Source organism: Phyllostomus discolor, chromosome 4 (assembly GCF_004126475.2).
Source record: "Phyllostomus discolor isolate MPI-MPIP mPhyDis1 chromosome 4, mPhyDis1.pri.v3, whole genome shotgun sequence".
Taxonomy (NCBI): Eukaryota; Metazoa; Chordata; class Mammalia; order Chiroptera; family Phyllostomidae; genus Phyllostomus; species Phyllostomus discolor.
This window is the reverse complement of record NC_040906.2, coordinates 107,468,109-107,582,832: the sequence shown is the minus strand read 5'-3', so window position 1 is coordinate 107,582,832 and position 114,724 is coordinate 107,468,109. Positions and strand designations below refer to the sequence as shown.

The following is a 114,724-nucleotide window of genomic DNA, read 5'->3' as shown; positions in this document are numbered from 1 at the left end:
TTCCCTGCAGGCAGCTCAGTGAAAGAACCTATGGCCAGAGACTGCATGAGGAACATGGAGGCACCACAAATGAGCTGGTCCCTGCCCCAAGGGCCTGAATGCAAGACTCCTGTTTCTGGGTAGCCTGACGCGCAGCAGCCCGTGGTGAGGGAGCTGGGAGACTGGCTGGAGACCCTGGGGGAGCGCCCTGGTGCCCGCTCCTAGGACTGTGTCAGTGTCAGTGCACCCACATCCTGCTTCCTTCCAGGTGCCCACAGCTGTTTGTTCTCTGCAGGAGAGGGGCCCCCACCCTGTCTTCTGGCAATTCAGACCCACTCGCAGGCCTTCCCCAGCACCCCTGCTGCTGGACAGTTATTTGCTTGGCAGAATGTTTGTCTTTGGGGCTGTAACCTACCGAGAAGTCACCAGGCCCTGGGAGAAGGGAGCAGGTTTGATGGTAGCTCCTGGCCTGAGCCATTCCCACGGGGGCTAGATGACAGGGAGGGGGCTCTTGGTTGAGCTTTCACCTGGGGGTGGGGGGAGGCGGGGGAGGCAGTGGTCTGGGCCCAGCCCTCCTGACAAAGCAAACAGGTCTTCTCAAGCCACGTCCCTGCCCCAGCTCAGGTTGAACCTGGGCGCCTCCCACCCTGTTCTCCAGAAGGCCCCTCCCTCAACTGCACGCTGTGACCCAGCCACTTTCCCAGACACGACACCACCTGTGTCCAGTCCTGTCTGGCGACCAAGGGCACTCACGGCAGCCCTGTATTTCAGAATGGGAGTGAGAGAGGGGGCACTCGAGGTTGCTCTGAGCCTGGGAGAACGGGAGCTTGGGGTAGGGGTCCAGAGAACAGACCCTGGCAGGCTGGCATGACCGATGGGTTTCAGGTGACTGTAAAATGGAGCTGTGGTGGCTTAGAAACCATGGGTTTCCTTAGTGTCATTCTATTCTAAAAAGAGACTTTTATTTTTGGAAGGGGAGGGAGGGAAAAAGAGGGTAAGAAACATCAGCGTGAGAAACATCGATTGGCCACCCCAACTGGGGACGGAACCCACAAACCCAGGCATCTGCCCTGACTGGGAATCGAACTGGCAACCTTTCACTTTGTAGGACAATGCTCAACCAACTAAGTAAGCCACACTAGTCAGGGTCTTAATATCATTTTTAGCTTTTAGTTCTGACCTGGGGAAATGCTTCTTAAACTTGGATGTCATCAGCCATTAGATGGAATTTGAAGTCTCAGGATTAGATGAAATCATCAAAGGAGTGTCCATGAGTTTGGCCTCGTCTGTCACATTTTCCCTGAAAGCCTGCTCATTGCCCCAGCTTCCAAAAGGCCCCTCCTCAGACTCAGAGCTCTGATGGCTGCAGTTGGCGTCTCATCCTGTCTCTAGACCCTGTGTCCTAGCTTTCTCCCTGCGGGTTGTTCCTATAGATGGGTATGAAGATGACAGGGCCTAGGTGCTGTCCAGGCCAGGAGTGGCCCCCCACCCAGAACCCCAGCCTGCTGCTGCCTGGTTCCTGTGGTCCTGTCCTCCCAAGGGTGGTCTAGGGCCCTGGGGTCAAGTGTTAGGAATTATTCCTACCGAGCTGTGGGGAAAAAAGAGGCAGAGAGAAGAGGGGAGGTTGCTGTGTATGAGTGGGGCCATGCTTGCCTGCACCAAGCTCCTAGCTCTGGTCAGCAGCCAAGACACCCAAGATGCCTGAAAGGCTGGGCTGCCACTGTTCCAAGCCTCTCAGAAGCGCCCCCTTCCCCCCAACACACACTGGACAGTGAGACAGCAAGAGCCAGGAAGGGATTGCAGCTGAGCTGTGAGGAATGCCTTCTTAGGGTATGGCTGCCCTGAGGTGTACCAGGCCGGAGGGGAATGTGCACCGCCTGTGCTGGGAGTGTGGCCACCTGGGAGCTGGTGCAGCCTGGGCCCAGGGCCAGCAGAGGGCACCACGTGGCAGGGCCTCTGAAAGGATGGACACTGGCCTGGCCAGTCTCCCCCTGCAAGTATGCTACCCAACCCCGTCCTCCAGGCTGCACTGCCTCTGCTCTCCACTCCACAGAGGAAAGCGTGGGTTTGGATCTAGGCTCTGCTGCTTACGCACTGCACGTATATTTAAACACTCAGTGCCCTAATCTGTAAATGAGGACAGTTTTTTTTTTTCCTCCAGAGGTATCATGAGAAGTGAAACTCGTAAAAGTTTAGCGTTATATACCTGGCACATGGTAAGTGTCCAGTATGTGTCCAAAACAAGACCATTGTCATTTTGTGATCTGGGCTCACCCAGGCCCTGGGGGGTCTGGGCTCTGGAGGGGAGGGGACTGGGACGTTGGGCATTTGGGAGGCAGAGTCTAAAAACTCTGTAGCCTGCACAGGAGTCTCTCCTGGACCACAGCCCTCATCTCCAGCAAATTCTTGCCATGTAGACATTTCTTGGTGTGGGGCGGGACCTGAGATAACGGGAAAGGGCCATGCTGGAAGAGTCTAGGAAATTTCCTCTAAGAAGAGGTTCTGTGGGAGGAGGCTGCACTCAGCAACTGCGCACCGGAAGCTCTCAATGCGCATCTGTCCGATGAAGAAAGAACAAATGTGTCAGAGAGACTGCCTGAGCTGGGCTAGCCGATTTCTGGAGAACACTGCCCAGCCGTACTCAGGCCCCGGACAGTGGCAGGGCTCCTGGAGAGGCGTGGGGGGAGTCATGAGTGTGCTGAGGTCAAGAACGACAGCCCAGAAACCTGTGCCTGGGAACTGGCTCGGCCACTCTGGTTTACCACTTCTGAGGGCGGAGCACTGGGGCTCACACGTTCGCTTCCGCAAGGACCCATAACGGCAGCAGCGCCAGGTGTGAAGGCCCAGCCACAGGTAGGCCACATCCTTGTGGCATTTGCTGGTGTTGGACAGCACCCAGGTCCAGTGAGCATCTTCAGCTTTTCATGCAGTTTCCTTTACTTGCCTCTCCCACACGTCCGGCTTCCTGAGCACACTTGAACCAGGAACCATCGGCTCCTGAAGGCTTTGGTTTGGGGGTTCCCACAGAGAGCTGGTGGATTCGGAGCAGTCATTACCAAGATGGGTCAGGAGGGCATTTTATGTGTATGTTGAGCCCCTGTGGATGTGGGTCATCCAGGGCTGATGATGAAGACACATGTGCCCGTTGAGAAGATAGAACCTTGGAAGCGAAAAGTGAGCGCCAGTGGGGAATTGGGTTAGGCTTAGAGTCCCGAGAGTGGGGCCCGCAGTAAACATGCCAGGCAGGAGGGTCTGGGAGAACCAGGCCCCTCTCCAGGGTGAGGGGCAGTAACTAGAGCATTCCCAAACATGAGACCAGGAAGGGCACGGCCTTCTGCCAAGTCCCACAGCCAGTGCCGGGCCCTCCCAGGCAGGCCCTCTCCAGGACAGGCGAGCCAGCCAGGAGAGCCAAGACCCCCGAGGGAAGAGAAACAATCAGTCATTGGGAAACAGGAACAGACTCCCAACTGGTTCCAATGCCCAAGCCAGCTGCCAGGCTGGGGGGTCCATGTGGTTGGGCCCAAGGGGAGGTAGTCTTGGCTCTTGGGTCTCATTTGCATGGAACAAAGAGGAATTTGCATCTTCGAGAAGTTACAGGTGTGGAAAGGGTCAGGGCCCTGGGAGCGATGAGCCAGGTCTTCAGTCTCCTGCCTCTCCCTGGGTGTGAGTAGGGGTATGGGGGAGCAGGCCCTGTGCCCACCAGTCCCCACCTTACCTGGTGCGAGGAGCACGGCTGAGTCCCGGTGCCATTTGCTCAGCGTTCAGGCTTTGTGCTGTGTAGAGCACACAGAGGAGCCAAGCCTTCTACACACCTGCGTGTGCACACACACATTCACAAGCATGTGCACAACATGTGCCATTCCATGCACCACACACAGGTTTATATGTTGACACAACACGTGCATCCATGTACTGACACAGGTGCCCACTCATCACATTAGTTTATCCACAGACACAGCATCACACCTGAGGGTTGTGCAATCTCATACCAGCCCATGCCCAGACACGCACATGTGCATACTTAATGAGACTGGGTAGTGAGGAGCTAGGGAAACTCCTTGGCAAGTGGAATGGGGAAACTGAGACAGACGGCTGAGCACAATGGCCATGCAATTTACAGCCAGACACAGAAGGTCACTTCCCCAAGACAACATCTGGGCCTCAAGTGTTTCAGCTCCAGGCCCAGAAAAGCAGCAAAACCAGGTGGGCAACACCAGAACCAACTGCAATGACTAAAGATCCCTTGCCCTGGCGCTGACCAGTCAGTGGAGACCGTGGCCTGAAGGGACACACCTGGAGAACCAATGAATATTCTGCTGAAACCCTCCCCTGAGAACTGCCCTAAGATTCCCACCTGCAGGAGAGAGAGAAAACCTTCAAGACAAAGGACCCAGGATGCTCTCCCTCTGGGGAGCAGTCCACACAATTCCCTTTTCCCCCCACTTCTTTCTTTACAGGCACCTGTCACCTAAACTCTAAGGCAATGGGCGACTGGTGGCATGGGATGCCAGGCTGATCCATGAACCTGTCCCCCAAGCCCCCTTTGCTCTGACTTCCCAGGGAGCTAAGGCAGCCCCGCCCAGGCTCTCCTAAGGCTCAATGCCTTAGATACAGTGGCCAGGCTTGGCAGCAGGGGAGACCCTGGTATAGTTCCTAGATGTTAGAACATTGTCAAGTACTGGGAGAATGGGGGGCATTACTAAGAATCTGTATGTGCCTTGGGTGTCTGTATATCTGCAAGTTTATTGTGTTGAGGGAGCAGTGGATGAGAGCTGAGTCTAGGGTCCCTTCAGACTTCATCCTCCCTGGATGCTCCTAGGCCGGGTGTCTATAGAGGACCTCGTGGCCCCTGACCTCCTCCCAGGCTCAGCTCCACTAACTAGGCCCTGTTCCTCTTCCCTTCATCCCTTTGCTTCTCAAAGGTCTCCTTAAAGGAATGGTTACCCAAGACCATCTAGACAAAGAAGGAGCTGGCAAAGGAGATATTGACAGACCCTCTTGAGTCGCTTATAAATTGCATTCAGCTGCAAGTAACATAGTCCTGAAAGATAGTGGCTTAAACAAGACAAGGATTTATTTTTCTGTCATTCAGTGTAAAGTCTGAAGATAATTACAGTTCTGGCTTCCATCCTCAAGGCATCCTCATGATCACAATATAGTCACCACAGCCCCAGCTATCACATCCCAGGTCCAGGTAGGTAGGAGGAAAGATTGAGTTAGTTCCCCTTTTAAGGAACTCCCCTGGAATCCCTACCCAACAACTTTATGTATATCCCCATTGGCCAGAACTTGGTTAACTGTTCCTTCTGCCTACAAGGAGTGCTGGCATTATTTCATCCAAGAAGATTGTGATTCCATTAGTAAGAAATAAGGAGAGAATGGATATTGGGGAGACAACTAGCACTTTCTTCCCTATACATGCCCTGCAGTCTTTCATCTGTTTCTTAAAAAACTTATGTTCCTTCCAGCTGTGAGGCCCCTCTACCCTCATGCCCACCCATCGATTCTCTGGTAAGCAGCCCACGGCACATTTTCCGAATCTGTTGGGGTTGCCAGTAACAAACCCCCAGGGTTGCTCAAGTGAGAGGGGGAGAGTGCAGTTAACTGTCAGAACAGAGAAGACCAGCCTACGGTGTCTGGCAGAGGGGCGGGGCAGGGACCAGGGCTGGATACACAGCCAGGCCCGGAACCTGCTTCCAAAGAAGGACACTCTGATGTGGAGAGACCGTCGTCACACAGACCGAACCTAACACAGACCGTTTTGGGTCCTCTCAGTGCCAGGAAGATAAGTCAGGGAAAGGCAGCCGATGGGGAGTGACAGGGTGGCCAGGGAGCACCAGGTACACAGTCAGCCCGGGTAAATGTGTGGTGAATGTAGCCCTCAGGAAAGTGGCCCCAAGTCCACAGGCGGTAGACCGTTGAGGGGCAGGTGAGGGGATGAAGCCCCAGATGGAAGGTCCCAGGGCAGAGGTCAAGTGCTGGGGTCTTCAACCCAGTGGTTGGCCCAAGAGGAGAGCCAGCCTCTTCCCCTTTTGGAGAAGGGACAAAAAAGTCCCAGGGGGTGCAGCTGGGGTCCTGTGGCAGTACAGGGGCTTTTCAGAGGAGCCGCTAGGTCCAGATACCCAGCAAATGCTGAAGGTCCAATAGTGTGATCCCAGTTGGTCCCCTGAGTGTCCTCCCTTGTGGGTTGGGCCCCAGGCGTGCAGGTGAATGGTGGACTCCAGGAGTCTCCACAAAGGAGGCAGACCCCTACACCCCTGGGAAGACCCTCTTGGCAGTTCACCGGGTTGGGAGGGGAGCCAGTCCTACCTCCAAGCTGGCTGTGTGAGAAAAGGAATTTGTCACCCCAAGGAGCAGAGTTGCTAAGCCCTGAGCATGCTTCTCCTCAGGAAAAGCTGCCTCAGGGTAGCCGGGAAGGAAGGAGACCAGGCTGGCTCCCCAAATTGTCCCTTTGTGCAAGTTCCACTGCCCCAAACTCCATCCCCCTCATAACATCTCTGAGGCTCTTGGGAAGCTCACTGAGGAGCTAAGGACTCTTACTGCTCAAGGTGCCAGTGCCACTGCTATGTAATAATGCCTTACGTGTGCGCGGGACGCATTTTCTGGTCCAGGGGCTCCCTGGAGCCTCCCATGGATCCTCTGTAGAGAACGTTATCTCCCCTCCACCTTGATCTCCCCTCCACCTTCACACATGAGAAGCCTGGGGGCCAGAAAGGAGATAAACTTGCGCAAAACCCCCAGAGGGAAAGGGGCAGTGGTGGGGAGTGGGGGTGGGGCGGGGCAGGGTGGGGAGCAGAGGTGTTGTCTGCAGTCGGGTCCTGGACGCCAGGCTAGTACCTCATCCAGCAGCAGCAGTGAGCACTGCGGGGCCCTCAGCTGGAAACCCACGTGATTAAAATGTGTACCCCTCCCTGGGACGGCTGTCCTCTTAGCCCTCGAATACCACGAATACCCTTTCAGCCATTCTGCTATCGCTCCAGCTGGAAGCTATATGGGGTGGGGCAAAAACAGGTTCACAATTGTTCACACGGAAAATAATAAATAACAATACAAAAATAAAGTCTGTCTTATGTACTCACAACTGTAAACCTACTTTCCCCCATGCTGTGTGTCACCCCCCGTTTCATGGCGTGGGAGACCAAGCCCCGCGGAGGGGCGACTGCTGCCCACGGCTGCAGGGTGTCCGGGCCAGGCCCTCCAGCTCCAGGCACGCACACCCGTGGTGCCCAGCGCCCGTGTGGCAGTGCTGGGAGGCAGTATGGCAGTATCACTCAGACCTGGCCAGGTGTGACTTTGGGCAGTTTGCTGATCTGGGAGGCCTCAGTGTACCCACCCATGAAATGGGACTAGTTCCTGATCCCCAGGGTCTCTGTCAGGCTGCGGTGGCTCAGGCCCACCTGAGTCCCCACCCTCCTCTTCTCTTGGTCAGACAACAGCTGGGGGGCAGCTTCCCACTGTGCCTAGTGCCCCCGGCCCTGCCCCGGCCCTGTACCAGCAGGGCCCGCCCATGCCACATCTTCCAGATGGCACCATAAAGCCGAACCTGGGCCTCCTGGGAACAAACAGCCCCTCCCAGGAGGCCACACCCCACTGGAGCTGTCCCCCGCGTGTTGCGTGTTCCCCTCACAGACTGCCTCCTGCCTGGGGCCAGGTGTGAGGGGCAGCAGTTCAGGACTGGGGTATGACCTGTCCTTTATGGGGAGGGGGAGGGGAAGCCGACCAGGAAACTGAGGCCAGGGCAGAGAGCTGTGAGAATGAGCTCAGGACAGCGAGAACATCCCCGCCCCTTCCTTTCCTCACCCTCCTTCTTTCCTCTCTGTTCTCAGCTCTTCCTCCTCGTCTCAAGAGAGGAAAATTAGCCCACTGCCAATCAGCTGTGTGACCTAGGACAAGTCACGGAAACTCCGAGCTCTGGTTTCTCTCTGTGAAATGGCCTCCTTCCCGGGCCTTCTCTCTCCTGTGGTGGAGAGGGACGGGGAGGGGGGCGGGGGTGACCCTTCCCTGGGTGGGCAGGGCAGGAAGCCTGGAGACCTAGGTCCCAGGCCACACAAGCAGGGCCAAGTCATCTCCTCCTGGCCCCCCAGGAACCCGTCCCTTTGGCCTATACCTCCCACCCTTCTCTGAGGGTCCTGCTGGACAGAGCTCCAGCCTCGGTTTTCCCATCCGTGCAGTGGGAGGGGCAGGGTTGGCATGGGGCTGGGTAGAGTGAGTGCCCATGGGACAGGCACGGGTACCTGATGGATCAAATGCCGCTCCCAGGAGACCTGTGCCTCAACTCCGACCCCCGCTTTCAACGCCAGGACTGGGCTTTGTTCTCTGAGACTGTGCTCTTCCTGCCACTCAGCTTCCCCGGGGCACAGTCTGTCCCGTGTAGTTGCACTCTTAGGTACAGATTGCCTGCCCGCTGTTGTCTCCTTTGTTTCGTGTGTTTTGGGAGGGAGTAGAGGGCAGTGACCTTGGGCCAAGCTGCCAGGTTCAAGTTCTTGAGCTGGGCTTGCCAGCTGTGCTACCTGGGGGGGCAGGTTTCTCCTCTGCCATGCCACAGTTTCCTCATCTGTAAAATGGGGTGGATCATAGTAGTGCCCACCTCGTGGGATGGACAGCTAACACGTGTAAAGCCCTGAGAACTGCGAGGGTCTGTGCCCGGTCTTATTGTCACTCCTGCACCTGCGAGAGAAGGGACTCCCAGAGGGCGGGCTCGGGCTCCAGGGAGGCGCCCAGGGAAGCTGGCTGACAGAGCAGCCGGGGAGCTGTGGCGCACGCCGCCAGCCCCCGCATGGGAAAAGACCAGACCATGGAAGGGCGGTGCGGCAGCCGCCCAGGGTCCCAGCCCCAGGCGGCGTGCAGCCACCAGCCTTGCACATGGAGGCACTCCGTCCCGAAACCTCCTTCGCCCAGGTCTGCGGGGCTGGCGGACAAGCCAGTCGTGGTCTCCACTGGGCCGGGATGCCCGCCTACCCTGAGAGGAACCACAGGGGCACGGAGATTCTGGGCCGCTCGTGCTGCCCACTCGCCGACTGCCTGCGGGGCCTTGGTTGCCCACTTACCCCCCAGCCAGGGGCCTGTTTCCTCCTCTGTAAACTGGAAACGAGAGCTTTCTCCCAACCGTGTGAGGAGGTGAAATGAGACAAATGTAAACATCCCGCCCAGTCACCGTGATAATGTTGTTGGAGACAGCACTGCAGGGGCAGAGGGGTCCCTCCCCATAATAGGAGGACTTGTGGGCATGTCCTGGGCAGGCCCAAAGGGGCCTAGTGACAGACTGTGTCATTCAACCCCTCAGCTTTCAGAAGACCAGCTGAGGCCCACAGAGGGAAAGGAACTTGTGCAAGTTGCACAGCAAGTTGGAGGCTGGGCAGAGAGTATAGGAGGATCTCGGGACCCCTAATGCAGGCCCTGGCCTGCCCACCTTGAGGCCCCTGGCTCCTGGGGGCCACCTTGAGGAGTATGAAAAGATCGAGTCCAGCCTCTGCTCCCCTCCGGGCCCCAGACTTCCTGCCCCTCCTCCCTCAAGCACTCTGGGGGGCCCGGACGGGCAGGCCTCGTCCTAACGACCCCTGCTGCTGCCCAGCGGTGAGCAGGTCACCTCTCTCCTGCCCTGCCTCAGTCTATCTCTGGCGCAGGGACCCCCACACAGGGTTGTTGTGAGGACCCAGCGGGTGAGCCAAGGCCCCCTCCCCACACCTACTCTCCGAGTCACATGGGTTGGCCCAGGAGGTCTGCACTGAGGCCCAGGTCCTCGAGGTTACTCGAGAGGTCTGTCCACCCTGCCCCACTCCTGCGCATGCGCCACCTGTGAGACGCAAGCGCGGCACATCTCGGAACCCGCAGCACCTGTGTGTTCCCTCCCCGACCTGCCGCCTGTCCACGCCTCGCCCCGTCGAGTTCTGGCTCCTGCTGCCTCTCTGCCTTGATGCTGCCCCAGCCTCTCAGACCTGCGAGGCCGCCCCCTCCTGCTCCTGGAGTCCTTCCAGCCAGATGGTAAGCTCCCAGCGGGCAGGCTGCTCAGGCTGCTCAGCTGGGCACATACCCGAGCGGCTGAACAAGTGGTGGCTGTGGGAAGGAGGCACTGCGTGAGCCTGGACCACAGGGGAGCGACTTGTGAGGGACACGGGAGAGGCCAGGCAGGTCCTGCTTCCCGCAGCTGCCGCAACCTCGCCCCAGACTGGGCTCGGGGGTCCTGGCTTTCCCATGACATGACGCGGGAACGATGTCGGGTGGCAGATGGGGCCAGGGTCATCATCAGGGGGCAGGGCAGCTCCTGGGGGCCACCAGGCTGCTGGGCCCAGCAAAAGGCTCACACATCGAGAGCTCTGCCAAGGTTGGGGAGGGGCCGCACAGAACGGCCCCCCTGGGGCCACCGACTCTCTGAACGCCCACCCAGCCCGGCCCATGGACAGGCAGCACAGGCAGGACCAGAGCTTGGGCTTGGCCAGCTTTGCACCCTGGGTGTTTTTTTTTTTTTTAAACACGCTGTGTGTCCCTGGGCAAGTTAATAAACCTGTCTGGGCCTCAGTTTCCTCATCGGTAAATGGAAGTTGTAATACCTACCCCATAGGGGTATTATGAGAATTGCATTGTATTATATACAAAAGACTTTAGTTTGCAGTGCCTGTATCATAGGGTTCAGTAAATGCAATAGCAGTGGTAGTGTCATAGTTATTAGTATAAGGGCACAGAGACCATGAGAGATGGAACTGAAGCCAACAGCAGGAAGAGGCAGAGGAAGGACCCGACTCCTCCTCGGTAACCGTAGCAAGAGGCAACACAGCCTGCGGTTCTGCACGGGGCCCTGGAGCCGGGCTGCCTGGGCTCACAGATGAGCTCGGCCATGGACAAGCCCTGCGACCTCAAGCAACTTCCCTCACTTCCTGTGCCCCAGTCTCTCCATCTGCACCACAGAGATGATAACAGTGCGCCTACTGCATAAGGTTGCTGGAAGGATTCAGGACTTAACCTGTGTCAAGCACATGGAAAAGTGCCTTGTACCACGGAAAACACTCCGTAAGCTCAGCAGTTATAAGAAACCTCTAGCCAGTCCCTTCCCTCTCTGGGCCTCTACCACATCCCTATGAAATGAATCGTTAGACAGTTTGGCTGTCGGTGCCTGCTAGCTCTGAGCTCCACAGCCCTGGGGAGTGGAGGCACGGGGCTCACACCTCCCCCTCTCTGTCACAGTCCTTCACTCTGGAGGAGAGGGCCCCTGCCCAGCGATGTTCTCTCCCCTCCTTCCCCCTCCTCCAGGATGGCAGCCAGAGGATGGGCCAAGGCCTTGGTGCTGAAGGAGGTAGACAGGCAGAAGCAGGGTGCAGATGATGGGGGGGGCGGGGGAGGGTGAGGGGTAGACCTCTTTGCTGGGCCAGGCTGCAGCTCACCTCCGACCAGGGCGGGACCCTCCAAGGCAGGCCTGGCTGTCCCCTCCATGGGGAGGGAGGGCCCTTGGGGAAGCTCCCTCACTGGCGAGGCAGAGCTGGGCAGTCTCTGCCTGAGGATGAAGGCGACAGAGCCAGGGGTCCGGCCTGGATGGCTGTGTGAGCGCAGGCAGCCCCCTTGTTCTCTCTGAGGTGGTCCTGGGGTCTCAGCACAGGGCAGGCGATTGTCGCAGCCCCTCCTGGAGCCAGTGACACAGAGGTCACAAATCAGGGAGGTAGGAGTTCGATGTCCCCGACCGGTGGTCCTTAGTGCCTGCCTCTCCTGCAGCTCTTCCCACTTGGCAGTCCTCTAATCTCTTCCGGGGAAGGGGTGCCTCAGGGTGGGGTGGGAACGGCTGGAAACCCCAGACCAGGAAGCAAATCCTATTCTCGGTCACCCCTCCCCTGGCCGTCCTTCTTCCCACATGCCTGTGGCCATTGTTGTCCAAGGCAGTCAAGTCTCACACAGGAACTAGGAGGGAGGAGCCCAGCCCTTGGCCCTCTCTCCTCCCCAGGGGCACTCCCAGGCCTGCCTCGGCCCCAGCCCCCAATTCTCTCCCACCTCCTAGTCAGCACCCTCAGCCCCGACAGCTCCCATCCAACCACCCATCCATTTGTCTGTCTGTCGGTCCTTTCCTCTGTCTGTCCCTTTATTCCACATTCGGGAATAATGTGGAATACTGTGGGTGCCCTGCCCACAGTCGGGTCCCTTTATTCCATGCACAGCTCCTTGCTAGGCACTGCCCTGGAGTCCAAAGATGCCAAGCAAAGAAGGCAAAGGCCTTGTCCCTGTGGACTCCCAGCCCAGGGCTGGAGACATACAGGGAGAAACCCATCGTGCTGATCCCGAGGACGGCAGGATCAGGGAGGCTTCTTAGGGGAGACGATGCCCAATGCCTGTGCTGGATCTGCAGACGCAGGACGAGGGCACCGAGGAGAGTCTGGAAGAAAGAGCAGTTGTCAGCACTCAAGGGCACCAACCACCCTGCGGTGTCCCAACGTCTGAACAGGGCGGCGCAGGGGTGCTCGGTGAGCGGGAGCGAGTGCTGTCTGGGGAGAGCTCCCCGCAGCCCCCAGGCCCCAGCCGGCTGCGTGTGGTCGTGAGCGGAAACAGAACAGGTGACTGGGGCAGATCCCACAGCACCGCCCGGCCCCACACACTCCTTGCACTTTCTCTGAAGGTGGTGGGGACCCATGGGAGGATTGTGAACGGCTGTGTCTGTGGCAGCAGACAGCCCCGCCTCACCCTCCACTGCCTCCCCCGGCTCTGACTCCGACCCAGGGCACTGCCCAGCCCCCGCTGCCCTTTCCTTCATCCAAGTCCCTATCTGTTGATTTGTGGAAATAAGCATATATTAAGCACCTAGTGCATGCCAGATATTTTACTTGGAGCCGGAGGTGAATCCTTCAGTCCTGCCCACACATTACCCACAATCCAAGACAGGGACTGTTTTTTTAAAAAAGATTTTTATTAATTTATTTATTTTTAGAGAGAGGGGAAGGGAGGGAGAAATAGAGGGAGAGAAATATCAATGTGCGGTTGCTCCTTGTGCACCACTCACAGGGGACCTGGCCTGCAACCCAGGCACGTGCCCAGACCAGGTAACCGAACCAGTCTCAGGCTCAATCCACCGAGCCACACCAGCCGGGGCCAACACAGGGACACTTAACCTGAGGTCCATGGGGGTGGGGGGTTTCAGGGGTGTGTGAGCCCCAGGAATTGTGTGTGTGCGTGTGTGTGTGTGTGCGCGCGCGCGCGCATGTATGTTCTGAGGATGGTGCTCCATAGCTTTCAGCAGATTCTGAAAAGTGGCCAGCTCCCCGCACAGGTCAAGACCTACATGTGTGAGAAAGAAAGTTGCTTCACCCTGCACTGCATCTGGACACTGCTGAGAAAGCTCAGGCGCCAGGACCTCCCAATCTTAGCCTAACCCTGACCGGCCTGGGGCCCCAAACCCTCCCTACTCTGCCTCAGGAGCTGGCGTTCTGGCAGCAGGGGAGGGCACCAAGCACTTCCTGGCTGGTGTTGCTGCTGCCCGGCAGGGGTGCCCTGCCCACAGTTGGGTCCCTGCAGCAGCTTTATCAGTATCAGTTAGGATGGTTCTGGGAACGATCTCGCTGCCACGGTGTGTCCGGGAAGTCGTCATGGGGGAGGGGCAGGACCCAGGGTCCAGCTCGGGCAGTGGGGTCTGAGGCTCAGAGCCACACAACCAAAGGGCCCGGGGGCTCCCAAGTGCAGCAGCTGGCAGAGGGACATCTCTAATGCCGACTTTCCCCTTGCCCACCCCCACCCCTCGCCACCCTCAGCTCCCAGAGCCACTGTTCCTCTTCTAGCATCATCATCCTTTCATTGTGCAATTATGAATTTCTTTTGTTTATTCTTGGGCACTGCCTGGAAGGAGGATAGACAGGAGGGTGGTTAGGAGCACCAGCTCTGGTGTGAAAGCTGGGCTGGGAGGAGGGGCCGGCAGCAGCTCCCAGGGCCCCCAGGTGTCACAGCTGTGGGGACTGGGGCCCTGCGGTGGGGGGGGGGGGGCGGGTGGAGCCTGTGGCTGCAATCCCCTCAGCTGAGCGGCACACACGTCTGGGCTCGGTGGCAGTCCTGTGAAGATGCCATGGTCCAGGGCTCTGGCGCCCATGGGGAGTCAACAGGAAGAATGTGCCCAGCGCATGTCAGCATCATTCAGGGGAGGGGACGCCCCAAACTCACAACTGTGCCTCAACTTCTTCATCTAGAAAACGGGGAGTATTTAGAGCTGTAAGATTGATGTGAGAAGTAAGTGAGTTGACACATGTAGTAATCTGATAATAACCTCGATCCTGGGTTGGCAGTGTTTGTGATACTATTAAAAATTAAGAGAGGCTCATGCCAGCACCCATGGTAAGTGGGTGCCATAAACCCAGGATCTGGTTAACCTAATGAACAGGGGTCCTAAAAATAAAAGCCACTAGCCCTGGCTGGTGTGGCTCTGTGGGCTGAGCTCCAGCCTGCAAACCAAAGGGTTGCCTGTTTGATTCCCAGTCAGGGCATGTGCCTGGGTTTCGGGCTGGGTTCCCATTGGGGGGGTGCATGAGAGGCAACCACACATTGACATTTCTCTCCCTCTCTTTCTCCCTCCCTTACCCTCTCTCTGAAAATAAATGAATAAAATCTTTAAAAAAAAACCAACAACAACAAAAAAAACACACCAAAGCCTCTGAAGTGCTTGGCACATGCTCAGTGCCTACTAAGTTCAGCCACAGTGCAGATGAGAGAGACCAGGACCCTGCTGTGGACCAGGCAGTCGCACTGTCGCCCACTTGCTTCTTCGACATCCTTTTGAAGAAGGAATTCTTGCTCCTCCTTCACTGAGAAGAGAAACTGAGGCTGAGAGCACACAAGGGCACGTGGTGAGAACGCAGCAGAACTGGACTGGAACTCGGTCTCCAGACTCGGCGCTCTTCCACGGCCTCCGGCTTCTCTGGTGCAGTACCTGCGGGCCTCTGGGCAACACCCCCACAACCCAGAGCCCAGAGGGGCTGCCCAGCAGCAGCCTGCTAGCAGGAGCTCCCTTAAAGCACCCCCTTCTCACCTGTCTCCTCCGAGCTCATCTGACCCAAGTCAAGCCCCAGAACCTGCCCATCCTTTTCCGTCCTCCACATGCCCAAAGCGGCCCCTTCCCTGCAGGCCACTTGCCCCAGACTATCCAAAATGGCCAGATGTCCTGCTCAGGGCCCTGGCAGCACCCCAGGCTGGGGGCAGCAGGAATGGGGGTAAGGGTCCTGGCTGGGCTGTAATTCCTGCTCCACTCTGCTGCCATTGTGCTGTGTGATCCTGGGCACTTCACTGACCTCTCTGAGGTAAGTGAAGGGAGCTTGTGGACTGGTAGCTCTCTAGCCTCCTCCTGGCTCTCCCCTTCTGTGTCTGGGATTCTAAACGCACAGAAGGAATGCTGTAGAATCCTTCAGGTGTTGATTCAAGCCCCTTTTCGGGTAGACTTTCTTTGACCCTCACACACAGACTTAAAATTGCCCCAGCACTTTCTATCCTGCATCCCACCTCATTTTTGTCCCCTAGCTGGAGTTAATCACTGTCTGACACACTCTATACCCTGCTTATTTGAGTTTGTTTATTGTCTTGCCGAAGCTCCACGGGGGGCCGTAATTGGCCTGTCCTGCTCACTGCTGTGCCCAGTGCCTAGTGTGTAGTAGCTGCTCAATAAACATTTGCTGAAGGTGTGACTGGGAGGTCAGGCATGGAGCAGGCCTGGGCTTCTGAGGAAAGTTGGTCGGGAACATGAGGAGGGGCTGGAGGCTGGCGCTGAGTAGGAAATGGGCTGAGGGAAGTGGGTGTGAAAGGGTGAGGGAGCCTGGGTGCTGGGGGCTCAGTGCAAGGGTGGGCAGGGAGTGCGGGGGTCGGGGGTGGGGGGCACTTAGGTGGAGCACTCTCTCTGCCCTGGTCTGTGTGTGAGAGGAGGGGCCCCTTCGGTGTCGCAGGGCCACATGTGTCTCCCTCATATCCTCTCCTGCAGGCAGAGGCCGGGCCAGGCGGTAGGCCTTCTTCTACAGCTGGACACAAAGGCACAAGGCCTCCCTCAGCGCTGGCCCCCTGATAAGGCGGGCGCATTTCAAAGGGGCTAATGGGGAAGGGGGTGGGCAGGGCTGCTGATAGTGAGGCCAGAGAGCTGCCAGCGGCTTCCCCCCACTTCCCAGCGCCCCTGGCCCAGCCCCCCAGCAGGCCTGCAAGCAGAACAGGTTCCAATTGTGCTCTTATCTGGGACTGCGGTTTCAGAAGGCCCCGCTGGCCCTGCTAATGGGGGGAAGGCAGCGCCTGCTCCCCACTCTCCCTTGGGTGCGGGCAGTGACGCAGCCCCTCCACCTCCGCCCCCCACGTCGACTGGCCCCCCCGGCTGAGGCTGTGGGGGGTGCACCTGGTGCTCAGGAGCGGGCACAGGGACAGCTGACTGACGCACTTGAGCAGGAGGAGGTCCTGCCAAGGCTAAGAGTGCCGCTTTGCTTTAGCTCCTGGCTCCACGGCTCGCCATGCCTTCTCCGTGCCTCAGTTTCCTCACTGAGTTAAACTAAAACCGTAACGATAGGGGTGCTGCTGCGAAGGGCTGTTAGGTCAGTCAGACGAGTTAACTTCGGTAAAGCAGTCGGCATGGCACGGGGTTCCCAGTGGGCGTCAGCTGAGTGAGGTGCTGGGCAAGGAGGGCTCTGGGAATGAGGGGCGCAGGCTGGGAAGCTATGCAGTCTGGCCCCACGTTGCCCCCAGCTGCATCTCCCCTCACTCCCCTCTCGGCTCCAGCCACACCGACCCCTCAAAGTTCCTCCACTACACCGCATGAGCCCATCTCAGGGCCTGTGCTCAAGCTTCCCTCTGCCTGGGTGCGCACAGCTAAATGCAGGACTCGTGCCTTCACCTCCCTCAGGTCTGTGCTCCCATCCCACCCTCTCAAGGAGATCTGCCCTGACTCCCAAGTCTGACGCTGCTCTCCACGCCCCACCCAGCACTCCTGATGCCCCACTTTTATGGCACTCGTCACCTTCTAGTGTACCATGCAGTTGACTCGTTTGTCACTTTGACTGTTGACCATCTGTGTTTCTCCCCTAGAAGGTAAACCCAGCGAGGTTCACTGGCATGTCCCAGGGACCCAAGCCTGGCTAGCCGTAGGCCACAGTGCGTATTTCTGGGGTGAGAGGGTTCATGAGACAGAGACCAGGCCGGGGATGCCAGCTTGCTCCACCACTGCCGGGGGCTTGGGGTGGGTAGGGAGGAGGTTCAGTGGGCAGGTGAGAGGGTTCTTTCTGCCCTCCAGACCAGCTGCAGCGTTCCCAGGCTTGGAGCCCACCTCTGGCGGGAGCCCTGCCTGGCTCAGCACACAGGGAAATGCTGCGGACCCTGACGCCTGTGCTGGGCCAGGGTGGGTGGACGAGGCTGCAGGCGAGCGTACAGGCCTCAGACACAGGGAAGACGGCCCGGAGGCTCACCGCCCTCTCAGGGAGTCCAGGGGGAGCAGGACCTGACGTCAGTGAAAGAAAGAAAGGCTGGGGAAACCAGAGCACACAGAGTGGGGACATGGGAGGTGTGGGAGGGCTGGGGCCTGCGGGGAAGCTTTCTGCAGGAGAGGGCTCTAGAGATGGCCTGAGGGTGCGGATTCTTTCCGCTGCAAGCAGAAGAGGCTCAGTTTAAATCCATCTGAACAGCAGAAAGAGGAAGTGACTGGCTCACCCAGGTGTTCACACTGCATGGCAGGAAGGCCCTTTTCTGGCCTTTCGAAGCAAACTCCCCCCTCCACCCTGCCCCGGGGGTGCAGCTACCAACTCACATTTTTAAGGCTCAGAAACCCCAGTGGCAGGAGCGAATACCTTAGTAGGTGGAAGAAAGTTCCAGGATGGAGTCAGGTTGGGCCAACATGGGTGGTATGCCAGACCCCAGGCCTGGAGAGTGGAGACAGGGGGCAGCTGTCGCCCACAGCAGATGGGTGTGGGGTCTGACTGGGGACACATTTCACCCTGTGGACATTGGCCAGAAGAGGGTGGAGGGAGATCAGCCTTTGGGAGCTGTGGGCAGAAGGCAGGAGGTCTGGTGGACCCAGTGACCATGCCAGGGACCTGGGACCTGACCCTGAGGGGACGAGGTTACTAGTAATACATGATTAAGGAAACTACAGACTTGAATTTGAATCTGCTTCCCAGCTATCGCCCTTGGGCAGCACATTTTAAACGTCTGGGCCTCAGTGTCTTCACCTGCAAAATGGGCGTAATAGCACCTACCTGGAGGGGTTGCTGTGGGGGTTAAGATGACACAAGTCCAACAGAGGGCAGTGGGTGGCGGTCAGCAAGGCGCTGGTCCAGGCTGCCGGTGCACAGAGCACTTTCACCGACACCCACTCACGTCTCCCAGCGGCCCCGAGAGGTCTCCGGAGGCGGGCAGAGGAGAGTTCTCCGCACGTTTCATGTACTTGGCCCAAGTCATGGAGCTGGAAGGTGACAGAACCAAGACATATATTTGGGTCAAATTCTGAGCTAGTGCCACGACACCATGCTAGATGGATCAAGGTGTTGAGAGGGTATACGTCACCAGGGTCCCCCCATGGATTAAGGTGCACCCTGTTTGGTTGTCCCTCCCACTGGAGTTCTCCAGAGTTGCCCCAGACAGACAGCAGACCTGCCTCGAGCCCACCACCGACATCCACCCCGGGCAGCCTCTCAGCGCCTTGGTCCACCTGAGTCTCAGCGAGCGAATGGCAAGTCCTCTCCTTGCTCTCTCTTGTACATTTCTAGGTTCCAGAAACACTCTTTAAAAAAAAAAGAGGCCCTGGCTGGCGTAGCTCAGTGGATTGAGCATGGGCTGCAAACCAAAGTGTCGCAGGTTCGATTCCCAGGCAGGGTACATGCCTGGGTTGCAGGCCATGACCCCCAGCAACCGCACATTGATGTTTCTCTGTCTCTCTCTTTCTCCCTCCCTTCCCTCTCTAAAAATAAATAAATAAAAATCTTAAAAAAAGAGAGAGAGATTCTATTTATTTATATTTAGACAGAGGGGAAGGGAGGGAGAAAGAGAGGGGAAGAAACATCAATGTGTGGTTGCCTCTTGCATGCCTCCTACTGGGGACTTGGCCCACTGGGAATCGAACCAGCAACACTTTGTTTTGTAGGCCAGCACTCGATTCACTGAACCACACCAGCTAGGACCAGAAACACTCTTTCCCCCCCCTGTTCCAGACTTGGTCGGGTAGAATCACTGTCCACATTCAGCACACTTTAGCCTTGTCAGGCCCATCCTTCCCTGGAAACACCTATAATATGTCCCCTTGGGCCCAGAATAGAGCTGTACCCAGCATTCAAAAGGAAGATTTCCCAAGGTCAAAGTTGTCCATGGTATGAACAGGCCCTTTCTCATTGCCACCAGAAGTAAGATATTCTCTCTGGCTGCGGGAGTGTTCTATCTTCATCTATCTTTCCATCTTTTGGGCTGTCTCAGCTAGGTTCAGGCTTGGCTTTGAATAAAAGATCCCACTAAACAAAATCAAAGGGTCTGTCACTCTCAAAAGTCCTGACAAGGCAGTCCAAAGCTCGTATGAAGGTTTTATGCAGTCATCAGAGACCTAGGCTCCTTCAAACTCACTGCTCCACCAGCTTGTCCTCATGGTCCAACATAGCAGCCAGAATTCCAGCCATCACAGCTGCATTCCAGGTAGCAAGATGAAGGAAGAGTAAAGAAAAAGGGTAAAATGGTACATACCAGTTTACCTTTAAGAAAGATTCCTAGAAATTGGCACATGACACTTTTACTTGATCACATCTAGCTGCAAGAAAGACTGGGATAGTATTAATTCCAGGTAGCCAAGTTCCCAGCTAAAAATTAGGGGCTTGTGACAGAAGAAAGGGGATGATGGGCATTGGAGGTAATGATCTCTGACACACGATCTATGCAATAAATATTTATTGGGTATGCAATCCTTACCCATGTTATAGTATTTATAATATGATTAATATCGCAGCACCTCATGAGCACAAAAAGCGCCTGGCATACAGAAGGTGCATGCTGAGCGGTGGCCATCACTTTTATTGACTGCATCAGAGCACTGATATAAGCACAAGCTTCTGTGAGAGTGGGGCGGAGGACTGCATCCCACCCCGACCCCCGACCCCCCACCCCTGCCAAGGGTGTAGAGCATAGAAAAACATCCTGGAGGAAGTTCTGCCTTTTCATTGACCCTGGAGCGCTAGGGTGGCCGACTGTAGCCCTTTTAGGCCTTTGTATTACCTCCTCCATCCCATCCTACCCAGCCTTCTGGGGAACAACTCTGATACCTCATCCGCACTAAGGTGCTAGTGATAATAACAGCCAAGCACAGGCTTCTCCAGGGTGAAAAGTGCGACCACGTGTCGGAGAATCATGGCATCAGTTAAGCCGCAGGGTGGGGGTGGAGGTGGCTAGTTCTGAAGGCCTTGGAATCTTGTTGAAGCCCTAGAGTATTCACGCTCTTGGCAGTCACACAATTTCTTCTGAAATTAGAAAATAACAATGAACAGTATCTAAAATGCTCTCGTGTGACAGAATGGAGGTGGTCAGTGGCTTCCAAGGTGCTCCAGAGAAAGGGGAGCCCACACCTGCTCTCCGAAGACATTCCTTAACCCACTTGGCGGGATGAGGAGGCAGCTGAGAGCTTGACTGCATGGTCCTCCTTGGACTCACAGAGGCAGAGGGCCTGGGACCCCCACGTGCGTGTGTACATAATCTTCCCTCCCATCCTCCATCCTTCTGGGACTGTGGGAGAGCAAGCTGTTGCTGCTTGACCCCAAGCTGGGCCTGGAAAAACGAGCTATCAGTCAGTCCTTCCTGAGCACCCTGGGTGCCGGGCATGTGACCATGGGGCACAAGGACCAGAGTTCCCACACAGGGTAGGTGGGCCTATGAGCCTCAGATCTCTTTACTCAGGGTTCTCTGAAATTCCCTCCAACCCTGGGCTGGGGAGCCAGACAGCACTTCCTCCAGGAAGCCCTGCCTGATTTCTCTTGCCTCAGGGCTCCCACAGCCTTCCACTGGGGCTCTGAATTTCCACTGCTGCTTGCTTGTCTGTCCCCTACCCTTGACTGATTCCTTTTAGTGCCCAACCCAGTTCCTTCTTGATATATACCTTGTGCCTCACACATAACATAAGCTCAGTAGCCATGCATCAAATAACGAAAGGAAGTGAGAGAGTGAAGGAATGAATGAGTGACTGAGTTCCCTGGCTGCCAGGGTATAGCTTCCCCAGTGAGGAGTGAAAGGCCCTCAAGGGTTAACCAAGAGCCCGCCTGTGGTCTGAGGTAAGCAGGGAGCGTGTATTTGTTCAGGTAAATAAGGAAGGATTACTTATAATGGGAAATCAGGCCCAGCCAACTCTTCATCCCTGCCTGACTTCCTCCCAGCACATTCCTGTACTCCACCTGCATCCACACTGCCCAGAAGACCCAGACCCGGTGCCCAGAGCCCACCGTGGCCCCACTGTAAGCCCCTCTGGCTGGGTCTTGCCACGGTGACAGCAGGTGGCCCTGGGCTGGGGTCTGGGGGCTCCCTACAGGGTTGGCAGCCCTGCAACCTCAGAGACCACCCGAGTGTTGCCTCTGTCCCCAGCCTTGCTGGTCCATGGTCCCACTGGCTCCCCAGATGCCTGGCTGAGACCCAGCAGTGGCCCAAGCTGTCCCTGCCACCTCCTGGCCCCCAAGGTTGCCACTGCAGCAGGCAACAACTTGGGCACCAGGCAGCTAACAGGTAAGCCCAGTGGGAAGGTACTGAGTACCCTGCCAGCTGTGGGGAGGTAGGTGACTGGGAGGACTTGGAGGTACACTTTGCAAGCTCAGAACAGATCTTCCAGGCACCAGTGACCTTGCAATCTTGGTCCTGCACCCTCAGAAGCCCCCGTGTCTCCGCATGCTGCCCAGTCTCCCTCCCTGTGCCGACCCCAGAGCCTGGGTGAGTCCCTTGGCCCGGGCACCCTGTGTCTGTGATGTTCCCATCTGGGCTTGCCATGGAGCCCACCTGCCCACCTGAGGGTGACGGCTCTGTACAGGCAGAGACTTGGCCCTGAGATCTGGCCTTTCAGCTCGGGTAGCAAAACACAGCAGCCTTTCTGCTGCCGCTGGCCGAGGCTGCTCGGCCAAGAGCAGGGTCTCTCCGGGGCCAGGCTACAAGTAGGCAGGGGCTTGCTGAGGCTGGAGAGAGGCTCGGGGACCGGGTCCAGGCTGGAGCTGTGGGGATAGGTCCAGAGCCCAGGGTCCTGTCAGGGCGGTGGTGGGCCCAGGAACCAGGTGGCTGGGGAGCTGGGGAGCAAACAGCTGGCTGCGTGGGTTCCAGGGGAGCAGAGGGCCTGTGGGCCCCAGTCCGGGCACATCAGGAAGAAGCAAGAGTCCTTGAAGGGGCTCATTTCTAAGATTTGCTGGCTGCCCTCTGGGGAGAGGGGAGTAGATGGCAGGGATGGCAGGGTGGAAAGGTGAGGGGTCTAGATGGCGGGGGGCTCCACTGAGGCCTGACGAGGTGCATGCATGTGTGTGCATATATGTGTGACTGCACATGCATGCATGTGTGTATATATATATATTTGTGTGTGTGCACATGTGTGTGTCCGTGTGTCCGTCTGTGCCTGTTAGGGAGTGGGTGTACCCACTAAACTAGCCCTGTATTCCCTCACCTCACACTGCCAGCCGGGCCCACCCAGCAGTCCACACCCAAGCCATAAGCCTCAAGGGCCTGTCCCCTCTATGGAGGTCATGGCCTTTCTCTTCCTCCTTGTCCAGGGCTGGCACTTGACCTCATTTCCTGCCCCCACCTCCCCAATAAACAGCTTCACAGCACCCCAATAAAGCAGCATCTCCCCAGCACCAGCTGCTCAGCTGAGTAACAAAGCAAACAGGCGCCGAGCTGCCCAGCTCTGAGGCGGCAGGTGGGGATGGGCAGGAGATGCCCCACCAGACGGGTGGGCCCAGATGATGGCCAAGCCCAGCAGGGACAGTCTCCCTGTCCCCTGACCACCTGGGGGTGGGACCAGAGCCAGGGACTCCCAATGTGGAGTCTCACCACACTGAATACATAGAAATTTGGGGAGAGGGTACATCCTCAGGGCTCCCAGGAAGGTTGGGGTGTGGAGGAGGTGGTGTCTCACTGGACAGGGGACCACCCTCCCTTTTGAGAGCTTGAAAGTAATTGGACAAGTGATTCCTCTGCTCCTGGCAGATGGGGACCCACAGCTGACATGCTTATTGTGTTCCCAATTAGAACACACGTCAGCAGTCGTGATGCCGATGGTTTTCACAAGGACCCTCTGAAGTAGATAGAGCTGCTCTGTCAACCAAGCCTGAGGGAATAGGTGGCATGCAGTAGGTGCTCAATCAATGCTCAGAAATTGTGACCCAGGCAGCAAGTAGAAGAACCTAGGAGAACCCACTTTTTACCATTGAGGTCATTGCAGATATAAAATAAATAGCTCGGAAACAATTAGAGCGCAGTTTCTTGCTAAATGACTTGGTGCAGCTTGAGTGTGACCTGGGAGGCCAGTTCAGGCTGACCCGGGACACAGACGCTCTGGGTGGAGGGCAAGAAGGAGTCAAGGCCCATGGTGTGTGACTCTGAACAAGCTACTTTTCCTCCCTGAACTTGCCTTTCGGTGAGAAAGTTAGGCAGATGGTTTCATCTGTTAAAGGAGGCTTCATGGAGGCAGCAACCTGGAGCTGGGTTTTGAAGGCTGTGTAGGAGTTGGTGGAGGCTGGTTGGATCTGCCGGCTTTGCAAGACTTGTGTGCCTGCCCCAGCTTGTCTCCCAGGCTGAGGTCAGGGGAGGCTGGAGGCTCTGGCTCTGGCTCTGGTTCCTCCCTGAAGCCCACAGCTGCCCGGGACTGGGCCAGAGAGCAAGATGACCTCAGGGCAAGGTTCAGGCTTCCATCACTGCCGTCCCCAACTCCCCCTCTGACTCCGCCCTTACGCCCTGCCCCTCCACCCACGTTACCGTCTGGTTTTCCCTTTGTTCTCCTTGTTCTGCACCCCATTCCCTTTTCTTTCCTCCTTCTCCGGCCCCACCTCTCACCTGCTCCCGGGTGCCATCTTCGTGCCACTCAGACCATCAAATTCTCAAGGAATCTTCACACTCCTTTTCCCTCAGTCTTTACAACCATTTAAGCTATGGTCTTGATGCACATTTAACAGACCAGACAACTGAGTCTCAAAGGAAGCTGAGCCGCTTGCCCGAGTCCCAGAACTAAGGAGTCAGGGCTCAAACCTGGTCTGGGGCCTCCTCCCACCCCATCCCATCCCATGCCCCACCCTGCGCCCCCAGCCAAGCAAGTGGTCTGTCAGGTGGAACAACTCTTCCCAAAGCAAACTTTGCACAAGCTGAGTTGCCCTGGGCTCTTCCTGACATTTAATGCCTGGCTCCTTCCCCTGCCTGGTTTGCATGTTCCCCGCCTGGGAGGTGCCCCTGCCAGATTCTCCTCTCCCCTCTCAGCGGTGGAGTGGGGCCTCAGGGCGAGGGGAGAATGAGTGTCCTTTTCCCTCCAACCGCTCCTCCCATCTGGAGCCTAGTGTGACCCTGCTGGTGGCAGAAGGACCAGAGGCCACCCAGGACCACAGAAGGGGCACCCCCAGAACGGAGGAGCCCTTCCTTCTCCCTCCAGCCCCCAGACGGAGGATAGAGGTTTGAGGGTAGCTGCCCAAGGTCCCAATAAACCCTTGATAATCCACCCCCACCTATGTAAACCTTTTCTGAAAGCAATTTCTGTTCTTAGTCTCTCAAGACAGTTCTTCTGGACTTTTTATCATTTTCTCAATGTTGGAGCACCTTCACTTTGTGCTAAAACCCCCTTTCTAAGCCCCAAGCTGCGCTCCCAGGCCCTCAGACTGGGGCTCAGGGCGCGTTCCCGCAGCCCCACCAGAGTGGCACGCACTCACCCGCGGTTCCCAGAGCGCCCTCCCTGTCCAGCACCCCGCTGGCCTGGGGGAGCCTGCGGACACCGTGAGAACAGAGGCGAGGGGAGTCTCCTGGGAGGCTGACATGTCTGCTCACATCACCGTTCGCCTTCTCCTGCCAAACCCCAGAGGCACACTGTCTTTACGAGTCCCTATTTCACCGCCTGGGGCCCAGAGGATCCATTAAGGGCCCACACACAGAAGCAGGCGAAGCCCTGAGTTCTCACGCAGCAGGGCCTGGCTGCCGGCGGGGCAGGAGCGTGGGGAAGCAGATGCCCACGAAACTTCAAAGCCCTGTCGGGCAACAGGTGTCAGGGGCACAGATGAGGTGCAGGAGGAGGAGGGAAGAGAAGGGGCCGCAGAGGGGTGTTTGCGGAGACTGCACTGGAGAGAGCAGGGCCGCCCCGCCAGCCACCATCAAAGGTGGGACAGGCAGATGGCCAGGGGCCACAGTCCAGGTGAGGCAAAGGAACTTGACCAAGTGCCGAAACACGAAATACATTCACACAGTGTGTGCTCAGCCAGAGCTGAATGAAGAAGTGATCTGCAGTTTCTGGAGACTGGAAGTCGGGCAGGATTTGTACTTGCCATGACAGGACACTGGGGTTCTGGCCAGACCTGCGCCTCACTGGGCCCCTGGCCGGGGCTCATCTGGGCTGGGGGCTGGGCCTGATGGGCCACATTCGAGGGGAGGCACAGCTGGCGGGGTGGCCCTCCTTGCTCAGAAGGGTGGGCCAAGCCTTCCACAGGCTCTGGATGCCAACTCCAGAGGCCGGGTGCTGGGAGGAGACACAGCCACCCAAACAGGGTGCAGCTCAGCCGTGAGTTCCAGTCCCTGCTCAGTCCCCATGGCCAGGCAGCCCACAGCAACCCTGGCCCCTTGTCTGTCTGGTGGGAATAATGCTGGGGGGAGCTGACAGGGCCCGATGAAGGTTTATTTAGCTGGCTCTCACCTTGACCCAGGGGCCTGGAAGTGATGCCAGTGGGGCAGCAGGAGTGAACGGGACGCAGAGCTGGTCGGACTGTGCCTGGGGGCTCCTGGCCACCCCCGGGAACTGTGGGAACAGCGGTCGAGACCAGATATCCTTGATGTTTCCCTGACCCTTTTGTGTCCTATGCCCCATCCTCCTGCTACGTAGCCCTGCCCCCCAACTCCCTACCTACCCTGTGGGTCCTCCATGGCCTCACCCCATCCCCCGAGTCACCCACATACCCCAGCTTTGGACCCCCCGGCTGGCTCCTCAAGTTGACCCTTCCAGAGAACAGGGCTCCTGAGTAAGTTAGGCCAGTGGCCTAGCTGATTCTGGAATCTGAAGAGGTGGGGATAGCCACCGGGCCAAGAAGAAACCTACCTCCTCGAATCTCAAGCTGAGCCCAAGGCAGGCAAACCCTCTCAGGACCCCACCTCCCGTCTCTTGCCCACGGGGCCCCCAGTGGCTCAGGTGTTTCGGGACAGCCACAGCTGGGGCTGGAGAGAGGCCGGAGCTGCGGGGGGTGGGGCAGGGGGCCTCAGGGGCCCCTTCCTGGGTGAGAGGGTGGTAAGCACACTGGACAAAGGCCAGCACTCTGGGTCGGGAAGGGTGGTCAGTAAGGAGGAGGCTGGGCAGTTTTCCTGAGTCAAGCTAGTTTGAGGAGCAGTTTCAAAGGGCGAGGGAGCTGGGGTTCCGTGGAAGGGCCAGCGCTGTCCCAGGAGAAGTGAAGGGGCAGGGAAGGGCAGCAGGTGGGCAGGGAGTGCCTGCAGGACGGGCAGTCTGGGCCCAGGCGGGGAGGTTCCGTTGGTCATCGGCACTGGCCCCAGGCTTCCGTGACCCGGCCAGGCTCAGCTTCTCTCCAGGGTGCTGACCAGCAGGCCGGGGGCTGGGCCCGTGTGGCCCCTGCTCACTCCGCATGGCTCCCAGCCAGGCCCCTGGACTCTGACCATTAGAGGGGGCGCTTTGGGTGCAGAGAGGGAGGGGCCCCCATGGGGACGCCTGAGAGGTCTGCTCCAGCTGACGTGAGGTGGGTGCAGGGCTGAGTGGTGGCTCCGTGAACCCCTGCCCCACCCAAGTCCCTCAGGGCTCTTCTCGCTGGGGTCTGCAGCCAGGGGCCTGGGCTCTGGGCAGGCTGAGGCTGGGTCTCAGGGTTGAAGTGGGGCCTTGGGCACATTAACCCCACCTACAGTTCCCTGGGGTAAAGATCTGGGAGCCCGGGCTGAGCAGAATGTGGGAGACGGGCTCCAACCCCATGCCGGCCCAGGGCTCTGAGGCTGCAGTTTCGGGAGCTATCGGGGATCTTTTTTGGACACCAGGTGGGAGTGGAAGTGAGCACCCTGGAGGCAGGGGAGTTGCAGGGGCACATTGCTGTCCCCAGGGGTGAGAGAGGCCCAGGCAGTGGCAGGGAACAGCTGTTATAAATCTGTGACTCTGGGTCCCTCTGCCTTCCCTCCTTGCTCTGTCTTCCTGGGGAGTAGGAGGTGCTGAGAGAAGGGGTCAGAAGGGACTAATCCCCCTGGCCACTGCCCCAGGGTCTGGCCTTGTCCCTGAGCCTTGACTTCTACCAGCTGTTACCAAAGTTCCTTTGTCTGGAGTCAGAGCCAAAGCCTCTGGGACAGAAGGAGCCAGGACACCCTGAGCCTTAATCCAGACGTGTGGCTTAATCCAGAAAAGATCAACTCAAGGTTGGGGAGCTAGAGGCATCACTCAGGAGACCGGCAGCCCCTCAGGCCCAGCCAGCAGAGGCTATCAGGAGGGTGGGGTCTGCCGATCGAGGGACCCGGGCCTGACAAACACCAGGCGTGTCCCAGGACCCTGGGCCTGTGGAGCAGCAGCCTGAGAGTCAGCAGGCTTTAGTCTGGGCCCAGCCCTGCTGTGCGCCTATGGGCAAGGCCCTGCCTCTCTCAGCACCACTTTTCTCAGTGTGCAGGCATCCTCATGGGTGAACAGTGAATGTAATTAGGGCTGAATTGCATGGCATAGATGGGGAGAGCTGGGAAATCAGACGAGGGAGATGTTGCAGAGGGCTTGCTGGGGGAGGAAGGCTTTGGGCTGTGTGAGGAGAAGGAAGTGGCATCTCGGGCAGGGGGACAGCAACACAAGAGAAAATAGCCACATCTTGCCTGCAGCACAGGGGATAGGGAGAAATGTTGTTCTCGTTAGAAGGTGGCTATGTCCTCGGACCCTTGGTCCTGATCCAGACCCTGACACTAACCAGCAAATGAATCCCTCCCCATCTGGGCTTTGCTGTTCCCTTCTGTAACACAGTCATGTAATACATGGGTCATTTTAGCTCTGATTATCTGGGCTGGGTTGGAGGTGGGCTCGGAGGTGTGAGCCAGCCGTTGGGATCTGGTGGGACAGGCGGTGGGAAGCCATGGGGGGTTTTGAGCACAGCGGTGCCTGGTGAGAGGGTGACGGAGAGACATGAGCTTGACAGGGGGTGGAATGAGGAGTCAGGAGGTGGGCAGGAGCCTGGGAAGATGGAACTGGCCGGAGCAGAGGCCTCAGAGGGAAGGTGGTGCAATTAGCAGAACCCACACACGGCCAGCTGGGGGCCTCGGGCAAGCTGCAGACCCCTCCGAGCCTCGCTGCCCACATCCATAAAACGGGGCTCTCGCGTCCGTGTCACCCAGGCTACGAGCAGTAAAAGAGGGAACATGCTGGAGCACTGGGGGCATTGGAGGTGCTCACTGCGGTTCTCTCTTCCCAGCGAGTCTGCCCCAGAGCCTGGAGGACAGGCCAGAACTGTGAGCTGGGCACACCAGCTCCTGGCCCCCTGACCAGTAAACCAAGGTGCCCCCAGACCTGGGTGCTGGGGTCAGACAGTCCCCACCACCCCTCACCTGCGAATGACCAGGTCTTCTTCTGGCTGCACAGTTAGTCACGAAGAGACACACCTGTGCCTTGTGTGTCTCTCGCTTTCAAAGTTTCTTACTAGTGAGCATGTTTCTCCAGGAAGGTGTTGGAGCTGGGACAAAGCCTTGATTGAAAGCAGGTTCCTGGGCATTTAAGAGCGGGTGATGGGGAGCTGGAGTGAAGGGTGTGCAGGAGAAGGCGGGAACTCTCTGCTGGTGAAGGAACCCTGGGCCAGGAGCTGAAAGACCTGGATCCAAGGCCTTCCCTGTACCTCACCTTCCCCATCTGAGAAATGGGGCCAAGAAGAAGGCCCATGCTGCCTCTCCCCGGGAGGGGAAGGCTGAGAGAGCCACGCAGCTCACTTGACCAACGTGTCAGGAACGTGTCATCACGTCCCCGCCTAGCAAACACTGCCGCCTGCCCTGCCCATTCATCCTCACTGACCCCTCATGCCGCTGGGCCCCGAAACACAGCAGCTCCCTTCCATCCCACCTGCGGCCGGGGCCGAGCAAACAGGAGGGCCCCGAGGGAGGCGAGTGCTCCTGCTTCTTGGGACAGTTTCCGTCTCCCTGGCATAAGGCCCAGGGTGTTGGCAGTAACTGTCCTAACGTGGCAGACCTGAGAGTTCTGGGGGTGTGGATGGGGCGGGTGGCAGTCAGGGGGTGATGTGGGAGGGGTGGGGGCAGAGAGGGGCTCTCCAGGGGTGGGGTCACCGAGGGGCAGGGTGTGGGCGTAGGCGGGGTGGGGACCCGGGGGCAGAGTGGGCCGTTGGCGCTGCCTGGGTAAATAACGCGGGCCCACGGCACACACCAGTGTTTGCACAGAAGGGCTTGAAATGGTTCCAGGCCTGCCCTCTGTCCCCCGCCCCCTTGTCCCTGCCCACCCCATCCCACCCCACCCCGACCTTTCCTTCCTTGTCACCTAGAGGAGCCCTTGAAAGAGAGAGTCGAAGTCAAAGGGAACACCCTTCTCTCCTGCTGGCGCTCCCTCCGCGGTGGGGAACTGCAGGGCTGCCCCGAGCAGCTGGGAAGGCGGGCAGTGCGCAAGACGGGCGGAGGGAGCTCTGTCCCCGCGCCGAGCAGCAGGCTCCGCTCTCCAGAGAAAAGGGGCATCGTTTCCTGAGCTGAACAAAGTTGTTGAACGGGCTAGCTGCAGCCCGGGAGAAACCGGAGGCATTTTCCAAGTTGGGTTCTTCTGCTGTCACACAGGCAGGGCAGGGTAGTGCCTCGGAGAGCCTGGAGCTGGCCCTGGCAGCCGCTCACTGTCCCAGGGGGCACGATGAACTCCACCGCTAGGGATCCATGGTCCTGTGACTACGGCCTTTAGCGCTGTCAGTCTGAGTCTCCACCGCGAGCACGGGTCAGGACCACCCCAGTGCTTGCTGACCACCGGCACTGCTGGGCCTCCCCCCAGCCTCTCCCTCCATCCCGCTTGGTTCAGGGCTCTGAGGCGGGCCTGAGAACTCAATTCCTAACCAGTTTCCAGCCGAGCCGGTGCCGCCGGTCCAGCACCACACTCCGAGAACCTCTGCTTTCAGCACAAATACCCCTGAGGAAGGACGCACTAGCTTGCCCTGGACGTGTTTCCATGCTCCTCGCCTCCCTTCTTAATGGCTCCCTGTGTTACTGGGGACATGTATTTGTTGGTGATCTTCCCCCTTTGCTCTGACTCCTCTTGAGTCTCAGGCCCGCACAGCATGGAAATATCCCAGAAACCCCGCTGCTTGGTGTGTGCCCCTCTCTCTGGTGCCCTGCTCACCCAAAGAACATACTCCAGTAGGGGTGGGCGCAGAGAAAAGGCCCTGGGCGCAGCCCAGCCTGGGTGACCAATGGGGAGGGAAGCCTCTAGCTGTCATCCCTGGGGGCCCTGGGGCCTCAGAGAGGAGTGGGTGTTGGGGTCACTGAGGGCCTCAGTTGTTCTGGCTTCTGGGCCTTCTCACCAACCCCTGCTGCCCTGGGAGAGGGGGCCTGTGGCTCTGCACCTGAGCACCACCTCCAGGGCCTGGGAGTGGAGAGGGCCCCAGGGGAGCACCTCTCAGGGGACGTCGAGGTAGGATGGGTAGCAGCCCTGAGTGGGAGCCAAGCCAAGCCACCTGTGCTTTGTTGCTTACTGACCACTTCATTGGCCTCATGCTGGGAATTCATTCACGTGCGCCCCCAAATGGCCCTGTGGGAGCGGGTGGGGGCCCCTGCCCTACTGGTAAGGTGCTTTACTCCCACCACACCCCTCACTTGCTTCTCTCTTTCTTTCACCTGGTTGATCAAGGTGATGGTGACTCTATCCCTTCCCCGCTTCCTTCAGGGGCAGAATGAATGAAAACTTTGCTACAGGAGGAAAGATTTAGGATAGCTCTCAGAAGGAACTTCCTCCGCAGGACAGTGGACTGGGGTCTGAGTATGGGCTTGCTAAGGAACAGAGGACCAGGCACGAAAGGCTCCTTTTCTAGGCCCCAGTTTGCTCATCTGTAGAATGGGACTGATCGTGTCTTCCACTGTGAGGACCGACGGAGGACGAGAACTTTGGGAGGTTGTGTTAAGCACACGACACATGCAGAGATTTGCTGCTGCCAGCCAGCCCGGCTTCTCTGGGGATGAGAAGATGTCCCTTTACAATCCGACCCCACCTCCCACCCGCATGTCTTCCCCAGCCCTGTCCCAGCTGCCCAGTGACCCGAATCCCCAGGCCCGGGGACGGCCCATTGGGCCCCTCATCCCTGTAACCAGCTTAGCGGCCCCCATGGGGATGGGGAAGCAGCCAGACCTGACTCCTTCCTCTCTTGTTTCTGCAGACGCGGCCGCCAGCCTGAGCAGCAGCGGCATGGGCAGCGCCAGCCCCAGCCTGAGCAGCCTGCCCCCCAGCCGCCTCCTGCTATCCCCCAGCGCTGTGTTTCGGACAGGCCCAGAGAAGGTGGCGGCCGCCGTGGTCAGGCCCGAGAGACAGGACTGGAGCCCCAGCCCACCCACCACACCCGAACAGGGTCTGTCTGCCTTCTACCTCTCCTACTTGGACATGCTGTACCCCGAGGACAGCCACTGGGCCGCCAAGGGCCCCGGGGTCAGCACGCAGGACAAGCCACCTGAGGAGCCCGAGCAGTGCCCGGTCATCGACAGCCAAGCCCCGGGGGGCAGCCTGGACTTGGTTCCAGGCGGGCTGGCCTTGGAGGAGCACTCGCTGGAGCAGGTGCAGTCCATGGTGGTGGGCGAGGTGCTCAAGGACATTGAGACGGCCTGCAAGTTGCTCAACATCACCGCAGGTGAGTCCTTCCGCACGTGCACCTCCCAAGGCGGGGACAGGCCGGGCTGAGGCTGCTGGGGGAGCGGGGACATGGCCTGCTGTGCTCTGGCCAGCCCTGCCCAGCCTCAGGCAGCCCCAGGAACACTGGTGCTTCTCCACACATGGGCACATAGCTGGGAGCCGAGGCTGGGGAGCTCTGACCCTCCGTGCACCCCACCTGCACCCTCTGAGTCCCTGCTGGATGAAGTGAATTCGAGCTTGACACCTTGGGGCCACCACCTCCTCTCAGACTCCTCTGCCCTCCTCCCAGCTGCACCTCCCTCCTCGCTGCATATTTTATTTATTTATCTTGTTCATTTTGTCTTCCCCGCTGGAATATACACATGCAGAGGACACCATTTTCATTTGTTTTGTTCATGGTTACATTCCTAGCTCCTGGGATGGCACCTTGTACTCAATAAACAGTAACTTAATGTGCCAGGCCCTGTTCTGGCACCAGGAAGCTGGGTGGTGAGCACAATGCAGAAGCTTCCTCATTTATGAAGGCGACATTAGCGTAAGGGAAACAGATCAAACGTAAAAGTGAAGGGACGTCAGGAGGCTGGGCATGAGGGTGTGTGCCAGGGCCTGTGGTTACGGAGCTGATGCTGTGGGCCGAGGGGCTACTGAGTCTCCAGCCCCGCCCCTCCACCGTCTCTGCAGCTCTGGGCAGGCCTGACCCATCTCCTGGGTCCCTGAGCCCCGGCATGTGAGCATCTCACTATCTCACTCTGCTGCTTTCACACAGGTCTTCGGGCCTCCCTCAGGCCCAGCCCCTCCTAGCAGACACCTTGGCCACGCCCCCGACCCCCGCTGGTGCCGCCTTAAGGCAGCTCCTGCCAGTGCCCCAGCTCTCCAGTTGCCCGATGCCCAGGCCAGCCCCCCTGATCCCAGGGAGGTCTCCCACGGTACCTTCACTCCCACACTGGGTTGGGGAGGGAGGGGCCTGTCCTCTGGACAATGGGGACAGAAACAAATAGATTTGACCCTAGAGAGGAAAATGGGTTTATTAAGTGGGGCAGCCTAATCTTCAGGTCACACTGCTGGGGAACCAGTTTAGACCAGTGTTCATTTGGAACCCCATTGTGACTGTGTCCCCCATCCTCGTCTCCACCCGTGAGCTGTGCCAGGCTCACCCCAGAGCAGCTCCCCAGGGGGACATCTAGGACATAGCCAGTGACTCCCCTCCCCCACCCGAGGCCCTCAGTCGCCCCTGACCACCCTGAGACCTGCCATTCATTTATCTGTTCATTCAGCGCATGTGCAGTTAGCAGCTACTATTCACCAGCTCCCAGTTAGGAGCTGGACAAGAGATGGAACTCTCATTGCCTCAGTTTCCCCATCTGTAAAATACAGTAGGGGGAGTGGAGGTTTGGGTTATAGGGTTAATTCTTGGCTGGATTTTTCCGTGTTTCTTTGAGGGGCTTTGGGAAGGCAAGAGGCAGCTGGAGGAGAAGTTCATGAGTTTCTGGTCTAATGTCACTGTTCCCTCCAGGGCTATAGCTGCCCAGCATGTCATTTGGAGGCGCTGGAAGTGTCAACCCAAGGTCTGGATGAGGTGGGGGGGACAGAGGACCCAGGCTCTCCTGCCCTGAGCCAAGTTTGTTTACAGGGCCCTGCTCCTCCCTCTCACCCCGGGGAACCCCTCCACAGGGCCCAGCCCCACTGGGGGGTTCAGGGTCCTGGGCCACCGGTCCCCAGCCCCACAGCATGCCGTGGGAGCGCAGTGGCCACATTCTGGACAAGGCCCCACACAGCTCCGGGGCTGAGGGAGTGTCTCTTGCCCAGACCCCATGGACTGGAGTCCTGGCAACGTGCAGAAGTGGCTCCTGTGGACGGAGCACCAGTACCGGCTGCCCCCCGTGGGCAAGGCCTTCCAGGAGCTGGGGGGCAAGGAGCTGTGCGCCATGTCAGAGGAGCAGTTTCGCCAGCGCTCACCCCTGGGCGGGGACGTGCTGCACGCCCACCTGGACATCTGGAAATCAGGTGGGACATGGCATGGGCGGCAGCAGGGACACGGAGGGGAGCTCAGGCCAAGGTGTCTGCTGGGAGGTTACTCTCTGCTGTCCTCCGCTGTGGACCCAGACCCTAGTGCAGCTGCCTCCCTGGAGCTTGGGTGACCACTAGCCCTGGCCAAGCCCAGAGGACGCAGGGCAGAGCACGTGGGAAGTTTGGAGGTAGAAGTTAGACTGTGAGGACATGGGAGGTCACAGCTGATGGGACCGTAGATGCTACAAAGTCCTTCTTTGTCCCTCTAAAATGTCATTTTTTTTTCAGCTGTTTTTCATTGGCGAAGTAATGGGGTAATAAATGTGTACAATTTTTTTTAACTTAGTGAAAATAATATATCGTAAAAAGTAATTCTTCCCCTCACTCCAGACCCCCAGCTTTCCAATCCCCCTCCCTGGGGGCAACCACTGTTACCTGTTTCTTGGGAAGGTTTGTGCATATACAAGCAACTACATATGTGTGGTTTTTTGACCCTGTTTTGAAAAACATGGGCACTGTCAGAGTGTACCGTGTTCTGTACTTGGCGGCGACCCTGGATCCCGTTCCCCGCCGAGGTGCAGTCAGCCACCCTGTTCTTTTGAAAGGCTGCATGTGGACCCCACCTCCACCCACTGGCACCCTGCACTGAGCAGTGTGCTTTGGAGGAAGTGCTTGCTCAGTGAGTCAAGGCCCCTGACCTTAGGGGTCCCGGAGAGCAAGGGGCAGGACCTACTCATATGACCCAGTCAGAGACCAGTGCCCTGTCCCCCAGGCTCCTTGTCAGTGACTGCCAAGGCCAGTGGTCAGTACCAGGCTGAGTGCTGGGGGGCAATGGGGCTGGAAACTGGTTGCCTTCACCCTCACCCCACTGCCACCCCCACCCCCACCACTGCTGGGTCTGGACAGGGGAGATAGGGAGGAGGCTGGGTGGAGAGCAGGAGGGTTGGAAGTGCTGGGCGAACTTGGCAGCTGGAAGGCAGTGGGTGTTTATTATGCGGGACACAGAACAAGGAGCTGTGCAGACTTCCTAGGACCCTTGCAGGTTCCGTGAGGAAGTGTCCCGGCCCGTTTCGTAGGCGAGCAAGGCTCCACGTCAGCTCTTCCCTCTGAGCAACAGGGGGCCGAGTCCGGGCATGTTAAGGCCCCTACCAGTTCTGAAATCCCAAATTTCCTTCAAGGAAGCAGCTATAGACTGGCAGAGGGAGGGACCCATTGGGAAACCTGGGCCATAGGGAGCCTCTATGGCCCCACAGTCCCACCAAAATGTCCTCCATCCCCTTGGGGTCTCTTCTGGGTCCCCAACCTCCTTTCTTTGTCCTGCAGCCGCCTGGATGAAAGAGAGGACTTCCCCTGGGACAATTCACTTCTGCGGTGAGCAGGGCAGGGCACTGAGGGGCCGGGCTCTGAGCGCTGAGCGCTGAGGTCGAGGGGTGGCTGCCAGGGAAGCAGGGGTGGCTGCAGTTCCCCACTCACCACCACCCTCCCTGGCTGCCCAGCCTCCACCAGCGAGGAGAGCTGGACGGACAGCGAAGTGGACTCATCCTGCTCTGGGCAGCCCATCCACCTGTGGCAGTTCCTCAAGGAGCTGCTGCTCAAGCCCCACAGCTACGGCCGCTTCATCCGGTGGCTCAACAAGGAAAAGGGTGAGCTGAGCGACTGGTGGGTTCACTGTGGGGCTTGGGGCAGGACCAGTAATGAGGGGGTGCTGAGGGCAGTGGAGGCTGCCTGGGTTCCTACGGGCACTAGGCCCAGGGAGGGGTTGGGGCTGGGCAGAGGGGTGGAGCTGGCCCTCACCTTTGCCCTGAATGACAGACGTGCTGCTGTCACTGGACCCACTCAGGGTGTGTGCTGTTTGTGCCCATGTCTGTCTGTCCGTCCGTCTGCTGGCCAGGCTCTGTCTTGTTCAGGATCTCCAGGGCCACACAGTGCCAGGGACATAGTAGGCGCTTGACATTCTGCTGAGAATGGGACACAGTCTTTGACCTCAAAACATCATAGCTTCACCTTGGCTGCTGTGGCTCAGTGGGCTGAGTGCCGGCCTGTGAACAGAAAGGTCGCCAGTTCGATTCCTGGTCAGGGCAGGCGCCTGGGCTGCCAGCCAGGTCCCCCAGTTGGGGGCGTTTCTCTTGCACATAATGATGTTTCTCTCTCTCTCTCTCTCTCTCTCTCTGTCTCCCTCCCATCTCCTCTCTCTAAAAAGTAAATAAAGTCTTTAAAAAAGAAAAAAAAACATAGCTTCACAGGGAGACTGATGTCACCCAGTGAGAAGTGTAGTGCGAGCCACACGCATGGCATTAGGTTTTCAAGCACCACAGGAAAAACATTTACAACAGGTGAAATCAATTTTATTAATAATTTTATTTAACTATCATAACTTATTATAATTTCAACATATAACAAATATAAAATTTCTAGTGAGATATTTTACTAAGTAATACTTACTAAGTATTTCTAGTGAGATATTTTACTGATGTGCATTTTACCCTTACGACATACCTCATTTTGGACTTGCCACATTTCAAGTGCCTGAGAGCTCCCTGCGGCCAGTGGCTGCCTCACTGGACAGCGCAGGGCTACATGGTGTGTGTGTGTGTGTGTGTGTGTGTGTGTGTGTGTGTGTGTGTGTTTGCAAAGGCTCAGAGCCAAGAAATCCAGGCTCTGAGCCCCATCTCGTCAGTAGTAGCTGGGGGTGCCTGGACCTCAGCCTTCAGATCCATTCACCTGACCACCCTCACCAAGCACCTCCTTTTATGCCACATGTGCTTGGGGGACGTTTACAAAGAATTATAGTGCCCTGGGGCCTCGGGGAGGATTCGGCTGTACCTAGTCCTCAAGGGGCCCGCAGTCTTGTACGGGAACTATCAGTAAAATGGGCCAGTACGCAGAGCATGTCAGGGCTTCGAAAGCACCATGGGGGCAACTGTGCCCAGGTCAAGGAGGACTTCATGGAGGAGGTGATTTGGAGGCTGAGCATGGAGGATGAGAGGGGCTAGAAGGGGTGGAAGAGAAGTTCCTGCACAAGGCGTGATGACTCTGTGTGTACATGTAAGACTGAGAGTGAAGTAGCGGCCCCTCCGGTCCTCTGGTGCTCTGGGGGGAGGGCCCCTGGTGGAGTTCTAGGGAAGGGAGGACGGGAGAGCGAGGTGGCCTGGGAACGCTGCCCGAAGGGGCTGTGCTGACCCGGGCCTTGCCAGGAGGGGTTAATACTGGGGGTGTTAACAATGCAGCGGTTCTTCCCAAGGGGCACTTCCTTCAGACTCTGTTAGAAGCACTTCCTGTAACCACTCACCCCCACTTATCCACAGGAAAAAGGGGCCTCAGACAGCTTCTAAAGGTAGAAAATAGCAGGGCCAAGATACAAACGGAGGTTGGCCCAGCCCCAAACCCACTCTTTCCACCACATCCCCTGAATTAAGTCTGCCGGCAAGGGCTGTGTGTGCAGAAGCGTCTGAGAATGGCAAAGAAGTCTTTCAGGCTTGGGAACTGCAGGGCGGTGGGGCGGGTTGAGGACGACCGTGCCAGGGGAGCTGAGGGCACTGTTGGAGCCAGCTCGGCTTCTGTGTGAGGTGCACACACCCCACAGTGGGAGCCGTGGCAAGGGCCAGGCCCTCAGAGCCCCTAATAACCCACTGAGGTACTCAGGCTCAGCCTGCACCCAGGAGGTTCAAGCCTCTGTACTATTATTTACCACTCTCTGGGCCCTGTGGCACGCTCTTCGCACGCATTTCTTTGGTCCTCACACCGACCTTGGAAGTAGGTATTATGGCCCCCATGGCCTGGCCCTGCCCCCAGGACACTGGCTGGGTTGGCTTTCAAAGAAACTGACTTAGTCTCGGTCTTTCTTCCTCTGGCTGTTCCCTACCTGCACATTGGTTGCCTCTGGGCCCTCCTGCTCCCCCAGGCATCTTCAAAATTGAGGACTCCGCCCAGGTGGCCCGGCTGTGGGGCATCCGAAAGAACCGCCCCGCCATGAACTACGACAAGCTGAGCCGCTCCATCCGCCAGTATTACAAGAAGGGCATCATCCGGAAGCCGGACATCTCCCAGCGCCTTGTCTACCAATTCGTGCACCCCATCTGAGGGCTTCGGGTCAGGCCCAGGGCTTGAACTCATCCTTCCCCGACCTCCCTCCTGCCTGCCCCTGTCCGGGCCAGACCCTGAGCTGGGGGAGAGGCAGTGCGCTGGCATTCGGAGTCCAGGGTCAGGGAGGGGATGGCCCAGTGCTCCCAGGAGTGTAGTGAGCTCTCTGGGGCCCGAGGGACCCTGGGTGAGGATGCTTCCTCCTCAGGCCTGACTGTTCACACCCCGCCCACTGCGGGATGAAGGGAGACAGGGCTGTGTTCAGTGTTCACAGCTCCCCAGGGAAGGCACTCCCTCCACACCAGCCTCTGATCTCAGCATTTCTAGAGCGGACCTAACAGAATGGCAGTGACTTGTCCAGGGCCACTCATAGTCCAGCGCTCTCCTCCACTCACACTCTGCACCGCACCTGGCATGGTGCCAGGAGATGTCTGCATCCCTGAGTTGGGGAGCCAGGGGTGTCTCTGGGAACGGGTAATAAAGATACTAGAAGACTGACATGGCCCCAGTGTTTGTGCAGTGAGTGAGTGGCACAGCACAGAGGCATCAGTGCTCAAAGGGGTTCTGGTCACAGGGCATGGGGTGATCAAGGGAGTCTTCCTGGGGGAGGTGGCATTGAACTGATCCTAAAAGGAAAGGAACGATTGATCGGTAGCAGTTGTGGGAAAGTGGCAGTGAGTCCTCAAGTCCAAAAAGGGACTGGAATGGCCCTTGTCTCCCCCAACTCTGGTGTGGGCTGAAAGGGGGGAGGGGCTGGGCCTGACAAGAGTCTGTACTTATGAGTGCAGAGCAGACAGGGTCCTTGGCCATCCTCTTGTTCTGCCTGGAGTGGGCCAGGGTCTGGCCCTCCCGCAAGGGGGCCAAGAGCCCTTGTCTCTGGCCAACCATGGGGGCTCTGGCTGGGGTAGCAGGGGTGTGGTTGAGGGTGGGTGCTTCGGTGCCCCTTGCAGGACACTGGTTCTGCTTGTTCAAGGCACCTCTCTCCTGAAGGGGGAGGTCACAGACCTTAGTAGTGCCCTCTTTGAAACTGTGAGCCCTGTAAGTGGGGTGTGAGGGTGTGATGGGGAGGGGGTGTGGTCAGAGTGTGTGTGTGTGTGTGTGTGTGTGTGTGTGTGTGTGTGTTGGGGGAGATGGGACCCACTACCCACTCTCCCGGGCAGACCAGCCCGCTCAGCTTCTTCATGCTTCCCTCGCATCTGTTCACCGGGCTCAGGAGCCCTGAGGGCTGACTGTGTGCTTCCACTCCAAAATTAGGGGCTATCCCCCCATTTTTCAGATGATGAAACTGAGTCTCAGGGCAGTCGACTTGCTCACACACAGCCAATCAGCAGCAGAACCAAAACCTAAACCCACCAGGACAGGGCTCTCTCTGCTTCCTGACTGGTCAGTGCCCTCAGCCTCTGTAACTCTTACCTTCTGAGGACGGGCTTCCAGGAAACGAGATGAGGAGCCAGCCAGCGCTGCCCAGACCACTGAGGGTTAAATGCTGCTCAGTGCTGCTGCCTTCTGCCCTCCTCAATTTTATTGTCTTCAGAAGAAAGTTTAGTCCTGGCAGTGAGCAAACAGCACCTTGGCACCTGTCAGCTGGAACTGGGCCCGGAGGAGGAGGGGGCCCTGACCTAGTCTGCCCACCCCCTGGGAGGGAACAGGTGGGGACCCTGGCCGGAACCCAGCTTGGCTCTGCTGAACTGGTTTGTTTCCCTGCTGGCCGTCCTGCCCCCATCCTGCCCCCAACTTGGTTGCTGGAGCCACCTGCTTCCACATCCCCAGGTGGGCCCGCGTCTGGAGAGGCCTTGGATCTCAGGTAGGGGCTGGGGGGAGGGGAATGAATGCCTGGAAGTGGGGAACTCCAGGAAGGGGAGCTGTGGGGAATGGGGTGGGGCAGCTTCCTGCTCCGAGGATCTGCCCCGATGCACACGTCCCCTCTGGGGCATACACCCGTCCAGGGACACCTGCGTGCGGGCAGCAAACTCAGGAGTCCCCCCGCTCCACAGCCTGATGAACCCCGCCTGGCCTAGGTGTTCCTGGACCCTCCTCATGGACCCGCATCTGGGGCCCCCCATCATGGCATGGAGCAGCATGTGCAAATGCGTCAAGGCAACATTTTGGGCTCATTTGAAGAGTCCTCCATTTGGCTAAAATCAGGCTCTTGTCACTGCAAGTGGATTTGAAGGAGACAGGCTATGTGGCGGAGAATCAAGTCAACCTCCACTTGACCTTTTCTCCCTGCCCTGCCTGGGACTACAGACAACCAGGAACCACTGGCCTTAGCAATCACTTCTAAAATTTTGCTTTAAAAACTGAAGCCTGTTCAGGGGTCAAATTCACCCTTGTACTGTGAGTGTGGGACCCCAAATGCCCCAGCTTTTCTGGTCGGTGCTCACTGCCAGGCACCCAGGACCTTGACAGACACTCAGGAACCCCAGAGAGCACCCAGAGTGACCCTCTGTGCAGGGACGGGACCCGGGCCCTGGAAGGGAAAGGCCAGCCCTTAGTACCCCAGCCCACTGGTGGCCATCCAGGACAGTCCCCGGGTGTCCTGGGCATTCCTTCTCGGCCCGACATCCTGCCCACAGGTAATTCTCCGGGGCCTCAGAAGACACACGACTCAAGATGACAACGCCCAGCCGGGTTGACAGTTCTGGGTTTTATCCACAGTCATACAGTCACAACCTATATATATATATATTTGTATTTATATACCTTTAAATTACACAATCATGTACAAAACAGGTGCATTGCTGAGACCACAGCACTTCTCGGAGTTTCACAAGTGTCGGACGAATGGAGTCAGGAAGCCGAGGGCGGCAGAGGGCGGCGGCAGGGCGGCCCTGGCTCCAGGCAGAGCCAGGCCACAGAACGGTGGTTAACTTAGGAAGAAACACATCACTCATTGAGCCCTACAGAGCGGCCCGTGCAGCATTGAGGGTGTGGGCAGGGGGCTACAGGAGGCAGTGGGCTCGGTGAGGGCACGGGCCCTGCTCTTGATGCTGAACGCCCTGACGTCAGCGCTGACAGGCGGGCCTGGGCCCCGGGAGCTCAGGGGGTCTTCCAGGTGAGACCCTCCACTCCAGGGCCCAAGGAGCCCAGGGACCCACTGCTCAGAAGGAATTGGGTTTCAAGTCCCTGCCGCAGAGTGGGCAGCTAGAGCGCTGAGGGGGACAGCCAGTCACTGCCTCTCCCCAAGTGCTGGGAACCTGCTGGCACAGACAGAGGGAGCCTGGGCTCCACGGTGCAGATGGGCAGCTGTCTGACTCCCAGCGGTAGGTGGTAAAGGGCCCTCAACTCCAGCTCCTGCTTGGAGGAGAGGCAGAAGGGGCTTTTGTTCTGGCATGGGAAGGGCTGAAGTTTTCCAAAATCTTGCTCCAGGCTCTGAGGGGCCTAGGGCATAGCTTAGGCTGCAATGGAGGCCAACAGAGCAGTGATAAGGAGTGTGCTGTGGAGGAGAGTCTGCCTGTCCCTAGAGGTGCCATTGTCCCCACCCCCCAACTTTCCTGGCCTTGAGCAAGGCCTGTCCCAGCTCCAGTCCCTGCCCGAGTATGCCAGGATTCTCTGTGCCATATGAACAGGGTCAGGGCTTTGAGGCTGGGGCCTGTGACCTAACAGGAGACTGTGGGAAGAAAAAGCAAGGAGCAAGAGGCTGATGGGTGACAGAGGGTCTGGGGTAGACACTGTCTTCACCTAGAGGCCGGGGGCCAGGTGTTAGGGAGGGAGCAGGGTGTCTGCTGCTCTGAAGCCGAGCAGTGGCACCACTGTCAGGCTCACCTGGTACCATCAGGCTAACCTGGTGCCTCGGGAAGTCTCAGGACCTCAGCACAGAGGTTCCAGGAGATTCCTTTTCCAGTCAGTCCCTCACTTCTCGGGACCCAGCCACCCTGCCCCCACTGCCATGGGAGAGGCTGGTCCTTAGAGTAATCAAGTGCTACTTTCTTTCACCAGCCACAGGAAACACTGCTGCTCTGGGCAGGCCCCTTGTCTCCTCCCACCCCAAAGTTCTTTAACTGAGACCCAGGCCTGCAGAGACGGGGGGGGGGGGGGGGGGGGGGGGGGGGTGTGCTGCCAGCAGGGGGAATGCTGCTCCGGGGCCAGGGCTGTGGTGATGGAGGGGAGAAGGCAGATAGACGTGGTGACTGCCCTGCTCCTGAGGGCCAGGGCTCCTCCCTCTGGCCATTCCCAAGCCTCTCCTATTGGCTGCAGGCTTTCCCTGATGCTCCCAGGCTGGAAGCTCCCAAGGGTGTCTCCCCAGGCAGGCCAGAGAATGGGAGGTGAATGGGAGACCCCAAAGCTTGATCTCCTGAGGGCAGGCTGAAGCTGGTGCTTCTCTGGCTTCAGACGGATGTGGAGGGAAGGAGGGTGGGTGAGTGGGGAGGGAAGAAGGGTTGAGTGAGTGAGCAAGATGCCCTCCCCCTCAGGGAATAGGAGGAGGGTGCTACTGTTGCTGGCTTTGCCCTGTGCTTTGGGGCCCCTCCCCCTGCCTGAGGACTTGTGTGGGGGGTGACTGTGTAAGTACAGAAGGGTATGTCTCTGAGAAAGAGCCCAGGCCTGAAGTGCAGGCAGCTGGAAAGAAGGGCCCTAGCAGGGTCCTGGTCCCTCAGCCGAGCCCAGCATTGGGAGGTCTGAGGGCCAGCTCCCCCTTCACGCACCCTCCTACAGCACAGTGACTCTGTCAGTGACTCCAGCTCACCCCTGTTCACGTCTGAGGGAGTCAAGGGGCACTTGGCAACCTCTACGGGAGAAGAGAGTGACTATTCCTCTCCCAGAGGGTGAGGCCAGGGAAGAAGGGGGCTCCCCGGGGCATAGTGGAAGACTTAACACTGGGAGGCCCCTTGTCTGGGGTTGGAGAGGAGGCCTCTGAGAGTAAGTGGTGGTGGACCGGGGGAAGGCCAGGCAGGAGGAGGTCAGAAATCATGGTGGGGGAGGGGCATGGGGCAGGTGCTGGCAGCCAGGGGTGGAGAGGAAAGGGGTGGGATGGGGGCACTGAGGCAGAATAAGAGGGTCCGGGAGATGTCTCCCAGGGCTCAGGAGACTTTTCAATGGGATCTAAAGAGCGGATGTTGTGATGTCTTCGCTGGGCTAAGTCCTAAGACCCTCACCGCAAGTGCCGCCAGTCTGGCCTCTGGGGGCCCTGCAAGTGCTCCGTCTCTTTGTAGTTATTTTGTTCTGTTTTGACTTTTAAAAAAATAAAAGCTTGATCGGAAAATATGTCTGGAACTCTATGGCCAGGGAAGGTGACAAGAGTGGGAAGGGAGGGCAAGGAGTGAGGGGTGGTGTGGAGGGGAGCAGGGCAGCTAGATGGCCTCCACGTAATTGGCGGGATAGAGGCCAAACTGCCCGCTGTCCAGCCGCCCGCGGCACCAACCCTGCTCGTCCTCCTCGCCCAGCTTGGTGAGCTCATCTCCTGGGAAGGAAGGGGACACAGAGGAGATCCATGACAGAGGCTCAGAGAGGTCTGTCCCTCTACTCCCATACTGCTACGTAAGCCCTCCAATGCTGTTATGCTAGGCTGACCCCTAAACCCGCCCCCTTTTATTGCCCCAATGCCAGCCCCGAAGGATCAGCCCCAGTCACATACCCAAGTGTTGCCCCCTGTCACCCACCTAATGGGGGTCTCGCCTTGCCTCCGGCTTCATTTCCCAGGTCAGGCCTCCCTGTTCCGGCACTCCAGGCCCTTAGGACCGCCCCCCATCCTATTCTCAGGTCCTGACTCCACCCCTGGCTCCCAGTTACCCACTCTCAGGCCCTGCGCTTGCCCTCCAATTCAAGTCTTGGCCCTGGGCTCAGGTCAAACTTGTTTTGGCCACTCCCAGCACCTGGTCCCTCCCACAACCGCACTCCCTGCCAACCCCAGCATCCCCTGTCCTCAGGCCCCGCCCCACCAGCTCCGCCCACCGTACCAGCCTTGAAGCTGAGCTCATCCTGCTCCTGGCCGTCGTAGTCGTAGAGTGCACGCACACGTACTCCCTTGGCGTCGTCCTCAAAGGGGTTAGAGCCGCCGTTGGCCTCATTGCCCCCAAAGGGGTTCCCGCTCTCATCGTCTGACCACTCAGTGGCATACGGCTGGCCCCTGTCATAGCTGCTAACGCTGAGAGGCGGAGAGGACCCAGCGTCAATGGCCTCTCACCTCATCCCTAGGGCTGCCCCTCTCCCCAGTCAGAGCCCTGGACCCGTATTTCACCAAGGCTGGAGCGGGGGTGGGCCTCCTAAGAGGGATCCTAAGTCAGTGACTCTCACAGACAGCTCTTTAAACAGATGTGAGGCAAGACAATTAGCATAATTACTCAGCCTTAGAGGAGGGGACACTGACAGAGACCCTGAGGGCACCTGACCCTTCACCTGAGAGGGCCAGTACAATCTAGTGGTTAAGAGTGATAATTCTGGAGCCAGACTCTTGGGCATCATATCCTGGCTCTGAGGCTTACTAACTAGCTGTGTGACCTTCTGCAATCACTTAACCTCTCTGAGTATCAGTTTCTCCATCTGTAAAATGGGAATTTTCACACTTCTCAGAATGCTTAAGCCTTCAATGAGTTAATATATGGAAGATACCTAGAACAGAGCCTGGCACAGGTGGGAGCTCTCAAAGGACTAGCTAGCACTGTCTTTGAAAGGAGCATGAGGTTGCTGTGGTTCAGGCCATTTCTTGTCCTTGAGGTAAAACTCAAGAGCCCTCTGGCCTCCAGGGAGCTCCACAGGAGGCACTCACCTGCCACGGTCCCCTGCCTGCGACGTGGACTCCACCACCCCGGTGGCATTGGTCAGCGCTACCCCCTCTGCCTTCTTGGGCTGTTTCTCCTTCTTGGTGGTCGTGTGAGGGAGGTCTGGGTTCCACTCCTGGCGGGCACCAGGGGAGCAGTCAGGCTGGAGGCTGTTCCCTGAGGCCTCTTCCAGACTTTTTGTGCTTTGCTTCCCCCACCCCACACATCCTTACCTCAAATTGGGGCCAGTTCATGGGCATGCCAGGACCACTGGTGCTGCGGAACCATCTGAGGTCGTCCTGGGCATCGGCCCCCCGGATGGCCTGCTCCAGCTCCCGGTACACGTGGACATAGCTGTGCATAGCGGAGATGGGGAAGTGGGGGGCAAGATGTCTCGCAGCTCCTTCTTATCCTTGGCGAGGGCAGGAGCCCTTTCAGGGACCGGGTGCTGGCATGGCCCCCAGCTAGGAACCAGGCAAGCTTCCCAAGGAACAGTCTCCATGTGGGCATGCCCAGCGGGCACCCTTTGCTGTCCATACCTTAGCTACTCGCCCACCCATCCAAGCACATTTCTCGAGTACCTAGTATGCACTGGCTGGCACCCAGTCAGTAGCTGTGTTTGGGGCCTCTTCGCTCTTGGGCCCTGCAGCTCAGCCCTCCCCCTCCTATCACTATAATGTGGGGCCTGGGATGCCTTGCACGCCAGTTCTACCCTCTGCTGCCTGTGCCTGTGCCCGCCATGCTGCCATGCCCAGCTACCTGCTGTTCTCAGCTAGGTTGAGGTGACGTTTGATGTCCAGCAGCACCTCCTTGAGGAAGACCAGTCGCTTTTCCTCAAATTGCTGGCACTGTTCAAACACCTGCTCCATGCCCTCCATGTACTGGGGAGTGGTCTTGCCCACCTCTTCCAGCACTTTCTCATACTTCTCCTGCGTCTATAGGCACCAGGGTGAAGGGAGGGTGAGACCCAGGCTGACGGCCACCAGCTGCCGCCCACTCCCAGGGGCCCTGAGCGCCCAGCCTGGCCGGCACCTTCTGCACATCTTGCTTGCACTTGTCCACTTTGTCCTGCAGCTTCTTCTGCTGTTCGGGTGTGACTGACTGCTCCGTCTTGCTATTCATCTCTCGTGTCACAGCCAGCTTCTCCTCTTTGCAGGCCAGATGGTAGGCCTTCTTGGCTGCCTCTAGCTGTGGGGAGGGGAACACAGGGCAGGCCTCCTACTTGTGAACAGGAGCCAATGTGGTCACTTGTCAAGTCCTCCCACCTGCCCACTCTGCCAGGAGCTGTGAGCACACAGTCTTAAGAGGCAGAAGGGATGCACACCCTGGCTCCAGGTATTTGGGAGCAGTGTCCACCCACCTGTGGATGCTTCCCTGCCCGGCACTGCCTGCCACCCCTAGGGCACGCTCCTGGTGAGCACTGCAGTGCCTGCCCACCTGTGGATATATTTTCCTGGAAGGCAGTCCCGCCCCTCAGGGGCACAGTCCCAGAGGGCAGTGCACCACCACCCCGCCTGCAGATACCCGCCCTCTGACGAGACTGCCCCTCTGAGCTCTCCCGCCCACCCTTGCCCTGTCTGTGGCAGCCACCCCCGGGCACCTCCTTCATCTTCTTGGCCCAGGGTTTCTGGGCCTTGCGGAAGCCATCTTCAGCCTCCTTGGTCTCCTTGAAGCCGCCCATGATCTGCTTGTGATAGGCATCCTTCTGCCAGTTCTTGACCTTCTCCAGGTCCTCGTTCAGCAGGTTGTTCTTCACCTCCTGATGCAGTTCGCTCACCTTGTCTGCCTCCGTCATCATGGCGCCCCAGGCCCGTTCCAGGCTGCCATACTGTGGGCCTGAGGACATGGCCATGGGGTCACAAGGCCTTCATGATCCCCTGCCCAGAGGCCCTCCTGCCACACCCCTCCTTTCTCTGAGGCTTTCTCATACTTCGCAGGGCAGCAGAAATGCTCTCTTCTGCTCTCCCTATAGTTTTCTTCACCTGCTAGGGCCCAAGTACAGCCATCTTCTCCAGGATGCCTTCTCTGACTGCTCCACCACACACCTCAGCCTGCAGCCCTCACTGAATTCCTCTTCTACATCTGTCTCTGTGTCCACTCCCTATCTTCCTCATCAGCTTGTGAGCCTATGGTGGTGGGGCGGGGCAGCCCCGACCCTGTGAGCTCTCGCAAGCCCAGCCCAGCGCCAGGCACAGTGGGTACTCCAGAATGTTGGCTGAATGCAAAACTGAAGAACCAACTGGTGACAGATACCAGGAAGCCCCTGGGACTAGACATTTGTTTCTCTGTATACAGGCATCGACTCTGTGCCAGGCACGTACAGGGCAGTGGGGGCCCAGTCCGTGCATTCATGGGGTTCAGAGTCTATTGGAAGAGAAAAACAGTAACCAATACATGTAAACGTCAACCTGAAACTGCTCTAGATTAAAAGAATCTAGAGACATGACAACTAAATGCAGTGTTCTGGATCGGACCCTGGACCAGCACACAACTGCCGTGATAGAATTTGCATACGGGCCATGTTAAATGTCCTGAATTTGATAGCTGAACTATGGTTACATCAGTAGATATTCTATTCTTAGGAGATACATGAAGAATTTAGGCTAAAGGTATATGTCTCCAATTTAAATGTTTCCAAAAACATGCATATAAATAGGAATAAAACAAATTTGGTAAAATGTTAATTGGTGAATCTGGGCGAACGGTATGTAATTCTCTGTACTACTCTTAAAACTTTTCTCTGACTTAAAATTATTTCAAAATAAAATGTTTGTGTTTTGTTTTGTTTTTTTTAAATTCAAACTAAAATTATACAAAGGGGAGTTGAAATACAGGGAGGCCTGGCTTGGTGGTGGGGCGGGGGGCAGGGAGTGCAGGTGTAGGGACAGTGCCTGCAGAGGCCCTGTGGCTGGGGCCGCAGGTACATCCAGGTGGCTGGTGCTCCCAGGACCCAGGGAGTGGGTTTAGGCCCTGGGGTCCGGGGATGGGCATGGGGGTCACCTTTCTCAATGAGCTGGCGCCAGCGCTTGGCCCAGTCGGTGAGCTGCTGCGCGTAGGCTTTCTCGATCTTGGCGCGCTCCTGCACGCAGTTCATCAGGTCGTTGCACAGGCGGTGCCCGTCATCGATGCGCTTCACTGTCCGCTTGTAGTTCCCCACCTGGCGGCCAAGCAGCGAGCACGATTCCCACAGGCTCCCGACCTCCCACCTCGGTCCGCCCTGGCCATCGCGTCCTGCAGGGGGCGCCCGCCTCCGCCTTCCTAGTGCGACTCGGTACCCTCTGACTTTCTGAGGACTTGGCACCCTGAGCCACACCCCTGTCTAAACACTCTGTGATCCCACTTTAAACATAATTTTGTCGCTGCCACAAAATACAGAAGTTCTTTTATAATTTGGACTTGGGCCAGATGAATTATTCATTTTGTTCTTGTAAGCTAAATCTATTATATTTATATAGAGTCACAAGTGTTGAGTTCAGCTGCAACTTCTTGACATAATATTATGCTTTGTAGACATCTCATTAAACACTTATTAATTTAGGTTTGGCAGTTTTCACTTTGGGTTTCATAAACCAATACAAAAAAATTCTGGGTTTCAAATATTCGGGGAGGCTCTGAAATACTGCCCTGTCTCCACCTCCGCGTTGCTCTAGGCTGCCAGAACTCACTCCATTTCCCTGTTACCAGTGCTCCGCCCTCTGCCCCCGCTTCACAGGGCAGGGGCAGGGAGCAGCAGGGAGAGGGTGTGTGAACTGTAAAGCGCTTCACCTGCCTTTGTGAAGTGCCAGGACTCTGTGCCACAGCCCGGAGAGCAGAGGGCCAGAGGGCCATTCTACATCATGGAATACATGGGATGTCTCCAGGGGCAGCTGTGGGGCCGAGGGGCTGGGGAGCAAGGCCTGAGGTCACGGGGTGGGTGGGGGCCTGGGCCTCCCTACAGCCAGGCTGTCTTTCCCCAGGAACTGGGAGCAGCAAAGCCTCACCTCCCAGAAGCTGTCAGTGGTCTCCTCAGAAGTGAGCGAGGCCTCGTCGTAAGAGCCGGACATGGTGTGGTCGTAGGGGGATGGACAGATGTGGAGCGGTGGTCAGCAGGCTGGGCTGCTCATGTGCTGGAGGGCAGGAGAGAGATTCCTGGAGATGAGGGACAGGTCCGACACGCCCCACTGCAGGCCTAGGCCCCGGCTTGCTGTGCTGTGGGGGGATGAGGGCTCCACAGGCATAAGCCTTGCATTGGGACTGGGACTCCCTGCCCAGGGACTGGCTCACCCCAAGAGTCACCCTGCGGCACCCCTTCTGCCCACCTCCCATCTCTGCTCTACAAGCCCTTCACTCCATCTCCTTTCCACTTCATCTCCTCTCTTCCCACTGCCCCTCAGATCCATCCTCTAGCTCCAATGTCGGCATCTCTTCTCAAAAGCCTGTCCCAACTGCCAGAACCATGGTGCCCACCACTGTTCTGTGCTCCTGGACTGAGGGCTAAATTAGAGCCACACAATTGCATGTTTGCTTTACATAAATCTGCTGTTTGCTTCACAGACACACAGGTCTTCAAAGCCAGCAATCAGGCTTATCTTTGTGCGTGTCCTGCACCACCCACCCCCAGGGCCCATCACCCTGTAGGACCCACTAGAACTCAAAAAACCCCAGCTTGCTTCTCAATCCATCCCCCTCAGCACTGCCCACCCTGACCCAGACAGGTCCTTGCACTGGGCCCAAAACACCCACGGAAGCTCCCTGCCGCCGCCCCAGCCAATGCACAGCCCTCCCCAAAGCACCCGCCTACAGCCTGGACCCAAGCACCCTGGGAAATTGGCCACGGGCCCCCTCCTACCTCCTGACCAGGCTGAGCCCCTCCTCAGTTCCCTGAGCTGCTGGGCCCTGAAAATGCCCTCTGGCTGCCCTGTGCCCAGCCTCAAACCAAAGGCCTCCATTAGCTGCTTCCAGGTCCCTAAGAGTTCCAGACATGCAGCTTCTGGCCCACATGTCAGACCACTGTGACCTGTGTGAGCATCAGGCCACTGTACGTGGCTTGGTACTGTCAGCGGCATCTAGGCCATGTGCTGCCCTGTTCCAGTCCCCCACCCAGGACTTGTTGCCACCCCGGGCAAGAATGGTTTAGGCATCAGGAGACTGGACCCCAAGGGCCTGGAGCCTGGTCTTCAAAGGGGCAGGGAGGCCAACCCAGGCCTGACCCCACTACAAGCTGACAGCCTGTGGCTGGGGTCACCTCCCTGGCTCTGTACCCTAACCTTGGGGACTGAGAAGACTGACAATGAGGACGCTTGGCCTCTACAAGAATCAGCCCAACCCAGGGGTCCAAGGGGCCCTAAGGCCTTACCAGCAGCTGGCCATCCGGCTCAGGGCAGGAGCCCCAACACCTGAGGGTCGGGGGTCAGGGATGCCCCTGCCCCCTCTGGCCTCAGTCTTCCTATCTGCCCAGGACCAGTGCTCTCTTCCCAGTAACAACCCAGTGTTGCCTCCTGCACCTCTCAGGTGCCAGACATACTTTGCTTCTTTCCCCTTAGCAAAGACTCAACTCTCCCACGAACTCACGCAGAGTGGAGGGCTGGGGTGGGGGAGAGGGCAGCTGGAGTTCATTGAGGGACAAAGAAATGAGTCTGAATTTTTTTCTCCTTAATTTGGCACTTTTCACTTATAAAGCAGTACTTGCCTCATAAAGAAAATATTGAATGTGAGCCCTGACTGGTGTGGCTCAGTGAGTCGGGCGTTGTCCCACAAAGCGAAGGTTCACCAGTTTGATTCCGGTTACAGGCCAGGCCCTTGGTTGGGGCGCACACAAGAGGCAACCAACTGATGCTTCTCTCACACTGATGTTTCTCTCCCTCTTTCTCCCTCCCTTCCCCTCTCTCTAAAAACAAGTAAAATCTTTTTTAAAAAGAAAGAAAATTTGAACTTATATATGGTGAAGTGAAAGGCAGGGATACTTAACGAAGGACTTTCAGCCAGGTCAGGTAAGTGTCCCTGGGGCTACAACCATCTAGGACCCTGGGAGCCACTCAGAACTTGGGGATCCCACAATGTGGGCTCCCTGCTGGAGTGAAGGCCAAACCCAGCTCTGGTAGTGGGGAAGTGACTTCACACAAGCTTGGTGGGGGTAACGAGGTGTCCTTTCTCTCAGTCACAGACGCACACATCCCTCACCCAGCAGTACCCTCGGGTCCTAGGAATTCACCCTCCAGACACTCAGGCACACTGCTGCCGCCCAGTCCGATTTACTGCAGCACTGCCCCTGGGAGCCAGAGGCGGGAAACAGCCAGACGTGCGCCTGGGGGTGGGGTGAGTGAGTGGCGGTGCAGGCCTGCAGCAGAAGGCTCTTGTCCTCAAAGCGCCCGCCCTCCAAGCCATGGCACTGAAGCCAAAGGAGCAAGGTGCAGAACAGCATGGCGGCAGATGCTTCTGTCTGTGTGCGGGGTGGAAATACATGAGCAGAAATATTTTTGGAAAGCTGGTAGCAGTGGCTGTGTTGGGGGAACTGGGTGGCTGGGGGATGGGGTGGGAGAATTTTCACTGGAGCTCTTTCATGCCTTTTAAATTTTGCCTTGTGTGCATAAATTGCATATATATATTTAAAAAAAAAAAAAAACAACCTCCAGCCTGTGTTGCAGGAGAGCAGAGGGAGCTGGGAGCCAGGACGAAGGGTGCACTCAAAGCATGGAGGTGGGGACAGTGCACCTGAGACCTGCATGTCAGGTGAGAAGTGCACAGTGGCAGAGACCGGGGACAAGGGCCTGCTGTGGTCCCTCCCTCGGCATAGGCAGGTGATGGCTCTCCGGGGCTCCCAGCTGAGGTAGCATGTGTAGTAGAAACAGCTGTAGCCTTAGGGTCTCTGCTCTGCCACCAAACTGTTGTGTGACCTTGAGCAATTCACGTGGCCTCGCTGGGCCTTGCTAGGAAAAGAGGATGACCCAGCCCCACTTAAGGATTAGAGGAGATGGGGCAGTCGGGCACTGCAGCCCCAAGCTGGGCCTGCACCAAGGTGGCGCATGAAGACCGGCAGGAGGGGTTGGGGAGGGGGCGCGGGAGGGGGTGTGTGAGCCCACAGCACCATTTGGCTGGACACACCATCCTGCCTTCCCCCTGCCTCACACCCCACCTGGGGGCAGGTGGGAGGCTTACCTCTTACCAAATGGCACATCCTGCCACGGGGCGAGTAGTAGCTGCCATCACTGAACAGCTGTATCTCTGAGTCAGGAAGCCAGAGTGGCCAGCATCCGCCACTCACCCTGGGTGAGCCCTATACACCGGTAACTTTCTTCCACCCACCAAATGGACACAATGCCCAATCCGACTTTGCATGGCTCTGAAAACCCTTTATTAGCAGTAACAGCTGACATGTGTGGAGCACATATTTGGTGCCAAGGACGGTTCCCGCGTCTTAAATGATCTAACTCTCCCAACGCCCCTGTGAGGCAGGTGCGATTCTCACCCCCCGACCCTCCCGCCCCGCTGCAGACAAGAGCCCAGGGGTCTGAGACATGACTGGGAAACAGCTCGGCAGCTCTCCCTATCCGTCTGCCACCACTTCCGCTGTGGTGGGGTGGTGGTCTCATTCCAGCCGGGCCCCCTCTTCTTGTGGAACAAGGGAAGGAGCCGGGCCCTCCTCAGCACAAGGATGACGACAGAGCCCTCGGCACCCAGCACAGGGGCGGGGGCTCTGGCTCCAGCTCTGCCACCTGCCAGTGCGAGCTCGGCCAAGTCCCTTCGGGGGTCTCAGCTTTCTAACTCGTACGATGGAAAGCGATACTGGAGTCTATTTTGAAGATCAAATGATAAAAGGGTAGTAAGCTCTGGTTGAAAAACACAGAACACTGTGCAGATGCGAAGTTTTCATGCTGGCCTGGATCCTTCATCCAGGGAGAGGAAGTCATGGGGTACAAAGTGTCCCTCTCAGGGCCTAGGCCTACGGCCAGCTGCCTCTGAAAGACCTGGGGGGCAGGGGCCTTGGTCACGTTCCGTGTACCAAGAAGGGACCGCGGCACTAGAGCAGGAGCCCACAGAGGGCAGGCGTGGACGGACTTTGTGGGCTCCCGCGCCATTAGTCCTGGACAACCACGGGCCTCAGGGAAACCGCAGCTCTTCTTTTCCCTGCCACCACACAGCCAGCCCGTCAGCAGGTCCTGAGCAGCCCCTTCACCTCCTTGCAGCTGCTTATCCATGGGTCTTCCTGCCTCTGACTTTGTCTCTGACATGGGCCTCCTCCCCAGCGCCCACACGGCAGCCAGAGGTAAACTAGCAAACCTGTCAGATCCCCTTTTCTCCAGAGATGCCACATTCCCCCTGAGTAAAAGGGGAATTGCTTGCTAGGAGGCCCTGCATAACCTGCAACCTCACCTCTCCCCTTTCTGCCCTCATCTCCCACTCTCACTCTCCTCCAGCTCTGCTGACTCCCTTGCTGTTCTAACCCCAGGGCCTTTGCACCTGCTTGGAATAGTCCCACCCACCAGACTCCCAGGTGCACTCAAATGTCTTGACCTCCCCAAACTTAAAAACTTGCAATTCTGTTGCTTCCATCCCCAGCACCACCTCCTCCTCCCTTTCCTCATTCCTTATTCTCCACAGCACTTGTCACATCTGACAGGCTGTCAACGTTAGAGTACTCACATGTTTAGTGTCTTCCTTTCCCACTAGAATGTTAACTCTATAAGGTCAGTAGTTTAGCCTGTCTGGTTCTCTGCTATATTTCTAGGATCCAGAGCAGTACCTGGCACATGGTAGTAAATGCACCATCACTTTCATTCAATGAATGAATAAATGCCAAGGACCTTCAGGAACATTCATTCATTAAATAGCAGAAGCACTGAATTCTGTACCTCAAAGCCAAACCCAGCCACCTGCACACAGTAGGCATTTAATAAACATTGGTGATGATGGTGATACAACCAAGAGCCAGAACCCGGCAAGACTGGAGGGGTCTCAAATCCCACTTGTCCTGTTTCCAGGCCCCCTGCTTCTCCTGCCTTTCCCTTCCCTGCCATTCTCTTGGTCAACTGCCAGCATCCATTTCCAGGGTGTCTTTCTCTCTGATCTGTCCTAGTCAGGTCCCTGTCCTGGCTTGGCTTCTGGGGGCGCCCAAGCAGACACCACGGATAGGGAGGGGAAGTGGGACCTGTGAGGAGGCAGGTCCATCCTCTCCACTCCAGGTGCGTCTGTCTCCTCAAGACCAGTCACCGCAGGCTCGGGCGCAGCCAGCTCAGTGTGCAGCTGCTTCCGGGACAGCCCAGATTCCCCCAGGAAGGTGCCCTCTGCCCTCAGAGCACTGGGGGTGGGACTTACGCAGCTCACCGTGCTCCCCCTCCTGGCCAGGTAGAACTGTCCTGGCCAAGCTAGAGCAGAAAAAGGCAAGAATCTGGACCTAGGCCAAGCAGGACATCCTGCCGGACTCAATGCCCTGGAGCAACTGCCAGCCAGAGGAGCGGTGGATCCCTCCCTTGTGAGGGCTGAGCCACAGGCCTCCCAGACAGCATGGATGTGGAGACCAGCCAAGGGGCATACTTGTGGTGTCAAACTGCAGCTGTAAGGATACAGTGTAGCTCTGGGCCACAGCAGCGAGCAAGACCGAAAAGTCCCTGACCTCGTGAAGCTGACATTCCACAGAGGCTAGACAGACAAGGAACCAAAGGAATGAGTAAATGATCAAGTGTGTTAGAAGGTGATAAAGGCTGTGGAGAATAAGGCAGGGAATGGGACAAGGAGGAACAGTGGGGGTTGGGAGGGACGCTATTTAACACAGGAAAGGGCATTTCAGTAAAGACCAGGTGGAGGTGAGGGAGGGAGCCATGCAGCTATCTGGGGGAAGAGCATGTAGGCAGAGGGAACAGCCAGTGCAAAGGCCCTGAGGCGGAAGCATGGCTGCCATGGTTGAGGAATAAGAGGCCCTATGTCTGGTGCAGAGTAAGTGAGGAGAGAGGGATGAGTAAGTGAAAGGTGAGGTTGAGAGCCTGGGTGAGGATGCCGATCACACGAGACCTCCTAGGCCAAAGGAACAGCCTTGACCCTCCCCACACCCCCAGTGAGACGGGAGCTACTGCAGGGGCGAGAAGAGGTGGGGTGTAATGAGGCTTAGGTTTTAAAGGATCCCTGCCGTCAGGAGGAAGAGCAGACTACAGCAGGCCAGGAGGTCAGGGAACCTGCTAGCAGGTGACTACAGTCCTCCGGGTGAGGGAAGTTGGGTGCTTGACCAAGGTGGTAATGCTGCGAGCAGCGAGAGGTGGCTGGCCTGTGGCAACACTGTGACATCGGAGCCAGTTGGATTTGCTGATGGTTTGGGTGTGGGAGGAGAGGTCAGGGATGGCTGTGGGTGTGGGCCTGGGCAGCTAGCAGGCTGGGAGGACAGTGGGAGAAACACTCTGGAGGAGATGGAAGCTCAGTTTCAGAGCCCTGAGCTGCCCATGAAGAGCTGAGTAGACATGACCCCTTACTCTCTCCAGAGCTCCTGCATTGGGGGCCACGTAAGGAGCGGCCAGCCTGGGGTTGTTCCCAGCCCAGGGCCCCAGATCCTGGCTGAGTGCCAGGGCTCCGAGTCCCCCTGGGCCTCCCTTCGGCTCCCTCTGACTCGAGGAAGGCTGCTGGGAGGAGGCCAGGTTCCTAACCTGGGTTGCAGGCAGGTGCTGTAGGCGGTGGGTCCGCTGGGTGTGATGTGTGGGGCTAGAAAATGTACCCCAGGAGGCTAATCTGCCTGGGTTCACTACCCCGGAGTCTGGGGGCACCAGAGTGTAGAAGAGACACAGAACAAGCAAAGACAGACCCTCGGGACCTGTGGGAAAGAAAAAAATTATAGAGGGGGGATGTGGCCTAGAGAAGGCAGGTCAGAAATGAGGGAGGTCAGGGCCAGGCCTGGAGGGTCTGGGGAAAGGACAGCTCCTTCCAGCTCTTGCCAAAAGAGCCAGTCCTTCAGGCCTCACCAGCCCCCTGTCCTGGCTGGGACGGAGGCCAGCCCCGCTGCATGGGTAAGGCAGGGCAGAGGCTGGCCCACACAGGCCCTGGTGGGGAGAAGGGTAACAGAGTTCAGAGAACCAGGGGGCAGATGACGACGGTGTACCTGGGTTATGTGGCTGCTGGCTCCTAAGCACCCCCACCCTGGTCCTGCCACCTGAGACCTGCCCTCTCACTCCCCAGGTTCCTAATCATAAAGAGGGAGACCCGGTGCCCAATACTCAGCAGGTGCAATGAACGCTTGCAGAAATGAACGGGACCACTTCAGCTTCTTGGTGTGTATTCCTCCACCCTATCAAAGGCCCAGGAACCCCCCTCAGCCCCTGCACCGCATCCTCTGACCCCCAAGAGCCCAGGAAAGAAGAAGCTCCACAATGTGGTACCAGGGCTCAGCAAAGGACCCAGCCAAGTTCCCAGTGGGTGCTGGGCAGAGAAGGAAGGCAGGAAAAGCAGCCAGAGCCTTGGCCTCCCAGCACCCCAAGCATGCCCAAGGTTGCACACACCAACCCGCCCCCCCAGACTAGGATCATCTCCTTGCACAGGCCAAGGGACTTCAGCTCTGTCCCAGGGCAAAGCTGGACCAGGTGCACCTGCCCACTGCACCACTGCAGGCCCCTCCTGCCCCTCTGTGCCCAGAGCCCAGGCCCCAGCCCCACCCCTTTGTGAGAAGCAGCCGAGGCTCCTCTGCAGTGCCCCAGCTCCCTGGGCGGCAGCAGACACTGTCCCCAAGAGCAATGCAGCAGAGGGACAGAAGCTGGGGGAGGGAGGGCCACAGGCATCCCCAGCCAAGACCTGCTCTCCTGTCCCCAACATGGAGACCCTGGGCCTGCTGGGGGCGGGACAGGTCTCCTCTGGGAGATCTAGGGATCTAGTTCTGCAGGGAGAACAAGGAGGGGAAGGACCTGAGTTTGAGTGGAAAGGAGAAATAAGCCCCCTCCCTGACCAGGGGCCTCTAAGCCCCATGCCTGAGACCACTGGGGCCAGCAGGGAGGCTGCTGGTGGGCTGGTGGGTGTGGGATGGGGAGGAGGACCAGGTGGTTCCAAATGGCCAAGGCCTAGCAGTGCCTCAGTGGGGGTGGGGGACAACCTCACTTCTCCCTGCCCGCCCCACCGCCCCAGCCTCAGCCTGGGGAGGTGAGTTTCTGTAAGCTCCAGCCCCCCTCAGCCCACTTCCCCCAGGGAGAGGGGCATGACTCTAGTCAGGACCTGTGGCGGTGGTGAAGGGCAGAAGCGCAGAACAAGAAAAGGCAACAGGGGGACCCAGGTTCTGAGGAGCACCTCCGGGATGCTGGCTGCTCCCCACCAATCCGCTGGCCCTGGCCTCGCTGGCCCCTCTGCTTGCTACCAGGGGCTGCTGGTAGGAAGGTGGGGGAGCCCCGGGACCCCACTCTCCATGCAGCCTCTTCCAGCAGTCCCCACGGATGCCTACCTGGGCCCGTGTTGGTACCAAGCCAGGGGCAGGTAGGAGTGCACTGCCCCCGCTGGGCCAGGCGAGGGCTGAGGGGCTGGCTGTCCTTCTTCTCCGTGGTGGCGTGCAGGGAGGGGCCTGGCGCCTTGGCTGGGGGCTCTGTCCTCTTGGGTCCCCTCCACGGAGCTTGCTCAGGAAGGCAGCACCAGAACTGCAGAAGCCAGCTCCCCGCCCCCCGCGGCTGCCTCTGCTCCCTCCCTCCTCCCGATGGACCCGCCTCCTTCTCCAGCCACCCACCTCTTTCAGCTTATTTCTATGGCAACCAGGCAATGCTCGCACAGACAGCCTCCCTCCCACGTACACCAGGGGACGCCCGCCCTCTATAAGGCGCCTGCATCAACACCGGGGGCGTGCACACTTCACCTTCACAGATGCTGGTGGACACGCAGGCTCACGTGACTGCCCTGGATTGGGGGGGTGGGGGAGAGGGGATACCTTGCTCCCGCCTCTTTCTTCTTTTTCCTCTCAAGACCCCGCCTCCCCCTCCAGACATCCTATCAGACGCTGTAAACTGCGCCTCCCTCAGGCCCTTAAAATCTGACTGCACAGCAGTTCTGTAAACATTTCTATTTGCTTACTCATTCATTTGCCTTCAGTCACCTCTCAGCATTCTCTTTTGAGTCTTTTCTGGGTCAGGCTGAGTGTGAGATGCTCATCCACAATCTCATTATGTCAGGTTCCAAGCCCATTTTACAGGTTGGAGACTGAGGCCCACGGAGCTGAGACAACTTGTCTGAGCACCCACGTCTCCTGGGTTCCCCTGGCTCGCGGCTGGCAGTGAGGCCTGTGATTCCAATTCGGGCGCTTCCCCACAGGCCGCAGCTGCCACACACGCCCAGAGACAATATCTAGGCTCGCACTACACATGTTTACACACACCAACATGCATCCATGCACATGTGCACCCCAACAACACACATGCAAACACCCATTACACATATCTGTGCCCATGCATATTGCACAAGCCTGTGTATGGGTGTCGAACTGCATGTGCACAGTAACACATATATACATGCACTTACCTGTAACACTAACATCAATGCACACACATCCACATGGATCCAGAACATGCAACACACAGAGCCTCCCTACACCAAATCACAGCTGCACACTCAAGCCCCCAACCCTCACCTCATTAGAAGGGACCAGTGACAGTGACACAGTAAAGTGTCCCAACCAGGGGCCTGAGGAACGAGCCACTTCCCTGGAGAGGATCTGGCTCTGCTCTGAGCCCCGCCAGGGATCAGACTCTGATCTGCCAGTCTCCTCTCAGCTCTGTGCTGAAGGGGGCTGGGGTGGGCGTGCAGGCAGGGCCCACTCTCCTCCCTCATTCTGAAAATCCTCTGCTGGGTCCAGACTAGATCCTACCTCAAGCCCTTTGGCCTAGGGAGCTCACGGTATCCCCACCCATCTTCCTGGTTGCTGTCCAGTTCTGAGACTGGGAGCTCTGACAGAATAGAGTAAAACTGGCCCAACCTCCTCAGAGGGAAGTCCATGACTCAGGCAGCCCTGGTACCCCACAGTGGGGAGGCCACGTGGGGGCTGGGCCCTGGGACGCACACCCTGCCTCACGGATGCACTGTCGCCAGCCCACACCCCTCACAGGACCTCAGGCAGGGGTCGCAGCAGCCCCTGTGCCCCAGGGTAACTCTCAGGGACCCTGAAAAGCCCAGAGAGGGCAGATACAATCAGAAAGAACCAGAAGCCCACAGAAAATGAAGCCGGGAGCTGTCGCTGGCTGATGACTGCCTCTTCCATGTTTCATCCCATCTAAGGTCCCTCTCAATCACCAGATGGATGCCAATAAACCAGACCTGCTATAAACTGTATGAAACACCTTAGTGTCAGAGAAGTCAATGCAAGGGGGGAATCGTGTGGAGAGATGAAACAGGGCCTTGCATTTCATTCAATAGATATTTCCTAGACGCCTGCAACGCGCCAGGGACTGTTCTTAGTGCTGGACACAACCTCGGGCCACAGTCCCTGCCTCAGAGGTGAAAAACTGGTGGATGCCAAACTCCTGTTCTGCAGCATCAGTGGTTGTCACGGCAGCCCTGCAGAGGAGATCACAGGACTGATAAGGAAACAGGGACTCTGAGATCCTGAGAGGTTTGCCCAAGGGGACAAAGCCAATAAATGTCTGGGCTGGGATTTGAACCCTCTGTCTGCCAAGTTTTTGTCAATGTTCCTCGTTGGTCCCATTAAGAAAGATCCCAGTTCTCGGAGTTTCAGAGTCGAGTGTGCTCCTTACCCCTGCTCACAGGCAGGACAGGTCGTACGTGCTTGAAATGCCAGCCAGACCGTGGGCATGAGTGAGGACCTTGGAACGACAAGTGACTTCCAGCCTGGACTTCCTTGAGCTAGAGGCTGCAGCTGGGGTCCCTGGGCCTGGAGGTCCTCAGCAGAGGGTTAGGTTAAGGCCCAGGCCAGGAAGGTGGGCATGCCTGGCGCCTGAGAGCAGAGCCTCCTTGGAAAGCAAGGAGACCTCCGCTAGGAGGCAGGGAGAGATTGAGTTCCAGGCACTGTAAGCAGAGCCCCCTGCCAGCCCCCAGCCCAGATCATCTTTCTCCTAAAGAGCTGGCTCCATCCAGGGTTGCCAAAGATAGCTGCCCCCACCCCACCCCCTCCACCAGCCTGACCTGGCCCCCTCTGCTGTTGTGAGGGGCCTCCAAGTCACCTGTCTGCAGCCCTCTATGCCCTCACTTGCAGGCCCCAGACAGGTCCAGGGACCCCACCCCTCCAAACACACCCCATTCCCAACCTGGGCCCTCGTCCTGGACCTTCACCATGCTCCAGTCCACAGGTGGGGTCAGACTACAAATGTGGCCTCACACAGGCCACAGAGCACCTGCCCTCATGCCCCCAGGAAGAGCTGACACCTTCTGTCACTGCCTTCTCACCCCACCCAAAAAACATTCACTGCCCCCACACCCTAGCCAGGCAGCTATCCCACAGGCTCCCAGGGCAAATGCAATCAGGGTTCATCAGCTGCTGCTTTGCATCTCATTTGCATAATGTCCCCATGACTGCCAAAATGCCAGAACCCTCCCTGGACCCCTGCCCATGATAGGCAGGGCTGGCCATCAATGAAGAAATAAAATGGACAAGGCTCCCCTGAGGGTCTATCTGGGGCTAAATACCTGAGGACAAAGCCAGAGAGAGGAAACCTGAAGTGACTTCAAGTTTGAAACCCTGAAAAGTGCTCAAAGGGAGGGCCAGTAGATACTTACTGAGCACCTATGTCTCAGCATGGCACATAGCATGCACTTCAGCCCGTGTTTCCACAATGAACCACTTCACAGGTGTGGGAACAGGCTCAGAGTGGTTGGGACCCTGCTACTCAAAGCCTGGCCCCGCCCGGGAGCTGAGAAGACAGGTGGCATCTCAAGTCCCACCCAAAGCTCCTGAGTGTGCATCTGCACTGTCACCAGATCCTAGGAGTGTGCAGAGTAGTAGTTTAAGGGACCTGCCCTGCAATACACAGCTGGCAGGTGGCGCTGGTGTCGGAACTGAGTCTGACCAAATTTCAAGCTGTGCCTTTAATACATTTAACAAATATTTCCTGAACACCTACTATGCACAGTACTGCTCCAGGCAGTGGGTCACAGCAGATAACCATGAGGTAACCTCATGAGCGCTTCACGCCAAAAGAGGAAGACACACAACAAACGCGCAATGGGAATCCACACGGTGATCGGCGCGAAACTAAAGTGGGGCAAAAAGATGAGGAGGTGAGTGAGTGGGGCGGTCTCAGAACCCTCTTCAGAGATGACAGCTGCACAAAGACCTCAGTAACAGAGGAAAAGGTATGGGATGATTTGGGGGAAAGAGGTTTCTGGCAGAAGGAACAGCGAGGGCCAATGTCCTGAGGTGAGAGTAAGCGAGGGACACTGAAGGCACCCGAAACTGAATGAGTGGACAGGTGGGTAGATGGGCAAGTTGGGGGTGGACAAAGGGATGGCAGGGAGAGGCAGCTTGTCTTGTAGGAATGAAGAAGAGGCACACAGGGGCCAGAGCCCCTAGGGCCCTGCAGGCCATGGCAAGGACTTCAGATTTTATTATCAGTATAAGGGGAGCCTTTGGTATTTTTGAGCAAGGGTGAGAATCCAATTTATGTTGTCAAAAGATCACTGCAGCTTTTATGTGGCAACGACTAGAAAGGGGAAAAGGCTGAAGCAAGAAGAACATTTCAGAGACTTTTGCAATATTTATCCCCAGCAGGAATGCGTGCATGTGGCCACTAAAACACACGCCCAGGAACGTTTGGGGCAGCTTTGTTCTTAACAGCACCAACTGGAAGCGACCCAAACACCCATCCGTACCAGGACCTGCAAACAGCCTGTGTGGTCAGTGCGTGTAGCAGGGCGGTTAGCTTTTTCACTGTGCAGCTTCTGCCGTGTGATCTGCTCACGCAGTTGAATACCGCACAGCAGCGGCTCTCACCCAGCGCACCACAAGGGTTTTATAGCGTGCAACACCTGAATGTTAGGACAGGCACCGACCTCTTTTCCCTCATGACGTCAAATTGAAAAATGACAACAGCCAACACAACAATAGCCATCTGATGTGAATGAATCAAAGTTGTACCTATTTTTGTCAGATTAGCAAAAAGTATAATACATAATTTGTTTATGTGTGCCATGAGATAAGAAAAGTTGAAGACCGCTGCTGTATAGCAATGAAAAACAACCACATGGGAAAACCTCAAGACATCTTGCTGAGCAAGAGAAGCCAAACTTAAAAGAGCACACAGGGCAGATTCTATTTAAATGAAGTTCAAAAACAGGTAAATCTGGATTTCTGTTTGTTGGGCCAAGTGGAGTAGATGCTCTTCTCCCTACCCCCGCGGTGGAGTTCAGCTAAAACCCCTGGACATTAATGTATAAAACAAGCCTCTGCAGACCCTGAAAAGGGAGAGGACTAGGTGCCTCAGGTCCCCAGGAACAACACAGCAATGAGTTCTCTGGGTTTTCTTTTAGCTGAATATATCCCAGATTTGTTGCTGGAGAAATCAACAACCCAGAAACACCAATGAGTGTGGCAAAAACAGCTCCTAGAAAAGCCTGCTCTCTCTTGCCAAAAGATTGAGAAGGTGCAGTCTAGCAAGACAAACACCTTTAAAACAACACATGCCCCACTCCAGCAACACACCATGGGAAACACTGCAGCCCCAGCCCCACTCCCATGAGCAGGGGTCCTGTGAAGAGCCTGGTCTGGCTGTAATGAGTGCACCCCCCCACCCCCACGGTGGCAACAGAGAAGAACAAGTGGAGAGCCGGGGCTTTCTTCCCCAGTGAGGGGTGATGAGGCACCTCCCCCTCCACGCTCGGCAGGGAAGTGTCAGCGGAGGTCTGGTGGGCAACTGGAACCCCCCGCCCGGCCCGGCAGTGACGAGGCACCCCTGTCTCCCACCAGGGGTTCACCTATGGTCAGGTGAGGAACTGGGACTGCCACCCCACCTGGCACCAACAAGGGGCAGTGTTGGGGGAGGGCTGCTAAGACAGAAGGTTTAAATAAGACCTGTGTCTGCCACACCGAGAACCAGGAAAATCTCAATGAGAATGAGGAAAGGCAACCAAGAGATGCCAACATCAAGATGATACAAATAACTGGAATCATCTAACAAGGGTGTCAAAGCGGCAACCTTAAAAAGATTTCAACAAACAATTACAAACACACTTGACACATGAAAAAACAGAAAGCTTTAGCAACTTTAGCAAATACCAGATATAAAGAAAGCTAACTGAGATTTTACTACTGAAAACTCTTAGATGAGCTCAGCAACAGAATAAAACAGGACGGGAAAGATCATTGAACTTAAAGACGGGGAAATAGAAATTAGCCAATCTGAACGCAGAGAAAATGGATTGAGAAAAAAAATGAACACAGCTTCAGGGACCCATGGGCCTATCACAAAAGCTCCAACATTCTGTTAAAGTCCTAGATGGAATGGAGACAGTGTGGAGCTGAAAAAGTATTCAAAGAAATAGTCGTACTGACTAAAAAAAATCCCACCCAAATTGACAAAAGACATATACCTACAGATTTAAGAAGCTTAGTATACTCCAAACCAGTAAACTGAAAGAAGTCCACTCAAGACACATCAGAATCAAACTCCTGAAAATTAAAGACAAAGAAAATATCTCAAAAGTAGAGAGAGAAATGACATCTCACCCAAAAGGGAAAAATAATTCAAATGAGAGTGAATTTCTCATTAGAAACCATGGAGGCCGGGGGGGCAGGGTATGTTTCAGTTGCTGAAAGGAAAGGACTGTCAGCTCAGAAACCATGTGCAGTGAAAATATCCTTCAGGACACAAGGAGAAATGAAGACATCTCAGAGGAAGGAGGACTGAGGGGACTTGTTGTTAGCAGGTCTGCCCTAAAAGAATGGCTAAGAAAGTTCTTGAAATAGAAAGGAAAGGAAAGAAAGAAGGAATCTTGGAGCACCAGGGGAGAAAGGGACCAGTAAAAAAAGTAAAAATATGAGTAAATAGGGTAGACTTTCCTTATCCTCCTGAGTTTTCTAAATTCTGTTTGAGGGTCAAAGAATAAAACTATAACACTGACAAATGTAGTTCTCAAAGTAAATAAAGGAAATGCTAATTAAAATTAGATCACAAGTGGTGGGGGGGAGTAAAAGGACCTAAAGAGAGATGTTTTCTACATTTTGCCATAACCGGTAAATACTGACACAACAGACTGCGACAGATTGTATATAAAAAAGTAATACCTCAGAAGCCACTAAAAAAATCTGTACAAAGAGATGTGGTCAAAAACACTATGCATAAATCAAGAATGGGCACCTCTAATCCGTAGAGAGAGAAGTCAGAACAGCAGCTGTGACTTCTGGCAAACATGAAGTGTAGGTAGACACACTGTGCCTCCTTGCACAACCAAAAGAAGGACAGCAACAAATTTAAAAACAAAAAACAACCAGAACTGACAGAAAATTGAACTGTATGGAAGTCTGACAACCAAGGAGTTAAAAAAGAAACATCCATCCAGACTGGTAGGAGGGGTGGAGATGGGTAGGTGGGTGGAGACACACACTGCAAAGCAGTGACTAGAGGACCAGGCAAGGCAGCAGCTGGCAGACTGGGTGGTCCCACATTCATGCACAGATAAAGCAAGAGGAACAACTGGGGAGAGGGACAGACTGTGCAGCCCTGGATCCCAGCGTGGGGAAATAAAGCCGCAAACCTCTGATTGAAAACACCTGTGGGGGTTGAGGTGGCAGTGGGAGAGACTCCCAGCCTCACAGCAGAGTTTGTTGGAGAGATGCACAGGGTCCTAGAACATACACAAGCTCACCAACCTGGGAATCAGCACCAGAAGGGCCCAATTTGATTATGGGAAGTGGGGAGTGGGGAAGTGGGAAGTGAGTGAAAGCCGGCAGAGAGCAGAGCAAGCACCATCAGACCCCTCTCCCACATACAGAGCCACAACACAGAGAAGTGGGTTGCCCTGCTCTGGTGAACACCTAAAGCTCTGTCCCTTACTGTGTAACAGGTGCACCAAGACAAAAAAAAATGGCCCAAATGAAAGAACAGATCAAAGCTCCAGAAAAGATACTAGTTGTTTAGTCTAGCAATGAAGAGAGAACCAACCTATCAGATGTACAGTTCAAAACACTGGTAATCAGGATGCTCACAGAATTGATTGAATATGGTCACAAATTAGATGAAAAAATGAAGGCTATGCTAAGTGAAATAAAGGAAAATGTACAGGGAACCAATAGTGATGGGAAGGAAACTGGAACTCAAATCAATGGTGTGGACCAGAAGGAAGAAAGAAACATTCAACCAGAACAGAATGAAGAAACAAGAATTCAAAAAACTGAAGACAGGCTTACGAACCTCCAGGACATCTTTAAACATTCCAACATCCAAATCATAGGGGTGCCAGAAGGAGAAGAGGAAGAGCAAGAAATTGAAAACTTATTTGAAAAAATAATGAAGGAGAACTTTCCCAATCTGGCAAAGGAAATAGACTTTCAGGAAGACCAGGAAGCTCAGAGAGTCCCAAAGAAGCTGGACCCAAGGAGGAACACACCAAGGCACATCATAATTACATTACCCAAGGTTAAAGATAAGGAGAGAATGTTCAAAGCAGCAAGAGAAAAGGAGACAGTTACCTACAAAGGAGTGCCCATAAGGCTATCAGCTGATTTCTCAGAAGAAACCTTACAGGCAAGAAGGGGCTGGAAAGAAATATTCCAAGTCATGAAAGTCAAGGTCCTACACCTAAGATGACTCTATCCAGCAAAGCTTTCATTTAGAATGGAAGGGCAGATAAAGTGCTCCCCAGATAAGGTTGAGTTAAAGGAGTTCATCATCACTAAGCCCTTATTCTATAAAATGTTAAAGGGACTTATCCAAGAAAAAGAAGATAAAAAATATGAACAATAAAATGACAACAAACTCACAGTTATTAACAACAAAAACAAAATGAACTAAGCAAACAACTAGAACAGGAACAGAACCACAGAAATGGAGATCACATGGAGGGTTATCAGTGGGGGAGTGGGAGGAGGAGGGAGGGGAAAAGGTACAGGGAATAAGAAGCATAAATGAGACAAAAGAGACAGGGAGAGGGTAAGAATAGTATAGGAAATGTAGAAGCCAAAGAACTTATAGGTATGACCAATGGACATGAACTGAAGGGGTGGAATGTGGGTGGGAGGGGGTGTGGAATAAAAGGGGGGAAATGGGACAACTGTAATAGCATATCAATAAAATACATTAAAAAAAAAGAACAATAGCTGCTTCTGGAAGCATCAACAGGAGGGAGCACGCAGTGCCTTGTGGCTGCTGGAGACACTCTCTGCCTGACCCGAGTGGTGCTTCTGCAGGTGTGTACACATGTACAAATGAGTTTACTTGCATACCTAAGATTTGTGAACCTCATTGTATATGTTATCCTTCAACAAAAAATAAAAAGGAGCCTATTCCAACAGCCCAGGTGAACGATGATGGTGCAATGGTGAGATCTGATTCAGGGCACCCTCTGAGGCGGAGTTACGGGCCTGGCTGTCACTGGGACAGACTGTGCCCCATGCCACCACCCCCATAAACACCACCAGCCACTCTCTTACCTCTGGTATCTCAGGGAAATTAAGTTGAACAAAGATTCTCACAGCCATAGCCTGGCGCAGCAGCTCGCACCAGGTTTAGCGCTGGGCATACAGCTGGTGCTCAGCACATGCTTCTGTGTGTCCAACAGTGTTGACAATACTCATAAGCCCTCATTTCCATTCAGTGGTTTGGATTCACAGGGTACCCTCGGCCCCATTCAACTCTGGAGTCTGTACTCACCTCTGTTTTACACACAAGGGAATGGAGAGTGAGAGTAATTTGCCCAAAGTCACACAGCTCGTGGTGACTTGAATTAGGCCTTCTCCCCTTCCGAGGATTCTCAGGCTTTAGCAAGCATCAGAAACATCTGGAAGTTTATATAAAATGGAAATCCTGGCCACAGCCACAGAGATTCTGATTCAGCAGGAGTTTCAGCTACCTATTGCAGCAAAACAAAGCTCCCCAGAATTCAGTGACTTAAAACAATGACTTATTATATTTTTGTGATTCTGTGGGATGGCTGGGTCCAGCTGGGTGGTTCTTCTCTCTCTTCCATGTGGCCTCAGCTGGGGCTGAAATATCCAAGAAGCTTCTTCATTCAAACACCTGACTGGCAGCTGAGATGGCTGGAGTAGCTGGCAGCTGGGCCTGTCCCCCCCATCTCCCTCGCCTTCCTCCTCCTCCCCACCATGTGGTTTCTCCAGCAGGCTACCTGGACTTACTTATATGGTAGCTCAGGACTCCAAGTGCAAAATTCCAAAAGGATGAGTTCCAACTTGTAAGCACTCATTGATCAAACCTCTCCCTCTGTCATGCCGGTCAAAGCAAGTTGCATGGCCAAGCCCCGAGTCAATGCAGGTGTGTGTGTGGAGGGCTACACCAGGGTTAACTAGTAGGAGGTGGGGTTCATGGGCGGGGTAGGAAGCACCAATGTACCAGACCACCTCAGTAGGTCTTATAATGGGGCCCCAAATTTGCATTGTTAATCACCTTATTTCTAGGTAGTCCCCCACTGTGGTTGATATAGGCGTTCCAGTGGCCACGCTTCAAGAACCGGTCCCAGCCTGTACCACCTACTCTATAACACCCCCATCAGAGAGGCCTTTAAACCTCCCCACCCATTCTTGGCACTGATCAGAGGGAGTGCCACACACAGCTGTCCTGGGGGCTGACAGCCATGCACCGGGACACAAGAATGCTATTCAAGCACAGGGAATGTAGTCACTAACATAGTAAGTGTGGAGGGTGTCAGGTGGGTGCCAGGCTTAGCAGGACAACCACTTTGTAGCTACATGAATGTCTAATCACTGCATACACCTGAAATTAATATATCAAATGTAACTGAGAAATGAAAGCTCTTTCCAGCCAGCACCAAGCCATGGGCATCTCTAGGGACGACTGGCAGAAGTGCGGCCGATGAGGGGAAAGAGAAAGACCTACCACGAAAAGCAAGAACATGAGCTGGGACTCCCCGCTGCCAACAGTGGGATCGGGCGGCCCCATGCACGAAGTCGGCCTCGGGTGGTACCAGAAAGTACCACTGCCTTGAGGCTGGTCACGGACAGCTTGTCCTGGGGCTCTGGATGTTGTACGCACAAAACAACTATCGATGTCTACAATGCACTGATAAGGAGCTGGTCCGCACCAAGAGCCTGGTGAGAACTACGTTAGGCTTGCTGACAGCGCACCAGACCGGAGGCCACATGAGTCCCTTCAGGCACTGCCCCTGGGCTGCAAGGCAGGGCCTCACTGGCTCCTGAGGGCAAAGGGACTTTTAACAAAAAACGATCAAAAAAAAGTCAGAAGAAATACGCTTTGCTTCACCACCGGCCCCGGGCGGCTGAGCAGGCGGCCAGCTGCTAGAGGACCAGGAGCTGCGGTTCTGGCTGAGGCAGCTCAAGGCCTGGAAAGGCAAATACATCCTCCTCCCGCCTATCTTAGCTCATGTAAAAAAAAAATGTATTATTCTTAAAAGAAAAAGAAATAAAGGAAAAGAACTCTACTCAGACTCTGGCTTCTTCAGTAAGCCTGGGGTTGACTCCTGACTCAGATCCATTCCAGCCAGGCAGCCTTGACAGGTCGCTCCCCTGGAGTGAGGACCTAGTGCCACATTAGCATGTCTAACCTCTGCCCCACTCAGGGACCTTGATGTATCTCTTCACCCAAGAGCCTGGTTTGAAAGATATTTTCTCTCCCAAACAAACTACATGTGCTAAGTAATTTTTTAAATTGAAAAACAAATGCTGTTTTGCTGAATTATCAGGTAGAGTTTCTGATTGACATGGGGTAACCAACCCCATTTTCTCTGTTGAACTGAGAAAATTCCCACCCAAAGCAAAGGGCTCTGAGGTATTTATTGGATGGACTGAGTTGCTTCCACTAGAGAAATGCTCGATTGGGGGAGCGCTCTGCAGTATTCGAAACAGCCCAGCCGTCTGCAGTTACAGAGGCTTTCCACTGAGAGCACCCGGACAGGGCGCCCTCTATCTAAGGCCCACCCAGCTCTGAGTGGTCTGTGTCCTGCGTGCCTCTCAGGTGAACACCAGCCGGCGCCCTGCCAAGAGCCACGGGAAGCTCAGGGTGTCCTAGGTGGCGCTGTCCATCAACTGTTTACATTTAAGTTAAATACAATGAAATGAAGTACAAAATCCAATTCCTTCAAAAAAAAGGAAATCAATTCCTCAGTTGCAGTAGCCACATTTCAAGTGCTCAGCAGCCGCGTGCGGCTAGTGGCCACCGTACCAGAAGGCGCACGCAATTCAGACAGACGGCGCTGGAAGGTATGGTCAAAACCACAAATGTGGGCTCGGCCAATGCTGCACGCCTGCTGGGACCCACAGGAGCACAGCAAGTGCTAGCTGTTCCATTTCTCACACGATACTATGGAGCTGCATTTCTTGGGAAAAAATAATTGGCTCCAAAACAGTGTAAAAATCATACTAAAGGATGCAACCCACCTTTAAAATCACACACTAAATTTAAAGAGAAGGCTATTAAGCTCCTGATAAAAATGCACTTCCAATAATGATAATCACTGGAGTAAGCCACCAAATATTACCCTTGCCATAACCAGCCGTACCCCGCCCCCAGCCCTGCAGGGCCCGCCAGCCCTCCCAGAGAAGACGGTCAGGGGCTATGTGTCTGCTCATCCTGACAAACAGACCCTCTTTGACACTGCAGGCCCCATGCTTTGTGTTCTGTAGTATCTCTGTGTCATTTCTAAAGCAAGGACTGCTCTGCAAAGGGACAGCGTGGGAACGATGGTGGGGATGCCTGATTTATTGTGAGAGAAATCTTTAGCAGCAAATGCTGTTGATTATCTAACCAACAGCCATTCCTTTGCCCTTGCTGACCCGGGAGCCGTGACTGCAGTGCCTCAGAGGGAATGCTGATTGGCCTAATCCCACCTTTGGCATGACTGACATTTTGGGCTGGATCATTCTTTGCTGGGGGCTGGTCTATGCAATGCAGGATACTTGGCAGCATCTCTGGCCTCCACCCACTAGATGGCAATAGCACCCATCCCTGAGTGATAATGAGCAAAAATGTCTGCAGATTTGCCAAATGTCCCCTGGGGGGCAAAATCAAGCCAGGTTGAGAACCATTGGCCAATGTGGCTCTCAAACTTGAACATAAGAGTCATCTGAAGGACTTACTAAAACACAGGCTGCACCCCCAAAGTTTCTGATTCAGTAGGCCTGTGGTAGGGCTCTTGTATCTCTATCAAGTACCCAGGTGACACGGATGCTCCCAGTTGGGACCCCACTTTGGGAACCACTGGTCTCAGTCATTTGTGACACTCCTGTTGCCCTGGACAGTCAGAACAGAGGGAAAGGGCATCCAGGAAATGTTTCCTTATGGATGATAAGAGACTTGGGGGAAAATTAGTCCCTTATGTTCTTAGACATTGTGGAGTCTGCGTTGATGTCTGGAGCTATGGCAGCCATTTTGTGACTTCAGTGGGAGGTATTTTGAGGGCCAAACCCACCTACTGAGGATGGAAAGAAGCTGGTTCCTGGAATGGAGTCACAGAACTAACCAATGCTGAAGCTGTCCTCAGGAGATCCTGGTGAGTGACATAAGAAGTCCTTTGTTTAAGCAAGTAGTTCCCAAAGTTTGCAGCCCATTAGAATACCTAGGAGGTTTTAAAAACTTGCCCCACACCAGTTAAGTCAGAATCTCTGAGTGTAGGACTGAAGATTCAGTATTTTTTCAAAGGTCCCCCAGGCTTTTTCAATGTGCAGCCAAGTTTGAGAAACCTTGCTACTGAGTGTGTGGTTGGTGGACCACCAACATGAGCATTACCTGGGAGCTTGCTAGAAATAGAGTTCCAGGCCCTGCCCACACACTGAGAATCTGTATTTCAAAGTCTGCATTTTGGCCACGTCTCATAAAGCTGACCAAGCCCACAGCTACGACACAGGAATTTCACCTCATAAAGTTCTCTTGAGAAAAATCTTACATGTGTGCTCAGGAAAACAAAGAAATGTCCTTTGCAATTTTGTTATATCAGAAAAAGGATAAAACAAGCCCTGGCCAGTGTGGCTCAGTTGGTTGGAGTGTCATCCTGTATGCCAAAAGGTTGCAGGTTTGATTCCTGGTCGAGGCACTTATGGGAGGCAACCCATCAATGTTTCTCTCTCATATCAAGACTTCTCTCTCTCTCCACTTTCCTCTCTCTCTAAAATCAATAAACATATTTATTTTTTTATAATTTTGATTTTATTTATTTATTTTTAGAGAGGGGAAAGGAGGCAGAAATAGAGGAAGAGAAACATCAATGTGTGGTTGCCTCTCACATGCCCCTAACTGGGGACCTGGCCCACAACCCAGGCATGTGCCCTGACCAGGTATTGAACCAGTGACCCTTTGATTCACAGGCTAGCACTCAATCCACTGAGCCACACCAGCCAGGGCTCAATAAACATATTTTTAAAATTGTTTTAATTAAAAAGAAATAGCCCTGGATGGTGTGGCTCCGTGGGTGGAATACCAGCCTGTGAACTAAAAGGCTGCCGTTTTGAACTTGGTGGGAACTGAAACCAAGCAATGTGGCTCTAGAACTGACCTAACCATCATAGTAGCCTGCCTCCTAGAGAAAAAAATCACCCCGACCCTTGCCCTTCCCATGTTCACACCCCAGTCTATCACAGACCTATAATACTTAAATGTAACTATCATTTTCATGCTGATCCTCCAGCCCATCTTAGGGTGCTTCTCAACCCAGATGCACATGAGAATCACTTGCAACACTTTTAAATTGTGGTAAAATATACAAAAATTTACCATTCTAACCATTTTTAAAAGATTTTATTTATTTATTTTTTAGAGCAAAGAATGGAGGGAGAAAGAGAGAGAGAAACATCAATGTGTGGTTGCCTCCCATGCATGCCCCATGGGGGACCTGGCCCATAACCCAGGCATGGGCCCTAGATAGGGAATCAAACAGGCAGCCCCTTGATTCTCGGGCCGGTGCTCAATCCACAGAGCCAAACCAGCCAGGGCCCATTCTAACCATTTTTAAATGTACAGTTCAGTACATTAAGTAATAGTCATTGTTATCCAACCATCACCACCATCCATCTCTAGAACATTTTCATCATCCCAAACTGAAATTCTGTACCCACAAAACAATAACTCCCCATACCTCCTCCCCCAGCCCCTGGCTACCACCGCTCTACCTTCTGTGTCTATGAATTTGCATACTCTAGGCACCTCACATTAAGGGGAACCACACATTGTTTTTCTTTCTGTGCCTAGCTTCTTTCAGTTAGCATAATGTTTTCAAGGTTCATCCATGTAACATGTATCAGTACTCCATTCCTTTTCTATAGCTGAATAATATCCCATTCTATAGACACCACATTTTGTTTATCCACTCATCCACCAATGGGCATTTGGGGTGCTTTCACCTTTTGTCTATTGCAAACAGTGCTGCTATGAACATTGGTGTTCCAGTATCAGTTTGAACCTCTGCTTTCAATTCTTTTTTAAAAATACATTTTATTGATTATGCTATTACAGTTACCCCATTTCCCCCCTTTATTCCCCTCTGCCCTGCACACCCCCTCCCACCTGCATTCCCTCCACTTTAGTTCATGTCCATGGGTGGCACATATATGTTCTTTGGCTTCAACATTTCCTATACTATTCTTACCCTCCCCCTGTCTATTTTCTACCCACCACTTATGCTTCTTATTCCCTGTATCTTTTTCCCCTCACCATCCCCCACTGATAACCCTGCATGTGATCTCCATTTCTGTGGTTTTGTTCCTGTTCTAGTTGTTTGCTTAGTTCATTTTGTTTTTGTTTTTGTTGTTTTAGGTGTGGATGTTAATAACTGTGACCTTGTTGTCATTTTACTGTTCATATTTTTTATCTTCTGTTTCTTAGATAAGTCCCTTTAACATTTCATAGAATAAGGGCTTAGTGATGATGAAATCCTTTAACTCGACCTTACCTGGGAAGCACTTTATCTGCCCTTCCATTCTAAATGAGAGCTTTGCTGGATAGAGTAATCTTGGATGTAGGTCCTTGCCTTTCATGACTTGGAATATTTCTTTCCAGTCCCTTCTTGCCTGTAAGGTTTCTTTTGAGAAATCAGCTGATAGCCTTATGGGCACTCCTTTGTAGGTAACTGTCTCCTTTTCTCTTGCTGCTTTGAAGATTCTCTCCTTATCTTTAACCTTGGGTAATGTAATGATGATGTGTCTTGGTGTGTTCCTCGTTGGATCCAACTTCTTTAGGACTCTCTGAGCTTCCTGGTCTTCCTGGAAGTCTATTTCCTTTGGGGAAATTCTTCCTCATTATGTTTTCAAATAAGTTTCCAATTTCTCGCTCTTCCTTTTCCCTTTCGGGCAGCCCTATGATTTGGATGTTGGAATGTTTAAAGATGTCCTGGAGGTTCGTAAGCCTGTCTTCATGTTTTTGAATTCTTGTTTCTTCATTCTGTTCTGGTTGAATGTTTCTTTCTTCCTTCTGGTCCACACCATTGATTTGAGTCCTGGTTACCTGCTCATCGCTATTGGTTCCCTGTACATTTTCCTTTATTTCACTTAGCATAGCCTTCAAATTTTCATCTAATTTGTGACCATATTCAATCAATTCTGTGAGCATCCTGATTACCAGTGGTTTGAACTGTGTATCTGATCCTGTTACATAGTGAGGGGAGGAGCCTGAGGTGTTCACCAGGGCGGGGCAACCCACTTCTCTGCGTTGTGGTGCTGTATGTGGGGGAGGGGTCTGAGAGGTAAATGACCGTCATTTTACATTCCCGTCAGCAATACGGAAGAGTTCCAATTTCTCCACATCTTTACCAATGCTTCCTATTTTCTGTTCTGTTTTGTTTTTTTAAATAACGGCCATCCTAATGAGTGTGAGGTGGTATCTCATTGTAGGTTTGATTTGCATTTCCCTAATGATTAAGGATGTTGAATAGCTTTTCATGTGCCTATTAGCCATCTGTGTATCTTGTTTGGAGAAATGTCTATTCAAGTCCTTTGCTCATTTTTTAAACCATCTTGCTTGTTTTTTGTTGTTTAGAGTTCTGTAGAGAGTCTGACTATTAATCCTTTATCAGATATATGATTTGCAAATATTTTCCCCATTGTCTTCACTCTCTTAATAGTGTCCTTTAATGCACAAAAGTTGTAAATTTTGTCAATTTTTTTTTCCTTTTGTTGCCTGTTTTTGGTGTCATGTCCAAGAAATCATTACCAAATCCAATGACACGAAGATTCCCCCTATGTTTTCTTTTAAGAGTTTTGTAGTTTTATTTCTTACATTTAGGTCTTTGATCCACTTTGAGGTACATGTAAGGTAAGGGTCCAACTTCATCTCAGTGGTGGGGTCCAGGCACCAGTAACTCAAAGCTCTGCAGGTGGTTCCCAAGGGCCCCTCAGGCTGAGACCCACTGTCCTACCACACTGCAGTCTCCTTAGTCCTGGGCCACCTCACACTCGTCTGAGTGTTCCCACTTTCTAACACAGCCATGGCCCAAGGAGGCAGCCAGGGGGGTTATGCTGGGCCTGGGGTGACTGTGGGAGACTCTAGCCCTGGAACTTCTCAAATACAGGGTTTCTCCAGCACATTCCATGCCCACCCAGTGCTGTGCCAGGTGCACCTAAGGTGACGAACAAGAACCAGCCAGGGGTTCAGCCCCAGGGGAGCAAGGATGGACTCAGGGGAGGCCACAGAGTCAGATGGCAATGGAGTGCTGGATGTGGGGACAGGCTGTCCGTGCCATGCAATCGGAGAGGCCTGGCTGCTGAGGAGGGGGGTCTGGAGGCAGGCTGGGGTGCAGCCTTGGAGGGCCAGACAGGAGAGGGAGGAGGGGCTCCAGCAGAGATGTAAAGAGAATGGGGAAGCCCGGCTGAAGAAGCATCCCAGGGGAATAGAAGGGGTCATGGTAACAGCAGCGGGCATCCGTTGGAAGCCTGCACGGGCATGCTTCCACTGTTACGTTTCCTCGTCCCTAAATGGGGGCCACAGCAGTACTCACCGCACAGGGCCGCTGGGAGACTTACATGAGTTAGGACGGGAGAAGGCCCAGGAACCGTGTCTGACACAGAGGAAGCACTCAGTAATGCCAGCTATATATTCCACCCTTACCATCTTTAATCTTAACAGCAACCCTAAGAGATGTATACCATCATCTGTCTTTTTAAAAAGAGGAGACTGGGGATCAGAGAGGTAAAGTCAGTAGCCCACTATCACACAGCAAGAATGAACTAGGATTCAAACTTTATTCTGTCAGACTCCAAAGCCCAGACACAATCTTCCACGAAACTTTGGGACCAAAGGCTGAAATTCTGGAATCTAGACCTGGAAGGGGCTTCTCAAGGCCATTGTGTCTGGCCCAGCTCTTTCGTTTTGTAAAGAAAGACAACCCGGAAAACAGGTGACAGCCTGAGCCCCATGGCAGGCCAGGCTGAGGGGGATCTGGAGCTGAGGCTTCCAGATAGACCGCTGGGCAGGACTGGTCTCCAGCAGGCTTGGCTGTGAGCCACTGGGAGCCAGGGAACCATCCTGAGGAGGAGGCAGAGCAGACTCTGTGCTGAGAGCTCACCCACCTGCCTCCCTGCTCAGGCTGGCAGAGACCCCCTGACAGGCCCCAACCCCAGCCTCCTCCTACCCACCTGTGCAGGGGAATTGAATGTAAACAGAGATTCATCTGCCTGGGCAATCTTCATAATTCCACAGCAATTATTCCCCATGAGCCATTGTGACCAAGGCTTCAGCACAGGTGCCAAGCTCCCAACATGCTTTAGTCCACCCACCCCCCAAGGCTGCCCTTTGTCCCACAGCATAACCTCCAGCATCTGCACAACCCGCTGCCTCTCTACTCTCCAGCTACTACTGCAGGAGTGGCTTTAGGGAGCTGGCTTCATCCCCTTTGCAGAGATGAGGAAACAGAGGCTTGTCCTCACTGAGGATGAGTGGCCTGCAAACAGGTGAGTTCCGGCAGGAGCTAGCCCTTCCTTAGCACCTCATCTGGGCCCATTCCTTCCCACTGTGCAGTTTCCAGGGCAAGACAGGGTAACGGCATAACTGTTTCTCCTTTAGAAACAGAGGGGAGACACATTCACATACAGTACCCATGGTATGATTTTGGAAAGTAATTCCCGAACTTGGATGTGCAACAAAAGCTCCTTTATAAAAAAAATACATATTCCTGGACTTTAACCTGGAGATTCTGATTCTGCTGATGTGGCATAAAACACAACTATTCCTGTTTTTTTTTTTCTCTTAAGTTTCCTCATATAATTTCAGTCATCAACCCAGCTTTAGGAAATGTTAGGGAGTACAGGAAAGAATTCCTGAGTATTTTCTGGTTTTTTTTCCCCTCACTGTTAACTTTTCCAACGACTGAAAGCTCCTTCTTTTTTCACATCTAAATAACCACTGTAAGAGTTAAGAGGTGTGATATGAGTCATTCACACTTTAGTATAAATAAGTTTACTCAGCCAGCTTTCTGCCTAATGCCAAGCTGAGATTCTGCCTGCTGTGGTAGGAGAGGAGGGTGAGAATTAGGAGTAGTGATAGAGGAGGAAAGAGAAGAGATTAGGAAGAAGGGGGAAAGAGAGGTGCGTGTAAGAGAAGCAGTAAGAGTAAAGGACTTTGAACTGAACCATATGACTTCAATGGTATATCTCATAATGGAAAAACTGAAGAGACTTGAACCTGTAGTAACTAACACTCACGCAAGACAGTAACTAACCAGTGTTTGCCTGAGCTCCATGGGGGGTACCAAGCACAGTGTAAAGACCTGCCTATACAGCCCACAGTTGGGGAGTGGTCTCTTGGCTACTCAAAGGGTGGTTTGTGGATCAGCAGCACTGGTATCCCCTGGCAGTTTGTGGGAAATGCAGAATCATGGGCGCACCAGACCTGCTGACTCAGAATCTTTTAGCAAAGTCCCCAGAAGATTCTTGAGTACATCAAGGTTGGAGATGCTCTTGTCTAACTAGTACTTAGCCCCAGAGAGCCATGGGGATTTCCTGCTTCTAAGAGGACATTGATGGGCAAGAGGCAGGGCTACACCATGGAATATGTTGGTGGGGGGTGTTCTAGGGAACTGGAGAGAGGGGCTGAATCCCCTCCAAGGAGCCACCCTGAGCAGCTCTCTAAAGGAAGGGAGGGGGCACAGGCCATTAAACTAAGAAGCAAACTCAGGGTCCCCTAGACTTAGAATGTGCCGCCAGGTTCACAGCTCACTTTGCCACTAACTTGCTGTGTGACTTTGCATGAGCGATTAGCCTCAGTTTCCTCTTGTGTCAAATAGAGCTGCCTTTAGAGCTGTTGTGAAGACCAAAGGAGCCAGGGCGAAGAAACGTTTTGGAAACCTTGAAACACTGGACAGGGCGAATCACCATGGCTGCTCCCTGGTGTCCTCTTGAGACCCCACAGAAGCCTGGCCTCACAGGCAGCAAAATGTACCTGTTTCCTCCCCACAGCCCTTTCAAGCTGGAATCTCAGGTGGAAAGAAGTTGGAAAAACCAAGTCACATGAGGGTTTTTCATAATATTTTAATATACTGGCCAGAATTTGGTTTTGAAGACGACCCTTGGAAATGAATATCAGGTAAGTTAGGTGGAGGTGGCCCCAGTGCCCCCAAATCTCATAGCCATCCACCTGCCAGGAAGCTGTTCTTCCCTACCCTGATTGCACAGGGTAGGGAAGAATCACTGATGCCCAAACCACCAGAGTGGCTAAAATAAAAGGACAGACAATAGCAAGTGTTGACACAGTACAGAGCACCCAGAACATTCAAACACTGCTGGTGGGAATGTAAAATGGTACAGTCACTTTGGGAAACTATTTGGCAATAGCTACATATACACCTTAGACCCACATTACCACTCTTGAGTATACACCCAACAGTAATGAGTACACATGACCACCAAAGCTGAGGACATGAATGTTCATAGCAGGGTATTCATATTAACCCCAAACAACCCATATGTCCATCAGTAGTTGTAAGACTAAATTCTGTTCTGTGCTCTGTGCAGCGTCGCCCAGAAGCCCTGCTTCAGGACAAAAGGTACTCCCTCCCTCAGCTGTGGGGAGTATTTACTGCTGAAAGTTCTCAGAGTCCCTGTTCCAAGAATCACTCCCTACCTTACAGACCCCTTCTGGGGGCAGCTCGCATCCCACAACTGGTTCACGCAGGCCTGGATCCCTTGCCTTAATTCAGGACACCTCTGAAGGACCAGATGAGCCTGTGTTCAACCCCCACCCAATCCTCACCTCTTGCAATGGCTGTTCCAGATAGCACAACCTAACAACTCCCTCACAAACCTTCATTTCAGAGTCCGTTTCCCTGGGAGTCTAGCCTAGTCAGTTGGTGTCAGCAGTGGCTCTAGGAGGCTCCTGTCCTGAACACTGGGACGGGAGCTAGTCCCCCAGCAGTGGCCGGCAGTGAGGACCCTGGCTGCACAGGGGGACTGAGCCTGCAAGCAGCAGCAGTAGCAGAAGGGAGGAAACTAGCCCTCCTGGGAGGACAGTGGTGGACGAGCACTTTAGGGGCCATATTTGCAAAGTCTGAGAGGTTGGAAGAAGAGTAATTAATTAGAAAGCCCAGGAGCTGTTGCTGCAGCTCTCACACATTGGAGAAAGACTATGAAGAACTGAGAGTGATTAATCACTAATTTAAGGCCAAGTGTGAAAGCCAAGGGCCTCCTTAGCTGCATATAAATTTTCTCCTGCAGCTGGAGGGGAGGGGAAAGCTGAGAAGCAGGCACAGGGCTTAATTGTAAGTGGAGCAGAACGTCAGAGAAGGCTGGATTCTCAGTCCACAGTGCATCTGCAGCACCAAGGTCAGGCCCTGTGTGGGAAAGAGTGGGACATGGAAGTGACCCCTCAGAGTGTAGCACGCCCTCCTGCTTGAGGACAGGGCTGAAGATCTTCCCTCAGATGTGCCCCCTCCTCTCTTGGCCACCAACCAATAACCAGGGTAAGTCACACCTCAGGGAGCTGCAGGAGCCATCGGGCCTGGGGTGCTGCAGGGCCACCTGCAGGGCTGGGTCAAGGGGCCGTGGGGGGAGGGGGCAGATAAGGGAGTTACTCCCCAGTTCGAGAATTAACACCCCAGCGAGGACCCTGGTTTAACATGCTGCTGAGAGAAAGTGGTGGCCGAAGCACAAGAAGCAGAAGCAGCAAGGCTGCAGGTCAGGCTGTGCCAGAGGCACAGAGAGGGAGAGAATCAGCACCACGTTTCCATCGACGGGAAGGATTCCGTGGGGAGGAAAGCAGATCTGTGTGCGGGCAGTGGGGGATGCTGTCAGATGCACTGTATGGTTGGAGGGCCCAGGGCAGGGCCAGCGCCCTGCGGGAGGCAGGCCAAGCCCACGGCATGCTGGGGTCCGTAGGCCACACTGAGCCTGACGACTCTCCAGGTGTCTGTCTTTCCTTTGCCAAAGTCACAGGAAGGCACCAGTGTGAGGCGCACAGCAGACAGACAAGCTCAGGGGTGAGTGTCCTCTGAAGACCTGAGGGAGGGTGCTGCTGTCACAGAACTGGGTGCCCTGACAGCAATGAGGATGACAGATAGGGTCCCAATATAAGAAGCCAGGTGGCAACGCTTAGTTAGCAAAAGCAAAGTGGGTGCAATTATCACAATTATTGGCAGGGTCAGAGTCGCAGCTGGAAGGGCCTGACCCACACAACTATGGAGACAGGACCCGCATTCTGCCCTGGCGTGGTAGCTCAGTTAGCTAGAGCATTGTCCCACTACACCAAGGTTGTGGGTTCGATCTCCAGTCAGAGTACATATAGGAGGCAACCAGTGAATGCATAAATAAGTAGAACAACAAATCAATGTTTCTCTCTCTCCCACCTCCCATTCGTCTCTCAAATTATTCGTATCCCCAGGGGCAGCCAGAGAAGCAGCCAACAGGACACTGCCACTCCATATAATCAAAAGAAGCCACGGCCTGGTGGCCAAGGCCTGAGGGCTGCACCCCATGGAAAAGTCATGATCCCCCGCCCAGTCTCCAGACCTGAACCAGGTTTCAGATCCAACCAACTGGAGGAGGGCCAAGGAGTCGTGGCCCTGCAACTCCAGGACAAGCGCATGTAGCACCGATTCCACTGACCCTCCCTAGGGGACTTACACAGCCATTTACTTGGGTGACCAGCCCTGGAGACAGAGAGATACCCAGGCATTTCAAGGACTATTAGACGCAGGGTCCACATGTGTGTTGGTACCAGGACGCCATCAGTCATCAGGACCCCATGTGGGTGGGAGTGCAGGGGGACAGTTGATAGGTGGATTCCTAGCCCAGGTTTGGCCACGTCCTATGTCTGGGCCCTGGGGTCCACCCCACAGGTGAAGGACAGGAGGTGCAGCCTCATCCCGATCCCCAATCTCCCACAGGATCACCCAGAGGAGTATCCTCGTTCAAGTCCCAGTTCTGTCCCTTCCTGACAAGCTACCCTTGGGCCCATTTTCTTCCCTGCAAAGTGGCAATGATGGTGCCTGCTTCACACCACAGCTGTGAGACCACTACGGGGGCCAGGGTTCCACACCTTCTCCCTCCTCACTCTCAGCTGATGACTATGACGCTTGTTCTGAGAAAATGGGAGTGGACCACAGAGACTGCCATGCACGCACCCACCCTCTGCACCCGGCCTGGGCTCTGCCTGCCTCCCGCCGGGCGCTGGCCCTGCCCTGGGCCCTCCAACCACATGGTGCATCTGACAGCGTCCCCTACCGCCCCCACACAGATCCGTTTTCCTCCACACGGAATCCTTCCTGTCAATAGAAATGTGGTGCTGTTTCTCTCACTGAAGAAAAAGACAACCCTTCCCGGACTGCACTCTGCCCTCAGCTCCCACCCCCATGGGCCCAGGGAGGACACTCCTGGGAAGGCTGTCCAGACGCCCCATTTCCCCTCCCTCCCGAAGCCCCTCCAGTCTGGCTCTGGCTCTCACTGGCCACCCCCGTCCCTCGCAGTACCAAAGCCCCTGGTCCCCCTTTACCCTCCCCCTAAGGCTGCTCTGCTGTCACCACACAGGCCCTGACACACATGACCCCCAGCCTCTCTGACACCACCTCCCACCTCTGTCACTGCTCGGCCCCCAAGCTCAGCCTGGGGCCTCGCCTCTTCCCCACCTGCTCCCAGAGGATTCTCATCCAGACCCAACTCTGCCACTGAACACCAGCCTCGTAAGTCCAGCCACCTCCTCGTGTCCCATCTGGATAGGGAACTGGCTGACATGTCCAAACAGACCTCTTGGCTGCTCCAGAGCCTGCTCCAACCCTGGTCTCCTCCGCTCAGAGAAAAACACCACCGTTCCACCAAATGCTCAAACCAAAGCCCTAGGTTCCCTCCCTCCCGCCCCCCACACTCCACCCTGCATCATCCCTGTGCTGCAGCCATGTGGGTCTGTCTCATCGTCTCTATCCTAGAGGGCCGTGCTCTCCTAAGAAGGACCCCTGCTTCCACCTTTGCCCCCTATTATCTGTTTGTCAGACTGTCATCTTTTTAAAACATAAATATAACTTTGAAATGCCACAGCCTGGCCGAAACCCTGCAGTGACTCACCGTCTCGCTGAGAACGAGGTCCTGGAGCTCGCTGGGCCTGTAGGCAGAACATGGAGGCTCCAACCTGTGTGCTGCCCTCACCCCAAACACCCCCACCCCCCCAGCCACTCGGTCCTTCCTGCAGCCAGCACACACACCGGGCTCTGCCCTGCCTCAGGGCCGTGGCATCTGTTGCTCCCAGAGCTGGATGCTCTTCCCCCAATGTCCACAGGGCTCACTTCCCCTCCTTGTTTAGGTCTCTGATCAATATCCCTGACCCCTCAGCCCCTCTAAACCAGCAGCCCACCCCTAGCCCCTTAACCCTGTTTTATTTTTCTTTTGCAACACTTTTCACTCCCTGATTTTTAATTAATAGACTATTTTTTAGACCTGTTTTAGGTTTGCAGCAAAATTGAGCGGAAAATACAGAGGATTCCCACATCTCCCCTCCCTACCACGCCCCAGCCTCCCCACCATCAACATCCCACCGTGGAGCCACGGCGCCGTGCGTCAGTGTAACCCGTGAACTAGCACGGGCACGTCGTCATCACCCAAAGTCCACAGATTACATCGGGGTTTCCTCTTGGTGTCGCTCATGCTGCGGATTTCAACAACTGCATATGCTGTGTACCTACTGCTACAGTATCACACAGGGGAATCTCGTTGCCCCCAAATTCCTTGTATTCCACCTATGGGTTTCTCCGCTTCCTCCCACCCTCCCTAAACCCTGCACACAGGATCTTTTTATTGTCTCTTCAGTTTTGCCTTGTTCAGAATGTTCTGTGGCTGGAACTGTACAGTATGTCCCCATGTCAGACTGACTTCTTTCACTTAGTCAAATGTCTTTAGGGCTCCTCCTTGTCTTTCAAGGCTTGATAGCTCCTTTCTCTTTAAGTGCTGATTAATATTCATTGTCTGCATGTACCAGTTTATCCATTCACCTATTACAGGACATCTTGGTTGCTTCTAAGTTTTGGAAATTAAATTCTTTGACATTCACAATACACAATTGCAGGTTAAAAGCACTCGTGAGTCCTGCATAAAGAGAATTCTTGACTTCTGGTCACGATGGCAGCATAGGTAAACATGGCTCTCCTCTTCGCACAACCATGTCAACATTGCAACTAAACTACAGAACCACCATCATTCAGAACTAGCAGAAATCAAGCTGAATGGAAGTACTGCAACAGTGGAATTAAAGAAGAAACCACATCAAGACTGGTAGGAGGGGCAGAGATGTGGAGCAGTCTGGTCCCACACCCACATGTGGCAGATAATATCAGGAGGGATATTTCAGGGGTGAGGGGTCTTAGCCCAACACCAGGCCCCCAGCCCAGGGTTTCAGTGTCAGGAAGATACTTCTCCAAAACTTCTGGTAAAAAACCAGCAGGGATTGAGGCTGTGGAACACAGAATCAGCTGGACTCCCAGGCAGTTCCTCTTAAGGGGCCTATGCACAGACTGATTCAGACTCACTCCCTCTGAGCTCTAGCATGGAGGGTAGAGGATTGAAAGGCATCAGAGATATATGGGAGGAGCTGCCTTGTCCAGCATCGGGGGGAGAGCTGGGGGGCAGCTTTCTCCCAGACAGAAGTGCTGGCAGAGGCCACTGTTCCTTTTCCAAGCCCTCCTCCCACAGAGCCACAGAGCTGGCAGGAAGGCGCCATATCGGAGACTCCATAAACCTGGCTCACACTGTTTGCCCCATCCTGGTGATTCCCTGAGGCCTGCCCCACCCAACTTTTGGGCCCACCCAAGCTGTTTCCAGTAGCTTTTCCATGTAAGTGGCTTGTCTTGGCCCATGCTTCAGATTTTCTTAAATTCTCTCCAACAAGCAGTATCTGGCTTCTGCGAACCCTGTATCTCTTGCTAAGTTGACCCAGGAGTGGCACTAGCAGCAGCTGGCCTTGGTTCACAGCTTAGGTTCACCCAGGCACCTCCAAGCCCAGCACAAGTAGCAGCTATCTGTAGATGGCTTTGTAACTTATGCTGTGTGACCCCAGACAAAACACAAGTGCTTGCTGACCTTGGACGTGCCAACAGCAATCAAGGCTCAACTACTACAGGAGGGTGTACACAGCTCACATGGTGGGCACACCTTGAGTACCCAACTCGGGTAATAGGGGAGGCTGAACCACTGGACTCTACAGGACACCTACTACATTAGGCCACTCTGCCAAGCCTGGGAGATGTAACAGCTCTACCTAATACACAGAATCAAACACAGGGAGGCTGCCAAAGTGAGGAGACAAAGAAACATGGCCCAAATGAAAGAACAGAACAAAACTCCAGAAAAAGAATGAAACAAAATGGAGACAAGCAAGTTACTAGATGCAGAGTTCAAAACACTGGTTATAAGGATGCTCAATGAACTTAGTAAGAACCTCAGCAGTACAAAAAAGATCCAGTCTTTTTTATACTAGAAATTAAGGATATAGAAATGAAGCCATTTTCTATATTGGCTAGATTGAAATTAAGAACATTTTACAGGGATCAACAGTAAAGTGGATGAAGCCAACAATCAAATCAGTGACTTAGAATACAAGGAAGCAAAAACCAACCACTCAGAGCAGCAAGAAGAAAAAGTAATTTTAAAAAAATGAGACTTGTTTAAGGAGCCTCTGGGACAACTTCAGGCATACCAATACTCCCATTACAGGGGTGCCAGAAGGAGAAGAGAGAGAGCAAGAAATTGGAAACCTATTTGAAAAAACAATGAAAGAAAACTGCCTTAACTTGGTAAAGGAAATAGATATGCAAGTCCAGGAAGAGCAGAGAGTCCCAAACAAGATGGATGCAAAGAGGCCCACACCAAGACACATTATAATTAAAATGCCAAAGGTTAAAGATAAAGAGAGAATCTTAAAAGCAATAAGAGAAAAGCAGTTAGTTACATACAAGATAGTTCCCATAAGACTGTCAAACGATTTCTGAAAAGAAACTTTGCAGGCAAGAAGGGACTGACAAGAAATATTCAAAGTTATGAAAAGCAGGGACCTACAACTAAGATGACTCTACACAGCAAAGCTCTCATTTAGGATGGAAGGGCAGATAAAGTGTTTCCCGGACAAGGTAAAGCTAAAGGAGTTCATCATCACCAAACCAGTATTATATGAAATGTCAAAGGGTCTTCTTTAAGAAGATCAAAAATATGAACAATAAAATGACAATAAATTCATATTTATCAATAATTGAACCTTAAAAAATAAGCAAGTAGGACATAAATAGAATCATAGATACAAAGAACATTTTGATGGTTGCCAAGTGGGTGGGGGGTCAGGAAGATGGGTGAGAAGGGTGATAGGATTAAGAAGTATACACTGGTAGTTACCAAATAGTCATCGGGATGTAAAGTACAGCATAGGGAATAGTGTGGCCAAAGCACATATATGCATGACCCATGGACATAGACAATGGTGTGGGGATTGCCTGAGGGAGTGGGGGGAGGGCTGGAGGGAGGAAGGCTAAGGGGGAAATTGGGACAACTGTAATAACATAAACTATAAAACATAATTTAAAAAAATTCTTTACCTTGGGTGAATCCAGTTTTTCCCAAATTTGACCATTCACAATGCATCCATGTACAACCTCCCACCTCCTAGGGCCACAGGAGCCCATCTGAGGAGGATAAGCCCCCTAGGCTAGGATGACCAAGGATGGCCTCTTTTTGAAGGAAGAGGGCTGAGAGCAAGAAAGCAGAGTGAGGGCACTGAGGTAAAGGGAATGGCTGAGTTTGGGGTTTGGAGGATGTGGGTTAGGCTGGAGTGAGGACCCTAAGAGGAGCAATAGCAGCTAAACTGGGGACCTGACTCTGGTGCCCCACAGCTGCACAGCAGCTGGGTACCCCTGCATAAGCCACCTCCATCCTCTGCTTCTCAGTGCCACTGTAAGATGACACCTTACTGCCCAGAGGCTCTGAGGCTATGGGTGGGTTCTTAGGCTAGTTTCTATAATTCAAAAAGCCTAATGCCTCTAACACTCAGAGTGAGTCTCTAAAGAAAACTCCTTATTAAATGGATCCACAGAGAAAAGACAGCCCACAGAAACGGGAAAAATATTTGGAAATCATACATATGAGAAGGGTCTGGTATCTAGAATAACTCAACAATAAAAAGATAAATTACCCTATTAAAAATGAACAAAATATAGGAAAAGACATTTCTCCAAAAACAAGATACGAAAGGCCAATAAGCACATGACAAGATGCTCAGCATCATTAGTCATTAGAGAAATGCAAGTCGGACCCACAACGAGATGTCCCTTCACACCCACGAGAATAGCCACGATCAGAACGCTGGACCACAGCAAGTGTGGCAAGGGCGAGGAGGAGTTGGAACATCCACACGAGGCTGGAGGGGATGGAAACTGGTGTAGCCTGAGGGTCAGTCTGGCAGCTCCTCAGAAGGTTAACGTAGAGTTACAGTGTGACCTAGCAAGTCTACTCCTAGGTATCTAGGAGAAATGAAAACACAAAAACATTTACGTCCACACAAAAACTTATATGTACAAGTGCCAATAGAAGTATTGTTCGTAATAACCCAAAGCGGCAACAACTCAAATATTCCTCAGTGGATGAATGGATGAACAAAACGTGCGTAACCGTGCAACGGAATAGCATTCAGTCATAACAATGAGTGGAAAACTGTTACGTGCTACACTGCGGATGAACCTTAAAAACCCAATGCTACCTGAACGAAGCCCGCCATGAAAGACTTCTATGATTCCATTTGTGTGAAATGCCCAGAGCAGACTAATTTATAGAAACAGAAAGTAGATCACTGGCTGCCAGGAGCTTGAGGGAGGGGAGCTGAGGCGCCACGCCAGTGCGCCCGGGGGTTTCTCTTCGGAGTGGTGGGAGTGTTCTGCAGCCAGACAGGTGATGGTCACACAACTTTGTAAGTGTGCTAAAAGTCATCACATTTTAAAAGAGTCAAATAACATTCATGACAAGATCCACAGCTCCTTAGAGAAATGGCTGATGGCAGCTCTGAGGAGCCTGGAACAGCATTCCAGAAAGCAAGCACACTCTCAAAGACCAGTGTGGTCGATGAGCAGCTGCCCAAGTCACGCTGAAGAGGCTCCAGGGACCTAAGACAGGAAAGTCTGAGCATTGCTGAGTACCACGTGCGAGGCCTGAAACTCATCAAACGTATACAAATTCGTAACGACAATGAAAATCAAATTAAAAACCCACGACATCTGCAGTAACCAAACATCTGCAAGAACCTAGAGTACAGGTCCATATACACACTGCTCGTGATGCGGGCGCCGGTACCTCGGCCTTGGAAACGGTCTAGCATTATCTGGTAAGTCTGACGGTGCACACACCTCACCACCAGGAACCGCGGAACTGCACGCCTGTGTTCACCCACAGATGCGCAGACGAGTGTTCTGAGCAGGGTTTTTCACAACAGCCACAAGTCGGAAACAGCCCTGGTGTCCGTGAACAGTAGACTGATAAGTGAATCACAGCCCAGTCCCATGCTGCAACACGGGGCAACACTGAACAGGAAAGGACCATCTCGAACAAGAACAAGCTAGATACATGGCAAAAAGAAAATGTTCACTGAAGAAAAGCCAGACATAAAATAATAATTCCATTAATTCAAATTAAAAAAGAGACAGAACTATTTGGTTTTGGATGCATACATATATGATAAAACCCCAAACGAAGCAGCTAGTAGCCTAACTACTTAGAACGGAGGGTCCCTCTGGGGCCCCACTTTGGTGGAGTGTCCCAGGGGGTCTTTTAAAGCTGTGGCAATTCTCTGTTTTTTATCTAGATGGTGACAACTTGGGTGTTGGTTTTTTATTATTTTATTAAAATGCATAAACTACTGCCCAGGCCAGTGTGGCTCAACTGATTGGTGTCAGTCCCACAAACCGAAAGGCCATGGGTTCAATCCTAGTCAGGGCACATACTTAGGTCTGCAGGTTTGGTCCCCAGCCAGGGCGTGCACGGAAGACAACTGACTGACGCTCCTCTCTCACATCGATGTTTGCCTCCCTCTCTTCCTCCCTCCTTTCTCCTCTCAGAAAAAAAGATAAAATGCATAATCTATTTTATATACCTTTATATTCTGAAAATGGAAAAAATACTCACTGATCACCTTTGGGGGTTACTAGAGCACAAACTCTAAAAATTGATAAAGGGAAGGAATGGAACCTTTGTCCTAGTGTACGTAGCATATTTTGGAATAACAAAATAGGCATAAAATGTTTCTTTGTAAAAATATAACTAAGCAAATAGGCCCTGGGTGGTGTTCCTCAGTGGATTGAGTGTCAGCCTGCAAACCAAAGGGTCACTGGTTTGATTCCCAGTCACAGCACATGCCTGGGTTGTAGACCAGATCCCCAGTAGGGGGTGCACAAGAGGCAACAACACATTGATGTTTCTCTCCCGCTCTTCCTCCCTTTCCCAATCTAAAAATAAATAAGTAAAATCTTTAAAAAATGTATAACTAAGCAAACAAAGCGATCAAGTTAGAAGAACTTGATCATCATCTAGTAAGGAGAAAAATGTGACAGCAATCAGATGTCAACCTGCAGTAAAGGCAGATGACCACAGCCCTCAGGGCTCCCCACCCCTGCTTTCTCCCCACACCCCGCCACTGTGCGGGCACGTGATTTCCTGCAGACCACAGCACTCCAGCCCTTGTGGCCAGGCTGTGAGCAAAGTAAACGCTTCTCTAGCCAGGCCAACAGGGAGATGGGCTTATTTGCATGTGCTTTGCATGCTGTTTTGTGTCCAAACTTTGAACAAATATTCCAGGAGTTCTGTCAAGGGGGCCACACGCCCCTCCTCAGTGCAGCCCCTGGAATGAGTCTCCAGGCCTGAGGTTGAGGACAGAGCCCAGGCCTCCAGGGCCCAGCTCAGCTGAACAAAGGTTCAGAGCAGCCCAGGGTAGGGTAGAAAAGAAGTCCTGGTGGGAGCAGGGGTCTCAGGGAGCTGAAGCTGACACAGGCTGGGGCACCACCCCCATCCTCCTGCCTCACAGATCCCCATCACCAAGGCAGTCTGGGCACCTCCCCACCTGCACATCCCTTGGGTTCTCCCTGTGGGGCTTGCCTTGGCCGTCTGGGGAGAGGTGAGGTGGGAAGGAAGCCTGCTGTGATTTGCCACCCTGCCCCTGGCCCTGCCTAGGGCACCGGAGCCAAGCCAGCTTTGCAGCTTACCAGGCCAGCTGGTGCGAGGGGGGAGGGGCCACCAATGCCCAGGCTTAGCTGGGGGTGGCAGAAGGGCCCACCCAACCAGTCAAGACCAGTGACAAAGGGGCTAGGGAGGGGAGCAGAGGTGGGTATCCCAGGCTCTGTGAAGTGGAGGAACCCTACATCTGAGGTGCCCCATCTGGGGCAGGGCCAAGTGGGGCAGGTGAGATGGCAGCCGGTCACCCAACACTCAGGGAGCAGGCGGTGGTGGCAGCCTGGTGTCCGATGGAGCTGCTGATAGAGGTGACACCAGATATCCTGCTGTGGGTGGGGCAGGGGGAACGGAGGCAGGATAGGGAGAGCCAAGTTCAGAACAAGGTTGAATCCCAGCTCCACCACACAGTCCATGAGGGGCCCTGGCTGGAAGCCTTAAACGCTCTGCAGCCTCAGCTTACCCATCTGAAAATGGGGTGTCATGACGGTGAACTGAACTACTCAACATACGGAGCCCAGTACAACACACACAGTAAGTGCTTGACAAGCTTCACAGGTTGTCCTTATGGAGCTTTGCACAGCAGGGGTGAGCAGGGTGGTGGACAGCTAAATGTCAGACAGATCCACAGATTGGAAGCTCCAGGGGGCAAGGACGAAGCCATTCATTTACCACTGAATGGCCAGTGCCCAGCACTCAATACCTGTTCATTGATTGAGTGCGTGGGAGTAAAACTACAAATCGTAGCCACTAAGACAATTTATCGACCAGTCAGTGGATCCCCAGTAAGAATCTGAGCTCAAATCCCAGGTCTGCCTCTTCCTGGCCGAGCAACTCCGGCCAAGTCATTTCACCCCAAGAACCTCTGCTTCTTCATCTAGCAAACGGAAATAACAGTGATCAATGACTACCTTTCTCACAGGTTTATTGCAGGGCGTAAAACAGAAAATGGATACAGAAATGTAGGAGGTGCTGTCGGTGTCCCTTTATCAGAGGGGGTGCCCCTCCCCCAGCCACCGTGGGTGCTGGCTGCTAGTGGCTCACAGCTGCCCCCTTGTCCTGAGAGGTGACGCTGGCTTCTGTGTGAGCTGCTCACCTACAGATGCCTGGGAGGTTATGCCCTCCCCCAGAGGCAGCCAACGACAGCCCGATGAGGAGGTACAAAGGCCTGGCCCCGGGCCTCGAGGAAGGACAAGCCTGTGGTGCTTGCTGCTCCCATGAAACAGCTCCCTGCAGGGTGAGGCCAGGGCTAGGCTCCTGCTGAAAGCAGCCCCTCCTGGGCCCTTTCTCACTGCACAGGTGCCCTGGCTCCCTTCTCCTGAGTATTTGCTGGCAATAAATCACCTGCCCTGGAATCCCTGTGTTGGGCTCTGGCTCTAGGGAACCCAACCTAAGACAGGAAGTATTTTGTAAACTACAAAGAAAATGCACAAGTATGGTGTTATTTTATTTCCCAGGAAATGCTCCCAAAAGAAGAGGAGCCAATAGGCAGTGCCATGAGAGAAGGAGGAAGTCCACTCTGTGTGTGGGGTTGCACCGCCCTCATGGGACTCATGGGACTCATGAGCAGGCAGAGAGGACTGAGAGAAACCAACAAGACTAACATCAGGGATGCGCGAGTGCTCTAAAGGGAAATAAAGCAGGGTCAGGGGGTAGAGGATGCTGGGGCTATTGCTGGTGAGACACTCTGGGAAGGCCTCTCTGAGAAGGTAATGTGGGCACAAATGTGAACATCATGATCCAGTCTACCTCCGAGGCCAGGCACAGGGAGCAGCAGTGCAAAGACCCTGGGGCCAGGCACAGGGAGCAGCAGCATAAAGGCCCTGAGGCAGAAGGATACTGGATACATTGAAGAAATGACCAGAGCCGGGGGAGGATGGAGTGGTGTGATATGAGGCCAGAGGTACGGGGCAGCCAGACCACTCAGGGCCTTGCAGGCTCTTAGGGGGCTTCCTACAGGACTTCAGGCTTTATTCTGAATAAGGGAAGTCATTGAAGTTCTGAGCAGAGGGATGTAATCTGATTTAGGTTTTAAAAGGATCCTTTTGGCTGATGGGGCAAAGAGGAGGGCAGGAAGACCAGGCAGAGGCTGCTGCAGAGATCCAGGAGAGCCACAGTAGAGGACCCAAGCGGCCAGAACCTGGGAGAATCAGGAGGCCTTGCTGACGACCGCTCGAGGGGTCAGGAGGCAGGTGAACCCAACTACCCATTTACAGAGGGGCCCAACGAACATGTTAAACTACTCCACAAGAGTGCAATCAGCAAAATCCAGACCTGGGAGATTCTACAGTACAAATATCCTGGCTTCTCCAATAAATTCCCAAGGAAAAAGAAAAACACAGAGGGGAAACGTGGATTGAAAGAGACTAAGCCATATCAACTAATCACAATGTAGGGAGCTTATCTGAATATTGATTTGAACAAACTTAAAGAAAAAGGCATGCCTGACAACTGGGAATGTGAATTTGGGATGGGTGTCTGACGATATGAAGCAAAGGTCACGTCTTAGGCGCAGGGATGGCGTTGTGATTGTGGTAAGAAACGTCTTTACCTTGATGTGTCTGTGGTGAGAGGATGACTGGGGTTCGGTTTGAATTATTGTGGGAGGGGCAGGGGAGGAATGAAACGAGACTCACCACAAGTTGGTAACAGTTGAAGTTGACTGATGGGTTCATTCTACTATTCTCTCTACTTTTATAAAGGTTTACACTTTTCCACAATAAAAAGTTTAAAAATAAAGGAAAAAAGAAGAAGACGAGTCCAAGGGAAGGCAATGAACAGCCCACGGGCCCTCTTGAGTCAGTGGCAGGGCCTCCCGCTGGGCCTCCCCACCCCCAGCCCATGCTCCTGCCCAACCTCAGCTGTCTCTTCTCTGGCGGCTGGTCAAGGCTGGACCCAGGCAGGCCAGGGACAGTGTGTGCGGCCCTGGGGAAAGCCCAGGTGGGGCAGAGTGGGGCTGAAGGATGCGGGGCTTCTGCCAGGCCCCTCAAGGAGCAGGGAGAGCCCTGGGCCACCCGCGCCAGCAAGCCCGATGAGTCGGGTCATCTAAAACATCCGGCTCCTGCCCCACCGGCCTCATTTCCACTCCCTCGGGTCGCTGCCCTGACTTCCTCCCCAGCTCCTACTCCCACCTCGCACGTTCCAGCCTCTGTCTGCATCTTTGTCCCTGCCCTTACTCTGCCTGGAAGGCACCCTCTACCTCTAAATGTACCATCCTTTCTTCCAGGTCTACCTCCTGCAGAAGACCGTCCACGATCGACCAGCCGGGTCTCTGGGAGCACGCCTGCCTGCACCCTGAGACGGGGACCACCTCCGCTCCTGACCAGCGGTGCTGGCACTGAGAGTGAGAGCACAGCCTCTGGGTCCAGCCCGCACGGCTGTGAATCCTGCCTCAGCCGCTTCCTTGCAGTGTAAGTCACTTAACCTGAGTTTCAACATCTACAAAATAGGATACCCTCCTAAGTTTCCAAGAAGCTGAAGGAGGTGACAGGTATGGACACATGGGACAGTTTCTGGCATGCGTCAGTGGATCTCAGGCCCCGAGGCCCCCAGCCCTGCTTCCAGGGCCTGCCTCCCTCCCTCATGCCCCCCACAAGACACCCCGATGTCACACACACCGTGGTGCTTGGTTACCACTTTCCCAGATACTGCCCTCCTGATACCCAGACTTAGCACCCCTACCCCATCCCTGTGGGTTTCGTCCACCCTGGAACTGGGAAGAGGAAGAGAGGAGAAATGAGAAACCAGCCACAACTAAACACTCTTCAAACCCAAATGGCAGCATCTGATGCAGATGCCACCAAATTAAGGAGAATGCTCATTTTGGTTTTTTTAGATTTCTAACAAAAATCTCAGGTATTATCAAGTATAATTTTAATTATGCTTTTATGAGGAATGATGCTTGTTGTTGTATAAAATGCAAACAGCACGGGATGCTGAAATACAGAGGAAACACCCCCCTGACCTGCACTCTGCTTCCCAGTGCGGCCCCGAGGTCAGCTCTGACGACCAGCGGGCCGCAGCCTTTCAGACACTCTGTGCAACGCGGACAGGGTAGGACACGTGTGTTGGTAGTGGTGTCATACCACACCAGGTTCTACAAAACCACTTGCTTTAACTAGACGAAATGTTCTGTCTTTCCATGCTGGTATTAAACTCTGTCCCGTCCTTTTCTCTCAGTGTCCCCAGCACCTAAAACAGTGCCTGGTGCGCAGAAGATTCACATCGAGATTCCCTGACATCGAGATTCACTCCCTGAGTGAAAGAATGAGCCACCGCCTAAAGTCACATGGCCTGGAGAGGTCCTGATTCCGTCACATGCCTCCCGGTGGACATTTAGCTTGGCCGCAGGACCATCCCCACCCAGGTCCCTTTGTGCCCTACTCAGAGGGTGCCTATAGGAGAGATCCCTGGTGGAGAATTTCCAGGTCAAAAGTTTAATGGCTATTGCCAGAAAGGTGGGGCAGACCTGTGCTCCCAGGCTGAGGTGAGGGCTCCAGTCTCCCCATTTCTCAGATAGACCGACCGTATTTAATGACTGCACCCATGGTCATCAAATCTCCTTTCGTACCTCCTGAATAAAGAAGAGGATGTATCATTTTATTATTTCTGAGCAGCACTAGGGAACCAAAAGCCACAAACGGGGAGCTACTCTCTAGACAGTAAACAGAAACAGTTACAGATGCAAAATTGGAAACATTTCATTAATTTCTAAAAATGGACATGTTTTTTTAACTGCCAAATTCTGACAGGCACCCACTGACTCCTCCCCCAATACAAAGGAAGAGAGAATTAGGGCCCCCATGCACTCCCTTCCTCTCTCTCTACCCCTCCCCATCCCAATCTAGGGGCCAGATTTAGCAAATAAAAATACAGGACACCTAGTTAAGTTTGGCTTTCAGATCAGCAAAAAGTGAAATTTTTAGTACAAGTATATCCCCTTTTGGGTGGTGAACACTATCTATTGCCCCAGCTGCTGGGGGTGCTGTGAGCACCTGACCCTCAGGGGGCAGGCCTTTGGGGGCGGGGGCTGCTGCCGCCCCAGCCAGCGGCTGGGCGCTCACCAGGTGCTGGTGCCAGATGGGCGCTGGGGTCTTAGGGCCTCACCATCCCAAGCATATTCTGCTGTAAAGGGCCCCTGCAGTTCCAGAGCACCCTGGGGGTCCCTGAGGGTCCCTGAGGGTTCCTGTTGGGCCAGCGCCTGAGGTCTACTTGTCCCTCTGGCCATCCTGCTTCCTTCCCCTGCTGCCCACAAGCGAGGCTCAGGGACCTCCCTCCCCCTCCACACACATTAATGCCCCCATCTGCTTCCTGGGACCCTGGCCTGCGCCACTGGTCCCCGGTCCCCACCTTCCCCCTAAGTCCATTGATTGGGCTGGACACCAGCCACAAAGTGCCCGCAGCAGGTGGGCACAGGGTCTGGCACTGGCTAATGCATTTCCTTTATTTGGCTTTCCAGCACATTCTAAAATTTCCACAACAAACATGTATCACTTTGGTAATAAGATAAAATAATAAATGCCTTTATTTCTTTCAGAAAAATTTAAAACCAAAGCAAGCACCCCTTGTCCACCTGGCACCCCCTCCCCTCCCCCATTGCTTCCACCTGCTTCCCCAGGGAGAGCTCCCCGAAATCAGTGAATTCCCCCACCCCGAATGTTCTTCCCTGTCCTGCTAAGCCCACTGACACTTTCACTTCTCCACTGAAGGCTTCTACCACCAGCTTGTTCCTGCTGGGGGGTTATATGCAAATTTTTTTATTGTTTCCTCATCTATTAGGAGAAGAAAAATGCTGTATGAGCCCTAAGACTGGTGAGGAGAGGAAGGAACGATGGGACCATCATGCACTGGCTCACTGAGCAGGCGTGACTGGGACTACTTAGTGCCGGGCACTGCAGATACCATGAACAGGACACAGGACACAGACTCTGCCCCTGTGGACTTCACAGCCTGGGGAGGAGGGCGATAACCAAAAGCCCCAGAAGAAACTGGGTGAGGGGAGGTGAGCTAGGTATGAGGAGGGGAGCTCCCAGCCCAAGCCCAAGCCTCTGGGAGGAAGACCAGCGACTCGGGAGGCTGAGTGTGTGGGGAGGAGGAGAGTGCTTTAGCAGGCGGAACAGCCAGCGCAAAGGCCTGCAGGTGAGAGAAGAACGACTTGCTTGAGGAACTGAAAAGTTAGAGCAGCTGGAGGGCAGAAGGAGGGTAAGAAGGTAGAGGAAGCCCAGGCACAGCCATATTAGGGAGACTGCACTTTGTCCTCAGGGCACTGGGGAGCCATTGAGGATGCAGAGCAGGAGAGTGGCAGACTCAGATGTGCATCTTATAAAGACTGCTCTCCTGCTCAGTGAGACTCATCGATGCGATGTTATTATTCACCCACAACTATCACAGCCGCACTTCATCATGCACACACTACCTACACACAGGGACTTTAGCCCTGGAGTACCTGAAGCCTGTGTCTCCATAGACAGAGCCCGTCCCCAGCAGCTAGGTGCACAGTCCTCTGGATCTTGCAATGGGGAGTACAGGTTAAGAGCATGGACTCCGGAGCCTAGGTTCAAATCCTTGCTCCTCCACTTTCAAAGTGTGACCCTGAACAGACGGATAACTTCTCTGTGCCTCAGTCTCATTTGTAACATGGCAATAATAATAGTCCCTGTTATCACTGCACCACTGTGAGGATTGAACAAGTTAAAAATACTTGGGACAGGCCCTGGCGCGTGGCAAGTGCCGTATGCTGTGAGTCTGTACTGTGACCCCTGCACCCTCCCCTCCAAGTCCCCAGGGCCAACCACTTGCAGGCACTAACTAAAACATCCTCCATTTGCCTCCTTCTACCCCTGAAGCAACCTTTTCCTACTCTCTCTATTGCTAGTGGCCAGGACAGGGCCAGAGAGGAGGAGCCTCTGGGCTCTAGGAGAACCAGACACTCTGACCTGGCTCTGTGGCCTCACCCGGCTCCCTCCAGCCAGAAACTGAGTGTCACCCCTGCTCTGCTGCTGCCCTTCTCTGGGCCTCAGTCTCCCCCTCTGTAGGACAAGGACAAGAACAATGCACAGATGTCTTATCAGCATGGCTGTCAAAGGAGCAGCAAGGGCTGGGACAGAGCTCCGCAAATGTCCACATCTGTCACAGACACGAGGGCTCACCCCTCCACACAGTGGAGTCAGGAGATTTGTGCGGGGCTCATTATGAGGACCCCAGAGGCTGAGAACGGCCTGGTTTGAGGCTTCCAAGACTCCCTAATGCTGACTAGGACTTTCCCAAGGGCTGGGACAGAGAGGTAGAGACCCCTGGTCTGAGCAGAGCACCCCAGGAAGAATGTGCCAACCCAGGGGCCTGAGGAAAGCCAAACCTTCACCCAGGGCCTTCCACTAAGCCCAGACTAGGCCAGGGCACTCAAACCAGGGTCCCAGAAGGACCTTCTGGAGACCATATTGTTTATCTCCAAATGCCATAGCTGCCCACAAGTTTGAGATCCAGGAAGGGCCAAAGTGGGATTGTCTGTTTTCGGTGGCTCTTTGGTCCTGGGGGACAGGAGGAAAACACAAGAGCGGGGCTCATCCCCCTCCCTCAGGTTGCCAGCTATTTCCCAGAGTTCAAGTTCATTCATTCACTTATTTCACTAACATTTACTTGGTGCCAAACCTTGGTCAGGTGCAGGGTTGATGACATAGAAGAATGAAACAGGTTCCTACCCAGAAGGCCTAGAGAGCAATAGATAAGACATAAGGAGCCAAACCACAAGGCAGACCAGTCAGAGACAGGAGGGCGGGAGGTGAGGATCTCACCTGTCTATGAAGGCAGCTGCCTGGAGGGGGTAGATTTTAATGGTGATTCAGACATGTGATGAGAGGCCAGGCAGGTGAGGGATAGAACCCCCCAAATCACTGGCCGTTCAGTTTGCACCCCGCTGTGCCAGAGCCAGGGCGGTGCGGGCTATTTAAGGTTATGCCCAGAGAAAAGCAGCCACATGTGTCACTGCACGTGGGGTGCAGAGCGGGTGATGGGGGTGGGGGCAGGCTTTAAACTGGGGCTTTAAACTGGTTCTGGCCAAGCCCTGGGGTTTGTTTGCCACTTTATCTCTCACACTCTGATGACATGTTAATGTTTTCATGGCCTCCTGTATGGCAAAAATTAGGGAGGGGTAGGGGGAGTTCCAACAGGCAGCAAGTGGCCTGGGGAGGAGGGGCAGTGACAGACTGACCATGGCTTCTGCTGTATCTGCCAGCCATTTAACGTCACCTCCCTCCCTGTCCACTCCCATCACAGCTGCGGGGGAAGGAGCAGAGGGACTGAAGAAAATATCTTTAATTGTAAACCACACAGGGCACAGGGCGCATCAGCTGCTGTGCTTCTCCCCAGCCCACTCTGATCCATAAATGGCCTCTGCGCCAAGCTGGCATCAGCCCACCCACCCCGCGGGTACCCCAGGGGCCTGGGTCCCAGCTTCCCAAAGGTCATGTTTCCTGCGTTTTCCCGTGGGTAAGGGCCTCCGCCGCCGGCTTCTTCCCCCGAGGGGCCCGCGGCTGGGGCACCCCGTCACTGCCGGGGGCGGGGAGGAGGAGCCGGGATGATGTACGCGAACCCGAGCGCTTGCAAAGCACCTCCTGCGGACCCCGCGCTCACCTCTCCCCAGGTAACTGCCCAATCCTCCCCCGCGCCCTCCCGGGAAGACGCCAGTCTCTGCGCCCGCTGCCAACACGCACTACCTAACTGGACCCCTTCCCTCCCCACTTTCTATCCAAGGGCCAGACCCCCTACCTGGGGGCAGGAGTGCCCAACACCAACGGCGGCGCCACGGCGCCTAGCGAGGCGTCAGGGGCCCGGCCTCAAGCCCGGACGGCTTCCCGGGGGAAGAGGAGGATGCGTTGCTGCCACCGCCGCGTCTCCGGGATCTGCGGGGAGGAGGAAGGTCAGAGCCGAGGAGCGGGTGGGGGTTGAGGGAGGAGGCGTGCACAGATGCGCTCGGATTAGAGAGGCATTTTTAGCGAGCCAATGGCAGGCTGCGCAGGGCGGTGCGGTGCCTGCGCAGGTGGAAGAGCCGCGGCTGCTGAGGAGGCAGCCACCGGCTTAGCTGCCCGGGGTAGAACACCCTCCCCCGCCCACTCGCTCCCGGGCGGGCGCCCTCCCCCAGGAGGTGCCCCCAGCCGGGGCAGAGGGGCTCTGTGGCGGCGGGTGCAGGGCGCAGCTCCCTTGAGCGCTCCTTTGCGACCCTCCTGTAGGTGCGTAGTGATGTCGCTCCCTTCCCCTCTCTGCCCTTTCCCCACCTCCTTGTACTTTCCTCCGGCCCAGTCTGTCTGTCGGCTTCTGGCCTCTCCTGATCCCTCGTGTTTGGGTACGTGCGGGTACGTGTAGGAGTATGCGTGTGTGTGTGTTCTGAAGCAACGGCCCCTTGTCCCCCACTATCCCCCCAAAAACACCCTTCCCCCCACCAGCTCCTCCCAGAAGGGCCCCTGTCGACCCTGTGGGGCAGTCACTAACCCTCCTGTCCTAGTTCCAGCTGGACCTGCTGTCACCAAGGCAGACTCCCGGCCATCTCCTTGAGGCTCTCTGTGACCACCAGCGGCCTTCATTCCTGCCTTGAACCCTAAATGCTTCTGGGATCCTGGTACTGCAGAGACATACAAATGCTGATCATTCACTCGACACCTCTGTGTTGAGCCCGGCCGTGTGACTGGGTGGGTTGGAGCGTCCTCCGTACACCACAAGGTTGCGGTTGGACCCCGGTCAGAGCATATACCTAGGCTGTGGGTTCTTTCCCCTGGTCTCAGCAACCATCCATGTTTCTCTCTCCCTTCCTCTCTCTCTCCCTAAAAATCTAAAAATCAATAAACATATCTTCAGGTGAAGAGTTTTTTTTTTAATCTATTTATTGAGGCCTACTTTGTGCCAGGCGCTGGGCTACAGCAGAGTGAAAATAGACCAAATCTCTGCTCTCAGATAGTTCACCTTTGTGACAGAAGGCAGACAAATAGAATCAATAGTATTTAGAATATGTTTTAAAGGGGAATGAACAAAGTAGGAAAATAAAGCCAGGGAAACAGTGTGTTTGGGGAGAAATTAGGTCCCAGCTATTGTGGGGAGTGGTGGTGGCTGAATTTGATCAGAAGCCCCTCAGGTAGGAGCTTCTAGTTCGCCACACCTCACCACCCCTATTGTTTGAAACCTGGCTGGTCACGCATTTATATTTCTTGCCTTCCTCTCCATCTCTCCCCACCAGAGGCACTGGGACTTATGACCTCAATGACCCAGGGGAATGCCCAGGTGCAGTATCTATTCATTCAACAAGGATTCTCTGGGCATTCACTGCATGTTAGGTATTAGATCCTAGAAAAGTTCAACATCTGATTAGAGAGGCCAGATGGTAGTACCTACCCAAAGGACAAACAGGACAGCCAAGCGAGTGGACAATGTTCCAGAGAAGCCAAGAGGGCTCTGGGTTAGGGCCATCCAGGAAGGCTTCCCGAAGGAGGCAGCATTCCGACAGGATTGAATGACAGCTGGGATTCATCTATTCCATGTTGAGCCACATGAAGCAGGAGACAGAGAAGAATTACTGGAAGAGGCCAGCAAAGCCAGGGGGCACTTGGCAGGTGGCTGGGGCTGGGGTTCTGGAGCATTTGGGGACACTCTACATTTATGCTAGTGTCTGGAGTGGATGAAGTCCCATGCCCATCCCCACTCCAAGAAGTTTCTGGTCCCAGCTGCCCTCACCTCAATCTGAAATTCCCCATTGCCCCTGGAGAAGGCATGACGAGCCCGGTGAGAGGGAGAGAACGACGCATGGACTTCACTTAGTTGCTTGTTTGCTGGGTAAAAATGGGCATTGTTACTTAACTCTTCTGAGGTTCAGCCTCCTTGCCTTAATAGCTATATGTCAAGTTTCTTAATTGATCTGTGTGCCTCGGTTCCCTCGTTTGGAGAATGGACACGGCAACAGGTTATGTGACCAGTTGACAAGCCGGTCTAGGTGGACTGCTTGACACATATGTGCTCAGTTAATTTTGTTGTGTTTACTTTATGACACATTTGCCTCACAGGGTTGTTGGAATTAGACAAAGGATGTAAGGCACCTAGCAAAGTGCCTGAAACCTAGTAAGTGTACAATAAATAGTATCTATTATTAGCATTAACTACATACACCTCTTTAAACAGAACTTTCTTAAAGTGAAGAGACCAGCTCCCCAAGAGGCTCTTAAAGTGCAGTCTAGCACGCACAGACTAGAGCCCCTGCCCCTTCCGTCGGCCTGGCTCAGTGTGTCCTCAGGGCTGCGGTGCAGACAGAAAGGGGCCCAGGACTGGTAAGTTTCCAGAGGCAGTGAAATCCAAAGTACAGGATGCTGACGGAGAGGGCACTAGGGGTCCACTGGCAGCCAGGCGTTTGGCAGAGATGGCAAGAGTGAGACGGGCATAGACATCTGCGGTGGATGGGGCCACAGTGCGGAGGGCTTGGACAGCCCGGGGACTAGGGGTTAGAAGGAACTGCGCCCACTTGGGACCGTTGTGGGAGGGTAATGAATGAGAGGCAGACATGAAGAGGCAGATGATGGAGGGAGGGGTTGGGTGGGGAGGTGAGGGAGCAGCAAGCTGGGCTTAGTCCATCTGGAGTTGAGGTTGCCTGTGTTGAATTAAGACCCTAGAGCTGCAAGCTCTGAAAAAAATCACAGTGGGAAACACACATACCCACACTTCCCCATCCAAAATAAATGTTACTTTGGAAATGGACAGAACTTTCATGCTTCCTAAGACTGAACTAGCCTCCTTCTAGATTGCAAAACTTCTGTTCATCAGAGTGGAACTGCCCCCACCCTCTCCCTATCTAGTGTTTTATGCCCCTGTTCGGGGAATAAGACTTTCTCTCATTTGCACAGCGCTTGTCACTTTTCAAAGTGCTTTCCACACCTCTTATCTCCCCATCAGCTCCCTTTTCTCAGCCCTACTAAGCTCTGACCAACCTGGGACTCCATGGGACCTTCCTCCTCATGGAGGGCCCGCCCCCATCAGTCAGAAGGGGGATGGCCCCCCACCACCACCCCGCACTCTCTGTGCTTGCAGAGCAAGGAGGTGGGCACGGCCCGCCCCACAGTGCAGACAGGACAGAAACGACGTGCAGTCAGGAGGGCCGACCAGCACTGAGCAAGTGTGTGGAATCCATCAATCAATGACACATAGTGGACTGGTTATTAGTGTCGTGTGTTTAGCCTGGGAGAGTTGAAAGGAGGTGGGGACGCTTCAGATTTCCTTCTGTTCCACCCGTGGTGGAAAGCTTCAAGGAGGAGCTGAGGTTTTGAGAGGTTTCGCTATTCTCACCGCACTTACACTTCTGGTTGGAAGGACGGCAGGAAGTGTGTCCCAATTTCGGCAGAGCAGCGCTCCCGTGCCCAGAGAGGAGGAAAAGGGACTGCTGAAGGTCACGTGGTGCATCAGTGACAGGGCTGGGCTAAAAACAGATCTGCCTTCTGGTCAGGCGCCACCGTCACCAGATTCCTCTACCTCCCGCGCCAGCCAGCAAAAAGGTGGGCTGGACAGAGACAGGCAGGGATTGGCCCAGCGGCCCGTGGTGCTTTTGTTTCTGAGCTGCCTCCCAGCAGCATGCAGAGAGGTGAGCAGTTCACCCCCAAGGGAGAAAGGGTACTTTTAAAACAGCCTCTCAGCCCCTCTGCCTCTCCTAACCTTCCAGCTGTGAACCAGCTGCTTCACACCTGCAAGTTGTTTCCATCACCTGCCTGGCAGATAGAGGTCGCTGTCACTTTGGCCTGTATCCCAGGGCCTAGACCAGGGTGTCAGCCATCTGGGAATTGTGGCTTTCTCTGTGCACGATTCACTCCAGAGGGGTATCCACGCCCTGAGGACACATCATCTTGACAAGGCCCTCAACTTGGGAGGTGCCCGGAGTTAGGGTTCGCCACAGGATGCACACAGCCAACGGCACACTCAGAACACTTTTCTTGGAGCAGGCCCTCTCTAAGCACTTTGAGATTACTAGCCCCACTTTGGGAGAGGGAAACAAAGCCCCAGGAGGTTAGGTATTTGCAGAAGGTCACACAGCTGGTAAGTAGTGGAGCTGGGATTCAAACCAAACAGTCTGGTTCCAAAACCGTGATTTTAATCACTCCGTGAAGAAGCAAATGTTTCTGGAAGGTCTTACTGAGCACTGGAGGATTTTACATAAGCTCAAGCCGTACTCTTATCCCAATTTTACAGGTGAGGAAACTGAGGCTCACTGTGTCCTTTGGTGAGGCCTCTAGTGTATAAAAACGAAGGCAATTTGAGATGGTTTGTTGTGTCAGCTCCAGAACAGGTCTCAGCGCCCTAGACACCATCACCACCTAGTGGCCTAATACCTGAAATGCAGGCAGAATACCCAAGCAGATGCTGGATGTCCAAGTTCAATACTCAACAAAGACTCTGTGTTGTGGTTTTGATTTTTAATTTCTGTGCTCTGAACAACAGAGAAATGTGGTTCACTAATAATAACCTTATATACTGAAGACATGGTCATGGGCAGAGCTCACCAGTTGTAATGTCGTCCTTAAAATTAATACCTGGGGAAGGGAGAGTCTGCGTGGTCTGCTGGCCTTTCAGTTTTCCATTGTGTTTCACATGCATTGTCTCATTGAACTCTTGCCGCAACCCCTATCACTTTTCATTTTTTAGAAAAATCCTCACTTGAGGATACATTCATTGATTCTAGAGGAAGAAGAAGGGAGAGAGAAATATCAATGTGAGAGAGAAACATTAATCAGTTGCCTTCTGTACGCACCCCAACCGGGGAATGCACCCACAACCTAGGTATGTGCCCAGACCAAGAGACAAACCAGCAAACTTCAGGTGCATGGGACAAGACTCCAACCAACTGAGCCACACTAGCCAAGGCCATGCTTACTATTTTAAATAAGGAAATCAGTCTTGTCGAAGAAGCATTGATTGAGTTGGCATTGGAACTGGAGAGGCCCCATTGGGTCAAGGTTCCACCTTCCAGGCCCAGAGATGTGGGGTGACTTGCCTTAGGGTCCTGTGAGTCAGTGGCAGGCCTGTGTCTTAGTCCCCAGTCTTCTCAATTATAGAGCTGTTCCTCTCCCGTCCTGGGCTGTATTTCAGCCTCTGCTTCCTCCAAGGCCTATCCCACCTGAAGGAAAAAACGAGATTTGTGCGAAGGCACTGCAGTGAGGCTCACTGCTGCAAAACACCCCTCCGCCTGTGTGGTCTCATCCTTGTTGTTTTTAGTCTGAGAGCCCAGGCTCTTCCTTCCAGCTGGTTCTCCATCACGCAGCCAAGTGCAAGGCCAAGGAGGAGACAACAACAGCACATTAGATTCGCCTGCTCAGCACCCTCACCTGTCCCCTTTCATGCTGGCTCGAGGCCCAAGCCCAGGTGAGATGGGAATCACTATGTGTGTAGGGCCCAGGGACTACAGTCTGATTAGTTCTGTCACCAACTCACTGTGTGGCCCCGGGGTGGGACACTTTGCCTCTCAGACCTCAGTTTTCTTACCAACACAGTGGGGATGGACCACAGCACAGTGCGTTGGAACCGAAGGCTGCAAACTGCCTCCTTGGTAGGTTTGTTGGATACATCGTAGGGCAGCTGCAATATTATACAGCTGACAAAACAGATGAGGCAGCTGTTAATAGTTTAATATGAAACAATCAGCAAATATCTATTTTAAGGAGGAAAAGCAAGGTACAAAACTATGAGTACAGGCACTATCATGTGTGTGTGTGAAGAGATGGTAGGAGAATAAATATCTAAGTTTGCTGGCAAACACAGGGGGTATTTCTGGCAGGGCAGGAGACTGGAGGCAGTGGTTCCCTCTGGTGAAGAGAAGCAGGAGGCTGGATGCCCAGCAGGGACCCTGCGTTCTGCAGGCTCTCATGTTCCTTTTTGATGTTTGAGCCATGTAAATGTATAACCTATTCAAAAATACATTACAAATTTTAAAGATAAAAATAAACCACAGTTCACATGGATTTGTTCTATCCTCAACACTGTTCCAAGTACCCGACAGCCAATACCTCCCTTAGTTCTCACAATGAAACTATGGGGCAGCCATTATTATTTTTTTAGATATATTTTATTGATTATGCTATTACAGTTGTCCCCTTTGCCCCCTTTATTCCCCCCATCCTGCACATCCCCTCCGGCCCACATTCCCCCTTTTAGTTCATGCCCATGGGTCCTACATGTAAGGTCTTTGGCTTCTACATTTCCCATACTGTTCTTAACCTCCCCCTGTCTATTTTGTACCTACCATTTACACTTCTTATTCCTTGTACCTTTTCCCCCTTTCTCTCCCTCCCACTCCCCATTGATAACCCTCCATGTGATCTCCATTTCTGTGATTCTGTTCCTGTTCTATTTGTTTGCTTAGTTTTTTTGTGGGTTTGTGTGTGTGTGTGTGTGTGTGTGTTTTAGGTTTGGTTGTTGATAGTTGTGAGTTTGTTGTCATTTTACTGTTCATATTTTTTAACTCTGTTTTTTTAAAGATTTTATTTATTTATTTTTAGAGAGGGAAGGGAGGAAGAAAGAGAGAGAGAGAAACATCAATGTGTGGTTGCTGGGGGCCGTGGCCTGCAACCCATGCATGTGCCCTGACTGGGAATCGAACCTGCGATGCTTTGGTTCGCAGCCCGCACTCAATCCACTGAGCCAGGGCTACTGTTCATATTTTTTATCTTCTTTTTCTTAGATAAGTCCCTTTAACATTTCTTGTAATAAGGCCTTGGTGATGATGAACTCCTTTAACTTGACCTTATCTGGGAAGCACTTTATCTGTCCTTGCATTCTAAATGAAAGCTTTGCTGGGTAGAGTAATCTTGGATGTAGGTCCTTGCCTTTCATGACTTGGAATACTTCTTTCCAGCCCCTTCTTGCCTGTAAGGTTTCTCTTAAGAAATCAGCTGATACTCCTGAACTCCTTTATAGGCAACTGTCTTCTTATCTCTTGCTGCTTCTAGGACTCTCTCCTTCATTTTAATCTTGGCTAATGTAATTATGATGTGCCTTGGTGTGTGCTTCCTTGGGTCCAACTTCTTTGGGACTCTCTGAACTTCCTGTACTTCCTGGAAGTCTATTTCCCTTGCCAGATTAGGGAAGTTCTCCTTCATTATTTTTTTCAAATAAGTTTCCGATTTCTTGCTCTTCCACTTCTTCTTCTGCCATTCCTATGATTCAGATGTTGGAACATTTAAAGATGTCCTGGAGGTTCATAAGCCTGTCCTCATTTTTTTGAATTCTTGTTTCTTCATTCTGTTCTGGTTGAATGTTTATTTCTTCCTTCTGATCCAAACTGTTGATTTGAGTCCCAATTGCCTGCCTATCACTGCTGGTTCCCTGTACATTTTCCTTTATTTCATTTTTTCATAGCCTTCACTTTTTCCTCTATTTTGTGACTGTGCTCAATCATTTCTATGAGCATCCTGATTACCAGTATTTTGAATTCTGCATCTGGTAGGCTGGCTAACTCCTTGTCACTTAGTTGTATTTTTTCTGGAGTGTTGATCTTTTCTTCATTTGGGCCATATTTCTTTGTCTCAATGCACCTGTTATGTTGTAAGGGGCGGAACCTTAGGTGTTCACCAGGGCAGGGCAACCCACGCTGCATTGTGGCATGGTCTGGATGAGTATTTCTTCTTTAACTCCCTGTTTGTCAGATTTCCATACAGTTCAATTTTCTCTCAGTTCTGGTTGTTTTTTGTTTTTAAATTTGTTGCTGTCCTTCTTTTGGTTGTGCAAGAACCAAAAGGTAGGCACAGTGTGTCTATCTATGCCTCCATCTTGGCAGGAAGTAAGGAAGGCATTATTATTATCCCCTCATTTCACAGATGAGGACACCAAGGCACAGAAAGGTGAAATAACTCCCCAGGTCCCACAGGAAGGAAGCAGTGGTCTTTGGATACAGGCCCAGGCCCCAGGCACTCTGGCCCCACCCTGCTATACTGCCTCACACATGCCCAGTGGGAGTCCTTCACAGTTTTTGTGATGAGTGTGGGCATGAAAGCTCTTTGAAGAGTTTACAGTGATCTGCAAAAGTGGAAATTCTTTGCTTATCTTGGCAGAACCTCACCTCAATGCATTTTTAGGCTGTGACAGAGTATATTTTCCAAAGATGGCCCCAACTATAGGTCCCACCCCCATGCTCGTCTGCAGTGTGACCTCGGCCTCCTCATGAAGAGGCAGGTCTATTTCTCTACATCCCTTTAATCTGTGCCCAGTCACCACCTTGATCAACACAATGCGGCAGAAGTGATGCTGTGCTCATTCCCAGTGTAGTCCTTGGGCAGCCTGGCAGCTTCTGCTTCCTGTCACATGCTGTGGTCGACAGCCCCAGCTGACAGCCAGGCCCAACCAGCAGGGGTGACAGCGAGCCTCCTACGCTTCAAGCCCCAGCCACAATCTGGTTGCAAACATACAAGAGAGATTTTTTAAAAATTATTGATTGATTTTAGAGTGAGAGAGACACACACACATACATTGATTTGTTGCTCCACTTATTTGATTCTTACATGTGCCCCATCCAGGGATTGAACCCACAACTTTGGTGTATCGGGACGACTCTCCAACCAACTGAGCTACCTAGCCAGAGCCACGCACAAGAGATTTTGAGTGAGAAAACCACCCAGCTGAGTTGAGTCAATCCACAGAATCAGGAGAGGTGTAATAATACATTGTTGTTTGAAGCCACTAAGCCTTGCCATGGATTGTTATGCAGCATTAGACAACCAAGATGGAGGACTTAAAGTGAGGTTGTCCACCAGGGGGCCCTGTTGCTCAGTAAATGTCCAATTGGACAGAATGCAAGGAGAGAAGGCAGAGCCCCCCGCCAGGCTCCTGGATGTCAGCCTCGGGCAACAACAGCCATCTTGAGGTGTGCAGTCAAGTATGGTCTGAGATAGACGTCCTTGTCTCTCTTGGTCTCACCTTTGAACCGTTTGCAGTCACGCTGACCATGTGCCCTGTTGCCCCTAAAGGCATAAGTCGCCATTTTGTAGCATCAGTAAATCAAATGGTCTCCCTGGCAAAATGCAAGCGCCTTGGAACTTGGCTCACCCTTAGTGTGGAGTGGGCTGGCTTGGCCCCCACCATTTGGGCCTTGGACCCTTTTGGGTCCTGCATCATCTCTCTCTCTGTCTAATGCAGCTCCTCGTGATTTTACTCATGGACTAAGAGATAAACGCAGGCCATCAGCCTTCTCTCCAGGCCATGCTCTGTTCCTTCATTCAATCCACTTAGAGGGCGTCTACGGCATCCCAGACCCTGTTACAGGTACTAGGAATACAGCTGTGAACAAGACACAAAAGTCCCTACTCACAGGAACTCACAGCCTGGTGGGAAGACACATGGTAGGAAGATGACAAATAAGTAAATATGAAGTAATGTCAGGTGGCAATAGGATTATAAAGAATAAAAGGGGATTTAAGAGTTAGAGTAACAGGATATTCTTCATAAGGGTGGTCAGTGAGTATTCCTGAGAAATCATCAAAACAACATAAAAATGACTCAAAGAAAGAATCAACACATATGTACAAAATTTATATCCACAAAATTGATCAGGGAAATTACACTTGGTAGCATTATGCCCCCCACCAAAGAACTCACCTTTGTAGGAGCTCTAAACAGTGAAATTGATATGTTCTCCCCTCAAATCAATAAGTCATATGAGATTTTAAAAAATTATTAGAAAAGAATTGATCCTAATCATGCTAATCTCAGCAAGGTAAAAAATTGCTCTGAGAATTATCTTTACTTAATATCATTCACTTCAAAAAATACTTTATCAAAGAAAATTGACAATGGAAATAAATCTGACTAAAATTTTATGTTAAACATTGGGTCAATCACCCTGGCTGGTGTGGTTCAGTGTATTGAGCACCAGCCTCTGAACAGGAAGGTCATGGGTTCAATTCCTGGTCCAGACACATCCCTGGGTTGTGGGTCAAGTCCCCAGTAGGGGGTGAGTGAGAGGCAACCAGTCAATGTTTCTCTTCCTCTCTTTCTCCCTCCCTTCCCCTCTCTCTAAAAATAAGTTAATAGAATCTTTTTTTAAAAGCAGGGGGTGTCGACAGGCAAATCAATGAAGGCTGAAAGCAGACTAGTGGTTGCCAGGGGCCAGGGAAGGGGAGAATGAGGAGTGACTCCCACAGGTTATGGGACTCCTTCTGGGGGAGATGGAAGTGTTCTGGAATTAGACAGCAGTGGTGGTTACGTAACATTCAGAATTAGTGCTATGGAATTGTATGCTTTCAAATGGTGAATTTTATGTCATGTGAACTATATATCAATTTAAAAAATTGAAAAAACAGTGTCAAAGTTTTTCCTATTCTTTTGATAGTGTCCTTTGGTGCACAAAAGTCTTACATTTTGATGAAGTGCAATTTATCTATTTTTTCTTTTGTTGTCTATGCTTTTAGTGCCATATCCAAGAAATCATTGCCAAATACAATGTCATGAAAATTTTCTGTTTCCATCTAAGAGTGTTCTAGTTTTAGCTCTTATGTTTAGGTCTTTGACCCACTTTGAGTTAATTTTTATAAATGGTGTTAGGTGGGTGTCCAACTTTATTCTTTTGCATGTGAATATCCAGTTTCCTGACACAGTTTGTTGAAGAGACTGTTCTTCCCTGTTGGGTAGTCTTGACACCCTTGTCAAAAATGACTTGCCCGTACACGCAAGGGTTAGCGCTGTCCCCTTGGTCTCCATGCCTGTCTTTGTGCCTGAACCACGCCATCGGGATTGCGGTTGCTTTGCAGTATGTGTTGAAATCAGGACCTTCAGCTTTGTTCTTTTTCAAGATTGTTTCGTCTATTTGGGGTCACTTGAGATTCCATATGAATTTCATGATGAGGTTTTCTATTTCTGTATAAAAGACTGTTGGGCTTTTAATAGGGATTGCCCTGAACCTGTTTGTTATGAGGCCCCCTTTCTTACCTCTCTGAGGCCACCTGGTCTGGCCAAGGGAAGCTGGCACAGCCTTGGGTCCAGACAGTCCTGGCTCAGCCAACTGCCAGCTGTGTGAGAGTGAACAGGGGCCTAGGCTTGGCCCCTTGGGCTCAGCTTTCCCATCTGCAAAATGGAGCAAACAGTGTTCACTTTTGTGCCGTCAGAAGGACTGTCAGTAATGTGAGGACTTAGTGGGCACACCACCAACGGGGCAGGGGGAGGGGTTACTCTGCTGTCATGCAGGCTTATTCACCTCCTGAAGGGGATGATTTCCCTCCCGGAAGTTGGGAGGGAAATCTTTACTGAAAAAGAGAGTCCCTCACCCTCCCCTGGCTCTAGGGTCCTACCCAGACAGCTGAATCTGCAGTAGGCTCAAGGGGAGGGTGGCTGGGCAGGCCATGGAGGCACTGAGCCCCATCTGTTCCCCTAATGCTACTCTGTCCCCTTCACCCCTGCATCTGATTGAGCCAAGGCAGGAGTTGAAGACTCAGGCCCTCCTTGAAGCATGCTGTGCCCATCCACAGGCGCTGAGCTCCAATAACGAAGAAAAAGCAAGCAGCGATAGCTTGGAAATGCTCAATGACAGTGGAATCCCTGTTCCACCCCCCAAAGTTACAGCCTTCATTCAAATTACAGCATATCCCAACACCCTGAGCCCCCACCCACAGCCCCACCACAGAGACAATAACCATGGACTTGAAGATTGAGCCCCAGACCCACCAGACCCCAAGGGGCCAAGTATGCCCCTGTACGCTCCCCATTCCTCCATCCTGGAGATGGCTTCCCATTGGGCCATCCCCACCCTCCATCCTGCACTGAGCTCCCCTCAAAGGAGCAGGAGGACCTCAGTGTCTGTGCTTCATTCGGCCAACTCTGGCTGGCCATTCTCCCCTCTGAATGCAGCCCCTCACTCCATAGTCCTTGTCGTCATGTTTATCTTACGGATGAGGACACTGAGACTGGGAAAGTAAAATGCCAGGCTATTCCCACCTTGCTAGCTGTGCAGCTTGGGGTGAGTTAGCCAAACCCTTCCATCTCAGTTTCTTCATCTATGAAACGGGATCATAACCATAACAGAGCTAGGTACACAGTAAACAGGCAAAGCACTTTATCTGTTCTTGTTCTTAGTGTTATACCAAACTGCTATTAGGTTGCATTTGTTCATGCAGAGTTTTTATGGGACCTGGGACCCTCACAAAAGTCCATACTCCATATGCTCTGTGCTGTCCATCCCCAGAATCCAGGGAGCCAAGCACACAAAGGCTTGGGGTTAATAACAGAGGTGGACAGCTCCCGGTCAATACATCCATAGCACCCCCAACTCCACACCTGGTTTCTGTACCTTGGCTAAAGCAAGGCCTGACTCTATCTGCCCAGGAAATGGATAACACGGAGTTGACCTGGAGGCATCCTGGGGCAAGGCACGTGTCTTCAGGGAAGGGTTGCATTCCTCTCCAGTCTGTCAGTGTGGTGACCTGGTCTCCTGACCAGGAGAGCAAGCAGGTGAGTGAGCACCGCACCTGGAAGCTGGTCCTTCTCTTGCTCTGGTGCCACAATGAGGAGCAAGTGAGCTTAGACGTCACCTCCCCTCTCAGTCCCCCTTGGGCAAAAGGAGGCACTTGATTTTGATGATCAGAACATATACATGGATCAAATGCTTTTAAACTGAACTAATTGGATCCTTACAACACCCTGTGAGTAGGTGCTATTATCATGCCCATTATACAGATGAGGAGACAAAGGCATGGAAAGGACAAGCTGTTTTTCTAGCGTTGCTTTGGTTGCCAGGCAGTTTGGTCTCAGAGCGTGTTTTCTTAGTCACGGCATCTAAGACGAGAAATGGTGTTGGGCTTCAGAATTACCTGAGGACTTGCTTAAAAGGCAGCTTCCCAAGCCTCTTCTCGGGGGGTCAGGAATCTGGAGGTCTGACAGAGCTCAGGAATCTGCCTATTTTTTTTTTAATGTTTGTATTTCCAAATGGAAATGAGTTCCTTTTTAAAAAATTGTGATAAAAAATCACCCTCACAAAACATTAAATTCACCATCTATTTTTTTAAAAATGTATTTTAGGGACAGAGAGAGAGAAAGAACCATCCATTTATTGCTTCAATTATTTGTGCACTGATTGTTTGCTCCTCGTGCGTGCCCTGACCCAAACCTTGGTGTGTCAGGATGGTGTTCTAACCAGCTGAGCTGCCTGGCCAGGGCTTAGATTCACCGTCTTAGCTATTTTTAAGTGTACAGTAGCATTGGGCATGTTTACATTGCTGTTCAACAGAGCCCTGGGACCTTTCCCATCTTGCAAAATTGAAACTGTGTACCCATTAAACACCAATTTCCCCTCCCGCAGCCCTTGACACCTGTTTTCTGCTTCTGTAATTTTGACTACTTCGGGTACTTCACATAAGTGGAATCCTATAGTATTTATCTTTTTGTGACTGGCTTCTTTCACTTCATATATATCCTCAAGTTTCACCCTGGTTGTAGTATATGACAGAATTTTCTTCTTTCTTAAGGCTGCCTAATATCCCATTGTGTAGCTATGCCGCTGTGCATTTATTCAGTGATGGACACTCGGGTTGCTTCTGACTCTTCCTATTGTGAATTTAGTCACGCACAATATAATGACGTATGATGGTAGTCCCGGGAGATCACAATGGAGCTGAAAGATTCCCATTGCCCAGGGACGTCATAGCCGTCATAACATCGTAGCGCCGTGCAGTGGTGACGCTGGGGTTAGCACCTGCGCTGCCAGCTGTATGAAAGTGCAGCATGTACAGTTGTGTGCTGTGCACAACACCTGACGGTGATAATAAAAGACCATGTTACTGGCTTATGTATTTACTATTTTATACTTTTTGTCATTGTTTTAGAAAACCTTGTTGTAAAAGAATATGCCATATTACACTAGCAGGAACCTCTTTTTAAATTTATATTTTATTTATTTTTAAAAATCCTCACTCGAAGACATATTTCCATTGATTATTGCGGGGAGTGGGGGAGAGAGAGAGACATCAGTTAGTTGCCTCCTGTTTGCTCCCGGACAGGGGATCAAGCCCGGAACCTTTCGGTGCACGGAATGACACTCCAACCCACTGGGCCACACAGCCAGGGCAGCACCCTGTCTTGATTGCGTAATTTGCACTTGATTTGATCTCATGTGGCTGTGTGCAGTAACACGCCGTAGAGGCCCGCAGCCTAGGAGCGGCAGCACTGTGCAGCCTAGGTGCGTGGCAGGCGGCACCATCCAGGCCGTATCAGTGCACTCTACGGTGTTCACGCAGTGATGAAGTCACCTGAAGACAAATGTCTCAGAACGCATCCCCCTTGTTAGACGGCGCATGGCTATAATGCTACAATGAGCATAGTGTGCAAAACTCCCTTGGAAATTCTGCTTTCAATTATCTTGGGTTCATACCCAGAAGTGGAATTACTGGATCATGTGGTAGGTTCATTTAAAAATTTGTGAGGGACCCCCACGCTGTTTTCCATGGTGGCCGCACCAGTTTCCACTCCTGTGATCGGTGCATCGGGATTCCAGTTTCTCTGCATCCTTGCCTGCGCTTGTCATTTTTCTGGGTTTTTTCTTGTTTGTTTGCTTGCTTTTGATTTTGTGTAACAGTAGCTGTCCTGATGGGTGTGAGAGGGTATCTCATGGTTTGGATTTGGAGCCATGACATTTTTTTAAAAATATTTATTTATTTATTTTTAGAGAGAGGGGAGGGAAGGGGGAAAGAGGCAGAGAAACATCAATGTGTGGTTGCCTCTTGAGTGCCCCCTACTGGGGACCTGGCCTGCAACCCAGGCATGTGTCCTGACTGGGAATCAAACCGGTGACCCTTTGGTTCACAGGCTGGCACTCAATCTACTGAGCCACACCAGGGCTGGAACTTAACATTTTTAAAAGCTCGCTGGGTGATTCCCAGTTGGGACCTTTGAGGCTACACTTTGAGAACCAGAATAAGAGGTTTCCCAATTCAGAACAACCCCATTACACAGAGTGAGGGAGGGACAAGCCCAGGGAGCGCTCAGTGCTGCTCTTCCGGGCACTGTGGCCGGCCGTGAGCCTGACAGCAAAGGTATGTGGGGGGTTCAGGCAGGTGGAGCTCCATTTCTGCTTCTTTCTGACCAAAGGTTCAGCATGTGGTATTTGACTGGAGACAGAAAGTCAAATCTTCACCTTGAAGAGAGAAAACCAGGCACAAAAGACAGTTGGAAAGGCTGTGGGCTGACTCTCCAATTTAAAAAAATCCGCCTCAGCAGCTAAGGAAGTAGAACTGCCATATGGCCCTCGTCCTTGCCGGTGCTCCCAGGCAGTCCCAGAAAAAAAGCTGAGGCATCAGAAAGGAACATACCCTGCCTTTTTGCCCATTAGAACACCAGGGCTCCAGGCCAGGTCTGGTACCCACACTTAGCCAGGAGGCCCAGCCTCACCACGTAGAAACAGCAAGCTAGGAACAAAATAATGACTTCCGGAGGGGCCCTCACACATCAAATGATCAGTTTTCCCCTTCAGCTGTCCTCGTCCTGTAGGCTGCAAGGAGCTATTGTACCCGGCAGTTCCATTAGACTCCAGGCCAGAGGCAGGGAGGGAGCACAGCCTGGATACTCTGAAACAGGCCTGCAGAGCTGCCCCACAGCCCAGGAGTGTTACTTACGGTGCCGGCCGTGGAGGCTGATTGTGCCTCCCATCCTGCTCCATCTGGCCCTCCCTGGCAGGGCTCCCGGCTTGACTTACCCACCAGCAGGGCCATATGTCCTGCCAGCCCTCGGAGGAGCTGTGAGTGCTGGGGCGGGGAGGAAAGATGAGAGCTAATTCCTTCCCACAGTTGCTGGTCTTGCAGGAAGAGGGCCCCACCCATCCCTGTGCTCCCCGGGGCCCTAGGTGCGAACTCCAACCAGAGTGCAGTACTGGACCAGGAGCCTCCCCTCCCTCCCTCAATGGGACCACCCCTCAGTGACTATGACAGGGCAGGCTTCAGAAGGGATGACCCAAAGCATAGGCTCCTGGTCAGACAAGCCTGAATTGCCCCATTCATCCCCATCCTAAATAGAATGCCTCCCATCAGGAGGTGGAGTCTGTCCCCCTCCCCTCTGATAAGGGCAAGTATCCTGACAGGCTTTGACCAACAGAATGCAGTGGGGGTGACCTTAGGAGACCTAGCACTTTCTTCTTTTGTGGGAAGCTATAACCAAATTTTAAAGAAGCTGACTCCCAGAACCACCATGTGGGAGAGAGAGGCCACATGAGGAATGCCCAGTGAGGCCGTCTGGACCTTCCAGCCTAGTGCAGCCACCAGCTGACTGAGTGACCTAGCGGTCACCGAGAACCACAGGCAAGGCTAGACAAGGTTTACAGTGCAACTGGCGACCAGCTATCTCTCCAAGGCCTAAAGCACAAGTGGGTGCAGACAAACCGCAGACAGCTGCAAGACTGGTGCCTGTGGGGGAAGAAGCAGAGGGGAGCAATAGGGACAGCATCTGGTAACCTGCTATTCATGGGAAATCACGGCCGTTGGGGCATAGGAGCGCCACACTCAAAGGAGAGCTGCTGAAGCATTCCTGATATTTTAAAAAACCACCCAGAGGGCTAGCAGGTGTGGACATGCCGTTTCTTATTCACACTACAGGGAGGCGCACCGATGGTGGTGGGTCAGTGTGAGTGAGAGGGACAGCACCTCCTCCAGCCTGAGGCTCCGCTATAAGGGGTCCCAGACAAGGAGGCACCGTCCTGTGCGTGACTCCAAACTACTTTACCTCAGTGTGTAAGAGGTCAAGAAACTGTCACAGGATAAGAAGCCGCTCCCAGAGGAAGTAAGGGAGTTACAATCCATTCCCAAAGCAGTACGCATTCCTTCTGACTAGTGGCCATGGGATCAGCCCTCAGTCACTGGAGGGGGAAGGGCCACGTTCATGTACCCCAGCCCCCACATGGCTCCTCCGCCTCACATTCTTCACGCTAGTTCTTCCCGGTAGGGGGCCTGTGTGGTGAGCAGTTGGCACAGTGCAGCCATATACCATAGATTCAGGAAAGGCCACACCCCAAGACTAAAAGTGCAAGACAGATGCCAAAGAGAACCACGAGGAGGGAATGCCACCGATTGTCTGTAGCCGTCAGAACTGTAATATCCTGCCCTGGCTGGCGTAGTTCAGTGGATTGAGCGAGGGCTTCGAACCAAGGCATCACAGATTCAGTTCCCAGTCAGGGCACATGCCTGGGTTGCAGGCCATGGCCCCCAGCAACCGCACATTGATGTTTCTCTCTCTTTCTTCCTCCCTTCCCTCTCTAAAAATAAATAAATAAAATCTTAAAAAAAAAAGAACTATAATATCCCTGTGCTGGGTTGCTGGCATCCACCCCGTGAACCACACAGTTTCATCCGCAGTCCCTTTCTGTGGTCCGTGCACATGGGTGTGGGCTGTCTCATCTCTACCTGTAAC

At 53.8% G+C, this 114,724-nt stretch overlaps 2 protein-coding genes and 1 long non-coding RNA gene across 6 annotated transcripts; 1 reads left to right on the top strand and 2 right to left on the bottom strand.

The window, feature by feature from the left end:
* Positions 1–19,084: 19,084 nt before the first annotated feature.
* On the bottom strand, positions 19,085–20,754 carry LOC118499893. Its single transcript, XR_004902436.1, has 2 exons — positions 20,490–20,754; positions 19,085–19,558 (listed from the first exon to the last, which is right to left on the bottom strand). It is a non-coding gene; the product is annotated as an uncharacterized LOC118499893 (long non-coding RNA).
* Positions 20,755–21,243: 489 nt separating this feature from the next.
* On the top strand, positions 21,244–38,490 carry SPDEF (SAM pointed domain containing ETS transcription factor). Of its 2 annotated transcripts, none has more exons than XM_028509646.2 (7): positions 21,244–21,633; positions 21,737–21,834; positions 31,434–31,898; positions 33,707–33,904; positions 35,231–35,278; positions 35,404–35,550; positions 37,809–38,490. In XM_028509646.2, the coding sequence occupies exons 3-7, from the start codon at positions 31,463–31,465 to the stop codon at positions 37,985–37,987; spliced, it is 1,008 nt and encodes a 335-aa protein (XP_028365447.1). In that variant the 5' UTR covers positions 21,244–21,633; positions 21,737–21,834; positions 31,434–31,462; the 3' UTR covers positions 37,988–38,490. The 2 variants fall into 2 exon arrangements, with proteins under 2 accessions (XP_028365447.1, XP_035879862.1); XM_036023969.1 differs by lacking the exon at positions 21,737–21,834 and having other exon boundaries at positions 21,245–21,368; positions 21,496–21,633.
* A 2,127-nt stretch (positions 38,491–40,617) lies between these two features.
* On the bottom strand, positions 40,618–97,271 carry PACSIN1 (protein kinase C and casein kinase substrate in neurons 1). Of its 3 annotated transcripts, none has more exons than XM_028509833.2 (10): positions 97,106–97,271; positions 48,663–48,788; positions 47,683–47,839; positions 46,283–46,518; positions 45,715–45,870; positions 45,442–45,617; positions 44,916–45,036; positions 44,691–44,818; positions 43,882–44,069; positions 40,618–43,385 (listed from the first exon to the last, which is right to left on the bottom strand). In XM_028509833.2, exons 2-10 carry the CDS (start codon positions 48,723–48,725, stop codon positions 43,276–43,278), a joined length of 1,335 nt encoding a protein of 444 aa, XP_028365634.1. In that variant the 5' UTR covers positions 48,726–48,788; positions 97,106–97,271; the 3' UTR covers positions 40,618–43,275. The 3 variants fall into 3 exon arrangements, with proteins under 3 accessions (XP_028365634.1, XP_028365635.1, XP_035879861.1); XM_028509834.2 differs by lacking the exon at positions 97,106–97,271 and adding an exon at positions 57,062–58,733; XM_036023968.1 differs by lacking the exon at positions 97,106–97,271 and adding an exon at positions 57,338–57,444.
* Between the last annotated feature and the right edge of the window lie 17,453 nt (positions 97,272–114,724).

Excerpts from the sequence above, each read along its gene's own strand:
- PACSIN1 (XM_028509833.2), bottom strand. The coding sequence starts at position 48,725 with ATGTCCGGCTCTTACGACGAGGCCTCGCTCACTTCTGAGGAGACCACT. Across the intron at positions 45,871-46,282 it reads GGGCCAAGAAGATGAAGGAG|CTAGAGGCAGCCAAGAAGGC; the intron begins GTGCCCGGGGGT and ends CCCTCCCCACAG. Across the intron at positions 43,386-43,881 it reads TGAGCTCAGCTTCAAGGCTG|GAGATGAGCTCACCAAGCTG; the intron begins GTACGGTGGGCG and ends CTTCCTTCCCAG.
- SPDEF (XM_028509646.2), top strand. The coding sequence starts at position 31,463 with ATGGGCAGCGCCAGCCCCAGCCTGAGCAGCCTGCCCCCCAGCCGCCTC. Across the intron at positions 33,905-35,230 it reads CCTGGACATCTGGAAATCAG|CCGCCTGGATGAAAGAGAGG; the intron begins GTGGGACATGGC and ends TTTGTCCTGCAG. Across the intron at positions 35,279-35,403 it reads TGGGACAATTCACTTCTGCG|CCTCCACCAGCGAGGAGAGC; the intron begins GTGAGCAGGGCA and ends CTGGCTGCCCAG.